The sequence below is a fragment of the Megascapheus bottae genome, chromosome X (assembly GCF_031878675.1).
Source record: "Megascapheus bottae isolate mThoBot1 chromosome X, mThoBot2.hap1, whole genome shotgun sequence".
NCBI classification, from domain to species: domain Eukaryota; kingdom Metazoa; phylum Chordata; class Mammalia; order Rodentia; family Geomyidae; genus Megascapheus; species Megascapheus bottae.
This window is the reverse complement of record NC_143547.1, coordinates 67558414-67702592: the sequence shown is the minus strand read 5'-3', so window position 1 is coordinate 67702592 and position 144179 is coordinate 67558414. Positions and strand designations below refer to the sequence as shown.

General features: G+C 38.1%; 3 protein-coding genes and 1 pseudogene across 7 annotated transcripts; 2 read left to right on the top strand and 2 right to left on the bottom strand.

Annotated features, from left to right (window-relative positions):
* Positions 1-1106: 1106 nt before the first annotated feature.
* On the top strand, positions 1107-2945 carry Tceal6 (transcription elongation factor A like 6). 4 transcript variants are annotated; one of them, XM_090325598.1, is made up of 3 exons: positions 1107-1168; positions 1730-1801; positions 2123-2945. In XM_090325598.1, the coding sequence occupies exon 3, from the start codon at positions 2150-2152 to the stop codon at positions 2723-2725; it is 576 nt and encodes a 191-aa protein (XP_090181724.1). In that variant the 5' UTR covers positions 1107-1168; positions 1730-1801; positions 2123-2149; the 3' UTR covers positions 2726-2945. The 4 variants fall into 4 exon arrangements, with proteins under 4 accessions (XP_090181724.1, XP_090181725.1, XP_090181726.1 ...); XM_090325599.1 differs by lacking the exon at positions 1107-1168 and adding an exon at positions 1220-1274; XM_090325600.1 differs by lacking the exon at positions 1107-1168 and adding an exon at positions 1533-1552.
* Positions 2946-10894: 7949 nt separating this feature from the next.
* Positions 10895-12956, bottom strand: Tceal2 (transcription elongation factor A like 2). The gene is made up of 3 exons (XM_090326004.1): positions 12844-12956; positions 12194-12265; positions 10895-11820 (listed from the first exon to the last, which is right to left on the bottom strand). The coding sequence occupies exon 3, from the start codon at positions 11804-11806 to the stop codon at positions 11072-11074; it is 735 nt and encodes a 244-aa protein (XP_090182130.1). The 5' UTR covers positions 11807-11820; positions 12194-12265; positions 12844-12956; the 3' UTR covers positions 10895-11071.
* Positions 12957-32628: 19672 nt separating this feature from the next.
* On the bottom strand, positions 32629-32989 carry LOC150041236 (large ribosomal subunit protein eL31 pseudogene; annotated as a pseudogene).
* Positions 32990-54410: 21421 nt separating this feature from the next.
* Zmat1 (zinc finger matrin-type 1) lies at positions 54411-102665 on the top strand. Of its 2 annotated transcripts, none has more exons than XM_090327200.1 (7): positions 54411-54494; positions 70468-70574; positions 72872-72973; positions 73054-73228; positions 83156-83224; positions 92423-92519; positions 100248-102665. In XM_090327200.1, the coding sequence occupies exons 1-7, from the start codon at positions 54431-54433 to the stop codon at positions 101542-101544; spliced, it is 1911 nt and encodes a 636-aa protein (XP_090183326.1). In that variant the 5' UTR covers positions 54411-54430; the 3' UTR covers positions 101545-102665. The 2 variants fall into 2 exon arrangements, with proteins under 2 accessions (XP_090183326.1, XP_090183325.1); XM_090327199.1 differs by having other exon boundaries at positions 92420-92519.
* Positions 102666-144179: the final 41514 nt, after the last annotated feature.

Here is a 144179-nt window from a genome sequence, read left to right as displayed (position 1 = left end):
ATTGGTGAAAAATAATCAAATTACAAATTTATGTATCCAAGAAATTCACTTGACTCCAAACAGATTTTTTTAAGGAAAAAATACAAAATCATTGTTATCAAAAACAAAGGTAGATGAAGAGTTAATATTACATTGTAATGACTACAGTAGAGGAGATTTTCTTTGAGTTGGGTGATGTTTTCACAAATGAAAAAGAAAAGACAGAAGAAGGAAACAGAGGCAAAGGAAAGAACTAAGTAAGAGTCACCATCCGTCAGTTGTGGACTAAGGGTTCTGGTGAGGCTACCACTTGAGATACCATTTTCTATGTTAACTATCCGGCATTTTTCCTTAAGGAAAAGCAGGTCAAATACTGGAGGGTATGTTGCAGGTTCCAAGAGATGCCAAAAGAGATGGCAAGAAGAAAATCAGTGAAACCAGATAGGCTTACATAGACTTTGAGGTCCTAAAGGGTCACTCAGACAGTGATATCCAAAAGGCCTTGGTAAGTGAGGCATCAGATTGGAGAAGGGATAATGTGGCCATGCAGACAGGGGAGTCATGGATGTTTAGAAGGAAATGAAATAATATGAATAAGAGATCTTATTTACCACCCAGAGAAAGAGAGGGAGCAAGTATGAACTGAGGAGGAAGCTAAGGGCAGAACCCTGGGTCCTAGGCCACTCAATCGCCATAGCTCGTCATCATAGACAGGTTGTTTAGACACAGTTGATCTTGAAAACGATTGTGTAACTTAGCAGCCAAGGGAAGTCCTAATAAAGATGGCTACTTTTCTCATTGGCTGTCACACGCCAGGTGAGCATTGAGCATCTAGAGGGAGTCTCTAAGAAGATGCTGTAAGATGCGTCAGGTAATGCCGGGGGTAGGAAGATTTCCCCTCCTCTTCACAGTGCAACCATTATTTTGCTTCAATCCCCTCCATAGTTCCCAGCTTTCCATCTCCTTCCAGTGGGAATGTGGGGACTGAGGTGGGGAGGGAGGGGGAGGAGAGGATATTGAGCTCCAGTGACGTGATGCTCACGTGACTGGCTTGACGCCTACGCAGACACCCCCAGCTCTATGGTCCTGCCCAGGACCCCGAAACCCGCTTAGATACGCACCCGGCTGCCCGAGCTGCTCAGGCCAATTCCAGCCCGAGGAGGCGCAGGCCTGTCCTGGGTCCCCTCAGGTTAGTGGGGAAGCGGCCGCTGCCAGCCGACCCAGATCAGGGGTGGAGATGGATGGCAGCTGCATCCAGGAGCAGAAGCAGGGTGGGGAAGGAATCAGCCAGACTGGTGAGGAGAGGGCACTGAGCAGAAGGGGCGGGGAAACAGGACGGGGAAGGAGAACCCCGCTGAGGCTCCGCTGCCTTGTCCACCCCCATCCCTCCATCCATTTTCCAGTAGGCAAGGGGGGGTGCGCCCCGCAGTGCGACGGTGACAACGTCGACGCGTTCGGGAGCAGCCCTCTCCCCGCACACTCCGCGCCGCCCGCGGTGACAAATCGATCAGAACCGAAGGCGGCGGGGGCGGGGCGAGGCGCCTCTGGGGAGGGAGGGGGACGCACACCAGAGGTAGTCTGCAAAGCATCCTGCTTTGGTGCCCGGGCCTGAGGAGAAATGGCGGCTGGGGTGCGCGGGTGGGGGCCGGCGGTGGATGGGGGGGGGGAGCAGAAAAAAAGAGGGCCGAGAGGAGTCGGCGTGCAGGCGAGGGACCGGGTCCAAGTGTCCTGTCTGTCTGTCTGTCCGCAGGTCTGCGTGTCTGCTGTTCCCAGCGCTGGGCCAGGCCTGAAAAGGAGGCGCAACCTGTCCTGATCTCCGCAGGTCAGTGGAAGGTGGCAGCCTGCACAGGGAGTCTGGAGGGCTGAGAGCCGAGGGCCTGGCCAGCGCAGGAGGTGGGGGCCTCTGCGCGTCCCCACCCCAGCTGTGATGCCCTCACCTGCCTCTCCTGAGGGACCAAGGCGACAGCAGCAGGGCGAGGCAGCCTGGGAAAGGTGGGCTCGCGGGGGGGAAATGTGGGTACGCGTCAGGCAGAAGGGCACTTGGGGACCCCCACCAGGGCGAGATACACAGGCCAGGTGAACCCCCGTCCACGCTGGGGGAGCCTCACTCTTCCTGCCTCCTCTTCCTCTCCCTACCCTCCAGGGCAGCAAAGGGACGGGACATCGCGACATGGAGAAACTCTCCAGCGACCACGAGGGAAAGCTGGACCAGGAGGGAAAGTCGGAAGATGGACTAGAACCTGAAGCTGAAGGGAAGGCGGCGGAGGAAGAGAACCCCAAAGTGGAGGGAAAGGCGGCGCGCGAGGGCCAGCAGGAGGGTGGGGGAGAGCCAGAGGAGGAGGGCCACCCCCGGGATGAGGACAAGTCAGGAAAGCAGGGCAAGTCGTCGGAAGAGGAGCCCCAGGCCACCACAGCCAGCGAGTCGCGCGCCGCCGAAAAGCGTCCGGCCGAAGACTATGTGCCCCGGAAAGCCAAAAGAAAAACCGACCGCGGCACGGACGACTCCCCCAAAGACTCTCGGGGGGACTTACAGGACAGGCATCTGAGCAGTGAGGAGATGATGAGAGAGTGTGCAGATATGTCCAGGGCTCAGGAAGAGCTAAGGAAAAAACAGAAAATGGGAGGATGTCACTGGATGCAAAGAGATGCACAGGATGCATTCGCCCCCAGGGGCCAGCGGGGGGTGCGGGGAATGAGGGGTGGAGGAAGGGGCCACAGAGGTTTACACAATGTCCACTATCTTTAAAGCCCTTTTCCTTAGAGTCTGACTTCCCTCATGAGAACTCTGCACACCCTGCTTTTCCTGGTGGATAAGTGCCAGGCCCTGTGCTTTTACCTTAAGCTTTGCATTAGTTGTCACTGTCCTGACCAGCAGGCTTTTCATTCAAGTACAGTGCTCTCTGCTTTAGTACAGGATTTGTATCCCTGCCCATGGAAAATATGTTCATAGTACATAATAAAGTAACAATAAACAAAACAATTTGCATAATCGCAGATTTTGTATCAGTCCACTTTTTTAAACATATAAAGATATTTGCACAAGGCATTTATGCAGAAAGGAAATTGCAAAAATGTGTTCAGTAAAAAGAAGTTAATGGGGAAAAAAGAACTTAATGGGAGGCTGGGAGTTTAGCCTAGTGGAAGATTGCTTGCCTAGCACACACGAAAACCCAGGTTTGATTCCTAGGTACCACATACATAGAAAAAAGCTGGAAGTGATGCTGAAGCTCGAGTGGTAGAGATGTAGCCTTGGGAAAGTCCAAGGACAGTGCTCAAGCCCAGGACTGAAAGAGGTTTCATATAGATTTAAAAGTGAGCCTGAACATTAATGGTGGCATGCTTTGATGCCATTCTTCTGTCGTATGCCCACTCAGATGTTCCCTAGGAATAGATAGAGAAGTGGGCATTGAGGCTCTTTCATTTGAGTTTTCTACCAGTCAATGCCTCTCCTATGTGTGATTCTTTATTGTTTTCTCTATTTTTTTGGCTCACTCATTCCCACTTTTTTTCTAAATGATATTGGTATATTTGCCATAGTATTTTCAAAAATAATAGTATTTTCAGAAAACAATACATGATAAGTAGTTGTTCTGTTAAGTGAGAAATGGGGACAATGAACATTCTTAAAATTCCCATTGTCAAAACGTAAGTAAAATTATGGGAAGCAAAAATGGGTAAAAATGGGTAGAGAAATTTACATAGGACCCATATACCTAAGAATGCATTCATACATGTATAGGTCAGCCTTAAAATGGAAATAATAGTTGCCTCTCAGTACTGGCCAGTAAAACAGATGACATGCTAAGAGGTGATTGTTTTGTCATAACCTAGCCACCAACAGACATTCAGGTAAGGAAAGGCTGCTGCACCATTTCTAGGCACTAGAAGGAATGGAGATGAAATCAGCCACTAAGAGGAAGGCTGAGGGAAGCCTCCCCTGTGTTCTGGAACACGTAGGCAGCTTAGCGATACATGCCGGTCTCTTCAGGGTATTTTAATTAATGTCTGCTGGATATTGTGCCCTTCTTCCTAAGTATTTTACTGATACAACCACAACAGGGGCAATTTTTCTACAGACTAGTGATATTGGGAAGTGGTATACCTTAAGAAGTGAAATCAAGAGTGATGTATGCAGGTCATTATGCCTTGAAGAGGATAATCGGAAACCAGCCCCTCCTCCCACATACTCCCATCATGAGGTACAATGTTTCCATAGGCCCAAAGCAATGGGGCTAACTATGAACTGAAACCTCTTAAACTGTCAGCTAATACATGCCTTCTTCTTTATAAACTGATTTATCTCAGAAAATTGCTACAGTTATGGAAAGCTAATATTCTCTCTATATTATATATAATACATAATACTTATATATGTGTATGTATGTATATATATATAAATATATACATATAATTTGGCCTTGTGAGAAATTTCTTATCCTCACAAGCAGTGTTTTTTTCCCAGTCCTGGGACTTGTACTCAGGGACTTGGCATTGTCTTTGGGCTTTCTCAAGGCTAGTGCTCTCTACCTCTTGAGCCTCAGCACCACTTCCAGTTTTTGCTGTGTATGTGGTACCAAGGAATCAAACCCAGGGTTTCATGCATGCTAGGCAAGCACTCTACCACTACGCCATGGCCCCAGCCCTCACAAGTAGTTTTTAAGAGGGATAAAAATAATGGTCCAATTTATGGATGTACCTGTTGGTATATTGATAGTAAATACAAATGATGAATGCTTCACTATAGCTTCAGAGATAATCCAAGAAACAAAAGCCCCAGCAATAATTCAGAGAAACAATGGAAATCAGACATGCTACCACTTGGTAGGAATTTCTATGGTTTCAATGAGTGACCATTTTGTGTAAACTTTATGGCTGGAGGTGTAAATCTCTGCTTCATAAGCAATTCTAAGTGATGGCAACTCAAAGTTAGAGGAAAAAACAAGTGGAACCTTACTGATGAAAAGATTTGGGGAATAAATTTGTAGATCAATAATTCATGAAGAATATATATATATAGTAAAGATATTTGTGTTTCATGATAGAATGATTTACTATTGCATAATAAATAACTTACCCCTTAACAAATGCCTATTCATTATCTTATGAGCATGCAGGTCAGAAGTTTGACATGACATAATTTCATTCTCTGCTCAAAGTATCATCAGATTCAAGATGTCAAGCAGATTGTGTTGTCATCTGGAGGCTCCAGGAGTATACCTACTTTCAAGATCATTCATGTTATTTTCACAAGTCAGTTTCCTGAAGTTAGAGGACTTGATATACATTATTTTGCTAGTTTTGGAAACTAGAGGCTATTAGCATTCCTTATTATGTAGCTATTTTTAAATATTCACTGTATAAGGACACACTGACTCTCATGATTATAATCTCTCTCTCTCTCTCTCTCTCTCTTTCTTTCTTTGATACTATTTTGTGGTCTGGTTTATTCACAAAATGTTCTTATTAAGATCAAGATAATTTAAGACCTTAATCTTAGCTATATCTGAGAAGTCTCTTTATAGCAACATATAGAATATTTGTTTAGTTAGTAGAAGTTAAGTATATACAATGGGCCAGTAATTAGGGGGAAAGCCATCTTAGGAATCTGTCACAGTCTCACTTCTTGTCTCAAAAAATTCATGTCATTCACAAAACATCTTTAACTTTTCCCACAACTCCCAATAGTTTCACCCATTAACAACATCATCTGAAAACCTAAAGTATCATCATCTAAATGATCTAAGCCTAATGTGTGTAAGACTCGTATGCATAATCCATTAAGCAATGCTCCTGAAAACAGCATTCCTGTAAAAATTATTCCTGCAAAACCCCCAATGTGTGATGATTACACAGACATAAGGCAACAGTTATAGACAAATGGGTAAAATAGTAGAAAAAGGGGATAACTGGCTCAAATTGTGCACTTGGTGGGTTTAAAGACCTAGCAGTAACCCTCTGTGGCTCATAGCTTCTCCATTTGTTTTGCCTCTGTCCTCTGGAGTCTCAGCTTTGAACTCTCAGTTCTTCATTATTCCTCGGACTATCCTTTCCACTAAAAGGAGTATGTGTTCCCATTTGAACATTTTTTAGGTTGTTTTCCACCAGGAAAATTTGAGTCTGATGTTTTCCTTTTGTTTTATGCTCATATCGCTTTCATTCCAAGCTGGCAGCGTTTCTATAGATACAATTTTAAGAATGTTGTAAATATTATTTAAGTTGCCCTGGATTTTACTCCACTGGAGAAAATCTACTCTCACAAATATTTTTGAGGTCATTTTTATTTTTGGTTCTTGCTGAGGTATCTGAGTGTGGCTGCTCCCACACTCAAGGCTGTGCATATTCCTTGCTCTATGGTATACTGCATCTGAAAGCCAAGAGTGACACATTATATGTTTGTGCTTTGGCTCTCTGGTTTCTCTGTCACCTACTACTACATTACATAAACCAATCGAGTGTGGTGGCCCACGTCTGCAATTCCAGCACCCAGGAAGCTGAGGAAGGAAAACTGAGAGTTCAAGGCTGGCTAGGCCTACATAGAAAGACCTTGCCTCCAACAAAAAAACATATATACATGCAAAATCCCCAAATGAATTCTGTCCACCAGGTAAGAGGTCCATTCACATATTCACATATTTCTCTAGACTTCTTTGACATCAAATTCCAAGTTTGTTATTTGTGTGTGTGTGTGCGCGTGCGTGCGTGCATGTGTGTGTGTGTGTGTGTGTGTGTGTGTTTATTGGTCCTTGAACTCAGAGCTTGAGCACTAGGTAGTGCTCTACCTCTTAACTCACAGCTCCACTTTCACCTTTTTGGTACTCAACTGGAGACAGTGTTTTATGGACTTTTCTTGCCCAGGCTGGCTTTGAACCATGATCCCCAGATCTCAACCTCCCAAGTAAATAGGGTTATAGGCATGGACACAGTTGCCTGGCTCGTTTGTTATTTCTAAATCTTATAAAATCCAGATAACCAAATCGCAACTGTTTTTATATAATGCTGTATTATTCTTTGCATTCTAAGCAAACAAGATACATCATCTAAATTTCTGCTGATTGAAAAGATTTCCCTTTGTCATTGATTCAGGCTTACCACCTTGGTGAAGTTGTAGTACAGTAGGCTCCCTCTTCCTCTTATAGGAGATTCAGCATGCCACACACACCTACTTATAAACCGAATCCACATTTTTCCTTCTGGAGTCACAGGAATGTCTCATTAGGCTACAAATGTGGGTTGGTAGAGAGATGGCTAAAGAGTAGGAGATGGTTCCTTTAGAAACTGAACACCCAGCTGTGATATTTTCTGTGCCTTGTAGTCATGCGTACATTCACCCAGCTATTCATAATTCTCATCTTTAAATAGAATGCTGCTGTGTACATCTAATCTTATAATTTTATGGATCAGTTAAGAAATAAGCAGCTCAGGTTGCATAGTTTCTTGGAATTCTGTAATCAGCTCTTTGTTCTTGCCTATTACCCAGCAGTTACTTTTCCAATAGAGAGCAATCGTATTCTCTCATTTCCATGAGCCCCTGAATCTGTTGATTATGATATACTTTTGTGTGTTCAGAGATTAGCATCTGACAGGCTGCCTAACTATTTAGCAAATAGCTTTATGAGATTTAATTCAAATTCTGTCCAATTGATTTATTTTTTTGCCAGTCCTTGGACACTTTTTGCTCAAGGCTAGCATTCTGCCACTTGAGCCACAGCACCACTTCTGACTTTTTGTGTATGTGGTTCCAGGGAATGGAACCCAGGGCTTCATGAATGCTAGGCAAGCACTCTACCACTCCCAGCCCTTGAATTTATCTTTGAATTTCACATGAACCTCCTTGCTTGCTGCTAACGGTGTTTGAATAACTGCAAGCCTTCTTGCCTTCCCCACTCTCCTGATCTCAATTGTAAGATTACTATTTTCCTCCTCAAATAAATAAGCAACACATCTGCTGAGGTGCTATGGTTTGGATGCTGTGAATTTGTCCCCTATAGCACCATATGTTGAAGGTTCCTAAGGTGGGAATGTGGGAGAGTATGGGTCTTTAAGAAAAGGGGCCAAATAGGAAGTCCTTAGGTTATGGAAGTACTTTAGAATGGAATAAGGTAGTTCATGTGGAAAGAATTCCCTGCTAATGTTGAAGAGTGTTGTCATAAAAGTCTGAGCCTGCCTGTCAAGCTCTTTTGGGCATCCTGTTCAAGATATGATCTATTGCCCCTGCACATAGTCCTGCTATTACATTCAATGCTACTTGATGCAGCAGAAACCATGCCAGAACTAAGGAAAAACAGGCACCATGCTCTTTAACTTTCTAAGTTACACTATGTCAAGTATTTCTTTATAGTGACAATCTTTAGTCAGTATTTCAAGCAACTTGTGCTATCTACTAGGGTTTCTGATACACTGGAAACTGTGGAAAAGGTTTTTCTTAAAGAACAGTATATATTAATCATAAAAAGTATTCAGCTGGACTCTAATGTCTCACACCTGTAATCCTAGCTACTCTGGATACTGAGATCTGGAGGATTCGAATTCAAGGTCATCCTAGGCAGAAAAGTTCATTAATCTCAATCTCCAAAATAACAAGGGCTGGAAGGATGAATTAAATAACAGAGTGACAGCCTAGCAAATGTGAGGCCCTAAATTCAAACAGCACTGGCATAACAAGAAAAGGAACAAAAGAAGGAAGAAAGGAAGGAAAGGAGGGTGGGAGGGAGGAAGGGATAAGCTTATATTTGTGGCACAAACTCCATCTCAAAGTGTTCCTTTAGGAAATGCAAGTAAACACTGCAAATGTAGTAGAGTACACAATTATTTATGTAGATAGGGAATGAGTTAGGACAAGAAGTCTTAACTAAGGCACTATTATTTACAATTTTTGGTAAACCTATTACTGTTAGGCACTGTCCTAGTGAGTCTTGTAATTTGAGAAGAAAATATTTTCCAATTTTTTTTAAACTACAGCCCATGCTCAGAAATGCATTGTTTACCATAGGTCAGGAGTACGTAGGAACAGACATACATTAACTAAAACAGAAATTACATAATATAACACTTTCTCTGTCTACCTGAAATACACTCTGATATTTATTACATAGCTTTGACTGATGTCATTAAAATTCTTAAAATACTCCCATGTCAATAAAAATACTTCAGGTCAGCTGAGTGCTTAGGGGTCATACCTATAATCCTACCTACTCAGGAGGCTGAGATCTGAGGTTTGCTGTTTGAAGCTAGCCTCTGTAGTAAAGTCCCCTGGGCAGAAAAGTCCATAGATTCTTACCTCCAATTAACCAGCAAAAAGCCAGAAGTATAAGTATGGCTCAAGTGGTAGAGCACCAGCCTTGAGGGAAAAAGCCAAGTGAGAGCGCAAGGCCCTGAGTTCAAGCCCCAGTACTGGCACCAAAAGCTAAAAAGTAAATGAATAATTAAATAAGTAAATAAATATACTTCAAGTCATGACCCACTGAATTTAAGCCATATTGATGTAGGGAAGTGAAGCTGTAGTTTGACAAATGGAAGTCTATTTAATAATGTGTGATGCCTATATTATTTAATGTATATATTTATACTCCTGGGAACATATTCCATGAAGTTGAGGTGATCAGGCTAGGGAGTTTCTTTATATATCAGTGATTCTCAAACTTTAACATACACAGGATCACCTGAAAATCTTGCTTAAAATATTTTTGATTTAGTAGGTTTGGGGAAGGGATCTCTGATTTTGTATTTTCAGTCTCTCTGATAATGCCAATTTAACTGATCCACAGGCTACTTTTGAATGAAGATACACTAAAATTACAAAGGTGTTAAACTGGTAATGTAGGTACTGACAAATTTTCTAAGACAGAATTTTCTCTAAAAATGAGGAATAAAGTAGGCAAGGCACTGACAGATGAGATGAGCATTTGTGTGCTCATCTCCAATTTTACCGAGGTCTCACATTATCTGATTCTAAGGGAGAGATGGCTATATGAAAAAAAAAAGCAAAACGTTTTCAAACAGACTGCAGTGTTTTGTTTAAAAATCTGACTTTGACCTGGAATCAGAGATATCACTGACATATTACTCAATAGGGTTAGTTAATTCTACAGTGGGGAGAAGAACCATGTTAATTGCACTTCTAGGGGTGTCACAGAGTGTGGTGGAGGGAGCTTAGCTCACTGTGGATTCCAGGGAAATCAATTATGCTTTGTCACCTTCAAGGCTCTAGCACAATTATAGCAGTGGGAGTCTTGGGGCGGGGAGAGGGCGGGAAGCAGAATTTATGAGAAGGGTCACAGTGCCCAATAGATATGACATTGCCTAGGGGATGATAGCACTCACCTTTTGGATTACTTATTCTTGGGTACAGGTGAGATGTACCCCAGGCCTCCTCCAAGTGTCTGATGGAGTCTTGGTTCTGCTAGTGCAGGGGAGAAGGTAGAAATCAGCACAACAAACCAAATGAATGCTGCACCTCATCTAATCACTCAGTAATTTGTAGAGGAAATATTATCTCCACTTGAGAGGTGAGGAGACTGTCCCCTCAGAGTAATGCATCTGTATAAACACAGGATGATTTCTGACAAATGAGAGTCCCAGAAGTAGTATCAGCCTTATCTATCATTTGAAGTTCTGACAACATTCAAAATGTTCTCACTGCTTTCATAAACTCATCAAACTATTCTTTCCATGGCTATCAATGAATCTCATTGATTTTTGTAATAGTTTATGGATTTGTGAGAAAAGTAATATGTTTTCTTTAGGAAAAAGTAAACAAGTATATTGAAAGAAATAAAATTGCCCACAATATAATAACTCAGAAAACCACTGTTAAGATTTTAGTTATCAAAGCTTTCAACTTTCCCTATGCATAGATGTATTATCTATATTAATTTTACAAAATAGTCTGATTCTATGGATGATATTGTAAGCTGTTTTATTTTTTTTTACAAGACTCATAACATCTATGCACTTTACATAGGGGGAAATTCCCTAATGAAAGAATGAGAACTGTGTTCAGGTAAAATATCTACTGATTATAGAAAGGATTACTAAAACAAATTATTAGAATAAGGTGAAAGCACAGGGCCTCGACAAATGCAATCTTGGGGCACTACACATAAGGAATGTCTTCAATGTCGTTTCTGGATGCCCTGCAGCCCCCCCTGAATTCCCTTGGGCCCCTTGGGAAGAAGGGGTCCTGTAGATTTCTTTGCATCCAAAACAAGCCCCCTAATTTCTGTTTGATTTTCATCCTGTCGTCCTTTACCTTTGCCATATTGTCAAATTCTCTTATCATATCCTCATTGCTGAGATTCATATCGTGTATGGCCTCTTTATAGTCCTTCAGACACTGAACCAGCCCCTTGTTGGTTTTCCTTTTGGCTTTCCTGGGTATGCCATCCTCAGCTGGGCGCTTTCCTGCAGCCCTAGTTTCACTCTCTGACTTTCCCTTCTCCTTTGACCCTGCCTTCCTCTCTGGCTTTCCTGAACGGTCTGGCTTGGCCCCCCTCTCTGGCTTTCTCTGTTTTGGATCTTTCTGACGCTCTGGCTTTTCTTTCTCTTTTGATTTTCCTTTCATCGCTAGACTTCTCTCCCTTTCTAGTTTTCCTTCTTTCAGATCTCCCTCACTGTTTGGCTTTTCTTTCTTTTTTCCTTTTCCTTCAATCTCTGGCTTCTCCTCAGCCTTCAGTATTTCCTTATCTTCTACCTTTCTCTTATTTTCTAACATTTCCTTGTCTTTTAGATTGCATGCTACTTGTGCTTTTCCCCCACCCTGTGGCTGTTCATTTTTCATCTTTTCTTGGTTGGAAGGTATTCCTTCATTTTTGCTGTAGAGGTTTTCCATGTCGTGTCCTTTTCCTGTCAAGGGAGGGGAGGGGGAAGGAAGAGGAGACAAAAAAAGAGACAGGAAAGATTGAGGTTGCAAAATTGAAAGTGGGTTCCTTTAGTTTCTTTGCATCTCGCCCTTGTGGGGGTCCCCTAAACGGATCTGACTTTCCAAGTGCCCTTCTGCCTGACGCATACCCACATTCCCGCCCCCCCCCCTACCCCGGCGAGGCCACCTTTCCCAGGCTGCCTCGCCCTGCTGCTGTCGCCTCGGTCCCTCAGGAGAGGCAGGTGAGGGCATCGCAGCTGGGGTGGGGACGCGCAGAGGCCCCCACCTCCGGCGCTGGCCAGGCCCTCGGCTCTCAGCCCTCCAGATTCCCTGTGCAGGCTGCCACCTTCCACTGACCTGCGGAGATCAGGACAGGTTGCGCCTCCTTTTCAGGCCTGGCCCAGCGCTGGGAACAGCAGACACGCAAACCTGCGGACAGACAGACAGACAGGACACTTGGACCCGGTCCCTCGCCTGCACGCCGACTCCCCTCGCCCCTCTTTTTTTCTGCTCCCCCCCCCATCCACCGCCGGCCCCCACCCGCGCACCCCAGCCGCCATTTCTCCTCAGGCCCGGGCACCAAAGCAGGATGCTTTGCAGACTACCTCTGGTGTGCGTCCCCCTCCCTCCCCAGAGGCGCCTCGCCCCGCCCCCGCCGCCTTCGGTTCTGATCGATTTGTCACCGCGGGCGGCGCGGAGTGTGCGGGGAGGGGGCTGCTTCCGAACGCGTCGACGTTGTCACCGTCGCACTGCGGGGCGCACCCCCCCTTGCCTACTGGAAAATGGATGGAGGGATGGGGGTGGACAAGGCAGCGGAGCCTCAGCGGGTCCTCCCCCCCCCCCCCGTCACCTCCTCCCTGGCCGCCCTGCCCGCTCGGAGCCCCTCTCCTCACCAGTCTGGCTGATTCCTTCCCCACCCAGCTGCAGAGCTGCTGCTCCTGGATGCAGCTGCCATCCACCTCCACCCCTGACCTGGGTCGGCTGGCAGCGGCCGCCTCCACACTAACCTGACGGGACCCAGGACAGGCCTGCGCCTCCTCGGGCTCGCAGAAGCCCGCTCGCCGCTCGCTTTTTGCTGGCTGCCTAGGCTGCTCTGGAAGCTGATTTTATTGGGCAGAGGGATTCCGCTGTAGGGTTGGCAAGCAGGCAGGCGCAAAGGCTGATGCCCAGGTTGGCTCTCAGTGGATCACGTGAGCATCACGTCACTGGAGCTCGCCCCTCCCCCTCGCCCGCGTACCTCAAGCCCCTCATCCTTGAGCTACCCAGTAGCTATAGGGAACATCCCCAAGAAAGGAGGAGGAGGCTGACTGCCCCGACGTGCTCTACCTGACCCATTTCCCAGACTCCGTTGTCATCAATTGTATGGCGACCGTTCACAGCGGATAACCTATTTTGCCAGAGTCCCTCGGCTCCTAAATCCCACAATCACTTTCAAAGTCTACTCTGCTGACTGAACTACCTGGCCATAGTGCCCGACAGGAAGCTAAACAGCCAAGGAATCCAAGATTTTATCCTCAGTCTCACATTTCCTCAGTTCACATATTCATTTGTTTGTGTGCCTGTACTGGGGTTTGAACTCAGGCCTGAAGCTCTTCGTCAAGTTTATCTGCTCACGGGTGGTGCCCTGCCACTTGAGACACAGCTCACTTTCCGCCTTTTGGTGATTAATTAGAGCTATGACTCAGATTCTTCTGCCCCTCCTGGCTCAGAAACTATCCTCAACTCTCAGCATCCTGAGAAGCAAGGATAACCATAAGCCACTAACACTTGGCAATCCACATAATTTGATCTCAGCAACTTCTTTATTGCAATTTACACTCTAACATTTGACCTCCTTCCGTTAAGGGAGAATGTCAGATAGTTCACATAGAAGCCAGTAAAACAGTCTAGAATGTTCACCTCAGATGCAGCTTCTTCATTATCTTTGGGTCACAACATTCTGCTATTGTCCTTGGCTTGTCATTTTTTTTACTGCTTCTCCTTTCATCTCTTATCTCTTTTTTTCTCTTTCTCACATTTAAAGCAATTGCTCAAACCAAAATATAAAAGTGAAAATCCCTACACAACTGTGGAGAAAATATAGTATAAATGGGAATACTGGATAGTCACATACCAAAAAAAGAGGAAACACACATAAAAACCTGATATTTTCCCTAAGAATAACTCAAAACAGATTATAGGCAAAACTGTAAAATAAAACTAATAATATGTTTGAGAGGACAAAATATAGATCATGTTGATTTCGGTGCTGGCTTTTAAATACCATTCCAAAAGCATTGACATCAAAGTGTGTTTCTTTGACTGTGAGCGATTTCTTGCTAAACAATTTGCCTGAATTCTTCATTTCACATCCCAGTTTGATGAACTCACAATGACAAATCTTACCCCGTTATTATTTTAGAAGCTCTAAAAGCAGAATAAATTGTGTGACAATTAATATGTTCCTACAGGAAAAATTCAAGTAAATAATAAATTGGCAAATTGAATATCTTTTTTATACTGATGTGACCCCCCACTTACAGTGCTTATCAGAGAATGAAAAATTACCAACATGAAAGATCACACATCATTTCAGCACCATGGCTAGTGCATGCATCATATTGCTGGAAACACTCGACACCAAATGCAGATTTACAAAGAGAAGATGTCATTGTACTTGAGAGCAATGGTGGGTGTCATATTGTATGACCATTGCCTGTGGTAGGGAACATTTATAAAACGTTCAATATTGATATGAAAGGTGGATCTCTTGTTTGGAAGTCCAACTTCCAAATAACATAGAAGCTCTTCTAAAATGTTCTCATTTGAGTGATGAGACCACTTCCAATCAAATTAAATCCTGGCTGCAATAAAAGCTCTGCAGTAAGAACTGCTACAGATGGAAGACAGTTTTAAGGTTCTGCCATAACTGAAGATGTACTTTATTAGTGACTGCAATTGCTATCTTCTTTATTTTTGCTTTGCTTCATTCCCCCATTCCTATTCCCACTTTAAAAATCATGTTCTTATTCTTTGTTGTTGTTGTTGTTGTTGTTTGGTTTGTCTGTCAGTCGTGGAGCTTGAACTCAGGGTGTGGCAGCTGTCTCTGAGTTTTTGCTCTCAAAGCTAGCACACTACCATTTTTTAAAATTTTAGTTGTTTTCATTGTCTGGATAATGCATAGAGGGGTTACAGTTACATTCAACAGGTAGTAGATGCATTATTTCTCAAACATTGATACCTGTTCTCATGTTTTTGTCTCCATTTCCCTTCCCCCACTCCTCCCAATCATCTTGTTTTTCCCCTTCCCTTTCCAATTTCAAATAAACAAATGTATATACAATATACCAGGTAACAAAATCAGATACAGTAGCAACATGAGATTAACCATAAGGGCAAAAAAGAGAAGAGAAATAACATACTACATTAAGAACAATCACAAAATAAAGCTCATGTCCGTATCCTAGAGATCCTTTCATTTAGCCTCATCCTATATGACCTTATGTACCTAGGTTTTGAGCTATTGTAATCCTCTGCTAGGAGAGTCCTAGATGCGTACTGATTATGACAAATGAGGGAAACCATTGAGCCTATGTTCCTTAGGGTCTGGCTTACTTCACTTAATATAATTTTTTCCAAGTCTTTCCATTTCCTTACAGGTGGGGTGAGGTCATTCTTTCTGATGGCAGCATAGAATTCCATTGTAACACTCTACCACTTTGCGCCACAGTGCTATTTCAATTTTCCTAATGACTGGTGATGCTGAGCATTACTTCATATTCGTGTTAGCCATTTGTATATCTTCTTTCTAGAGATATACAATTAAATGTTTTTCTATTTTGAATTTGATTTGGGGACTTTGTAGGTAGGGTTTTTGAGATCTTTATATATTCTGGATTTTGAATAGTTTGGAAATGCTTTCTCCCATTCTGTAAGTTGCCTCACACTGTCAATTCTTTTGTTTCACAGAATTTTCTTTTCTGTAATATAATCTATTTGTCTACTTCATTTGTATTGTCTGGGCTGTGGAAGTTTTATACTAAAACATCATTGACTTTATTTTTTGCCATTCCTGGGGCTTCAACTCAGGGCCTAGGAACAGTCCCTGAGACTCTCTGTGCTCAAAGCTAGTGATCTACCACTTGAGCTACAGTACCACGCCTGCCTTTTTCTGAGTAGGTTTTTTTTTTAGGTAAAAGTGTCATGGACCTTCTTGCCCAGACTGGGCTTTGAACCATGATTCTCATATCTCAGCCTCCTGAGTAGCTACTATTACACATGTGAGACACTGGTATCTGGCTATGATCTATCTATCTATCTATCTATCTATCTATCTATCTATCTATCTATCTATGTATCTATCTATCTATCTATTGGAAGGATTGAATTTACATGCTAGTCAAGTACCCTACCACGGAACTGCATCCTGATTTCTTACACTATGGATTTTAAGTGAAATAAATTAGTTACTAGCTTAAGAGAACTGACAATCATATATTTAAGAAATGCTAGCAGTCTGTAGAAAGAGCAGATAGCCAAATAATGTGACACGACTCAACCTCATGAATTGAAGACCTTACACTTGTGTCTGGTGGAGAAGTGCGATTTTTCTCTAAATATATTAAGAAGTACAGACACAGCTTTCAAAATTTAATGTGGAAACAAATAAATTACAAATAGAACTGACTTTGTGTGTCAGGAATTATCTTGTTTTTCTGTCTCCTGAAGAACTTTCTGACCTCCTCACACTCAAAATACGTGTTTATCTTTAAACTGCAGTAGATTTCGAATGTCATATTTACATCTAATTAAAGTTATAGACACGGAGGAATTGCTCACGGAAAATGAATGTTTCCAAACATTTTACCTGATACTATTAAGCCAGCTCATGTCCTACCTCTCTATCCTGAGTCCCTTGCTGACTCTCAAAGCCGCTATCATGGATCTAGACACGAGGTGGCACCACTCCTATTGCTTTTCTTAATTACAAGGACTATATTTTCTTTTTTTAAATTTTTTTCATATATTTTTATTGTAATTAATAGAAGGGTTACATGATATTTTCCAGATAGATGGTGCATTAATTCCCATACATTGATACCCTTTCACATGTCTTGGTCCCCATTTCCCTCCCCCCCACCCCCACCCCTCATCTTGTTTTCCCCCATTCCCTATCCAATTTCAAATAACCAAATACAAATATATCCGATATATCAGGTAACAAAGTGAGATACTGTAACAATATGAGATAACCAAGGGACAGCAAAAGAGATGAGAGATAACATAGTACCTTAAGAACAACAATCATTCATTATATGGCTTATGTTTCCATATCCTAGAGATCCTTTCATTTAGCCTCCTACCATATGGCCTTTTGTATCAAGGTTTTGCTCTGTTGCAAATCTCTGCTAGGAGAGCCCAAGGTTAGACTTCCTAGCCAGTGCAATAAGGCAAGAAGCAAGCATAAAGGGGATCCAAATAGGGAAAGAGGAAGTAAAACTTTCACTCTTTGCAGATGGCATGATCCTGTATTTAAAGAATCCTATAGACTCCACTCCCAAGCTCCTTGAGCTGATTCAGAACTTTGGAAGGGTAGCAGGGTATAAAATTAACCCTCAAAAATCAACTGCCTTCCTCTACACCAACAGCGAGAGGAATGAGGCAACAATCAGGAAAGCAACTCTTTTTGCAATAGCCTCAAAAAAAATAAAGTACCTAGGAATTACCTTAACTAAGAATGTAAAGGACCTTTTTGATGAAAACTTTAAAACCCTGAAAAAGGAAATTAAAGCAGAACTGAGGAAATGGAAAAAACCTCCCATGCTTCTGGATTGGAAGAATCAATATTGTGAAAATGACAATCTTGCCAAGGGCTATCTACAAATTCAACGCAATACCCATCAATATCCCAATGTCATTCTTTAAAGAAATAGAAGAGGCAATCCAAATTTCATATGGAATAATAAAAGACCCCGTATAGCAAAAACACTTCTTAGCAGAAAGAACAGCGCAGGAGGAATTTCAATACCAAACTTTAGACTCTATTACAGAGCTATAATTCTCAAAACAGCTTGGAACTGGCACAAGAACAGGCCTGAAGACCAATGGAATAGAACTGAAGAACCAGATATTAAACCACAGACCTATGGCCACATAATCCTTGACAAGGGAGCCAAAAAGATAGAATGGAAGAAAGGACTATATTTTCCACAGCACCGATGTCATGAAACAACTACACTTGAGAATCCACAGTTCCATTTGCTGTTTACCTTAATTGTACCTGACACTGATTTATGTCTTTCCATCCTCAATGTAGATTAAGGTTGCACACTATAGAGAGATCTCTCCAAATGGGCAAAACAAAATTCACTTTCCATCATTTCACCCTGTACAGGTTTCTTCAAACTTTCCCCACTTCCTTTATTCCTTCACCCTATCGTACAGCTTCCCAGACACCCTGGTCAATCACCCCGTATAGCCCTTCTCTTTCTTGTGCTTGTGATTTACTACCAAGAGTGCACTATAGCAACTCAGTTTTGGGGCTGTCTCTGTGTATATGTTTTTTTTTTCAGACAAGGGGCTAAAACTTAGGGCCTTGAAGTCTCTAAGCCTCTTTGTGCTCCAGGCTAGTGCTCTACTACTTGAACCACAGCACCACTAGCTTTCTTCTGAGTGATAAGATTTTCTGAGTGATGGACATCCTTTCTCAGGCTAGCTTTGAACTGTGGTCCTCAGATTTCAGTCTCTTGATGTGAATGTGATTTTATAATATTATTTTACTAGTCTTTTTGGTAGAAATAAATCAATCTGTACACAAGTTTAAAAGTTGGGTCTTAAGATGGTATGGTAACCTTCTTTATCCTTAGGAGATATGTTTCAAGAATCCTAGACACAGCTTGAAATAGTGGCTAGTACCAAATTGTGTATGTGTGTATTTTATTTCTATACACATATGGTAAAGTTTATAAAGTAGACATAGTAAGAAATTAATAAAATTTAATAATAAATTAGAAATTATAATACATTTTAATAAAAGATATGAATGTTGTGTCACAAAATATATTAATTATTCACTGCACTATGCCCATATTTCCAATCAATAACTGAAAACTCTGACAGGAAAATATGGATAAATCCTCCAGATTTTTAGACTCCTGAGTAGCTAGGATTGCAGGCAAAAAGCCACAACACCAGTCTCAAACAGTAGTATATCTGATATATGCAATATATATATAGTATGATATATGCAATATGTATGTTTGTATGTATGTATACCGATATCTTTGTAGTTACTGTAAATTTCTGAAACTGTTCTGCCAAATTTATACACCATGTAATATATTGACCTTTATATTATATTTATATTTCTAACAAGTCAGTGTGAAGGCACCTCTTTTTTCACACATTAGAGATAATAGGAATGGTGGGCTGCTATTGTGATAGACAATAAATCATCTCATCATTGGTTACATTATAACTCACTATTGGTGCTTATCTAGATATGACTATGTTAGCTTTTCCTTGCTTTGACAAATAATGTGAAAGAACAATTTAAAGGATTTCTATCCATATCTTTTCAACTTCAAAGGGAGTTTTTCTGAATTGGGCCTTCAAAGAGCCATGGTAAACCACCTTTATAATGGTGGAGCAAAATCTCACCGCCAAGCCCTTTATACTATAATATATAATCAGTGAGATTTCTACTTTCTGGACATTTTCATTGTATTTTTGAGAGCCACTTCTTTTTTTGCCAGTCCTGGGGCTTGAACTCAGGGCCTGGGCACTGTCCTTGGGCTTTCTCAAGCCTAGTGCTCTACCAGTTGAGCCACAGCACCACTTCTGGCATTTTCTATGTATGTGGTACCAAGGAATTGAACCCAGGTCTTCATGCATGCTAGGCAAGCACTCTTACCACTAGGCCAAACTCGCAGCATCAGAGAGAGTCACTTCTTAAATGGGAATCAGCACAGAGACAGGCCCCCAAATGGAAGATTAGGTTGCATTTGGACTCCTTCAATAACCTGATCCTGAATTTTCAGGACAGTTCTTAAAAGATGTTGCCATTTGATTTGAGACCACAGAACACTCAGTACTATGGGGCAGTGACATTGAGACAATCCATCTTTGAGCCCTATGTCCGGGGATGTGAGTGCTCAAGGAGAAACTGTGCCTAGTAATTACCTTAATTCATTCATAGCCACACAGGGAGAGGCTAGCAGGTACCAGGCAGGGTCTATGCAGGGAAATAATGCTGGCAATGGTCCAAAGCTCAACCAGGCTTTACCACTGTGTCCCAACATTGAAAGGGCTATTGTTGTGCATGGCATAGAATCCAGATAGGTTTTCTCAGCTATTTATTTGGACAGCTCTGTAAGGAATGTACTTAAACAGATGACCAAGTTCAAGCTCACAGAACCTAAATTGGGTTTAAAGGAGGTTTCATTCCTTGCCCTCCCTAGAGGACAGAAAGCAGCCTTTCATTTTGAATGAGCTTCCAGAGCCTGGACACAGTTACATTAGACTCCTCTGTCATGATCCCATAGATCTTCATCAATCCCTGTGAATAGTGAACATAATAGAAAGAAAAAATCCAACTCTTTGTGCCAGACTACCTCAGTGTAAGACCACATGTGGTGATTGATCCTTGATGTGGGTATGAGTAAGGTCAGAAAGAATTTCAGATCTTGCCCTTGAGGGAGGTAAGCAAGAAGAGATAGATGTCAAATGAAACCGTGTGCATGTGCATGCACATGCGTGTGTGTGTGCGCACGCACGTGCGTGTGTGTGCGCGCACACGTGCACATATTCTTGGGACTTAAACTCATGCCTAATTACTGTCCTTGAGCTTTTCTGCTCAAGTCTAGCACTCTACCATTTGAGCCATATTCCACTTCTGAGTTTTTGGTGGTTAACTGAGGATGAGAGTCTCATAGACTTTCCTGCCCAGGCTAGCTTTGAACCATGATCTTCTGACCTTAGCTTTCTAAGAAGCTAGGAATATGAGTGTGAGCCACCAGTACCTGGCTTAGTGTATTAAAATATTTTATGCATAATTATTCAAATGAGGATGCAAACTTTAGAAGCGAGTACATGAAAATCCAAAAAACAACTTTGTTATCTCCTAACTAAAAGCTAACTCTAGAATTACTGTAAAGCTTTTCGAATTGTTTTTATTCTGCCTGGGTTCTGAATAGTCTCTCTAGAGGCTGATAGTAGAAGTTCTCTGAGTGCTGATAATCAGCCATCTAAAATTATGATCTGCATAGTTTTTATGTCACAGTGTTTTGGGTAGTTACAAACACTTTCTTTGTTGGGTAATGTTGGCTCATGCCTGTAATCTTAGCTATTTAGGAGGCTGAGATATAAGGATTGTGGTTCAAAACCAGCCTGGACAGGAAAGTCTATGAAACTCATCTCCAATTACTTACCAAAAAAAGCCAGAAGTAGAGGTGTGGCTCAAGTGGTAGAGTGCTAGCCTTGAACAAAAAAAGCTGAGGGGCAGCCCTCAGGCCCTGAGTTCAATCCCCAGGACCGGCAAAAAAAGAAAAGAAAAACATAACACTCAAACAGAATGGAAACACATAGTTGTGTGGAAACATTTGCAAACTCATTCTTGGATTTGTATTCATGATTTATGAAACACACAAATGGTGAGAAAGTCATCTCAGGAAGGGATTCAAATAAAATATACACAAACAATAAACACTTTAAAGTATGCATCAAACACAAGAGGAAGAATATCTAAGATTATTAAATGGAATAGAATAGTTACAATAGAAGATGGCTAAGGTGATTCTGCTTTTGAAAAAGTATGAGGATTGCATATATATGTTCACACCTGATCCACAGTTTCACATCTCTCTATTGGAAATAGATGTTTTTGATTAAGGGGACAGGGCTGGTGAAAGATATGGGTTAATTTCAATTACAATATATTTCTGTATATTTGACTTTTATGAAGAATAAAATATTTTTTTCAAAAATCTTGACCAAGGAAAATACTTGTGAACAGGCTAAAAAATTAATTTTCATATCACTACTTACTTTGAAAAATATTTCACTGCTTTGTAATCTAATTTTATAGGGAAACAAAGTAGAATGAAAACAATTGCTTTGATAGTATTTGTGTGTCCCTTTGTTTCTTTTAGCTGTGTTGCTCCATATTACACACTCACACGTGCAGCTTTAACTTCATTTCATGCAGGGCCAACACTTCCATTTTTAGACTGGATATCCCAGCAAAAGAATGACGCAGAACAGGAGGCCTACACGCCGCTGCTGGTGCTGTCACAACGTCTCTAAGGATTCCTGAGAAGTTTCAACACATTTTGTGAGTTCTCAACACCAACATCGATGGGCGGCAGAAAGTAACCTTTGCCATCACTGCCATTAAGGGTGTGAGATGAAGATACGCTCATGTAGTGTTTAGGAAAGCAGACATCGAGCTCACCAAGAGGGCTGGAGAACTCACGGTGCAGGAGGTGGGACGTGTGATCACCACTATGCAGAATGCACGTCAGTACAACATTCCAGACTGATTCTTAAACAGACAGGAAGATGCAAAGGATGGAAAATACAGTCAGGTTCTGGCCAACCGTCTGGATGATAAGCTTTGTGAAGACCTGGAACAACTGAAGAAGACCCGAGCCCATAGAGGGCTGCACCACTTCTGGGACCTACAAATCATTGGCTAGCCCACATTGGCCGTGGTTGCACTGTGGGTGTGTGCAAAAAGAAACGCGTCTCTCAGCCTTTTCTGTTAATAGTTTATATACTGAAAAAAAAAGAATGTCACAGAGTTACTACTGGCAATCGGTGAAAAAGTCGATAAAATTCTGGTTTAACACCATTAATTCAAGCTCTCAGTAACTCAACTCTACTGTCCGACTCAGAGGTGCAATCCTGGTTCTGGCCACTAGGTGTCATCGCTATGTTTCCCATTTATTTATTTATTTATTGCCAGTCATGGGGCCTGAACTCAGGGCCTGAGCACTGTCCTTGGGTTTTCTTAAAGCTAGGGATCTACCACTTGAGCCACAACACCACTTCTGGCTTTTTCTATGTATGTGGTAAAGAGGAATCAAACCCAGGTCTTCGTGAATGTTAGGCAAGCACTCTACCACTAGACCAAACTCCTGACCCCAACATTTTCCTTTTTTTTTTTTTTGCTCCATTTAAAAATGGGATGGTTTGTTTTTTATGGCAATTGTTTTGACAAATTCATATTCATGTGTATATCAAAACAGTTATGTTTGATGCTGACCCTAAATCTACACGGAGTTTACTGATTTGTCTCTTTCCTCCTCAGAGTAGATTGAATGTCTATAGTTACAGAAGGAGCCCTTCCTGAGATTGGATATTCACCCTATATTCCCCATCCCTGAACAGCCTTCTCAGTCCTCCCCACCTGCTCTTAGTCACCTCCTCTCCAGGACACTCTGACGTTTCACAGACCCTGAACCAACACCCCCGTCTTCTCACCTCCTTCCTGCCCTGCCTGATGATAACTATCACAGAACAGTAGACTCACTTGACAGTTTCACCATATGATACCTTAGATCATGCATTTAGTCTTTGATACAGTTTGGTTCTTAAATGTTCTCCCAAACACCCAAGGAGTAAATGTCTGACCCCGAGGGAGATATTGCTGGAAGGTGATGGAACCTTTGACAGCTGGGGCATTGTGCTAGGCCCTGTTGAATTATGTCTCCTCTATTTTTGTGATACAACCCCTAGCCATGAGTTAAGTGGGATTAATCTAGCATGTACTTCCACCAAGATAGACTGTCTTGTCTTATGCCCAAAGAAATAGAGTCAAACTGGGAAATTGCAAGTCAAAATAAACATTTTCTCTCTATAAGTGAATTATTTTAGGAATTGGTTGCAGTAATAGGAAGTTGACTGTACAGTCTTCTTTTGCATGCATTAATTTATTCAGAAGAATCAGATTCTGTATATAGGTTCATAAGGTGGATTTTAAGGGAGGTATCATATTTTCTATTTTTCTACTACCAGGACTTGAACCGAGTGCCTTGCACAAGCTGGACAAGTATCTATCACTGACATTCATCCATATCCCCACTCTGTTTAATTTTCTCCTTGTACATATATAGCTTGAAAATAGTGATACTTATGTGCTACGTTGTTTTACAACACTGACCTTCAGCTTGAACACCATCAGCAGAAGTAGGGGAGGGAGAGGCTATAGAGTAAACCCTTTTCGCAAAAGTTTTAGAAGTCTGCATGGGAAAGGAGACATTCTCAGGCTACAAGATCATTGATAATCTCCAGGCACAAAATGCTATCATTTCTTACATTGAAGAGAAAACTCTATGAGCTGAGAGAAATAAAGGTTTTTACTTGTTCTTTTTAAAATTCTGACATTTCTGGATAGAGACCAATATAAAAAACTGGTTTTATGTCATTTCTGACCTTCATAGTCTATGTTCACTTAGAGCATATGGCTATGAGATTTTCTATCATTAGATTTCTATAACTACATTTCTATGTAAATTCATTTACATGTCATCTTACATGTTTACGACAAAATTTCAGTTTTTGGAAACATACTATTTTGTGATAGGGATACCTACAAATTTATTTCACTGATGAGAATCTAATACTTTCACTGTACTTCTTACTATCAACACTGCTATATCTAATAAGCATTCCTATATAATAGAAGTATTCATTGAACATCATAAAAGGCAATAAAGGCAAAAATTTTAAAACATGTATTTTATATTATATCTTTATATAAACACTATTAATAACATTCCTAACCATAGTGTGGTAAAATTGCTTAGTTTTCTTTTTGTTTTTTGCCAGTCCTGTGGCTTGAATTCAGGGCCTGGGCACTGTTCTTGGACACTTTTTGCTCAAGGCTAGCACTCTGCCACTTGAGCCACAGTTCCATTTCTGGCTTTTTCTGTGTATGTGGTTCTGGGGAATCAAACTTAGGGCTTCGTGTATGCTAGGTGAACACGCTACCACTAGGCTACACTTCCGGCCCTAAAACTGCCTACTTTTCTACACATTGGAGATTGTACTAATCATTGCTAAGCTCACAGTGACAAATCACCTCCAATTGTTTCTGTTAAATTCATTTTTAACACATGCCTAGAATTCTGCCTTCTGATTGTGATAATAAGGTTATACACTGTTACTTAGAATTGTCTGATGTCCCATATCATCTGCACCATGTGGCTGATATCTTTTCTAAGTTGATACACTCCAGAGCTTAATGCAGCATTCACGTGGTTATTGGCACTGGGGAACTGGAAACTATGATTCTGCTTTTTTGAGTCCAACTTCTTTTTACTCCATATCTAAATGCAAGTGTTTGTATTTTGTTTTGTTTTGTTTTGCTTACTATTATTTACTTCATTTTTTTCTTTCAAATATATTTATGGTAGGTGTGATGTATAAAAGCATTAGAGCTACATTCATCAGGTAGTAAGCAAATTACTTCTTGAACATTGATACTCCTTCCCATGATTTCCTCCCACTTTCTCTCTCCCTACGTCCTCCCAATCATCTTGTTTTCCCTTTCCATACTCTATTTGAAATTAACAAATGAACATATATACAATATAACAGAGGGCAAGTCAGGATACAGTAACAAGAGATAAAACATAAATAGAGGATAAAAAAGGAGAGAGAGAGAGAGAGAGAGAGAGAGAGAGAGAGAGAGAGAGAGAGAGAGAGAGAGAGAGAGCGCATAACTTCACACAGTAGGTTAAGAACAACAAACACAGAAATCAAACTATTGTTTCCATATCCTGGAGTTCGTTTTAATTAGCCTCATCCTACATGGCCATATGAGATATCTATTGAGCTATTGTAATCCTCTGCTACGAGAGTCCTAGATGTGTACTAATTATTACAAATGAGGGAAACCATGGAGCCTAAGTTCCTTTGGTTCTGGTTTATTTCACTTAATATGATTTTATCCAAATCTTTCTATTTCCTTAAAAATGGGGAGATGTCATTCTTTCTGATGGCAGCATAGAATTCCATGTGTATAAGTTCCTCATATTCTTGATTCATTCATCTATTGAGAGGCATCTGGGTTGGTTCCATATCTTAGCTATGGTAAATAGCGCTGCAATGAACATCGTTGTGCTAGTGGATTTAGTATGCCCTTGTTTCTGGACGTTAGTTTAAATGCCAAGGAGTGGGATTCCTGGGTCTTAGGGGAGCTCTGTGATTAGTCTTTTGAGGAATCACCATATTGCTTTCCAGAGTGTTTGGACGACTTTGCACTCCCACCAACAGTGTAGTAGCATATTTTCTTCAGATATATATCCAAGAGTAGAATTGTTAGATCATATAGTGGCTCTATTTTATCATGTGTAAGAATTTCTATAGTGTTTATCATAATGGCTACATTAATTTGTGTTCACACCAATTAAATATGTTTTCCTTTTCTTCAATATCCTTGCCAACATGTCATTTTAGCATTTTTATAATAACTATTATAAAAGGTATGAGGTTAAATCTTAGTATGGTTTTAATTTCGCTACCTGATAGCTAACAATCTTTTCAGGAACCTATTGGCCATTTCCATTTCTTTCTTTGGTAAAGTTTATATTGACATCTTTTTTTTCCTTAAAAATTCATTATTCTTTTCCTCTTCTTTTTCTATTAAGTTGTGTGAGTTCATTACTTATATTCAATATAAATCCCATGCTTCTGTCCCAGAGAAGTTAAGAGTTCTAGGACCTTGACCCCCGGTGTGGCAGAGGTGGTAGAATCTTGAAGGATGAAATGTTTTCTCCTGTTCTCTGGATTATATTTTCATTTGTTTATCCCTTCATCTGATCCTACAAATGAAGTCTGGGTTCTGAGACCCTCCCATTTGTTTTTTTTTAGACAATGCCCTTAAATGTTCCAATTTTATGTACCTTCCAATCTCTGAGCAGAAACTGCTGTTTGAGACGTTTACATTCACTGTCCACAAAGGGGAGACTTGCAGAGGAAGAGTACTAAGTAGCATGTGTTTGGAATGTTTGTGGTCCAGCTGGAGGATGACTTTGCAAGTGAAGCCTCTTAAAGAGCACAGAAGTGATCTTTATGATGGACTCTGTAGACTAGTAGGTGGTCCCATTCTCCATTTTCCCTGCCCCCAGACCTTTCCACCAACTCACTGTGGTGGCTTCAGTGTTTTAGTTGGAGTGAGAAAAACTTGGCCCTCTCACTCATTATGTTCTCACTTTGCCTTGTAGGGGAAGTAATTTCTTTTTGGTGATTTAGTTCCAGTGAATTGCCTAACAAACCGAAAAACTAATTAGGTGTTACACAGGATGCTTGGCATTTCTATTATGTATACTCATAGCATGACAATTTTGTAAGCATGTGCTTACTCTGTGATGAACCAGGTTTAATTTCTATTATGTCTGTCTGCTCAGAACTTACTGAGATTCACTTTGTATTTGCTCAGGGGCTGGAATTAAAAATGTATTGTTCTCCAAGCTTCACTTCACCAGCTTCTGAAGGAGCAGTGCCTGTGTAATTGAAGCATTCTATAATATGATCTGGGATCATTTCACAGTCTGATATTGAGAATAGTCCAGGGCACAGTGTCTCAGCCTGCTATATTTTCTGCTTAAGTAACACAGAGTAGATAGGAAGAACATTTTATTTTCTGCAATTCTGAAAGCTGGGAAGTCTTAAGATCAAGACACTGGCCAATAGTGACTGGTAAGATCTTTCTTTCTACATCCTCAGAAGTTAGAAGAATGGAATGCAAAAATGAAGGGCCATTTCAGTACTTTTATAAGAAATAATCTCATATATCATGGCTGAATCTTCATGGTAAGATCTTAATCACCTTCCTGTTATTGCACTGTAGATCATGTGTCAATACATGTTCAAGCATCAGTACTTACAGAAATAAAAAAATGAAGAATTAAAGCGAAAGAAGGAAGAAAAATTAACTGCTATTAATATATTTCAAAATATCAGACATATCTCAAAAGCATTATTCTGAGCAAGTGTAGCCAAACATCCTCACAAAAATGCTTCCTGATTTAAAATGAACTTTTGATGATAAGAATGACATTTGTGTTTTCCTCTGGGGCTACAGTGGCAGGACTGCAAAAAAGTACTAAAGAAGTCTTTCTTGATGGTGGCAGTGTTTTCTAGCTTGGTGAGAGTATAGGTCACAGGAGTGCATGCCCTTGCCCAAACTTGACTGTGGCATGTTTTAAGATTTCAGCAGTTTATTTTATGTAAGAAATAAAATGATATTAATGAACTTAACTTACTTATATACATAGAGATCATATGCAATATCCATAAATAATTATATTTAGATATTTATATAATTAGGAGACATATCTCTAAAAATAAGCACCTGTGTTGCAAATTCTCTTTTATTCCCATGTGTCTTCAGTCCTAAATTTTGTTTCTTACCATTTTGAAAAACAGCTGCATTGTGTATCTATCCATAATAACACATTATTTCATTTTACTGGTTTTGAACTTGATAAAAATTATGTAGTCTTCTGTAACTTGCTTCTTTCACTCAGTATTATATTTGTTGCTTTAACATCTATTCACGTTATTTTGGGTAGCTAATAATATGAATAAATGTGTATGAATAAGCCACAATTTATTTTCCATCCTCCTGGAAAGGGTTGCCATGGAGATATATACATATATATAATATACATATATATTTATGGCATATGTCAGAGTGCCAAAAATTGAACTTATGTTGGAGTTTACTCCAGCCTAAAGGAAGACTCAGAGGCTAAATTGAGTGAAGTGTCTTCTGAGAGGCTAAATTGTTCCCCATGGTATTTGACAGCCTATGGAGGAAATAGCACAGAATATCTAGAGATTTTGATGATCCATGTCGGTCAGGTGCTTGTAAGAGTGGGCCTGGTCTTTCCAAGTTTTACTGTTTTTTTATTAAAGAATTTATTAACGTTGATTTTTACATCATATTTCAAATGACATGTTTAATGAACAAGTATTCAAGAAGGGAATCTCTCTATACAATCACTGGCACTTAGATTTTAGAACATAATTAAAAGTAGACTGAGGGTTTATATATCATAGATACGTATTAATCTATGTAATAAAACATTATGTCTATGGAGTCATACATTTTTATGTCTATGTAGATATTGTGGATGCACCCTCAAGTGAAGGATGTATCCGAGATCTATCCACCCTCTTCTAGACCTTGATGGCCAACCCATTGAGGTCTTATTCCTATTTCTTTTTTTTTGTAGTTCTAGTTTTTTTATTGTAATTAGTAAAAGGGCTACATGATATTTGCCAGATAGAAGGTGCATTAATTCACATACATTGATACCCTTTCACATGTCTTGGTACCCGTTTCCCTCCCCCCCCACACCCGCCACCCGTCTTGGTTTTCCCCCCTTCCCTATCAAATTTCAAATATCCAAATACAAATAAATTCAATATATCAGATAACAAAGTGAGATACTGTAACAATATGAGATAACCACGGGACAGCAAAGGAGATGAGAGACAACATAGTACATTAAGGACAACAATCATTCATTATATGGCTTTTGTTTCACTTGAGAGAATAACTTATGGAGTCTATAGCATGGTGGTAGATAGAGGGAAGAAAATAAGGAGGACTCTTGAAGCTTTCCACATACTTAGTCCCTTCTCAGACACGTAGACTCTTCACAGAGGTCATTGGAGTCATGCTGGTCATGTCTCTGGGCTAGGTACTATTATTCTGAACAGGGTCACTCAAGTAGTCATGGCCTTGAATAAAAACTTGAAGTTGTCACTTCAGTCAAGAGACAAGACGAGGTAGGTGCAATGTGCAGCATTACCAGGAAGGAGAGAGGCTCTATGTATATCTTGCTTATAGCAGACTTGAGTTTATTATCTATTCAATTGCCACCAAATATTCAGATTTTATTATATAAATAATTTCAGATTTAAGTTGAGAATACAGAAAGGAACCTTGGCATCATAGTATGTGTCTATGGTCCAAGCACTGAGGAGACAGAGGCAGAACATTCAAGAATTTAGGGTTAGCCTGGATTATATAACTAACAAGAGCCTATCAAAAGAAATTTGGGAAAGAAAGGAGAAAGCAACAAAGAAACAGAAAGAAAACAAAGTGGTGTTTCTAAAGGTAAAAGAACAAGATTAAAACTGGGAGAAACAATCTCAGCATTGTGCATTGACCTCAGAATTTTTGCCCCAAGAGGAGTTACAGCAAAGAGGGAGAGGAGGCAAAGACAGAGAAAGAGGGGGATGGGGAGGGAGGAGGAGGTGGGGGAGAGATATGAGGGGATTAAAGAGCTACTACGGACCAATCAAAATTGGTATTTGAGATAATACCCATTTTCATTTCTTCAAGTTTGGATATCCACAGAATCAGAAGGAGAGAACATAAAGCAGGGAGAGGAAGGTCATCTTATTCAGAACTCCTCCTCTATGTCCTTCATTCTGAAGACCCTTACTATCCAGCTTTTGTGGGGATATTAAATAAAAGCTCTAGGACTCAGTTTTAATATTCCTACTTGCTTATGCATAGCATATTTGACAAATGTGGGGCTTTATTACAATGACCAGTCAGATTTTTTATTTTAATATATAGAGGGGTTACAGTTATATTCACCAGATAGAAGGTGCATTATTTCTCACACATTGATACCCCTTCTCATGTTTTTTGTCCCCATTTCCTTCCCCAGATTTTTAAAAATACGGATAAATGAAAAAAAATTATATCCCTGAATCACTTGCATTTAGTGATAAAGACTAGTATCATTATCATCCAGGATGTCAAATAATAATAGTCAAATAATAGTCAAATTGCCTCTTCCAATTTTTTAAATAAAAATGTAATGACTATAGTATATCTCCTTGATTCAAATGGGTTACAAATAATGTGACAAATCATAAATCTGTATATTTATTGAAATCTACATCATTCTAACTTGAAACATTGAATTTCAAAAAAGTTACAATAGAGTAATTATTGCATATATAAAGTATATTAATATTTTTGCCAGTCCTGGTGCTTGAACTCAGGGCCTGGGCACTGTCTTTGGACACATTTTGCTCAAGGCTAATGCTCTGCCACTTGAGCTACAGCACTACTTCTGGTTTTCTTTGTATGTGGTATTGGAAAAATTCAACCTAGGGCTTTGTGCATGCTAGGCGAGCACTTTACCACTAGACGCACTCCTGGCCATAAAGTATATTATTGATTGAAGAATACATAAAATAGCATATTTTAACAAATTTGAAACCATGATATAATCTATATTTATGATCATGGTGTATTGATAGCATTTATTACACCTTTTTCTTTTTTTTGTCAGTCCTGGTGCTTGAACTCAGGGCATGAGCACTGTCCTTGGGTTTTCCTCAAGGCTAGAGTTCTACCACTTGAGCCACAGAACCACTTCCAACTTTTGCTATGTATGTGTTACCGAAGAATTGAACCTGGGTTTTCATGCATGCTAGGCAAGCATCTAACACTAGGTCAAACTCCTGGCCCTCATTTTTTGTTTCTTAAAAGCAAATAAAAACGTTACATTAACAATTAATGTCATATAGCATACATCATAATAAACATTATATATATGTATATATATATATAGTACTTGACATATTTTTAAATAGTCCTCTGAAACAATTCTGAAAATTGTTAGGGTGATTTTTAAAAACATCTTTTTGGAATGCTTCTTTCTTGAATATTTTAACAATCAGCCTTTTTCATTTTTAGAAAAGTAGTAAAGTGATTAGTCTAAATAAAAGAGTGGCTTATAGGTTTGTCTATTGCCATTTTTATACAGAGAGATTAAAGCTCAAAGAGGTTGCTCCAAATTCCACATCTACTAGTCTCATGTCATTCTCTTCTACATTTTCCAAGTGATAGTATATTCACATTTTGATTGTCAATTTTCTCAACTTTTGATAAATTTCTTAAAAATCTAAAAATAGGGATTAGGGGTTTAGCTAAGTTAAAGAACACTTTCCTGTCAGTGCAAGGCTTTGAATTTGGTTCTCAGCTCTGCAATAATAACAATTACAACAATAATATATGAATAGAGAATTCTCATATGTATTTCTCTTACATTTTCCAAATACTACTATCTTCCATAACCATTATCTGACTCAAATTTAACCCTGATTTGAATCACTTTAGGGGCCCCTAGGATTTACAATTAGGTTGAATAATGTGATTTTTAAGAGTACAAGTGTTTGATTTCTTGCCTTCCTTTGCATTTATTAAGCCTAAATCTTCTCATATGATATAATTAGACAGTTAAATCTAAGTTACTAGTTCTCAAGTTGAAGTTTAGATATAGCATGGGTTAGAATTCTGTGCAAGAAAATGCTCCTCAGAAAGTTGTTCCTATATTAGACATGATATTTTTGTTATTTCTCATTTGAGTTTGTTTACCCTGCTATTTCTCTTTTAATTACTTAAATATCAGCAATTACTAAGTGTATAATTAAAACCTAAAAGGTCATGAGTGAGACAGCTCTTTATCAGAAATCTGTTTAAGCTTAGCCAAAATAATTGATTGGATGATTCAAGTTACTAATAAAATTATTCAAATGGAATTAACCATGAAAACTATGCAACATATTACTGCTTCTGTTTTGGGAGGTGAAGAATCATTGGCAACTCAGTGTCTCTGAAACTCAAGAATCTAAAGAAACTTTACCTATTTTTTGAGTTAATATACAGCAAAAGAGAAGAGTATATATCTTTGTTTCTCAGACAAAGAGGCTCTTTGATATAAGCTACATAAAATGTTTCTTCTTTTAAACAATTTTATAGTTTTATTTGACATTCACTGGTTAGCTCTCACCCATACTGTCTGTAGATTCTTGAAGGTGGTAACAAGGACGTAGAGTATAGAGCTTGTTTGGCAGGTCTTCATCCACATTGCGCTTTCTGGATAACCGCACATGGATCTGATAGGGGACATTCCTTCTTCCTTTGGCCCAGACAGCTTTGTTGAGCCTGGTATCCATTTGCACAAGGGGAGTCCCCATCTCCTTCATGGCTAACTTCCGGATTTCTTTGAGTGTACGAGGAGCACGCTTCTTAAAGCCCACTCCATGGATGCCCTTGTGAATGTTGATGGTGTATTCTCCGGTCACCACCTCGTTGATGGCACCCTTCCCACCACCCTTCTTTACGGGAACCATCCTGCCGGGCCCAAGTTGGAAAGGAAGAGCGCTACCGACTGTGGGAGGGCAAAATGTTTCTTAATCTACAAATTACAACCATTCAGGCATTAGTTTTGGAATTGCCTTCTTTAAAAATTGTTATTCACTTCCATAGCTCAAAGACAAATTCAGGCAAAATCCTTATTTAAGCGCTTGGCATTTACCCAAATCATACATACAGACCAAAAAATTCTTATTTGAAGACAATGAGATTGGAGACAAGTAATCCTAAATAGGAGTTATATATGAAAACCTGATTTGGATAACAGAAGCTATAAGTGGATCGTTACGACATCAGGCCCAAATTCCAGGCCCAGCCACTTGCCCTTATACACCAAATTAAAGAGACACAATGAAGAGCAGGGAAAGGATGTCTATTACACAATACAGGCAGTTGTGGGAAGAGAAAGATGCCATGCTCTCCTGCAGTCACTTTATAACTTTTACCTCGGGATCTAGTAAGAACAGGATTACCCATAAAAGGCAAACTACCCCCTCAGACAGACAATCCCATCTTGAAGAGAACACCTGCCAGGCATCTGGAGTCAAAAGACTGAGCTAATGACCAATTAGAACATACCTGTGACTTGTGACTTGAGACAGTTTTAACTAGGCATAACTTTCTCACTCTCAGTTCTCCATGTTTAACTTGAGCCCAATGTCTGTAATAATGAAGACAGGTCAAAATGTACTAAAATGCTGTCTTCTCAAGGCAGCCATATAACAAGTCTTCCTCTGATCTTCAACATGACTTTATTTGGCATATGTGGTAAGTGGTGAGACCTAACATTAGGCTTCTGGACTTTGAGTCTGGGTCTAAAAATCCAGTTTCAAGTCGAGAGAACCCACCATCTATCATGAGGTGACAGAGATTGGTGAGTTTGGGTCAGGAGTGGAGTCATAAAGTATAGAAAGCATTTGATTTAGAAATTTTTCTCTCTCTAAATATATCTTGAAAGAATTGGTGGGATTTTATAACCTTTTCTTGCTTCATAGCCTGCCCTGTCTCCTCAACCAGACGGGATATCTTAGCAAGAAAGACAGCGATAGTTATGGAAAAAGAAAAAAGGGGGAAGAAACAGAAATCCACTTACAGCTATTCCATGGCACTAGTCAGTTTTCTTAGTCTACTGACTAGCTCAGATATGGCACCCTAGACTAAAAATATAAAATCAATCTTTTCTTATTTTTATTTTTGCCAGTTGTGGGGCATGAACTCAGGGCTTGAGCACTGTCCTTGGGCTTTGCTCAAGATGAGCACTCTACCACTGGAGCCACAGCAGTACTTCCAGCTTTATCTGTGTATGTGGTACTGAGGAATCGAACCAGGGGTCTTTGTGCATGCTAGGCAAGCACTCTACCACTAGGCCAAACTCTCAGCCCATAAAATCAATTTTGACTTCAAATTTTAAGTGGTCGGTAATTGAAGCTTTTTAACTCTCCTTAATAACAATTGTCCCCCTTTTAAATTTTGCTTTGCTGTTTCTACCTGCTGCAAATACTATAGGGAAGGACCAGATAGAATCTGGGTTTGCAGCATACCCACTAATGGCTTCTATAAACACAGCAGCTGGAATCAGCCTATTCTCAAAGTCGAGGCATTATGCTTCAGGGGTGATGGACCTGTAGTCACTTGAGTCTCAATGGCCAGCTGGATGCCTGAGTAGAGGTCTACGCATGTGCCAATGTACTGCAGACTCTAGAAAGGAATGGTAAATTCTCCTGGCCAAAATTTTCTCTATTTCCTAAAATTTCCCTATGTATTTAAAATTGGGATCTTGGTATTTTGTACTATTGCATTAGCTAACAGGCAGACATGAAGCAGCCTCCCTCATTAATGCTATGTTTTTAATAGGACATTTGAGGTATTGTGATTATGCAATGTCCCTTTCCATGCTTGACATTCAGATTCTCATTTCAGAAATAAGGTTCCTCAAAGCAATTACTAAAAAGCTCATTTGTGGTTATATAATGGGTGGACTCATTTATTCTTTAGCCTTTTCAAAAAGAACATATGGAATGTCTTCTCTGTACTCCAAACATGGATTCCTAAATCAATTTTAAATATTTAGCTAATGAGTAAAAGTTGTTGTCATCCAAGGTAAACTATTGCTAGAAAGTATTCTGAAAACTTAAGTATGAGAAGTTCCAGGAGGAAATGCAAGTTAAAAGTAGACCCCAGTATGCTCCAAAGGAACCCCAGAGAATTAGGGTTCAAAGAAGACAACTAAAGGTTGGAATTATAAGAAGAGATTAAGGTATAAAATGTATGAGGTGACCTGGCTTTCAAATGTACCTACATTAGGTATTGCAAGACAGTAATTACCAACTTGGTATCTGCGCCATTTTTTTCAGTTTGACAGGCAAAAATGGATTCTCTTTGAATAACTAACAGGCAAGGAATGTGTGTTACTAAAATTTAAGTTTAAGGAAATCTGTTGTGACATATAAAATTAATATGGTTCTGGGCCTATACCTTAGCAGAATTCTTACTCAGAAATAAACCTCAAAGATTTACACATAAGAATATAATTGGTTTTATGTCATTCTATTTTTGTATCTATTACTTTCAGTTTCTAATTGTGTAATGAAGGTTAAAATTCTGACAACTATTGTAGTAGCCTTGATAGATATTTATTTTTGCTTCAGCAGCCATGACAAGCCTCTAACAAAGTGAGTACTAAAACAACTTTGGGCAAAACTTAATTTGCACCTGGAATTCCACATAATTTTATGCATGCTTAAATTGACCTTTACTTTCTAGGAAGGCCTACTTAAAAATCTTCTTTGTGTATAGCTGTGTGAGTATCTTTAGTATGGTTCTTAAACTGCTGTTATAATGCTAATTAACCAAAAAGCAGATATTCAAGAGGTAACTTTCAAATACTTAGGACTAAAGTGAAAAGACTTGTTATATGTGGACAGATGATCTTAATCTGTTTCATTCTCTCATAATTTGTATTTACCTCCCTTAATTTTTTGTAAATTTTTATGATATAAGAAAGTAATGGGGCCGGGAGTTTGGCCAAGTGGTTAAAGTGCTTGCCTAGCATGCATGAAGACCCGGGTTCGATTCCTTGGTACCACATACATAGAAAAAAGCCGGAAGTGGTGCTGAGACTCAAGTGGTAGAGCTCTAGCCTTGAGAAAGTCCAAGGACAGTGCTCAGGCCCTGAGCTCAAGCCCAGGACTGGCAAAAAAAAAAAAAAAGAAAAAAAAAAGAAAGTAATTTAGGGGCTGGGAGCATCACCTAGTGGTAGTGTGCCTGCCTAGCATACACGAAGCCCTGGATTCAATTCCTCAGTACCACATACACACAAAAAGCTGACAGTGGCACTGTGGCTCAACTAGTAGAGCACTAGCCTTGAAAAAGCCCAAGGATAGTGCCCAGGCCCTGAGTTCAAGATCCAGGACTGGCAAAAAAGGAAAGGAACGTAAAGCACTTTTCTCCTAGGTGTTTACTAATAAAATTTTACTGGGAAAAGAGAGAAATGGGAAATAACAGAATGGAAGCAGCAGGTAGGAAATGTAAAATAAGTTAATTTTTGCTTTTGGATATGAAAATTAAAGACAAATGTTCTTGGATAAGAAAAATATAAATATGTGTAATTGAACTAGTTATTTAAGAATTTTCTGAGGCTAAATTTAATGCTTTGAAGTAAAATTAAGACCTATTTCTACATTTTAAAATGTTCTATTCATCAATATTTACAAGAAATTTATTTAAACAAAAGATTTTACTTTATCAAAATAAAAACATTTTAACTAATTCTATTGGGCCTTTACTTAGTAAACTGATTCCTAATTAAATCAGAATTTATTTAAGCATATGTTTATATTAAGTGATTTTAGTACATTTGGCACCCCATTAGAATATGTGGACTGTACATCTGAACTTTATGTAAATGTTATACAGAAGGTAGCAGCATAAGGATATAGTTAATATATACAAAGTGCCCACTGAGTGCTCTGTCTTATATAAGATGCATTGTACTTAGGAGATACCTTTTAGGATCATTAAAATTGTCCCCCTAAACTTATGAAAATATTAAATATCTATTTTTCTTAGTGCTCTCCATCTATTATCTCATTAACCAAAGATTTAAAATTTGGATTCACAGGTAAAAGGTAAATAACTGTATATAAAAATGTGTAGCTGGGCTAGGAATATGGCTTAGTGGTAGAGTGTTTGTCTACCATTCATGAAGCCCCGGGTTTGATTCCTTAGTACCACATAAACCGAAAAAGCTGGAAATGGTGCTGTGGCTCAAGTAGTAGGTAGAGTGCTAGCCTTGGGCAAAAGAAACTCAAGGACAAGGGCCGGGAGTTTGGCCTATTGGTCGAGTGCTTGCCTAGCATGCACGAAGACTGGGATTCGATTCCTCGGTACCACATACATAGAAAAAAGCCGAAAGTGGTGCTGTGGCTCAAGTGGTAGAACTCTAGCCTTGAGAAAAGTCCAAGGACAGTGCTCAGGCCCTGAGCTCAAGCCTAGGACTGGCAAAAAAAAAAAAACAACCAAGAAACTCAAGGACAGTGCCTTGTCACTGAGTTCAAGCTCCAGGACTAGCAAAAAAAATCTGTACTTATGATGCTACTTGTTGCTAGTTTCTTTAAATTCTAAATGTATTTATATTCTTCAAGTACCTGTTCTTCACAATACAACAACTGGGACACTTAGTTGGAAAGGTTGGAAATATTTGAAAACTGCAACATCTGGCTTAGGTCCTTCATGTCTATGGTCTTGAAGACTGAGTCCACAGAGACACAGAGAGAAATAAGACAACAAAAGTTTACTGAAGAGAAAGCAAAACAAAGTTCCTGCAGGACAGGAGGGGTCCCAAGGGACATACTTCTAGAATGCATTGTGCAAGGGTTAATAAATTATCTGCCGCAGCGTTATGTTGATCTCAAGATAGCTGGAAGCCATAACAGTCCTCAGGCCCAATCAGAGGCTCCATGTAGCCTGCATAAACTGTTCATGCATTGTTTAGCCCCTCTGACTGGATGCCTATTCTAGGTTCCAATTAATCTGCTGCTCACATGCAAGTCTTTCAGGGACAATGGGCCACGACATAATGCTCAGAGAACAGCATAGTGATATGATGGTCTAGGGGCCTACCTACTGAGCAGTTCAAATCTGTGGTAAGAGATACAGAATCTCTTTGAGAAAGGGCCTTTTCCCTGATGGCTTAGCTGGCTTCTTTTGCTGCTCCCTTGTGCACATTGCTCCTTATTTAACATTCAGTAATTTTAAAGGAATACTGAAGTGAACTTTGACTTATATACAAATATATTCACACAATTTATTATTAACTAAACAAGAATTTCAGTATATACTTCAAAGATAGTAAATGATAGTACTTATTAATGTTGTCAATTGTAATTACCCTCAAATGCTGTATTCAATGAAATTATTAAACTGCATTTAAAATTGTAATGATTGAGGTGTTTTGGGCATCTGCAGTTTGAGAAACTTCTACTAATAGTGACTTGAATAACATTCTTCTTTTTTTTTTGCCAGTCCTGGGCTTGAGCTCAGGACCTGAGCACTGTCCTTGGACTCTCTCAAGGCTAGAGCTCTACCACTTGAGCCTCAGCACCACTTCCGGCTTTTTTCTATGTATGTGGTACCATGGAATCGAACCTGGGTCTTCGTGCATGCTAGGCAAGCACTTTAACCACTAGGCCAAACTCCAGGCCCTTGAATAACATTCTTTAAGGTATTACAAAATTATTTACATAGTGGATAGAATTAAACTTAAAACGGATCCAAGGTAAGCTCATCTTAAAATTGGGTAAAAGGGTTTTTATTGGTCTGACACTTCTCTCTGAATGTAGAATCTTATTGGGGCACGTCATTCCAGCAAAAAGGGACAATTAAAAGCCAAATCTCACCATGGCTGGAAAATGATGTCTTTGGAGAAAACTATTCAGAGATGAGAATAAAAGGTTGTTAGAAAAAGTTGGAGTCACACAAGGCTTGGTGGCACATGCTTGTAATTCTAGTTGTTGAGGAGCCTGAACCAGGAGGATCATAAGTTTGAGGCCAGGCTGAGCTAGCTACACTGTAAGGTGAAGGGCAGCCTGTGCAAACCAGAGGCTGGTGGCTCGTGACTATAAGCCTAGCGAAACAGGAGACTGAGACTTGTGTAGGGCTTGTTAGAAGGCAACAACAGCCAGCCTGTTGTTAATCAATCTTTCTAGTCCTTCAGTCCTTTCAAAAGTAACTGAATAGACCTAAATGTAGCAGAATACTAATATATTTTACTAATGCTCCTAAAAATGTAAGACAACCTTCATGAGTCTTAAGCATCTGGGTAAGTTTCCTGTTATGTATTAGGTAGCTCTCATAACTACTTGGAGAGTTCAAAGCCCTATTTCTATTTAAAATAATGGTTGTGTCTCTAGGAAGTACAAATAGACCACTTCCCTCGCTATTCTGAGAGCTTTTCTATATGAAACCTAATTACCCCAAAGCCCTTTCTGGAACATTTGGGAATGTAAATAACTCTTCCTCAGGGTCTGGACTTCATCTTTTTGAAATATAAACACCTAGAAGAGTCTTCTTGGTACACTGGGAGCTTAACCCAGGTATAGGCACAGACTGTAACCATTTACTTAAAGAAGAGATAAGAAAGATTCTGTTAGCCTAGATGCCCTACAATGGAAGAATGAGTCACAAATATCTTATGCTACATACACATACATATAAGTTTACATTTACACACATACATACAAAATGGAATTTTATGTAGCTAACAGGAAGAATTAACTTATGACATTTACAGGGAAATGGACATGGAAAATATCATACTGGAAAATGTAAGTCATGTCCAGAAAGTCAAAGAGAGCCTCTTGTCTCTTAGCTTGGACCTAAAATACAACCTCCCATGTAAACACACACAGGGACACATGCATATATACATGATCAAACTGACTAAAGTATAGTAACAAAAGTACAGTACATTCAGTAGTGAAACTCCATGGAGTAAACTTTTTGAACTATTAACCGAATGAAACAAAATGAATATCAGGAAGCCAAAATAAGTTTGAATGGTAGGGAGAGAGATTGTGGGGGTGGTGATGAATCAAAAAGAGAACAGGGGAACAACTACAGTCAGAATACTCAATGTATGCATGTGAGAAAAGAAATGGGAGAAGAGAATAGATGGAACGGGAAGAACGATGGAAGAGATGACTCATCAGGCAACACTGGACTCTTACATGGACATGTTCAATTGTATACTTCTTGTATGTCCATTTGAAGTTTAGAAAATAGAAAATTCTGGTTTTTCCACCAGGTGCAGACTCATGTCTTTACTTCTAGCTACTCAGAAAACTGAGTTCTGAATTGAAAGCAAGCCCAAGCAGGAAAGTCCATGATACTCTTATCTCTAATTAACCACCACGAAGCCTGAAGTGGAGGGATGCTTCATGTTGTAGAATGCCAGCCTTGAGTGAAGAAGCCAAGTGAGACTACAAGACCCTGCGTTCAGGCCCCAGCACTGACACATACAACCACATACCCCACTCTACCCCACAAACAGAGTTATTACTTTATAGCAACACAATTGCTAAAAATAAATGTACCATCTTGCAAATGAGTTTAGGATGAACTATAATGAAAGTATTGTATGTAAATTGTGTTAAGTTCTCTTATAGGAGAAACAATAATGGATTAAACCCTGCAGGACAAAGGCCATGTTTAAGGTATAAATTGTCTATATTAATAATGTGTGTGAAAATACCTTACTGTGTAATATTAAATAAAATTATATGAGACTCTTATTTGGATTTTAAGCTGTTGGATTAGTCTCCGACTCACTAGAGTAAAAACTCAGAAGAATTACTCATTTTGCTACTTGAACTTCTGGACATAACACTTGACTCTGGGTCCAACACACCACCACATTAAGAGAAAAACTACACACATCACACACACACACACACACACACACACACACACACAATTTATTTACAATTTCGGACAACACCAGAGAAATTCCTGATCTGTTCCCTCCTTGCCAAAAATTATTACAATTTATATATGCTCATAATGTAACAAACTGTAGAAAGATGAAATGAAAGTCAGGAAATATGCATATGTAGATTTAACTGTGTGTCCCAATTACTATAATTGGAATTTAGTCTTTTTCCTTATAAATGAGACTTTTTCCTGGTGCCAGGGCTCTTGTGATGCACCATTTCCTGCAGGGTATTTCCTGACTCATGTCCAAATTTAAGAGCTCCATGTATCAGGTCTGGCCACACACCTTTTCATGTCAAATCAAGAGATAAGTAATGATGAAGGGCAGAGAAAGAGGCCTGCTATAGTGAGAAACACAGTAAACAGTTCTTGCCCTTCTGGGTACTGACATGAGCTTTTGGTTTAAATGCATTAAAAATTGAGGCTAAGAGCAGACAGATACGCGTAATTACTAAATACTCCAAGTCACAGTGGAGTTTGGGTGGGTCATTATTTCAGTCTAGATTCTGAAAGGTGGTCTAGAGAAGTTGTTACCCTATCCTCATTTGGAGGAAACAGTCTGGTCAGGATAAGCAATCATTGTCGACTGGTAGATCCTGAGAAGGCACTGCAGCTTTCTCCATCCCTTCTTGTAAACATGTTATTAATCAGTCCTGTTCTTCTTGGAGTCCATGTTGGCTGCAAAGTGAATGGCTTACAACAAAGACAGATCGAAAAATGAAGACAGATATGCCAAGTTTTCCTACTGCTTTTAGTTAATTCATGTGCCTGAAAGTCAATAGTTGTCAGCAAAAGAAATTTAAGTAATTAAATTGGTAATTGCTGGGGTCCCATTATGATAGTAAAGTTTTATTTGATCTTTCAGAAATTAGGAGATAATAGCCAAATTTCTTTGCCCTATCAATTTTATTCACCATGATAATGCTTTTAATCCTTACTGAAAAAAAATAGAATGAAAGTTGGGGCAGGAGTTGACCCTAGTGGTAGAGTGCTTGCCTAGCATTCATGGAACCCTGGGTTCAATTCCTCAGTACAATATACACAGAAAACGTTGGGGGTGGTTTTGTGGTTCAAGTTGTAAAGCACTTGCCTTAAAAAAACTAGCACAGTGCCGTGCCCAGGCCCTGAGTTCAAGCCCCAGGACTGGCAAAAAAATGTTAACTATCTTAAAAAAAGTAACCTGATGTAAGCTGATTTTGTCCAATCCATTATTTTTCTGTTGTTCTATTTTTATTCAAAGTAATTTTCAAAGGAACTTTGAAACAACAGTCCATTATTTAATCTTTGTTTCTGCTTTCTTCTGTGTTTCCTTATCTATAAATATTCTGCTCTTTCTTATGATGTGAAATACTTCCTGATTCTAGAATTACAGATAAAGTTACTTAAGAGCTTTTAATTTGTCAGTGTTTTGGCCTTTTTTGTGCCAGTCTTGGGGCTTGAACTCAGGACCTGACCATTGTCCTTGGGCTTTCTTAAAGCTAGGGCTCTACCACTTGAGTCATAGCACCATTTCTGGCTTTTTCTTTTTTTTACTGTAGGGACAATGTATAGAAGCGTTTCAGTTACATTTGTCAGGGAGTAGGTGCATTATTTCTCAAACACTGATACAATTTTTCATGTTTTTGTCCCCATTTCCCTCATCTCACCCTCTCCCAATCATCTTGTTTTCCCCCTTCACTTCCCTTTTTCAGATAAACAAATAAACGTATATACAATATACCAGGTAACATAGTCAGATACAGTAACAACAAGAGATTAACCATAAGGCTAAAAAAAAAGAAGAGAGAGATAACAGTACATTAAGAACAACAATCACACAAGATGAACCTCTTATTTCCATATCCTAGAGTTCATTTCATTTAGTCTCATCCTATATGACCTTATGTACATCGGTTCTAATCCACTGATAGGAGAATCCTAGATGTGTACTAATTATTACAAACGAGGGAAACCATCGGGCCTCTGTTCCTTTTTTTGAGCATCATGGGGATTAAACTAGGCCTGGGCACTGTCCTTGAGTTGTTCAGTTCAAGGCGACCGCTCTATCCCTGTGCCTAGGCACTGTCCTTGAGCACTTCGGCTCTAGGCTACTGCCTTTCCCTTGAGCCAAGCCCCACTTCCCAATTTTGGGAGGTTAATTGGAAATAAAAGTCTCAGGTCCTTTTGTGTCAGGGCTGGCATTGAACCTTGATCCTCAGATCTCAGCCTCCCGAGTAGCTAGGATTACAGGTGTGAGCTACTGCACCTGGCTTGGGCCTATGTTCCTTTGGGTCTGGATTACTTCATTTAATATGATTTTTTTCCAAGTCTTTCCATTTCCTTACAAATGGGGCCATGTAATTCTTTCTGACAGCAGCATAGAATTCCATTGCGTATAAATACCACATCTTGTTGATCCGTGTATAAGTACCACATCTTCTTGATCCATTCACCTACTGAGGGGCATCTGGGTTGGTTCCCTATCTTTGCTATGGTAAATAATTCCTCAATGAACATCGTTGTGCTAGTGGCTTTAGTATGTCTTTGTTTCTGGACGAGTGGGTAAATGCCAAGTAGTGGAATTGCTGGGTCATAGGGGAGCTCTATGTTTAGGCTTTTGAGGAATCTCCATACTGCTTTCCATAGTGGTTGAACGAGTTTGCACTCCCACCAGCAGTGTAGTAGTGATCCCTCCTGGCCACATCCCCACCAGCATCTTTTGTTGTTAGATTTCTTGATCATGGCCGTTCTAACTGAAGTGAGGTAGAATCTCTAAATTGTTTTGATTTTCATTTCTTTTATGGCCAGAGACGTTGAGCATTTCTTCATGTGTCTATAGGCTATTCTTATTTCTTCTTCACAGGAGCCTCTCTTTAAGTCTTTAGCTCACACTATTTTATTTTTTAATATTCCTTTTTATGTAATTAATAGAAGGGTTACATAATATTCACCAGATAGAAGGTGCATTACTTCATAAACATTGATACATACCCCTTCTCATGTTTTTCTGCCCATTTCCCTCCCCCAACTCCTCCCCTCATTTTGTTTTCCCCCTACCCTATCCTATTTCAAATAAACAAATAAACATAGATACAATATACCAGATAACAAGACAAGATACTGTAACAATATGAGATAATCAAGGGATTACAAAAGAGATGAGAAATAACATAGTACATTAAGAACAACAATCACACATTATATGGTTCTTGTTTCCATATCATGGTGGTCCTTTCACTTAGCCTCATCCTATATGGCCTGATGTATCTAGGTTTTGCCCTATTGTAAACCTCTGCTAGGAGAGTCCAAGGTTTATACTAATTAGGACAAATGAGGGAAATCATTGAGTCTATGTTCTTCTGGGTCTGGCTTATTTCACTTAATATCATTTTTTCCAAGACTTTCCATTTCCTTACAAATGTAGTTCTTTCTGATGGCAGCATAAAATTCCATTGTGTATAAATACCACAACTTGTTGATCCAATTATCAACTGAGGAAGCCTACCTTGTAATGGGATGGTTGTTTATTTGAGGATTTTTTTGAGAGATTCAATTTTTTTGAGCTGTAGATATATTTTAGAAATGAGGCGTTTGTCTTTGGTATGGTTAGTGAAGATCTTCTCCCACGCTGTAAGATTTCTGTTTAACTTGCTAGCTATGTCCTTTGCCATTCAGAAGCTTTGCAGTTTAATACAGACCTATTTGTCCAAACTTTCTTTAATTTGTTGTGTTTCTCGGTCTTTACTTAGAAAGTTTCGACCTGTTCCAAGGAGACCTAGTGTATCTCCTATTCCTTCATGTAAAGTTTTCAGGGTATCTGCTTTTACCTCAAGGTCTTTGATCCATTTGGAATTAATTCTGGTGCAGGGTGACATAGAAGGATCCAATTTTAGTTTTCTGCAGGTGCTTAACCAATTCTGCCAGCACCATTTGTTGAAGAGGCTGTCTCTCTTCCATCCTATTTTTTGGCTCCCTTATCAAAGATTAGGTGGTTATAGGTCTGAGGGTCGATTTCTAGGTCTTCAGTTCTACTCCATTGGTCCTCAGTACCAAGCTGTTTTTGTTACTATAGTTCTCTAAAAGAGTCTATAGTTTAGTATTGATATTCCTCCAGTTCTGTTCAATCTGCTAAGGATTGATTTGCTATATGGGGTCTTTTAGTATTCCACACTTCTGGCTTTTTCTGTGTATGTGGTACCAAGGAACTGAATCCAGGTCTTCATGCATGCTAGGCAAGCACTCTACCAATTGACCCAACTCCCAGCCCAGAGTTTTGTCTTTGAACAGCAGTCTTAATTAGATTGCCTGTGTATGCATAACTTGGATATGTTTATTTGACAATGAAGTTTCAATGCTTTGTGGTGAGTGTTCTGTGTTTGGTGTCAATGGAGAAAAGGTGGAGGAGGATCTGAGGGTAAGATTCTTAACTTGTGGCCTTATGCCTCTTCCGGAATGATAGATCTTTGTGTCATGCACAACATTTGAAACGATACATAAAAGTAGGAAGGGACAAAGATTTCCATTTCCTTACAAATGTAGTTCTTTCTAATGGCAGGGAAAACAAAAGGTGACAGATGAAGAAAATACACACCAGGAAATCGTTCCTTGGATCTTTTTATACTAACTAAAATGGGATGAGGAATTTAACTTTAATTGTCTCCCAGGTAAGTGGGTTCTTTATATTTAAAACCAAGTTCTATTCATTTTTGCTGTTCCATGGTTTTGCATGACCATTTTAGCTCAGAGTTATTAAATCTATTCAATTTACTTAATGTAGATATTCGTGATGCAGATGCAAGTTTTCCTTTAACTTCCCTTTAGACAAAGGATGGTTTTGTCAGGTCCTCCTTTTAGGCCAGGTGTCCTTTATGCTAATTTTTTTCTTTGTAAATACTTCTATGATCACTGTGACCAAAGGAGTCATTTTTTACCAAATGTTTCATGCAGGATGTGTCTCTTGGAAGAAATTCTTGCCCAGTTCCCAGAGTGTGCTAATCAGTTTGGATAGTGGGAAAGGTCAAAGGAAGGGAGGTGCTTTTTTTTTCTTTTTTACTTTATGTTGCAGCTTAGTGCGGGAATGTGAAGGTTAAAGCAAACAAAGTTAGGCTTGTGTGCTTTTAATCAGCTCTTCACTAAGACAAGATTTAGCTCTGAATTCCTGGCCCCTGTTTCCCATGCCTCTTTTCCCATTATCTAGCTTGTCTAATTGGTGGGACTTTATTTCTTGAATACTATAGATAGCTACGGATTTGAAGCTGGGTAAGCAATAGCTAGAAGTTGTGAGTCCAGGCAAGAGAATGACAAGTGATGTAGACTGAACTGCTAGAAATTTTGTCCAAATTACACACAGAAACAGTATCTAGAGTGGAAGACATGATTTCAAGACCTATGCAATAGAGCAACCCTGGGAGCAAGCCCAGAGAGTCTTGATGAAATTTTTAAAGAAATTTAAAAATGACCATTTTAAAGATGAGGAAAGACTAGACCGAAGTCCTAGGCTAGTCAAGAGTTTAGCTGCCATGTTAGTGAAATTTTATGTGGTAAATTATCCTGGCCAGAGAATTCATATACTTTCTGCAAGATAAATGTCATTTGCAGTGTTGACTTACAGAAGCTAGAAGAATGAAGGAAGATGTCTTGCTAGGATAATGAAGAAAGATTCTGATTTCTATATATAACATAAGAATATTTTTGTCAGTCATGGGGCTTGAACTCTGGGCCTAGGCACTGTCTCTGAGCTCCCTTGAGCTACAATGCCACTTCTGGTTTTTCTAGTGGTTAATTGGAGATAAGAGTCTCACGGACTTCCATGCCTTGGCTGGTTTTGAACTGTGATCCTCAGATTTCAGCCTCCTGAGTAGACAGGATTACAGGCATGAGCTACTGGCTCCTGGCAACATAAGAATATTTCTATTCTAATGGAACATTAGTTCTAATCTTCTGTTACTTGGTAGTTAGGAAATAATGGTTTCAATACACAAATGTGGAGCAAATCTGAAAAGCAAATCTGTGAGTCTAAATTTTTTGAACATAAACAGAAAGAACTAATAAAATTGAGTTTGCTAAGTTCATACAATGAAAACAAATACGGACTCAAAAATAAAAGGATCATGTAAATCACTTTGTTGACACAGTAAAATATCTACTACTGTGTCTAATTTTGAAAATTCAACTGCATACCCATTTGTGATCTGGATATCGTACTAATTGCTTCCTTTTGGTTTTGTACCAGTTGAAATATTTTAAATATTGCTTTTTTCTATATGTTCCTAAGGAACAATGTAGGACAAGGAGATATTCAGAAGGACGACTCCTCAGCTTGGCATGCAGTGTTTTTGATGATATCTCAGAGAAGAAATAGGTATAGTTACATCTAAAGAGGGTTTATGTTGGAAAACTTGGATGGGAAGGAGGGTGTGTTCATTTGCCTACTTTTTAGTAGATTTGGTAATTCATCATAGATGATAGCAACTAGCAGTATCTTCACATGATAGAAGAACAATAGGGGAAAACAAGCACCCTCAGGCCTCATTCAAAAGGGCACCAATCTTAGATTTTACTTCTTAATACCAATACATTGGCCATTCAATTTCAGCCTGCTACTTTTGAAGGAACATGGACATTTAACAAGTGTCATATCATCTATGGACATGATTTAAAATTATCATACTTCCTTTATACCTTAATCTCATCCTTTTATCCTAGAAACTTCTTATAAGAAATACCAACAAGTAATATTATTTTAAACTTGTTGTTGGTATCATCATTAAATAAGCTCTCATTGGCCATGACCAAGAAATCTAATAACAACAGATGCTGGTGGGTATGTAGAGAGATGGGATCACTACTACGCTGTTGGTGGGAGTGCAAACTCACTCAACCACTATGGAATGCAGTATGGCAATTCTTCAAAAGATGAAAAATAGAGCTCCCCTATGACCCAGCAATTCCACTACTTGGCATTTACCCAATCGTCCAGAAGCAAGGATATACTAAATCCACTAGCACAACGATGTTCATTGCAGCATTATTTACCATAGAAAAGGTATGGAACCAACCTAGATGTCCCTCAGAAAGAATGACATCTCTCCATTTTTAGGGAAATGGAAAGATGTGGAAAAAAATCATATTAAGTGATGTAAGCCAGACCCAAAGGAACATAGGCACAATGGTTTCTCTCATTTGTAATAATTAGTACACATCTAGGACTCTCTTCGCAGAGGATTACAATAGCTCAAAACCTAGATACATAGGGCCATATAGAATGAGGCTAAATGAAAGGACCTCCAGGATATGGAAAGGAGAGCTTTATCTTGAGTGATTCTTGTTCTTAAGGTACTAAATTATTTCTCCTCTCTTTGTTGCCCTTTGGTTAATCTCATATTGTTACTGTATCTGACTTTGTTACCTGATATATTGTATATACTTCTATTTGTTTGTTTGAAATAGGGAAAGGAATAGGGGGGAACAAGAGGATTGGGAGGGGGAAGGGAGAGAGAAATGGGGACAAAAACATGAGAAGAGGTATCAATGTGTGAGAAGTAATGCATCTTCTATCTGGCGAATAAAACTATAACCCTCTATACATTACAATAAAAAATAATTAAATAAGCTCTCATTGGTGTCTGCAAGGACTGAAGCAATTGTACTTGGTCCTTGTACTCTGGGGCCTCAGTGCCTGGTTCGTTACAGTGTGTCAGACACTGTGCTTACTCCTTGATAAAACAAAAAACAAAAAACAAAAAACAAAAAACAAACTACTCTATTCAGTACATGTTACCTTGGATGACAGAATCATTATATGGAAATATTTATATTGTAGCCCATGTCCTCATGATAGAACTTGAAGTAAAAATATTGGAATTGATCCTATAAGTCATCTATAATGTATACTTGAATAATATGGAGATATATTAGTAAAGATCTTTGGAGGGATTTTGTAAAGGTCATATGGTTTCTCGAAATGGAAAGCATGGTTTAATTTTTGTCTTAGCAAGACATTTTGAAAAATGAGTTTATCGGGCCGGGAGTTTGGCCTTGTGGTTAAAGTGCTTGCCTAGCATGCACAAAGACCCGAGTTTGATTCCTTGGTACCACATATAGCCGGAAGTGGTGCTGAGGCTCAAGTGGTAGAGCTCTAGCCTTGAGAAAGTCCAAAGACAGCACTCGGGCCCTGAGCTCAAGCCCAGGACTGGCAAAAAAAATGAGTTTATCATATGAGCTCTTGTGATTTTTGTGGTATTGTGAAAGTCACACTTTGGGTATCCTGTGATCAATGTGTTCATGAGTGAAAAGTTTATTGCCCAGGTGTATGGTCACATGGGGTTGAATGTAGAAGAGCAAACTTGTCTTATGCTTTAAATTATAATCTTGATAAGGAAGAACAAAATTAACTCTGCACTTCATTGCTATTTGAGTGTAGAAAAGAGAGCCTCTAGTTGTGAAAAGAAAGATGTCATCACTATAATCTATGAAAGGAATTAGCATCCATAAGCAATAGATACATATTGGTTTCATAGGGACATAGATGAGCTCTCACTAAATAGTTGTTAAACTGGACTCCATTTTGTAATGTAATGATAACTAATAATTAATAGATTAATGAAATCTAAGATGTAGGATTGTTTCATTCAGTACACCCACACCCATACACATGTGCACACACATATGCACATGCACACACACATACTGCAGAACTAAGTAACTATATATTCCTTGTAACCTCAATAACATATCACATTCAGATAATGTATTCTATTCCTGCTTAAAGTTAACGCTACACTCTTATGCCCTATACCCATATCTGGTAAATATATTTAGTGAAGTGACTTGTATTTTGTGCTTCTTTTCTCAAGAGCCTTAACTGTTTTATTTTTGACTCCTCATGATCCAGCCTCGTAGCATTCTAAGACAGATTTCAAAAAAGCAGTGGACTCATAACCCTGGGCACATACAAACTTAGCCCTCATCCACAGATTTTTCTGTTTTATTTTTTTATTCCTTATGAGCACTTAAAATAGATATTTCATGCAATCAACGGTCTAATGAAAATAGTCAAAGATTTGGCAGTAGTGTCTTTGCATTCCTAACTAGCAACAGTTGGTTGATTCTGAATAACAAGTTAATAAGGTTGGCGTTCTGAGCTTATCAGAAATTATATTCTTTTTTGTTGCTATATAATTTACCCAAGGTTATCCAAGTCAGTGGGTGGTTTCTGTACACATTATCATGTCCTTCTTTTAGTGTAACTTTTACTCATCAAAGAAATTACTGAAAATTATAAGAAGTGTCCTGCCAAAGTAGCCAAAAGAGTACAAGGTAAATACACAAACAGGGTGTGATTGTATTTCTATTTTTTCCACTATGAGTAGAAAAATCCTTAAAAAGTGTTTTCTCAAAATATGATTTACTTTTCCCTTGTGTATGAGATATAGAACAGGTGCATCTAGGAATGTCATTTAACATTAAATGTGGTAATCAGGCAATTTTTTAAGTTGTGGAAAAATTCTTCCTCTTTAGACTCCATGGAAAATTCTATGTCTACTGTTCAATACAATAACAAAGAGAGAAGCTGATGGGTAGGATACAGTAGTTAATTCTCTAACTCCATTTGGTGATGTGCCACTAGGTTGGCACTTCTATGGACAATCACCTAAGCTTGTGGGAGGAAAACTTTGGCCCTTTAAATAACTACAAACTTCACAATAAAACTGTTTAGTTTCAGAGAAGACCTACCGGAGAAACTTGCTAGGTGAAATACAAATGATTTGTGAGCCAGTGACATTTGGAATTTATCTTGCTCCACAATAATTTAAGGTGAGTCACCTTAAGGTAACCTAGAAGTCATCTTTTATCATAATATTGTAACCAGCCAACTGGAAGCTTATGCTGGATAGAAATCAAGTATGGACTATGTCTGTGGAAAAAGTAAAAAAAAAAGTTGATTACAGAGAAGCTACTACTTAGAATGTTTTACTGTGGTAATGAAGTGACAGTTATCAGACAGGGACCTTTGTTTTGTGTGCAATCTAACTAATAGAAAATCCAGGGCCCCTTTAAAGTAGAACGAGGGCAAAAAGGATTTAAAATATCATTCTTAACACCTGAGGGCCCTGGTAGTTCACACCTTAGATCAGGACAAGAGTACGCTTTGTAGATTTGTCCCTGCTGCTGGGAGGAATAAGGAGGCCCCTTTTAGGGGCAGGGACCTCATTTTGCCTTCTAACACCTAGTCCTTGTTTCAAATGAAAGGAAGAATTCAAGGACAGGCAGAAAGGAGGGTTACAGAAGTTTATTAGCATGTATAGTACAATACACCATCAAGATGTTGAGTATGGAAAGTTTTTACAGTACTGAAGTCTGAGCTCAGGACTTGGCACTTGCTCAGCAGATGTTCTAACACTTGAGCTATTCCCTTTATACTTGGGCTCATCTGGATTGCAATCCTCCTATTGCACACACAACTGTGCCAAGCTTTAATTGGTTTTATTATTTTCCTGGCCTGATCTTGAATCACAGTCCTCTCTAACTCAGACTTCCTTGTGGCTAAAATTGCAGGTGTGAGACACTGCCTCCAGAGAGAAGAGAGACAAGGATTTTTTTGTGTGTGTTTAGCAGAGAATATATACCTTTTGGGAGGAATTTATCCTCTAATTTATCTATTGTCATAGCATCTAATCTCAAAGGTTTATCATTATGTTTTGTGACTTTAGAGAATAAGAGAGCCTAGTGCTTTAATTATGTATTTGAAATATAGCAATGGAAATGAGACTAGAAAGGAGAGCTTCCAGGAGAGAAACTTTTGAATAAATGTTATCAGGAAGTGTTCCCATTAGCAAAACACAGATGTGACATGGTACATTTACAATGAATAACTACTGGTACAAGCTGCAAGGTGATATGTCTTAAAAGCAGAACATTGAATGAACTAAGTCCTAGAATAGAAAAAAAAAACCTTTACCATTTTTTGTAGGTATGAAATCTCTCAAAACAGTTTGTATACATATATATATGCAGTGTGTATGCATATATATGCAGTAAATATGTTAAAAGAGCAAGAATATAAATACCAATCGGGATATTTTTTTAATTTAATTTTTATTTTAAAGATGATGTACAAAGGGGATGCAGTTACGTAAGTCAGGTGATGAGTACATCTCTTTTTGAGCAGTGTCAGCCCTTCTCCTTGTTTTCTCCCAGTTCTTCCCCTTCTTCACCCAACTCCCCCACAAATTAGGTTTTGCCTTTCCAACATAGTATCTAGTATGACTGCTGAATTAGTCCACCTGTTTCTGTGCTTCGCCTTTCCCTCCCCAAATGAGATAAACTTACATATAAACAAAAAGTGTAGAAATAACAAACAGAGACAAAGTGGGAAAAACAGAAAAAAACAACAAAAACAAAATAACACAAACAGTAAATTAATCAACCTCTTGTTCGTTTTAGGGGAAGAAAGGTTGAAGGAAAAGATGGTGAGAATGAAATTTCTGTGAGAATTCTGCTCTTCCAGTGGGACATTGACACATGTTTACTGGAATTTACATGGATAGCTGCTGCAGAGAAGAGATTTTTTTCTAAGAGCAATGAAGGCAATGTGCAGTGAACAAAGATTACAGTTATTTCTGTTCTCTGTCGTGAGGTAGATGAGATAAGAGAAGATTCTTTTTAAAGTTATTCGGGAGGAGAGAATCAGTAGATTTCCAGCTGGCTCTCCACCCCCTCCCCCATCCTGGGGCTTGAACTCAGGGAGGCTAGCACCCTACTTCTTGGTCTACACCTCCAATTCTGTCTTTTTTTGTGGTTAATTTGATGCAAGAGTCTCACCAATTTTCCTGCTCAATGTTGGCTGCACCCTTCTTGGATCTCAGCTTCTGAGTAGGTGGGATCATAGGGCAAGAGTCACTGACACACAGAGGTTTAATTTTTATTTTTATCTTGATATTTTTGGTGGGTCATGGGGCTTTTAACTCAGCCTGGGCATTGTCCCTGAGCTCTTCAGCTCAAGGCTACTGCCTTACCCTTGAGCCAAGCCCCACTTCCCGTGTTCTAGGGGTTAATTGGAGATAAGATTTCCAAGTCCTTTTGTGCCCGGACTGGCTTTGAACCTTGAAGCTCAGATCTCAGCCTCCTGAGTAGCTAGGATTACAGGCCTGAGCCACCACGACCGGCTTGATTTTTATTTTATTTTATTTATTTTAATGATGATTCTGGAGCTTGAACTCGGTGTAGGAATATTCCTTGAGCATTTTTTGTTCAAGGGTAATGCTCTACTGCCCTTTCTGGGTTTTTGCTGGCTTTTTGGTGGTTAACAGGAGTTGAGAATCTTAGAGATTTTCCTGCCCAGGCTGGCTTCAAATCGGGATCATCAGATCTCAGCCTCCTGAGTAGGTTGAGTGAGCCACCAGATGCCTGGCTTATAGTTTTTTGTTTGTTATGCTTTTGCCAGTTTTGGGGCTTGAACTCAGGATTTGAGTGCCGTTCCTAAGCTTTTTTGTTGTTGTTGTTCTAGGGCTCTATGAGTTGAGCCAAAGCTCTTTGAACCTTTTGGTAGTTAATTGGAGATAAGAGTCTCAACGACTTTGTTGATGGAGATGGCCTCCAACTGTCATCCTTATATTTTAACCCTTCTTATGACATGAGTCACCACCACCAGGTGCTGGGATTTCTTCCATTCTTAAAATGTTTATTACATTATTTTATTTATTTTAGGGGCTTGAATTCTTGGCTTTGGTGGTGTTCCTGAGCTATCATGCTCAAAACTAAGGCGCTACCAATTGAGCCACAGCACTTCTGCATTTTTTGCTTGTTAAGTGGATTTAAGAGTCTCGTGAACTTTGCTGGCTGGGTTGACTTTCTACCTGGATCCTTTGCTCTCAGGTTCCTCAATAGCTAGGATTATAAGCGTGAGATACTGGGCATCTGGCTTCCAACATTTTTTAAGTGGTTTTATATTAGCTCCTGCAAGGGAAGAGTCCTTGTGGCATGAATGCTTTCCCATCCCGCACTTTTTGCCCTTTGCTCTTGACCATCCTCACTTCCCCTTCAAAGGGAGTTGGTGATCCTAGCAAGGGAGGGAAGGGGGAGGCGTCCTGTGGGTGCACTATGTCCCTATTGGTGGGTAGAGGATCTAGATCGAGGCTCCAGCTGAAGTGAGGAAAAGAGGGGCGAGAGGGTGGAGCTAAGAGGGAGGAGGGCCTAAAGAAACCTAACGGGATCTAGATGCAAAGTGCACTTGTGGGCGCTTAGCTGCAACGGCGCTGGTGCCCATCGGTGTCACCCCGCTGGCCTTGGCGTCTTCCCTTTAGGAAGCCACTTTACCTGCTGCCACCTCCTCGTCTTACATCGCCTGCGCCTGCGGCAGTAGCCTTGATTCTGTCAGCCTCCTCTGCCACCACCACCCCCGCCTGCTCGCTTGCTGGTGGTTGTGGCTACGGCGTTTTGGCGGCTCCACTATGGCGGCGGCGGGGAGGGGGGACTATAGTTTTAAAGTAGACACCCGCCCTTGGCTCAGAGAAGGTGAGTTCCCATCCCGGGCGCGGTTGCGGCTCCATCTCCTTTGCTACTTCTCTCCAACCTCTCCAAGATCGAGCTGGGCGCGGTTCGCCACTGCCCCACCCCCCACCTGCTGTGGCGCAGTAAAGGCCAAGGTCTGTCCGCTCTGCCCCGCTGCTGTCAGCTCCTGGGGTGCCAGGTGGACGCAGGCAGAGAGACGCCTCCTGGCCTCCCGATCTGCCAAGAAATGGTTGGTACCCAGAGGCAGGAGTTGGAAGGGAAGGAAAACCCCACCTTGTTTCTCTCAGCCTAGACGCTTTAGTGTGGTGCTGATCGCTGGGGCGCGAGTTGGGGAGAAGAGGAGGCAAAAGTCCAAGTACTGTGGACCTAGAGGGTCAGGCATAGGAATGGGAGATCAGAGAGGAAAGGTCAGAGATATAAGAGGGAGAAACACCTCCCCCTTTTGGTGAAATTCAAAGTCCTGCAGAGTAGATATTTACAATGGGTTATTTACAGAGAGCAAGAGTTAGGGATTTGGGTAGTTTAGCATGTAGACTTGAGCTTCCAAGTGGAATCTGTTGCCTTTAAGGATGATAAGGTCTGGATGGCGGGGGGCGATGAACTACAAGAAGCAGAGTGGTTGGAAGAAGCACAGATTTTACAGATTTTAGAAATCACTTAGTAGAGTTCTTTCCTTTGCATTTTGCAGATTGTTTGCTGAAGAAAGCAAAGTATACGGGCCCATCTTCAAATTTCTTTGGGTTAAAAAGAAATGCTGTTGTTCCTCTCTGCACAACTCAGTATGAGTGCTCTTCAGCTTACCCAAAATACTAAATAATTGCAGACAGTCTCCTAAGACACTGTAGGACTGCTCATTGAAATGTGTTTTAAGTCAGCTTTAGAAACGTTCTTAAATTGTGAAAACAGATTGCACTGTAGAAGACCTCACGAGAGAATTTTGCTATCACAAACTTCATAATTTCAAATATTTGTTGTGCTTATTCATCTTGCTAGTTTACTTCCCAAATGAAGGATTGTAACTACTAAAACAGAAAAAAAGGTGTTTTTTTTGTTCAATAATGACATTACATTCAATTTATTCCATAAGTGTAAGTTTCTCTTTAAATCCATAACTGATATTTCCCTTTATGCTGTTATATAATCTTTCGCACCACTCCTTTGATGGAACGGCAAAACAGTAAAAACAAACTCAATGTGTGTAGCAGGCACATTATACATATGGCACTTACTAAATATGGAAGTTAGAAATGCACTGTAAAATGAAAATGTTTATCAATTCTTACTAATATTTACTATGTTCAGTTAGCTATGATCAAAACTATTGTTCCATGTAAAAATACTGTTCTCTGTTTAAAATACATTCATACCAAATTTTCTCTGGAACAGCAAGTAAGTGAGAACAGTTTAATAGGGAGCATGGGCACCACTCAATTTCACATGAGATTTCGTGGGGAAAAGTATGACACTTTTTGTGGCCTATCTCTGTAACCGATATAAGTTGCAGTCTCTTTGAATAAATGTGAATATTAAAAACGTTAAGATCTCAGCTACATGCTGGTGGCTCACATCTACCTGTAGTCCAAGCTACTTAGGAGGCTGAGATATGAAGATCACGGTTCAAAACCAGCCTGGACATAAAAGTCCATAAGATTTATCTCCAAATAACCATCAGAAAACTGGAAGTTGCACTGTTGCTCAAAGTGGTGAAGCCACTTTAGCCATGAGCTAAAGAGCTCAGGGACAGCGCCCAGGCCCAGAGTTCAAGTCCCATGACAGACAAAAAAAAAAACCTCTCTAAGATCTCTCTTTCTCTTTCTTTTTCTTTCTCTCTTTCCCTCCCTCCCTCCCTCCCCCCTCTCAAGTTCTGGGGCTTGAACTCAGGGCCTGGACTTTGTTCCTGAGCCTCATTCTGCTCAAGGATAGTGCTCTACAACTTGAGCTACAGCATCAATTCTGGCTTTTTCAGACTAGTTTATTGGAAATGACTCTCATGAACTTTCCTGCCTGGGCTGGCTTCCATAGATCTTAGCCTTGCTACAAGCTAGGATTATAGGTGTGAGCCACCAGTGCCAGGCAAGAGCTATGTATTAAAGATCCTAAACTACCAGTTATGTCTTATCGATAATATTGGTCATTGGTAAAATGAAGAGGACCCTAGTTTAAAAGTCTGCTGCAGTGAACAGAGCTTGCTCATTAACCCACTAAATATTGTGACCTAGAATATGTCCCAAGCTTCCTGAATTTATGCTTTGGCATTTGTGAAATAATTTAGTTACTCGAACTCTGAGATAAATTTCTGATCTGAAAGGATGTGCCATGATTTTTCAGTTCTGGACTGATAACACATTAGCTGGAATTTCCATTACTGTGTACTTTGTCGTTATTCTTAAGCTATCAGAAACCTTAGCCAGTAGTTATCCCTTGTTACTCACTGAGTAGTGGAATCTGTGTTGAATTGTTTTGAGACAATTTATGAGTATATGAAAAACTGTTAACTAGAATTATTTCATTTTAGAGGAACATTAACTGTTCACCCTAAACTAAACTCTTTTCACTTAAGAATAGTTGATAAATATTTGGTAAATATTTGATATATTGTATTGTTTAGAACACTAGTAGGCCTCAGTGTTTTTGTTTATACATATATTGAAACTAAAAGTTGTTTCTAGTTATCCTGGATAAAGGACAAGGGGAAAATATTGCTCGATTATATGCTAATATCTTTTTATTCCATTTGTGCTTTCTAAATCCTAGTTATGATATGTCACTAAAAGATGTCAAAGAAACTGTCAGCATTTCAATTATTACAAGTCTGCCCTTTATTCTGCCAGTCCTGGGTCTTGATCTCAGGGCCTGGGCACTGTCCATGGGCTTTCTCAAGGTTAGTGCTCTACCACAAGCCACAGCACCATTTCTGACTTTTTCTGTGTATGTAGCACCAATGAATTGAACCCAGGGCATGCTAGTCAAGCACTCTTACCACTGGGCCACTCTACAAGCCCCAGAAGCCCACCCTTGATAAGATCACTGCAAGTGGCTTGAAAAAGCATTTGTTGATCCATGTTCAACTGTAGGATTTTCAACATAAGGATTTTGTCTGTCTTGGAGTTGATAATTAGCAAGTATCACTGGAAGTTAGAAATTGTAAAATAGGGAATATTAGAAATCTTCAAAATTACTAATGAGATACTGAACAGTAAACAAAGAGGAGGCAAATCAAAGAAATTCCAAGTAAGCACATGTACAAAAGTATATATATATATATATATATATATATATATATATGTATGTATCTATACACACTCAGAATTGAAGTTTTGTAGGGCACTTATTATTACATTAAGTGAAATTCTCAAAAAATGTATAATGGCCTCCAAATGAATTTTACCCTTAATAATGTTACTATGTACTCACAGCCAAAACAAAAGTAAAATCCTTACTACTTATGGTACTTCTTCCTTTTTTTTGCCAGTACTAGGGACTGAACTCAGGGCCTGAACACTGCCTTTGGGATTTCTTCCAGGGGACTGAACTCAGGTCCTGAGCACTGTCCTTGGGCTTTCTTCAAGGCTACTGCTCTACCACTTGAGCCACAGCATAATTTCCAGCTTTTCTGTGTATATGGTATTGAAGAATTGAACCCAGGTCTTCATCCATGGTAGGCCAGCACTCTACCACTAGGCCAAACTCCCGGCCCAACTTCTTCCAGTTTTGAGATGAGAACAGTGCTGGGGTTTGATCTCAGGGGATCACACTTGCTCGGCTGGTGCTTTACCATTTGAGCAATGCATCTAGTACTATTTTTTTCTAGTTATTTTGTAGATAGAGCCTAGTGCACTTTTCTGCCAGCCTAGATCCTCTAGACCTCAATCTTCTGAGTAGCTAGGGGTTTGCAAAGTAAGTCAGTGTTGCCAGGGTACTTCTTCCTTTTTAGAAAAGGAAATTATGAAATAGAATTTATTTAAATTGGAATATACTATTGCAATTTCATTATTAACCATTTGCATAATTACCTTATAAGATTTCTTTTGTATCTGTATTTCAATTTTCATGTCATCTGTCAGTTAAGTCCACCACAAGAAACTTATTTATTGATCTTACCTTCACACAGTAATCACTTATTGAATACCTGTATATGTGTGTGCTAGGCACTAAGTTTTGTATTGAGACCCACATAAAATTTAGATACAGTTATATAAAAGCATTCTGTAATAGTGCTTGATAGTAAAATTATAAAATAAATACATACCTGGGCATTAGTTGTTCATTCTTGTAATCCTACCTGCTCAGGAACCTGAAATCCAGATGATCACAGTTCAAAGCCAGCTTGGATAGAAGAATCCAAGAAACACTATTGCCAAAATAGCCAGCAAAACGCTTGTATGTAGGTATGGCTCAGAAGTAGCTGAGGAAGAAAGCTGAGCTAAAACTCTTTACTGGCAAAATATAAAAAGTAAAAAATTAAAAGTGAGGAGGATGTAGGGATTGTGTTGGGGGGAGGGGTAGGAATGCTATGGCTTGAACTCAGGGCCTCTCACTCTTACTTGGATTTTTTGATCAAAGCTAATGCACTACCTCTTGGACCACAGTTCCCCTTCCAGCTTTTTGGAGATAAGAATTTCAAAGACATGCCAGGTGTGGTGACTCTCACCTGTAATCCAAGCTACTCAGGAGGCTAAGATCTGAGAATAGGGGTTCCAAGCCAGCCCAGGGAACTAAAGAACATGTGACTCTTATCTCCAATTAATCACTAGAAAATGGGAAGTGGGGCTGTGGCTAAAGGGGTAGGGTGGTAGCCTTGAGCTGAATAGCTCAAAGACAACACCCAGGCACAGAATTCAAGTCCCATGACCCACCCCCCACACACACCAAAAAAAAGAATTTCAGAGACTTTCCTGCTGAGGCTGACTTGGAACTGTGACCCTCAGATCTCAGCCTCCTGATTAGCTAGGATTACAGGTGAATGTGACTGGCACCCAGCTGGAAATGTAGTTTTAGATAAAACTGGTCAGACGCAAAACTGTACTAAAGTTTGTTATAAATATTCATTCTGATTGTGGTGTCTTACCTACTGTAGATATTATGAAGCACACTGTATAACAAATTTAATGTTGATATCTGTGCAGAATATTTGAATAATAAAATAAACTGTTAAGATTAAACCTCCATTTCTAGTAGTTGATGTTTTGTGATCTTTTTCTATATGTTAGACCATTTGTTAATTTCTAGCTCTTTGTATTAAGGACAGAATTGTATGTGAAAATAGTTACTAAGCTTGTTACAGAGACTAATTTTAAGTAAACTTCTTACTTCATTTATTTATTAGGATAGAACTTTGATTTTCTTCTGTCTGAAATAGTTCTACATATCTATTTATATTTATGAATATGCAGGAATGAACAATGTATAGTTAATGGCTTTGTGATATAATGGATTTGTCACTGGATCAAATAAATCGGTGCATGACATAGTATATCACTCCCCCAGTAACATAGTTTGAACTCAGGGCCTTGGACTCATTTGGCTTACTTGCTCCAGATCTCAACCTCCTGAGATGCCATTTGGAGTTTATTACAAAGCTACTCTTTCATTTCAAGTAATTCTCATAAATATTATTCAAAAGAGGATCACTTACATCACTGTAGCACACAGAAGCTTACCACTTACTTTGGCAGTTTCTTCTGAGCAATAGTTTGATCATACAGCCAGTGACATTGATTCCAGATGGAGATGCTTTCAACTTATTTTAAAATTTTTGTATTGTGATAAAATATACATATGATAAAAATCTCCCTTTTTGTTGCGTGCCATTGACTCATACTTGTAATACTAGCTATTTGGTAGGTTAAGATCTGGAGGATCATAGAACTGAGCCAGATTAGGCAGGAAATTAGTCAGCAAAAAGCCAGAGTGGAAGATGGTCAAGTACTAGAGCTCTAGCTGAATGAGCCCAGTGAATGAGAAGCCCCAAATTTACAACCTGGTACCAGCAAAAAGTGGTTTTTAATGATTTAAAATATGCAATCCTGTGGTATTAAGAACATTCACATTTTGTGCAGTTATTTTCCACTATGCATCCTTGGAACTTTTTCATTGTCCCAATCTAAAACTATACTTGCAGTGATAATACTGTCATGTGTGTACAATAAACCCCCCATTGTGAAAAAACGTTCTGATCCATCTAACTTCTGGAAAAAACATATATTTAAAATGTATGCTTAATTTGTTAACAGTAGACAGTGGAAGGAAATTTAATGACAGTCATGAAGCACAAGACAGAGTACTTTGTCTTAACCCTGTATATAAATGGGACCATCAATTAAGCGTTGGTTTTATCTTTTACATATCAAATAATTTTAAGCCCTCAATTCAGTATCAGATTTAGTTTTAGTTTCCTTCTCCATTTTGAACATAGTCTTTTCTTTTTTTACCAGTCCTGGCCTTGAGGTCAAGGCCTGAGCACTGCCCTTGGACTTTCTCAAGGCTAGAGCTCTACCACTTGGGCCTCAGCAAAACTTCCAGCTTTATTCTATGTATGTGGTACCGAGGAATAGAACCCAGGTCTTCGTGCCTGCTAGGCAACCACTCTACCACTAGGCCAAACTCTCGGCCCCTTGAACTTAGTCTTTAACAGTACTTCCTTTTTTTGTGACTCATGGGGCTTGAACTCGGCCTGGGCATTGTCTCTGAGCTCTTCAGCTCAAGGCTACCACCCTACCCTTGAGCTAAGCCCCACTTTCAGTTTCTAGAGTTTAATTGGAGATAAGACTCTCAGGTCCTTTTGTGGTCAGGCTGGCTTTGAACCTTGATCCTCAGATATCAGCCTCCTGAGCAGCTAGGATTACAGGCATGAACCACCTCACTTGGCTCTTTAACAGTACTTTTTTATTCACCGTTACATTATTGGTTTTTATTTTTTTTGCCAGAAATGGGATTTTAACTTAAGGATTTGAGTTTGCATATCTGGCAACTCAACTTGGGCCACACCCTCAAGTCAGTGTGTGTGTGTGTGTGTGTGTGTGTGTGTGTGTGTGTGTGCATTATTCTTTCCGATGGAAACCTAGAACTCCATTGTGTATATATACCATATCTTCTTGATCTTGTCATCTACTGAGAGGCATCTAGGTTGGTAAATAATTCTGAAATGAACATGATTATGCTGGTGGCTTTACTGTGGCCTTATTTGTGGTCATTTAAGTAAATGTCCAGCAGTGGGATTGGTGGATCATAGGAAAACTGAGAAACCTGCATACTGCTTTCCATGGTAGTTGGATAAGCTTGTACTTCCACCAACAGTGTAGTAGCAATTCCCATTGGCCACATACCTGCCAATATCTTTAATTAGCTTCCTTAATAATGGACATTCTAATTGGTGTAAGGTGAAATCCCAATATTATTTTGATTTGCATTTCCTTTATGGCCAGAGATGTTGAACATTTCTTCATGTATCTCTTGGCCATTCAGATTTCTCTTTAGAGAAGTGTCTGCTTAAGACTTAAGCCCACTTGTTAATAGGGTGGTTGCTTTTTTGGGGGGGTTGTTTGGAGAGAATTTATTTTTTTGAGCTGTAGGTGTATTTTAGATATGAGGCCCGTGTCTGTTTTATAGGTAATGAATAACATCTCCAAGTCTGTGGGCTTTCTATTTATCTTTCTAGCTATGTCCTTTGCCATGCAGAAACTGTCACATCTCTTTTCTAATTTTATAAAAGTATAAAAATCCAAAATACCAAGGATGAATAATAGTTCAGATATGCTATTCTAGAAATATTTCAAATTACCTACAATTAACCTTCCCATATTATACACATTTATCTGTGGCAGATGAAAGTCCACTTTGCAACATTCAGAATGGTATCATTAGATATTTTAATGTATAATCTATATTTTTCATCCTAGCTCTTTTGACCTTTTACTGAATACCATTGAAAGATAGATTACCACCTGCTTTACTGTCAGAGAAAGAAAACTAAGTTAATTATGCCTAAATATAAAATGGATGGATTTGGAAAAAAATATGTTAAGTGAGGTAAGTCAGGCCTAGAGACAAAACATGCATGCTTAGATCTAATTTATAAATATAAGTGTATCCATCATATGCATATCTACAAAAATGTATCCATTCAAGTATAGTATACTCAAAGGAGGATTCTAATAATGTAACTCCTTTCAACAACTAAGTTACAGTCGAACAAAATAATTAGCAGAAAGCTGGGCCTTCAGATATCTGTGGGGTGTGGTCAATGGGAGGCCCTCGAGTACATGAATAAAGAGAGGAAGACTAAGAAAATGCAGTCGTAGTATTCACTGTGGACATGTGATATAAAATTAGGAAAACTGAGGGTGGGACCAGGAATTGTAGTGATGTAGGAGAGTGATGAAAAGGGGGACATTGATTCAGAGACATTGTACTTGTAAACTGACAAGTGGAATTGAAACCCCTTTGTCCATTACCTAAAGATAATAAATAAAGTGCTAAAGCATACCAGTTTGGTTAAAGCTGTGTGGCAATAGATGAAATGACTAAGCACTATCCTTGGGAGTAGAAATGCTAAGTGTGTTTTACAAAAAATATTTTGGAGAAGTACATATACCATGTACATATGAAAATTGCTTAATGAAATCTACCAAACACTTAAAAAGGAAAGGAAAGGAATGGGTAAAGAAAAAAGTAATATAGACAGGATGAATTTGATGATTGTACATTATATGCTTGTAAATATTATAAATTCCCTTTGTAAACTTCGTGTTAAACAAATTTTAAATGTAACTCATGGTTTTAATAAGAATATAAATAATCCTATAACTCTTTGTCTCTAGTAATTAAAAATATCAAATGTTCTTAATAGTTCTTTCTCTACTATTCCATAAATTTCACACTCTTGTATATGCTCTTTCCACAAAACGGGTTCTCTCCAAAATATTTTTTTTGGTCATATTGAGTTTGAACTTTCTCAGCTTGCTTGCCAGACTACTGCTCTCCCATTTGAGCCATGCCTCTAGTCTCACATTTTGCTGGTTATTATTGAAGAGAGCGTTTAGTGAGATTTTCTTTCTGGGCTGCCTGCAAATTTCAGTCCTCTGGCTCTCAGCCTTTTGAGTACTTAAGATTACAGCAGTGTCTGGGAAAATTTTCTTCTTGAGCTTGGCTTATCTCACTTCAAGTGATGATATCCAGGAGGAACATATTTTTTAGGCCCTTAAGGTATTTTTTAACTGTATAGGTCCTAAAATTTTTAAATCCTCTTTTGGGTTTGCTTATTACATTATTTGGAATGAACTAAGATATTCAGGTCCTTTGGAAAAGTGCTGTCATAATTCTGATTCTGTATATATTCCTATTTGAAATACAACCTTCTCCTACTAATAGCCATAAAAATTATAAAATCAAATACAAAAGAAGCTTCAGAAATAAGACACCTGAAAGATTCTTTCTGATGTTGTTGGTGGTGGTCATGGGGTTTGAACTCAGGCCCTGAGCTTTTTCAGGGAAGGCTAGCTAGCACTTTACCACTTTGAACCACAGTGCCATTTCCAGCTTTCTGGTGGTTAATTGGAGATAAGAGTTGCATGGGCTTTCCTGCCTGAGCTGACTTTGAACCACTGTCTTCAGATCTTAGCCTCTGAATAGCTGGGATTACAGTTGTGAGTCACCAGTGCTCAGCTTAAAGTATTTCTTTTGCTGCTGTTTGTTGGTCTTGTTTGGGTGGCTTTTTTGGTCAGTTTGGGGGCTTAAACTCAGGGCCTGGGCACTTTCCTTGATCTCTTTATGCTCAAGTTTAGCACATTACCACTTTGAGCCCCAGAGACACTTCTGAAAGATATTCTTGATCATATAACTAGTTAACATCAAGGTGAAGACAATAATGTTTATTCTGGTATTTTTATAATACTGTTTTGGAAATTAAGATTTGATATAAAAATATATTTACCCACTAATCAATAATATGCATTTGTTTTCTACGATAATAAGTTAAAGCAAATGTAACATATGGAAAAGGCTAAAGAAGCAAGTAGAGGAAGTAAGATACAAATCCCCCAGGTTTGTTCACTACGCTTCAGTGCCTAAGTCCCTATTCTTTGCCAGAACAGGTTATTTTCATGTACATGTTATGTTATATTGACTATATTGTGAAAATTAGGAAGGCAGAATTAAGTGTGCAATATAGTGAGTTCCCAGAAAACTAGGTTCTGTGCTTTGTCACAGACAACAGTATCTGTTCATTGACCTCTAATTTAAAATCCATTTTCTTTCTTTTTTAAAAAAATATTGTCAGAGTACTGTATAGAGGGATTACAGTTACATTCATCAGGTAGTGAGTGCATTACTTCTTGCACATTGATACCCTTCTCATGTTTTGTCCCCATTTCCCATCATCTTGTTCTCCCCCTTCCCTTTTCTACTAACATTCATTTTCTGAAGTTGGTTTTCTTCTAGGTCTTCATCCTGAGATAGCTTGCAAAAATATTATTATCCATTTCCTCTCCCACTTTCAGAATTGGCCATACATTATTCATTTCTAGGAGTTCAAAAGTCATGTTTCAAATAGTAAGAGTAGAAAGGAAAAGAAGCCTTTATTTAGCATCTCTTGTGAATCAGATGTATTTCAATTTGAATGCCAAAATAGGATTTCTATCATTCAAGACTTGAATTTTTGTGTGTGGTGGTTTTGGAGCTTGAACTCAGACTCTAGACCCTGTCTCTGAACCTTTTTGTGTTCAAGGCTAATGCTCTACCACTTGAGATACAGTTCCACTTCCGGCTTTTTGATGGTTACTTGGAGATAAGGGTCTCCAAGACTTTGTTGTCCAGGTTGGCTTTGAACTGTGATGATCAGATCTTACAGACATGAACCACCATCACCAAGCTCATCTTTGGTCTTTTTAGGAGTTAGCAATCAGTGAACACTTGGACAGACTTGTCTGTACTACCTAGGAAAAGTACTATCTCCCAGCTTCAGAGTTCACTATTGGAAAGCAGAGATCATCACATCCATATCAAATTTATGGGAAACGAAGCTTTGTCTATACATGAGACTACAGCCACATACATACGCCTCAGTTACCTGTTTAAAAACACATATTCTTGGATACTGTACTCTTTTTCTTCTGTTAAATGTACAGTTAAATGCAAGGGCTCTCTGTTATGATTTGGCTCTATTCAAAGCTTTTCATTATTATTTGTAGTATTTTCCCCTCTCAATACATTTAGTTTACTCTTTAACTTAAAATTGCCACATCTTTTAATCCCTAGATCAAGAGCTATTCTTTACAAAGTTTCCCTAAATTTTGTAGCAGGAGTATCCAATACCTTCTTCTGTCTTATAGTATATAAAATATTTAGATCTTTTGCTCAAGGCTAGAACTTTTACCACTTTGAGCCCCAGCTCCACTTCTGGTTTTCTGATGGTTAATTGGTGATAAGAGTCTTATGGACTTTCCTGCCTGGGCTGGCTTTGAAAAATGTGATCCTCAGATCTCAGCTTCCCGAGTAGCTAGGCATACAGGCATGATCCACCAGTGCCTGGTTTATAGGGTTTTTTTCTACACATTTTATCTTTGTTAATTAATTGTATACTCCCTGAAATTAGGAGTTATTCAGTTGATCATTTCATACATGTGAAACAGTTTTTCATCTGTAATGGAGTCAAAATTAGACAAAATTTATGCCCCAGCTCCATTGAATAACACATGTCACAGGTTATTTTCATTTCACTTAATTCTAATTTCCTAATTTTCACAATATAGACAATATAACATAACATGTACATTTGCCTTAACATCTAAAGGAATTAACTGATATCTGGTTTTACACATAGAAGACCTTCAATTAATGTTCATTCTTTTCCTATTTCTTTTTTAAATTTGATTTTATTGTCAAGGTGATGTACAGAGAGGTTACAGTTATATACTTAAGATAATGACTACATTTTTTGTTGAACCTTATTGTTCTCCTATTTTCCCTCTCCCAGACTCTCCCCTCCCTAATTAGTAAAGTTCAATTCCAACATAATATCTTGTGAGGATAGTATTGCATTGGGTCATTCTTTGCCCCTTGTCTCACTTTTTTTTGTAGTCCCCCTTCCCTTCCCCAAATCAGATAAACATATGTACATGACACGGATACCAAAATCAAAGACAGTGACTACAGGGGATAAAGCAGAAGGGAAACAAGAAAGATCTTCATCCGGTACATTAAAATAAAAAACCTCTTATTTGTAGATCTTGGAGTTCAATTATCATTTTATTTGGTCATATATACATAGCTATTGAGCTATTTGATCCTCTGCTATGACTATCCTAGACATATGCTAATTATTACAAATGAAGGAAACCATGTAGAATTTGCATCTGGCTTACTTCAATTAACATGATTTTTTTCCCCAAGTCTTTCCATTTCCTTACAAATGGGACGATGTCCTTCTTTCTGATGGTAGCACAGAATTCCATTGTGTATTAGTACTAAATCTTCTTGATCCATTCATCTACTGAGGGGCATCTGGGTTGGCTCTATATCTTAGCTATGGTAAACAATACTGGAGTGACCCTAGCTGTGCAGTTAGCATTAGTGTGGCCTTGTTTGTGGTCATTTGATTAAATGTCAAGGAGTGGAATTGTTGGTTCATAGGGGAGCTCTATGTTTAGTCTTTTGAGGAATCACCATACTCCTTTCCAGAGTGGTTGAACCACCTTTACACTCATCAATATTGTAGTAGAGTTCCCTTTCGGCCCCGCCAGCATCTGTTGTTATTAGATTTCTTGATAATGTTCACATTGAGGGCGCAAACTAAACAGTATTATGTAGCATTAAAGAGAAGAAGTAGATAAGAATGTTATGTTACAATTGATATGAGTCAGTAATTTTCTGAGAATTGTTCAGATTTTGAGCTAGAGATAATGATGCCATTTGACTAAAAAATAAGAACAAAAGAAGCAATATGGGGAGGGTGAGTTTGATCAAAGCACATTGTGTACATCTCCTAAATATCACAAGACTCATTTTTATTTTTTAAAAATGTTTTTCATATATTTATTATTGTAATTAATAGAAGGGTTACATGATATTTGCCAGATAGATGGTGCATTAATTCCCATACAATGATACCCTTTCACATGTCTTGGTCCCCATTTCCCTCCCCCCCCACACCCCCCACCCTTCTTGGTTTTCCCCCCTTCCCTATCCAATTTCAAATAACCAAATACAAATAAATCCAATATATCAGGTAACAAAGTGAGATACTGTAACAATATGAGATAACCAAGGGACAGCAAAAGAGATGAGAGATAACACAGTACCTTAAGAACGACAATCATTCATTATATGGCTATGTTTCTATATCCTAGAGATCCTTTCATTTAGTGTCATACTATATGGCCTTTTTTTATTGTAATTAGTAAAAGGGTTACATGATATTTGCCAGATAGAAGGTGCATTAATTCACATACATTGATACCCTTTCACATGTCTTGGTACCCGTTTCCCTCCCCCCACTATATGGCCTTTTGTATCTAGGTTTTGCTCTATTGCAAATCTCTGCTAGGAGAGCCCAAGGTTTCTACTGATTATGACAAATGAGGGAAACCATTGAGCCTAAGTTCCTTTGAGTCTGGCTTACTTCACTTAATATGATCTTTTCTAAGTCTTTACATTTCCTAACAAATGCTGACAGCAGCATAGAATTCCATTGTGTACAAATACCACATCTTGTTGATCCACTCATCAACTGAGGAACATCTAGGTTGGTTCCATATCTTTACTATGGTAAATAGTGCTGCAATGAACATTGTTGTGCTGGTGGATTTAGTACATCCTTGTTTCTAGATGATTGGGTAAATTCCAAGTAGTGGAATTGCTGGGTCATAGGGGACCTCTATGTGTAGTCTTTTGAGGAACTGCCATACTGCTTTCCATAGTGGTTGACCGAATTTGCACTCCCACCAACAGTGTAGTAGTGATCCCTCCTGGCCACATCCCCTCCAGAATCTGTTGTTATTAATTTACTTGATCCTGGCCATTCTAACTGGAGTGAGGTGGAATCTTAGAGTTGTTTTGATTTGCATTTCTTTTATAACCAGAGATGTTGAGCATTTCTTCATGTGTCTACAGGCCATTTTTGTTTCTTCTTCACGAGACTCTTTTGTGCAATTAATTTATGCTCATGAAATTGTTTTTAAAATGTTTAAAAAGAATTCGTATCTACTAGACCCATTTAGCACGTCAAAACCTCCAGTGTTAAGAAAGTATGAATCTGTTGTTTTGAGCCAAAAAAGAATGAGGGGGAGGGGAAAGTTAAGGAAGAAGAAGAAAGGACAGAAGAAAAATTAAAGCAAACGAAACTTTCTGAAAAACTGAGTTAAAGATGGTAACTTTTGCTCTCTCTGTGTGTGTGTGTGTGTGTGTGTGTGTGTGTGTGTGTGTATGTGTGTGTGTGTGGAACTGAGGCTTGAACTCAGGGCCTCCTGCTCTTGCTTATGTTTTTCTCTCAAGGTTGGCTCTCTGTCACTTGCTCCATACCTCCATTTCTTTCTTTTTACTGGTTAATTGTAGATAGGCATCTCACAGACTTTTGCTGGAGTTGGCGTCCCACTTCAATCCTCATATCTCACACTCCTGAGTAGCTGGGACTATCGGCATGAGACATCAGTGCTTGTTTAGTCAATACTACTCTAAAGGAAAAATAAGAAGGGAATCAATCATTTCATGGATTTCATGGAACCCTAGGAATGAAAGACTGGATTAAATGCTTTGGCCTGATATTCACCAACTTGTCAGTATCAAAACTCTCTAATAGTGGATAAACCTGTAATTGTAAGTTGATATTGGAAATCAGTATAATATTTAGGAATTCTTGAACATCTAAATTAGTGGTTCCTTATTCCTCAGCATATTATTTATGTTATATGGTGTATTGTGTCCAAAGGATTTGTCCAGAGATTTGGGGCAGGTCTCTGACGTGATTCTAAGGAGAGCTTGCTACTGGACTCCATCAGTAGTCTGGTTCCTTGGTCAGCAGCAGGCAGGTCCTTAGGATTTAACGTAAAACTAGAATACAGTGTGATAGATACATTGTTCATGACTTTGAGGATAGACCTAGAGCCATGATGCACAAGGGCATGCCTACTACTTCTTGCACAGGCTAGCCTAAAGCTAGGAAATGACTGGTACTGGAATGAGCTTTATGTCTGAATCTGCAAGTGCTAGGTCCGTGGTTGTTTGGGAACCTGGAACCACTATTACAGGCTTCGTGCCTAAGAGCACAAGAGTGGTCTTGGAGCTTCAGTCCAAGGAGCACAGCCTCTTACTAGGATTTAATGGAGTGGTCTGTGGCCTGGATTTTGTGAAAAAAAGCGTTGAACTCTTGAGTTGTTTGAAGCAAATGGCCTGTGGATATGGGTCTGGATCCTGGTGGTGGGACCAATCTGGGGTCTGAACCTGAAAAAAAAATCTCATCTGCAGCCAAAGATTATGGTTAAATAAACCTAACATCGCTTAAATTTAATTTTAATCCTTCTATATTTTCCTATGCATATGTATCACATTTACTATGCCTTCGCGAAAGTATGCATAGTACCAATGTAATCACCTAAATAGCTAAATAAAAAGTAAAATTTTCATGTTTGGTGGTTTATACATTGTAAAGTAACAGTCTTGGTCAGAACACATGGAAGCTGTTAGGAAATTTATATGTTAAGTATGTAAATACAAAAGAATGTTTGATGTGTTATTATAATGAAAAACATTACAGCATCGATTTTTAGATGTCAGTACATGATCGTTACTTGATATTTTGGGGGTGGTGTTATGTGAGATTTGTTTGGCCTAATGAGTATGCTAGTGTTTGCACAATCAATAGTCTTTAAACAGTGAATTTCTGAGTACTACCTGCTATAAAACACAAAATACTCGCGCTCCCTAACCCCACGCCCCCGCAAAAAAGATTAGTTAACGTGATAGATTGTTTTTTTTCTGTTCATAGATATCACTTGGGATGACCAGAGAAAGGCTGGACATTTTACAAATGACTTTTGTCATATTTGTGGAGTGGTGCTACAGTTCGAATCTCAAAGGATTTCCCATTATAAGGTTGGTTAAATACAGTAGGAATAGAGTGTAAAGCAAGATTTAATGTGGTACATAACTGTATAAAATGTCTTTATCATTATTATTATCATAAGAAAATGCCTCATGATATTTCCATTCATGTTTGGAAATATTTCCTCAGGGAAGGACAGCAACATATGACGTTGAATTTGGGGGAAACCCAGATTAAAGTAAATTGTATTGAACCCAATGATCATTTTCTCTTCTGCATCTTATTCTGTGTCCCTTTATATTCATTGTTCTCATAGTAAATATAAAAGAGGCATTATGAAACTGAAATAGGAAATTATTACTATGAATCAAGGGATGTTATAGAACATGCATAATCTTTTACAACAAATGAAAACTAAAGAAACAACATTAACCAGTCTTATACTTTGACTTGGATACATCCTTTTAGACAGTGAACCATAGGATTTTAGAGCCAGAAGAGAAAATCTTCAGTGTTCTTACTCTTAGTTTATGAATTAGAAAGCTGAGACTCAAGTGATTTTTCATAGTTATTCACTGGCATGACTAAGCTTAAAAATGAAATCTTCTGATTTCATATTCAGTGCTCTTTCATTTGGCACTGCTTCACATTTTGTATCATCAAATAAACTATTAGGTTTCTCTCCTATCTATTACTTAGTTTACTGTGATTACTAAATACATTTATTTCAAACAAATGTAATTCCAGTTCTATTTTTAAAATTGTTTTTTTAAATTTTATTGTTTTATTAAGGTGAAGTATAGAGGGGCTACTGTTTCATAAGTCAAGTAATGAGTACATTTCTTTCTGGGCAATGTCACCCCCAATTCTATTTATTTAAGTACTTTATCTCATTTTACTTATTGCCCATCTTATTGGCAACTGTATTTTGTTTCAGATGCTCATTAGGATTGAATTACTGAGGGAAATTGTGTTGTATGTGGATTGAGATAAAGTAGGTTTAAATCTTAACTCCACAATTGACTACTTATGTAACCCAGGGCAAATGGCTTTATTTCTCTGATCACATTTCTTGAACCTAAAAAAAAGGGAATAGTGAAAATTTCCCTCATCATACTTGTGAGAGGTAAGTAAAATATGTGCTTAGCACATTCTCAGGTAATATAACTCAAAGAGAATTGGTAGTGAGACAGATATGATATTGAGCTATCAAAAGAAAATTGAGAAAAGATGCAGCAAATTTCTAAAATATGAATTTTACTTTCTATTAATACAGTAGTATATAAACTGCGTAGCTGCAGGCAAGCGTTATAAAAGAATAGAAGCATGAAAGGAAATACTATACTTTAACTTTCAGTTAGTAGTTACCTGTAAGGAGAACGAGGAAAAGATTATGGGCATGAGGGTATGGGACTGTATCTGAAATTTTTCAACACTGTAAAAAAGTTGATGTGAAAAAAATAAACCAAAATGTTCTTGAAGCTAGATTGTACAATATGTATAGGCTTCAGCTGTATTCTTTCCTTTCTGCCACATCATGATGGTTATATTTCACAATTTAAAATTCTATAGAGAATAATGGCTTCAAATAATGTTTTCAGGAAGTGCTAGTTTTCTTTCCTCTTATGTCAACAACTTATTTATTCTTATGTATTTGACTACACATTTTTCAGTGATTATTTCCAATGTGGCTTGAATGAATCATATTTTATTTCCTCACATAAAAGAATTTTAGAGATAAGACAATGAAGGATTTATTTGAAAACTCCATGACACAATGAGGTAGCTTGGCATTTTCTGTCTGATGAATAAGCTTTTGTTTTCAAGGTCACACATGGTCCAAGGTGACTATTGGAATTCTATCCTTTGCATCTTAAATCTAGAAGCAAGAAGGAAGAAGAATAGAAAAAAAATTATCTCCTTGAAAGTTCCACACAACACTTGGGATTATATAGGAATTAGTGTTTATTAATTGTACTGTATAAAGGACTGTCATATATCTTTTGGGCCATAGTTTTGATGTAAGTCTATAGTTTGCTGAAAGGGAGGCTGGAAAATATACTGTTCTAGCTGGGAACCATGTACAAGAGTGTAAAGTAAACATTTGATACCAAGTCATAACCAGGAGCCTCTGACAAAAGGAAGAATATAAAATTTATTATCGTATGCATGGTAGAATTGTTTTTACTTTAACATAGATTTAGGAATATAAGAGTATATGGAACTCTTCCATAAAACGAATGCAGATGAAATATATTAAAACTTACATGCTGTCCTGAAATTCAGAAAGTTACACATTCAACTAAGGAATAAACACACTTCTATTAACATGTTTCTTTTCTTCCAGAGTGAAAAACATGCTCAAAATGCTAGATTTTATTTTCAAATGTGTTGGGAACAAAAGGAAGTACCTGGTAAGAAAAGCAAGATGTATGTTGAGAGTTTCCAGGTGAGTTTTCTATATTGACTGTTGTAATTCTAAACCTTGAGGTTGTGTTACTCTTTTCAACAAGACTGTGATTATTTCAGATGCATGAGAATGAAGTAGTGGACAGAAGCAAATTTTGTGATCCCTGCAACATGATATTTAGCTCCTCAGTTGTTGCTCACTCTCAGTGTGAGGGGAAAATACATGAGAAAACACAGAGGCAATTAATGGAAGAACGCAATCAAATATCTTCATCAGGATTTCAACCAATGATGAGTAAGGTTCTATTTCCTATTTATCTTCTGTACAGAATCTTCTCAACCTGCATCCCACCCCACCCCACCAGCTCTATCATCTATGTTTTATTGGGAAAACTTTTGTTATTGTTTTTTACTTTTTAAAAATAAGTATTAGTACAAAGGAGTTTCAAGTCAACTTATCAGTACATGTTGATTAATATTCTACTTAGTCACTTCTCATGTACTTCCTATGTAGCTTTTTCATTATTAAAGATTTTATTAACATTGATTTTTATATTATATTACAAATGACATATTTAACAAACAAGTATTCAAGAAGGGAATCTATATATATACAGTCACTGGCACTTAGATTTTATTCTTTTTTTTTTTTGCCAGTCCTGGGCTTGAGCTCAGGGCCTGAGCCCTGTCCTTGGATTTTCTCAAGGCTAGAGCTCTACCACTTGAGCCTCAGCACTACTTCCGGCTTTTTTCTATGTATGTGGTACCAAGGAATCGAACCCGGGTCTTCATGCATGCTAGGCAAGCACTTTAACCACTAGGCCAAACTCCTAGCCCGATTTTATTCTTTTATATATATTTTTATTGTAATTAATAGAAGGATTACATGATATTTGCCAGAGAGATGGTGCATTAATTCACATACATTGATATCCTTTCACATGTCTAGGTCCCCATTTCCCTCCCCCCACCCCCAACCCTCATCTTGTCCCCCCTTCCCTATCCAATTTCAAATAACCAAATACAAATAAATCCAATATATCAGATAACAAAGTGAAATACTGTAACAATATGAGATAACCAAGGGACAGCAAAAGAGATGAGAGATAAAATAGTACCTTAAGAACAACAATCATTCATTATATGGCTTATGTTTCTATATCCTAGAGATCCTTTCATTTAGTGTCCAACTATATGACCTTTTATATATATATTTTTATTGTAATATATAAAAGGGTTACATGATATTTGCCAGATAGAAGGTGCATTAATTCACATACATTGATACCCTTTCACATGTCTTGGTACCCGTATCCCTCCCCCCCACACCCCCCACCCGTCTTGGTTTTCCCCCCTTCCCTATCAAATTTCAAATATCCAAATACAAATAAATTCAATAAATCAGATAACAAAGTGAGATACTATACCAATATGAGATAACCAAGGGGCAGCAAAGGAGATGAGAGACAACATAGTACATTAAGGACAACAATCATTCATTATATGGCTTTTGTTTCACTATCCTGGAGGTCCTTTCAATTAGCTTCACATTATATGACCTTATGTATCAAGATTTTGCTCTATTACAAATCTCTGCTAGTAGAGCCCAAGGTTTCTACTGATTATGACGAATGAGGGAAACCATTGAGCCTAAGTTCCTTTGAGTCTGGCTTACTTCACTTAATATGATTTTTTCTAAGTCTTTCCATTTCCTAACAAATGGGGCGATGTCATTCTTTCTGACAGCAGCATAGAATTCCATTGTGTACAAATACCACAACTTGTTGATCCACTCATCAACTGAGGGACATCTAGGTTGGTTCCATATCTTTGCTATGGTGAATAGTGCTGCAAGCTGGATCCTTCTTTGTCACCTTGCACGAGAATTAACTCTAAATGGATCAAAGACCTGGAGGTAAAAGCTGACACACTGAAAACTCTACAGGAAGGAATAGGAGATACACTAGGCCTCCTTGGCACAGGTCGAAACTTTCTTAATAAGGACCAAGAATCACAACAAATCAGAGAAAGGCTGGATAAGTGGGACTGCATTAAACTGCAGAGCTTTTGTATGGCAAAGGACATAGCTAGTAAACTAATCAGGAAGCCTACAGAGTGGGAGAAGATCTTCATCAACCAAACAACGGACAAAGGCCTCATATCTAAAATAGATCAACAACTCAAAAAATTGAATCACTCCAAAACTAACCTCCAAAGTAACAACCATCCCATTAAAAAATGGGCCAAAGACTTAAAGAGAGTCTTCTCTGAAGAAGAAACAAAAATGGCCTATAGACACATGAAGAAATGCTCAACATCTCTGGTTATAAAAGAAATGCAAATCAAAACAACTCTAAGATTCCACCTCACTCCAGCTAGAATGGCCAGGATCAGGAAAACGAATGACAACAGATGCTGGAGGGGATGTTCCAGGAGGGATCACTACTACACTGTTGGTGGGAGTGCAAACTCGTTCAACCACTATGGAAAGCAGTGTGGCAGTGCCTCAAAAGGCTAAACATAGAACTCCCCTATGACCCAGCAATTCCACTACTTGGCATTTACCCAACCACCCAGAAACAAGGACATACTAAACCCTCTATAGGCCATTTTTATTTCTTCTTCAGAGAAGACTCTCTTTAAGTCTTTGGCCCATTTTTTAATGGGATGGTTGCTACTTTGGAGATTAGTTTTGGAGTGATTCAATTTTTTGAGCTGTTGATATATTTATTTTATTTTTTTGCTTCTTTATTTCTTTATTTATTTTTTATTGTAATTAGTAAAAGAGGTACATGATATTTGCCAGATAGAAGGTGCATTAATTCACGTACATTGATACCCTTTCACATGTCTTGGTACCCATTTCCCCCCCACACCCCCCCCACCTGTCTTGGTTTTCCCTCCTTCCCTATCAAATTTCAAATATCCAAATACAAATAAATTCAATATATCAGATAACAAAGTGAGATACTATAACAATATGAGGTAACCAAGGGACAGCAAAGGAGATGAGAGACAACATAGTACATTAAGGACAACAATCATTCATTATATGGCTTTTGTTTCAATATCCTGGAGGTCCTTTCAATTAGCTTCATACTATATGGCCTTATGTATCAAGATTTTGCTCTATTGCAGATCTCTGCTAGTAGAGCCCAAGGTTTCTACTGATTATGACGAATGAGGGAAATCATTGAGCCTAAGTTCCCGTGAGTCTGGAATCTTAGAGTTGTTTTGATTTGCATTTCTTTTTTTTTGATGTTTAATTAGTTTATTAGGAAGAATAAAACAAAAAAATGTTAGAATTTCTTTCTGTAAATCTCATCTAAAATCAGGATCCGTTCAGCATCAGGAAGCAAATTCTACAGCCCAGCTTGTTCTCAAAAATCTGAGTTGAAACTCTAAGATTCCACCTCACTCCCGTTAGAATGGCCAGGATCAAGAAAACTAATAACAACAGATGCTGGAGGGGATGTGGCCAGGAGGGATCACTACTACACTGTTGGTGGGAGTACAAACTCGTTCAACCACTATGGAAAGCAGTATGGCAGTTCCTCAAAAGACTAAACATAGAGCTCCCCTATGACCCAGCAATTCCATTTACCCCATCATCCAGAAACAAGGACATACTAAATCACTAGCACAATGATGTTCATTGCAGCACTGTTTACCATAGCAAAGATGGAACCAACCCAGATGCTCCTCAGTTGATGAGTGGATCAACAAGATGTGGTATTTATATACAATGGAATTCTATGCTGCTGTCAGAAAGAACAACATCGCCCCATTTGTAAGGAAATGGAAAGGCTTAGAAAAAAATCACATTAAGTGAAGTAAGCCAGATTCAAAGGAACATAGGCTCAATGGTTGATTTGCATTTCTTTTATGACCAGAGATGTTGAGCATTTCTTCATGTGTCTGTAGGCCATTTTTGTTTCTTCTTCAGAGAGGACTCTCTTTAAGTCTTTGGCCCATTTTTAATGGGATGGTCGTTACTTTGGAGGTTAGTTTTGGAGTGATTCAATTTTTTGAGTTGTTGATATATTTTAGATATGAGGCCTTTGTCCGTTGTTTGATTGGTGAAGATTTTCTCCCACTCTGTAGGCTTCCTAATTAATTTACTAGCTATGTCCTTTGCCATACAAAAGCTCTGCAGTTTAATGCAGTCCCACTTATCCAGCCTTTCTCTGATTTGTTGTGATCCTTGGTCCTTTTTAAGAAAGTTTCGACCTGTGCCAAGGAGGCCTAGTGTATCTCCTATTCCTTCCTGTAAAGTTTTCAGTGTGTCAGCTTTTACCTCCAGGTCTTTGATCCATTTGGAGTTAATTCTAGTGCAAGGTGACAAAGAAGGATATCCAACTTTAGTTTTCTGCAGGTGCTTAACCAGTTCTGCCAGCACAACTTGTTGAAGAGGCTGTCTTTCTTCCATTCTATTTTTTTGGCTCCCTTGTCAAAGATTAGGTGGCCATAGATCTGTGGTTTAATATCTGGGTCCTCAGTTCTATTCCATTGGTCTTCAGGCCTGTTCCTGTGCCAGTACCAAGCTGTTTTGATAATTATAGCTCTGTAATAGAGTCTAAAGTTTGGAATTGAAATTCCTCCAGCGCTGTTCTTTCTGCTAAGTGTTTTTGCTATACAGGGTCTTTTATTATTCCATATGAAATTTTGGATTGCCTGTTCTATTTCTTTAAAGAATGCCATTTGGATATTGATGGGTATTGCGTTGAATTTGTAGATAGCCCTTGGCAAGATTTTCATTTTCACAATATTGATTCTTCCATTCCATTTCCTTAGTTCTGCTTTAATTTCCTTTTTTAGGGTTTTAAAATTTTCATCAAAAAGATCCTTTACATTCTTAGTTAAACTAATTCCTGGGTACTTTATTTTCTTTGAGGCTATTGCGAAAGGAGTTGCTTTCCTGATTATTGCCTCATTCCTCTCACTGTTGGCGTAAAGGAAGGCAGTTGATTTTTGAGGGTTAATTTTATAGCCTGCTACCCTTCCAAAGTTTGAATCAGCTCAAGGAGCTTGGGAGTAGAGTCCATAGGATTCTTTAAATACAGAATCATGTCATCTGCAAAGAGGGATACTTTTACTTCCTCTTTCCCTATTTGGGTCCCCTTTATGCTTGCTTCTTGTCTTATTGCCCTGGCTAGGATTTCTAATACTATGTTAAAGAGGAGTGGAGAGAGTGGGCATCCTTGTCTCATTCCTGATTTTAGAGGGAATGGCTTTAGATTTTCACCATTAGGTATAATACTAGCTGTGGGTTTGTCATACAAAGCCTTTGTTATATTGAGGAATGTTCCATGGATTCCTAGTTTCTCCAGAGCTTTTAACATAAAGGGGTGTTGGATCTTGTCAAATACCTTTTCTGCATCTATTGAGACAATCATGTGATTTTTGTCCTTGCTCCTGTTGATGTGTTGAATTATGTTAATTGATTTGCATATGTTGAACCAGCTTTGCCTCCCTGTGATGAATCCAGTTTGATCATAGTGTATAATTTTTTTAATGAGTTGTTGTAGATGGTTGGCCAGTATTTTGTTGAGAAGTTTTTTTTTTTTTTGCCAGTCCTGGGCTTGAGCTCAGGGCCTGAGCACTGTCCTTGGACTTTCTCAAGGTTAGAGCTCTACCACTTGAGCCTTAGCACCACTTCCAGCTTTTTTCTATGTATGTGGTACCAAGGAATCGAACCCGGGCCTTCATGCATGCCAGGCAAGCACTTTAACCACTAGGCCAAACTCCCGGCCCTTGTTGAGAACTTTTGCATCGATATTTATCAAAGAAATAGGTCTATAGTTCTCTTTCTTTGATGAATCTCTGTCTTGTTTGGGGATGAATGTTATACTGGCTTCATAGAATGAGTTTGGTAAAGAACCTTCATTTACACTTTCGTTGAAGAGCTTGAGGAGTATTGGTGTGAGCTCTGCTTTGAAGACCTTATAGAATTCAGCTGTGAATCCATCTGGCCCTGGGCTTTTCTTAGGTGGAAGTTCTCTTATTGCCATTTCTACTTCAGAGCTTGAAATAGGCCTGTTGAGTTGGATTAGTTATTCTTGGTTCAGTGTGGGTATGTTAATATTGGCTAGGAATTCATCCATTTCTTCTAGATTCTCAAATTTTTTGGCGTAAAGTTTTGAGAAGTATTCCCTCATGATATTCTGGATCTTGGTAATTTCTTTCGTGATTTTACCATTTTTGTCTGCGATTTTGTTTATTTCAGTATGCTCTCTTCTTTTTTTGGTAAGATTTGCTAAGGGTTTGTTAATTTTGTTAATTCTTTCAAAGAACCAACTCCTTGTTTTGTTGATTCTTTCTATAGTTTTTTTTGGATTCCAAATCATTTAATTCTGCTTTGATTTTAATAATTTGCTTCCTTCTACTGGGATTAGGGTTGGTTTGTTGCTCTTTTTTCCAGGAGCTTAAGGTGACATATTAAATTGTTGGTTTGCGATTTTTCCAAGTTGTTGTTGTAGGCCCTCAGCACTATAAATTTTCATCTGAGTACTGCCTTTGCCGTGTCTCAAAGGAGTTGGTATTTTTTTGTGCTGCTTGTTGTTAAATTTCATAAACTGTTGGATTTCTGTTCTGATCTCTTCGATGACCCATTGGTGATTCAAACATGTGTTGTTCAGTCTCCATGAGTTACAGGGTTTTCATAGGTGGAGATATGTGTTCAATTCCAATTTGATGCCTTTGTGGTCTGAGAGCGTGCAGGGAATAATTTCAGTGTTTCTGAATCTGTCCAGGTTTGTTTTATGGCCTAAGATGTGGTGTATTTTGGAAAATATTCCATGTGCTGCTGAGAAAAACGTATATTGTGTTGTTGCTGGGTGGAATATTCTGCAGATGTCTGTTAGATCTACTTGGTCTATATAGTTGTTCAATTCTAAGATTTCTCTGTTGAGTTTTTGCCTTGTTGATCTGTCCATAGGTGAGAGTGGTGTGTTAAAGTCACCGACAATCACTTTGTTTCGATCTATTTATGGTTTCAGTGAAAGTAAAGTTTGCTTGATGAAGTTCAGAGCTCCGGGATTGGGTGTGTAGATATTTAGGATCGTTATATCTTCCTGGAGGAAAGATCCCTTTAGTAATATGTGGTAACCTTCTTTGTCTTTTCTTACTAATTTTGGTTTGAAGTCTATTTTATCTGATATGAGGATGGCAACTCCAGCCTGTTTATGGGGGCTGTTGGCTTGATAGAGTTTATTCCAACCTCTCACTTTCAAAAGATGTTTGGTTTTTTTGGGGGGGTAAGATGTGTCTCCTGAAGACAGCAGAACGGTGGCTCTTGCGTTTTGATCCAACTAGACAGCCTATGCCGTTTAATTGGAGAGTTAAGTTCATTGATATTGAGAGTTAGGATTAAGAGATATTTATTAGTTCCTGCCATTTTTACGAGCTTTCATTAGGGCCTGTGTCTTAACTGTTCTTGTGTTCCTTAGATGGTATGATGTTTAGGTGCCATTTCTTTCCCTATATTGGCACTTAGATTTTAGAACATAATTAAAATTAGACTGAGGGTTTATATGTCATAGATACATATTAATCTATGTAATGAAACATTATGTCTATAGAGTCATAATTTTTACTATATATCTCTATACTATGTCTGTACCTTTTTTACTTTTAAAATTATTATCTTTAAGTAATTGTACAAAGCCCTTTATGAATACAATATATTGTGATCAATATCACCCCTTTCAACATTCTCACCCATCCCTCCCCTACCCACCCCTTTTCTTAATTTTATAGTTACTGAATTCTTGTCAGCATTTCTTCCTCTTTGTCTACCCTTTTCCTCTTGTCTCCACCCCACCCCCTTTCAATACTGACCTTCCTGGTGGTTTATTTTTGCTGAATATAGATTTTGCCTTTTGGAAGAACTTACACTATTTGATGTCTCTTTTGAATCTATCACATTTCAGTTAATATATTTGTATACATTTGCATACCACCCAATTTATTATGAATTTGTAAGCTAAATCTAACTTGCACATATAAGGGAAAACACAGAACCTTTGTCTATTTTGACCTAACATTTTTTTCCAAGTTTTCTCATTTCTTTAAAAATAGTACAATATCATTTTTTCTAATGTACAAGTAAAACTCCATTGTGATTATATACCACATTTTTTTTATCTATTTGTCCATTGAGGGGCATCAGGGTTGATTCTACACATTAGCTATAATGAATAGTGCTACAATAAATATCGTGGTGCTGGTGGCTTTCCTGTATCTTTGTTCCCCATGCATAACTTTTTGTTCTCTTTTTTCTTTGAAGACTATAAACACTAGTTGACTTTTTAAAAATTCTATATCCCTATCTCTCAGTTTTCTAAATCAAAATAAAAGCAAATTATTTTCCATACTGCTATATACAATAGCCAGAAGATAGAGCACTTTTCAGTTTCTAAGGAAACCATAAAATCTGAGCCGGGAGTTTGGCCTCTTGGTAAAGTGCTTGCCTTCGATGCACAAAGACCTAAGTTCGATTCGAAGTGGTGCTGTTGCTCAAGTGGCACACCACTAGCCTTGAGAAAAAAAAAGCACAAGGACAGTGCTCAGACCATGAGTTCAAGCCCCAGGACTGGAAAAAAAAATCTTAGCCAATGGCCGTTGCATATTGCTGCACTATTTTCCACAATATTTTCTCACATGTGTGTCCAGACTAATGGCTTTACCATAAAAACATGCTATTTCCTAACTATAATAATAGGTTTAAAAAAGTCATTGAATCTTCTATCCTGGTAGCCGATCCCTTTCTTTTCATGAAAATTAAAAACTACCACTGGCACAATTACAGTATACCAAATCCCACAGATACAGAGAAATAGAAAGCATTTCCTTTTTCATCCTTCTAGAGAGGTTGGGATTCCAGCACATATGAGAAATTTGACCAAAGTGCCCTGAAATGGCAAAGTATATTCTGGAAAACCCAACTCATATTTCAGTAACTTTGTATGCTACATCAAAGTAATGATCATTAATGTTCAACAATAAAGTCACTGGGGTGATGGGTGGAGGGAAAGGGGGACAAAAACATGAGAAGTGGTATCAATGTTCAAGAAGTAATGTATCCATTACCTGATAAATGTAACTATAACCCCTCTACACATTACCCCGACAATAAAATACAATTTAAAAAGTCACTGCCATTGGAAACATTATAAAAATTCATTGTTGTGGGAGAACTCTAGCCTTGAGAAAGTCCAAACACACTGCTCAGGCCCTGAGCTCAATCCCAGAACTGGGAAAAAAAAAACAAACAAACAGGGCCGGGAGTTTGGCCTAGTGCTTGCCTAGCATGCATGAAGACCTGGGTTCGATTCCTCGGTACCACATACATAGAAAAAAGCTGGAAGTGATGCTGAGGCTCAAGTGGTAGAGTTCTAGCCTTGAGAAAGTCCAAGGACAGTGCTCAGGACCTGAGCTCAAGCCCAGGACTTGCAAAAATGCAAAAAACAAAACAAAGCAAAGCAAAAAAAACAACAGAAGGGCACTACGTTACAGATCAAGTGACCCCTTAAAAAAAACCTTAATGAGTGAAGCCAGCATTAGAGGTAGATTTAGTCTAATCTCTCTAATTGTTTTACATTTGTTTATTCTGTCTGACCATCTAGTGCACAAGATAAGAGAGAACCTTTTGAACATTTTGTCTTTATCTCCAGTTCCCCAAATCCATTGATTTGGTCTCAAGAGGATTAGAATAAATGAAAGAGCTAGGAAAAACTGTAGTTCTTCAGATTATCTATCTATCTGTCTGTCTATCATCTATCTATCTATCTATCTATCTATCTATCTATCTATCTATCTATCATCTATCTATCTGATTACTTAGAGGTTTGTTGCAATGCAGATATGACAAATACAATTAGAATAGATGATTTTTATGTTATTTACCTTCACTACTTTTAATCCTAGGATTGGTCCCATTACTGTCACTGGTTCTTCAAATAAACACATGTAGGCAATTTCTTATGCAGAGCATTCATTTCCTTTCATGTTGTTATTGGACAAATTTGGTGACAGATTAGCCAATTTGCATTGTCACAGAAGAATTTTTTTGTTATTGAGTATGTTTGTCCAGTAGTGCTGCACTGACCAAATCCATAGATGGAGTGTGTTTGGATAATTCAAAGATTCTATAATACTTTGTCATGACTATAGCTCTAATATCTGAACCCATATTGATCATTTGTCATTACAACTATTTCAGCAGGTACACGAATTCCCTTCGCTACAGCATCAGCCTTTCTGAAGCCCTTTGCTGTCAAACCTCCTCCAGGTAAGATTAAAGTCAAGATTATGCTGTCTTCCTCCAGGAGTGCTTTGAAATTGAATCATCCAAACAAATACTGTGAATTCTGTCCTGCTTCCTAAAGGAAGTCCAATGATGGCACAACATTATGTGGGAGAAAGAAATCACAAAAGATAAGAGTCTAGGAAGTCATTTGTAGGCAAGATAAGAAAAAGAGCTTTTCCAGAAAAATTAAACTCGAGTGTTAAACAGGAAAATTATTGTGAACTCTGTCACAGCAAGTTTGCATTTTATAAAACATATTACTTTACTTAATACTGTATTGCTTCTGCTGATTAAGAAGCTGATAGTACTCATGGAATTGTAGAATTTTAGAAAAGACTTTCAAGTGCATGTAGTTTGAATTGTTTTCTAGAAATTATGCCTAGAAATTTTTTATGCCAATCCTGGGGCTTGAACTCAGCGCCTGGGCATTGTTCTTGGGATTTCTCAAGGCTAGGGCCCTACCCCTTGAGCCACAGAACAACTTAACGCTTTTTCTGGTATGTGGTATGGAGGAATCAAACCTAGAGCTTTGTGGATGCTAGGGCAAGCACTCTACTACTAGACCAAGGTTCCGGCCCCCTGCCTAGAAATTTTGGGATGACAGCTATTAATCAAATCAAACTTAAGTATTCACACGAGTCCATATTGTCTTGCAAACGTAAGAAAGTATTTGAAATTCATATTTGGGCACTATCATTCATTCATTAAATATGGTGAAAGTGTCTCTTGGTTGCTGGACCACTTTTCCTAAAGGAAACTAGCTGAGTTCAAAACACTCAGTTGCAAGAGGCAGTAGTCATTTTGAAGCTTGGTAGAAAAAAAATCTTAAGTCCCAGTACATAGGTACTGGGCCAGAATTTTCATTTTTAACATGACCCCTCCTAGATGATTTATGCTCATTGAGTTTTGAGAAACGTTACCCTATAATACTGTCAAAACTACCAGCTGTTGCTATCCTAATTTTGTTATCCCAATCCACTCATGTTTCCATATTATTTTTCTTCTTAAATGTCTATAATTGTTTTTTTTGTTTTGTTTTAACATGAGGCTTGAACTCAGGGCCTGGCTGAGCTTTTTTGCTCAAGGTGCTTTATTACTTTGAGCCACAGCACCACTTCCGTTTTTCTGGTGGTTAATTGGAGATAAGAATTTCATGGAATTTCCTGCCTTGCTGGCTTTGTACCACGGTCCTTAGATCTCCTGAGGTCCTCCTGAGTCACTGGGATTACAGGAGTGAGTCATTAGCTCCAAGCTTTGTTTTTTGGCAGCACTGGGGATTGAATTCAGGACCTTGTGCTTGTTAGGAAAGCATTCTGAACCACAAGACTGCCCTTTTTTGTGCATGTTATTTTTGAGACAGGATCTCTCAGCATTTATTATTCCCAACACTGGATCTTTGTGGATATCTCTGACTACTTAATTCCCTATATGCTTTCCATCAGCAAGAATTATCAAGTCTTCTTAGAACCATTTCCGTAATTTTTCACTGCATTTCCACGGCTATTACCTCACCCATTAATGTTGTAAAAACCTTCTAGAGAGTGTTACATGCATTTCAATGTTATTCTCTCACTCTCTAGTAGCAATATATCAACCCTGGACTAACTCTACCCTCCATTTTGTTCTACTTAAGGTCCTGGGCTATTCTATAGCAAACTATGTACATTTAGAAAATGGGTACCCATGCAGTCTTGGTACTCAACCTCTTTGAGTCTTTAGTCTTATTTAATTTTTAATTACTTTCTTTATTTCTTTATATAACCATTAGCAATAATTTTAAGCAACATTAATCTTCAATGATAATCTTTTATTGGTCTATACTTAACTCTTTACTCTTAGACAAATTTCCTTATTCACCAAGAAAGAATTGGCCATCAGACAGAAGAAGAAATTGTTTTATGCTGATTCTGGGGCTTGAACAGAGGGCCTGAGCACAGTCCCTGAGCTATTTTGAACAATACTGGTACTGTACCACCTGAACCACAGTTATACTTGTGGCTTTTTTGTGATTAATTGGAGATAATATTATGACAGATTTTCCTGCCTGGGCTGGTTTTGAACTATGATCCTCAGATCTCAGCTTCTTGAGTAGCTAATGTTACAGCCATGAACCACTGGCACTAGGCTTAGAAGTAATTCTTTTTAAACAATTTTTTACTGTAATGTACAGAGGGGTTACAGTTACATTCGCCAGATAGTAGGTGCATTACTTCTCACATATTGATACATCTTCTCATGTTTTTGTCCCCATTTCTATCCCCCTCCCAATCATCTTGGTTTTCCCCCTTCCCTTTCCTATTTGAAATAATCAAATAAACTTATATACAATATACCAGGTAACAAAGTCAGATAAAGTTAACAATATGAGATTAAGCAAAGGGTAACAAAAGAGAAGAGAAATAGCATAGTATATTAAGAACAACAATCACACACTATAAACCTCTTGTTTCCATATCCTGGAGATCCTTTCATTTAGCCTCATCCTATATGACTTTATGTATCTTGATTTTGCACTATTGTTATCCTAAGTTTAGAAGTAATTCTTACCTCTTAAGTTCTTTAAGTACTACATTCATTTTAGCCAAGACTGAGTGTGAGCTTCTCTGTGTGTGTGTGTGTGTGTGTGTGTGTGCACGCATGCCCTGCAAACTTGCAAGTACATGAATGTTCTTACTGTCTTTACTTATATTCACCCATTCCTCAACTCACTTCTTTGTTGGCACACATTCCCCTAGCCTTCATGTGACTACCTTTGCACTTGACTGAAAATATTCCTTATAGTGCCCGTTGGGAAAATGGAGAACAGAAAAGAAATAGGCTGGACTCAATCATCAGCAAGTGAGGACTGTTTATTGAGGATCATCTAGGGGCACAGACCTTCCCTTGGGATTGGAGGTTGTGGGAGGGGCTGGATTTCGGTGTAGGTTTATATAGAGCTTAACAAGGAAGCAGGAAAAAATGGGACCAAGGGTGGTGTTGGCTCAGATTGGAATAACCTGCCTGCAGACAGGTATGTGGTCAAGCTTGTTCATCTATGCCTAGTGTCTTACTTGATCTTCACTGGCCATCATATTTCTAAATCAAATGTATTTTTGCCAGTCCTAGGCTTGAACTCAGGGCCTGAGCACTGTCCTTGGACTTTCTCAAGGCTAGAGCTCTACCACTTGAGCCTCAGCACCAATTCCGGCTTTTTTTTCTATGTATGTGGTACCGAGGAATCCAACCTGGGCCTTCATACATGTTGGCAAGCACTCTCCCACTAGGCCAAACTCCTGGCACTTGTTCACTTTCTGAACTTTTTATAGACTCCTTTTTCTCTACCCTGTCAGTGTAAAGAGTAACCATTTTCAGGATTTTATGATCACATTGTTATATCTGTGTCCATTATTCATTATCCTCAGGATATTTCATCCATTCTGATCATTTTAAGTACTCCCATGTTCTGACCGCCAACATTTCTCTGGACTGTTTTTTACATTTTAGTCTCCCATGACACCTTTAAATAGATGCCTCAGATATTTTAGTTTCAATTTGATCATAATTTTACTTGTATACCTCTAAGTATAACTGTTATGTTTATGCCACAGACCAGCAAATCAAGCTGTCTCTGGGGGAAAGAAGGTGGTACGAGACTGGGGAAAAGACATACACACACACACACACACACACACACACACACACACACACACACACAATTGTGCATTCATGATGCTCATAAAAGAGAAAACTGGGAACAGGTGGGCTGTCAGCATCCAACGGTCTTGGAAGGAGACCAAAGCAGTACAAATCATAGTTCAGAGTGCTTTTACTTTATACAGGCACTTGCACTAAATAAAGGCAAGTGGAGAGCATGAGCTAGTAATACCTTGTCCCCAGCTCAGTAATTCACTGAAAGGTGTAATGGCTTGCAAATGAAATTTTTGTTCTAGCTTCACAGGCTAAGAGAACTAACTTTGCCTTCAGACCAAATGACGGTAGCCACCTCAGTTCTTCAGGCACAGGGATAAGCTTACAACTGTTGTTAGGGAACTGTTGCTCATGTCTCTGGTTCCCAACACTTTCACCCTATGAAACTGAAATTTTTGTTTATATATTTTTCCTTACAATAGAATTTAAGTAACTTAACTGTTTAATTTATATTGTATTTCTTTCATCTAGGCTAACACTTGGTACCATACATGTCACAGTCTTTGTGAAACAGATTGAATTCATGATCATTTCTATCCCTGCTATTCCTGTCCTACAACTTCCCTCACTACTTTAGTTCTTGGCATTTTTCCATTTCTCTTTTGTCAGATAGGTTTTACACTAAATTGATAATTACAGCAATTACAGCTAACTGAATTATTCTTTTTTATCTTTTATTTTATTTTGCATTTTTTATTGTAATTAGTAAAAGGGTTACATGATATTTGCCAGATAGAAGGTGCATTAATTCACATACATTGATACCCTTTCACATGTCTTGGTACCCATTTCCCTCCCCCCCTACACCCCCCACCCATCTTGGTTTTCCCTCCTTCCCTATCAAATTTCAAATAACCAAATACAAATAAATTCAATATATCAGATAACAAAGTGAGATACTATAACAATATGAGATAACCAAGGGACAGCAAAGGAGATGAGAGACAACATAGTACATTAAGGACAAAAATCATTCGTTATATGGCTTTTGTTTCAATATCCTGGAGGTCCTTTCAATTACCTTCATACTATATGGCCTTATGTATCAAGATTTTGCTCTATTGCAGATCTCTGCTAGTATAGCCCAAGGTTTCTACTGATTATGACGAATGAGGGAAACCATTGAGCCTAAGTTCCTTTGAGTCTGGCTTACTTCACTTAATATGATTTTTTCTAAGTCTTTCCATTTCCTAACAAATGGGGCGATGTCATTCTTTCTGACAGCAGCCTAGAATTCCATTGTGTACAAATACCACAACTTGTTGATACACTCATCAACTGAGGGACATCTAGGTTGGTTGCATATCTTTGCTATGGTGAATAGTGCTGCAATGAACATGATTGTGCTAGTGGATTTAGTATGCCCTTGTTTCTGGATGGTTGGGTAAATGCCAAGTAGTGGAATTGCTGGGTCATAGGGGAGTTCTATGTTTAGCCTTTTGAGGCACTGCCACACTGCTTTCCATAGTGGTTGAATTGAGACAATGGGATACATTTTATTCTGCAGTATTCTTCCCAATGTTTTTAAAGAAATGATATAACTATTGAGAGAAAGTATTGTGTGGAGGAATAAACATAGATGAAGAAATATGTTTAAAGTCACCCAGTTGCACAGCAGATACATTGGACATTAAATTATATATAGAGATAGATATCATATATATATGTATCACATGCATTACAAGATAGATTCTCAAAATTTTAGAGTTTTCTTTCAAATATTTTATCCTGTCATGACTTGTCAACAGATAATCTGGATATTTTCTATTTTTCCCTAAGTCCTAATTAAGGTGCTTTTCAAATTTTACATAGCTCTCCATTCATTTTTTCTAGATTTAAGATAATAGACCACCACATCAGTGTTTCATTTTCTCTCTTTTTGTTTTGTTGTTAACATGGAATTGTGAAAGAGGTCTGTGATTAGGAGAAGGGCAAGCCCTGAAATTGTTCGGTTCTAGAAGATTCTGAAAGGTGCAAGATGTAAATAAAGATAGCTGAATTTCTGTTTGAACTCAGAAGCAAAGAATCTTAGCAGTGCAATTGCAAAACTGACCAGGGCCTAGGAACAGTCTCTGAGATAGAGGAATGAAGAGAAACAGTGGAGGCAAGTTACAGCATTATACTTGAAATTCTGACCTTGTTGCTAATTAATAGGCTTCCTCTCTTCACAGAAAGTGTTTATACAGTTTTAGCATATTTCTGAAACATCCATACTTTGGAGAAAGGTAAAGAACATCAGTGTTTGGAAAACCAAGAGCTAAGGTATTAGAAAACACACCATAGTTCTAGGACTGCTTCTGCACCTTTCATATGTGACAAGCAGTTCGTCTAATCCAATCTGTTATCTAAGACTCTTCTACCTGAATTAATTTGTGGAGAATTCAAGAAGGAACTCAGCAGAAAAATATATAGTAGGGCAGAGAAATTGGCCTAGTGGTAGAGTGCTTGCCTAGCATGCACGAAGACCTGGGTTCGATTCCTAGGTACCACATACATTAAAAAAGCCAGAAGTGGTGCTGTGGTTCAAGTGGCAGAGCTCTAGCCTTGAGAAAACCCAAGGACAGTGCTCAGGCCCTGAGTTCAAGCCCCAGAACTGGCTACAAAATACATATTATATACTTTATAAGTACTAAAAATACAGACACTCAAATTTAATCAGAATTTATCATTGCAATCAATTTTGTTGGCTGAATAATCTTAAGCAAGTGTTCAATAATAGTTGCTTAGTAAAGTTGTCTCAAAAGCTTTCAAAAAGTCTAAAATGTGGGACACTGGTGGCTCACACATATAAGCCTAGCTACTCAGGGGGCTGAGATCCGAGGACCTTGGTTCAAAGCAAGCCTGGAGCAGACAAATCTCAAAGTTTCTTATTGCCAGTTAATTATCAAAAAGCTGAAAGTGGAGCTGTGGCTCAAGTGGTAAAGTGACAGCCTTGAGCAAAAACAGTAAGCAAAATCATGAGGTCCAGCTGGACCACTGGCACAGAAAAATTAGGAAAATCCTACTCTACCACTAGAAATTCTGATATTTAGTTGGTCTGATATGGCACTGTAACATGGATATTCAAAGCTTTCAAAAATGCTAATCTGAAGGAAATCTGGGCTCCTAATTATCTTGTATAACTCAAATGCCCTCAAAATATGTGGTTTGGACCAAGTTCACATAAACTTTAATTTCCATACCTGTAAAGATAGTAATTTCCTGAGAATTGTTGAAAAGACGTATAAAATTGGTTTTACTGCATATTTTTGTAGGAAGTCCAGAATCTCCTCCTAAAATCTCAGGGTCTCACTAACCACAAATTTTTAAAGAGGCTAATAAATGCTTAAGGAACTGACAACATATTTTTTTTTTGGTTGTGCACCTTGAACTCTGGGCCTGGGTGCTGTCCGTGAGCTTCAGCTCAAGGCTACCACTGTACCACCCCTTGAGCCTCAGCCCCACTTCCGGTTTTCTAGTGATTAATTGAAGATAAATGTCTTATGGACTTTAGTGCCCTGGCTGGCTTTGAACCATGATCCTCAGATCTCAGCTTCCTGGCTAGCTAGGATTATGAAGTGAGCCACTGTTCCCGGCCTGAGAAAATATTTCTATGGTTTATTTCCCACAATGTCTCTAATAATCACTTTAAGTATTTTTTTTTAAATTAACTCCATCTTCCATACCAAAAATAGGTTTTAGAGTCTGTATTTTTATCAGGTGGTTCTTATTAAATAAATTCAGTAAAATCAATAGTTTTTGTTAATGTTGTCCCAGTCTAGTATTGATTTATAGTAGGAAATATATCTTTCCAGTTCCAGGTTTCTTTATGGGTAGAGTCACAGTATATTTTTCCTGACATCGAAGAATATGGGAACCAAATTCTGAATCAGAAAGTGATTTAATCACCATGGAATAAGAGCAGAAGGGGTGAGGATAGCTTTATAGTATCTCAATTTTTAAAAATGTTACTTTTCACTGATATCAAAACATAAAACATACTGCTATTAATGGGAGTATCAGATAATAATATATGTATATATTATGTAATGAACCAAGTAGGAAATGTGCATTTATATATTCAGGCATTTATCATTTCTTTGTGGTGAAAAAAATTAAATCCTTCCTTCTAGCTTTTTGAAAGGCATAGTATATCATTATTATCTGTAGTCACCATATTGTGTGATAGAAAACTGCTTTTTCTTGTGTTTATGTACCATAACTTGGTACTCAATCACCAGCCTTTCTCATCCTTGCCTACTCCCTACTCTCCCTAGTTTTTCCTTGCAACTTCTATAACATCAAATCTCAATGTGTTTGAGCACTAGCTTTGAGCAAAAGAGCTTGGGACAGTGCCCAGGCCCCTGAGTTCAAGCCCCAAGCCCCACCACTGACCATATATACATAAACACACACACACACACACACACACACACACACACACATATATATATAATATTGTTTGTTTTTAATCTTTTGGAATATTTCAGGGTTTTGTTTGCTAGAAAAAGAATTAGTGCCTACCAAGTATAGTGACACATGTCTGTGATCCCTAGTAACTCACAAGACAGTGATAAGAGGATCACAGTTCAAGTGCAGGCCAAGCCAAAATAATAGTAACATCAATAACAATAAAAACAACGAAAGTTAGCAAGATTTTATCACAAAGGAAGAAAAACTGAAAGAAATAGAAAGAGAAGAAATAAAGAAAGAAAGAAAGAAAGAAAGAAAGAAAGAAAGAAAGAAAGAAAACCAAGCTTCATGACATACGTCTGTAATCCTAGATACTTGGGAAGCAGTTGTAGGGGTATCATTTTGTGGGACCAGTCTGTGCAAAACAGGAGGCCTTATCTGAAAAATAAAACTAAAAGTAAAGGAACTAGAGTCATGACTCCAAGTGGTAGAGTGTTGTTTAGCAAGCCAAGAGTTCAGTCTCTAATACTGCACTTCCTCCCCCCAACAAAATAAAAAGGAAAGAAAAGAGGGTAAAGAGAGATAGAGAAGGAAAGAGAATCAGGGACAAACAAAAGGAGGTTGGCTAAGACTTATGAATAAAGATTAATTAGCTATACTGAATTTGAGGTACCTTCTATACTCCCCTATAACAACAATAAGCAAGCAGATTATGAATTCTTAGAAAGTAAGTCAAGGTTATAGACACAGTGTAGTACAGACTTCTGGGGCTGGGAGTGTGGCCTAGTGGTAGAATGCCCATCTAGCATGCAGGAAGCCGAGTTCGATTCCTTGGTACCAGATACACAACAAAAGCAACAGAGCACTATCCTTGAGCACACAAACTGTCCAAGGACAATGCCCAGGCTCTGAGTTCAAGCCCCAGGACTGGCAAAAAAAGAATTCTGGGTCTTAATACATGCATTGGTCCTGAGGTGCCAACAAAGTGGGCCCAATCTTGGAAAAATTCAAGTAGCTGATTTCTAATATATTTTTAGCCAGATCTAACAATATGTGATTATAATTGAATCCACTCTAACCTGAAATCTGTTTTTTCAGCAGTTCATATGCGTACTTACGTATGTCGTATTTGCCGTATCATCTTTACGTCTCTGAGTATGTTCCGATCTCATATGCAAGGAAGTGAGCATCAAATCAAGTAAGTGGTTTTTGCCAAAATATTCCTATGATAACAAAGAGCACGGCTTTATCTTCATTTTTATTCCAGGCCTGAAAATTTTATTAGCATATATTGATTGCACAAAATAATTGGTTTCCTTGTGACATTCTTGTATGTGCATATGAAATACTTGAATCCTATTTAACCCCATTAACTTCTCTTCTGTTCCATCTCTTTTCCTTAGTCCATTTCTTTCCTAGTATCTACTCTTTTACTTTGATGCAGTCTATTTTTTTTGTCAGTTCTGGGTCTCGAAGTTAGGGCCTAGGCACTGTCCTTGAGCTTTCTCAAGGCTAGTGCTCTACCTCTTGAACCACAACATCTCTTTTGGCTTTTTCTGTGTATGTGGTACCGAGGAATAGAACCCATAGCTTCATGCATCCTAGGTAAGCACTCTACCAACTAGGCCATTCTCCCGGCTCCAACTTTGATGCCTTCTTAATTTAGATCACACATATAAAAGAGCCCATGCACACTTCTGAATGTAACCAGTTCCATTCACTATTCTGAAAATTTATTTGTTCTTCTTTAGGCTATATAATACACACACACACACACACACACACATCACATCACATCACATTTTTGTTTTTTCACTCATCTATCTATGGGCAATGAGTCAGGTTGTTTCCATAACTTACCTATTGGCAATAGTGCTACAGGGAAGTTCATGTAACTTTGGTTCCTTCAGTGACGTATCCAGTAGATGTATAGTTGGACCGTATTATATTTCTGTTTTTAGTTTTTTTTGAAGACTCTCCATACTTATTACCATAATGAATTGACTAATTTCTATTCCCAGCAACAATGTATTAGAGTTTTTTTTCCTCCTACCTCCACCAGCATCCTCACCAACATTTGTTGTTGTTTCTTTGATGGCTGCCATTCTGACTGGGATGAGGTGGAATATCAATGTAATTTTGATTGACATTTACCTGATGGCTGAAGATGTTGGACTTTTTTTTCATGTATGTATTGGCCATTTGTATTTCTTCTTTAGAAAATTGTTTGCATTATTTGCCCAGACTTTTTGTCCTTTACTGCTTAATTTTTACAATTCTGTATATACTCTGACTACTAATTTCATTATAATAGCTGTCAAAGGTGTTTTTCAATTCTACAGATTGTTTATTCATTCTGGTAATTGTTTCTCAGTATAGATGCTTTATAATTTTATATAATATCATTTGTCAATTCTTGGGATACATTCTTGAACTTTCTATCCAGAAAATCATTGCCTATGCCTACATTTGAAGTGTTTTCTCCTAGTAGAATCAAAGTTTCCAATCTCGTCCGTTTTGAGTTGATTGTGGCACAAGTTGAGAGACAGATCTAGTTTCAGTCGTGTATGTGCAAATAACCAATTTTGATAATATCTTTTATTAAAGAGGATATCTTTTCTCATGTATAAGCCTTTATGCCTTTGTCAAAGATCAGATGCCTGCAATTGTGTGACTTTCTTTCTAGCTCTTCTCCATTGGTCTTCATGCTTGTTTTAGTGCCAGTACCATGTTGTTTTCATTCCTATGATTCCATAGTGTAGTTTCAAGTCAGGTATTGTGATAGCCCCAGTGTTGCCTTTTTCCCCCTCAGGATTGCTTTGGTTATTTCTCAAAGAATAGCATGATTCAAGGAATTCAAGATATTCTGTGCTCCAATATGCAGTTTAGGCTTGATTTTTCTATTTCTTTGATGAAAGGTATTGGAATTTTGATGGAGATTGGACTGACTTCATGTATTGCTGTGGTTAACATGGCCATTTTAAGAATATTCGTTTTTGAGGACAGGCTTGTTATTCAGCTTTTCTGGCAGTGTGTGTGTGTGTGTGTGTGTGTGTGTGTGTGTGTGTGTGTGTGTGTGTACATACATATGTTATGTGTGTTTATCCATTTCTACATTCTATAATTTATTGAACTGTAAGTTTTCAAAGTTTTTCCTAGTAACTCTGGATTGTAATGTATCTGTTGTAGTATTTCTTTATTCCTTTTCATTTTCTTTAACTCTTTAACTTCTTTTGGAAATTTTTGGGGTTCGTCCATACTGTTTCAAAGATCTATCTCTTTGTTTCAATGATTCTTTCTGTTGTTATTTTTTGTGTGTGGGGGGGTCATGGGGCTTGAACTGGGCCTGGGCACTGTCCCTGAGTTCTTCAGCACAAGGCTACCATTCTACCCTTGAGCCAAGCTCCACTAACTGTTTTCTAGAGTTTAATTGGAGATAAGAGTCTCAGATCCTTTTGTGCCCAGGCTGGCTTTGAACCTTGATCCTCACATCTCAGACTCCTGAGTAGCTAGGATTATAGGCGGCTTCTGTTGTCCTTTTAGTGTCCATTTCATCTCTCTTATGTATTTCCTTCTATTAATATTGTGCCTAATTTAATCTTGTTTTTCTAAGTTTTTGAGTTGTATCATTATGCTACTTGTTTGTGATCTCTGTGATTTTTAATGTAGGCACTGATGACTATAAACTTTCCTCTCAAGACTGCTTTTGCTATCTCCTAAACTTTCTGATAAGTTGTATTTTAATTTTCATTACAGATAATTCTAGAATTTTTTTATTTCCTTCATGTTTTCAATTATACACTGCTCATTCAAAATGCAGATTTTCATTCTGCATTCATTTGTATATTTTCTGTAGGCTTGCTGTTTATTTCTAGTTTTATTCATTATGATATGATAAGTTACAAGATATTATTTCAGTATTTTTTTACTTGTTAACACTTCCATTACAGTTTACAAAGTGATCTATCTTGGTAAACAAGATCCATGACCTGTTAAAAAATATGTACTACTTTGCTAATTAAAGAAATACTTTGTACATTTCTGTTTAGCCATTTTAATTTATGATATAGTTGAACTCTGAAGTTTCTGGTGTATTTTTTGTCTAAGTGATCTATGGGTTGATTGTCCATTATTATTATATCTAGACTTCTCTGTCCTTTTTGCTCAATAATGTGTTTTATATACCAGTATTCTCTACACACACACACCTACATATTTATTTATAATTGCTATATATTTTAATTAAATCAGTCCTTTATTAGTATGCAAGAATCTTCCTTCTTGCTTCTGACTACTTTGTGTTTGAAGTCTTCTTTGTCAGATAAGGGTATTGTTACTTAAGCTTGCTTTTGGATTTTGTTTTCTTGGAAGTTTTATTCTGCATGTATCTTTGCTAATGAGGTAGGATGCATCACACAGCAAAAAGTTGAGTTTTTTTTAAAACTCCAATCAGTTATTCTTGAACTTTAATTGGAGACTTGGAACCATTTATATTTAGGGGTATTAATGAAAAGCTTGTACTAATTTTTATTATTATTGTGTGTGTGTGTGTGTGTGTGTGTGTGTGTGTGTGTGTGTTAAACCAGGGCCTTGAACATGTTAGCAAGCCTCTTAGTACTAAGCTACTCTCTAGGACTTGGGTTTGTTTTCTGCAGTATCCCCCTCAAATACTGTGTATTCTTTTTTTTTCACTTATTCATCTCAGTGGCTTGCTGTTTTGCTAAGTTAATGATATTTGATGCTTGCTTAATTCTTTTTTATTTAACCATTCTTTCACCATGATTTTTTTGTGTTTGCCAAGTCTTCATGATTGTATATGTCATCTCTTTGTACACAGGATCATCCTAGGTACCTTCTAAAATGTTGGCATCTGTTCATGAATTAGTTTATGATTTTCAGGGAAGGTCTTTATTTCTTCTTAAATGTTAAAGAATGATATTGCTGTATATAGTAATCTTGATTGGCAGTAATTTCTTTCAGGGTTTGAAGAGTGTCATTCTATGCTTGCTTTGCCTTTACTGAGTCAGCTTTTGTTCTGATAGGTTTGCCTGGTAAGTGATTGGTACTTTTCTCTTATAGCGTTTGGTATTCTTTATTTATACATTTGGCAGTTTAACGATGATGTTTATTTTGGATCATGTCTAATTGAGGTACTAAAAGCCCCCTGTGTCTGAATATCCATATATTTTCCTTTATTTTGGAGACTTTTTTTGCTATTAAATTATTAAATAGGGTTTTTGTGCTTATTTTATTGATACCAGGGTTTGAACTCAGAGCTTCATACTTACTAGGCTTGTTTGCTAAACGACCCGAGCCATGCTTTTATTCCACCTCAGTTTTTTTGTTGGCTGTTTTGGAGTTGGAGTATGATGAACTTTCATGCTTTGAAAGTTGATCCTTCAAATAACAGCCACCTAAACTGTTGGACTACAGGTATAAGCTACTAGGCTCCAAAAATTGTCAAGTTTTGTGTCTGGCATAAATTGGTGCACTAGATATCTTTAATGCTGTGGCCAATGCCTTACATTTTTTTTCTTTTTTACTATCTGAAAGTACTAATTTATCAATATTGTCTTCAAACCCTGCCATTCTTTCTTCTGCTTAAAATAGCTTATTGGTCATGCTTGCTGCTTTTCTTTATATTTATTGTTTCCATTTACAATATGTCGTGTGTGTGTGTGTGTGTGTGTGTGTGTGTGTGTGTGTATGACTTTATGTGTGTTTGTACTGTCTCAAATTCGGGGTCTTATATCTTTCTCAGCTTTTTGGCCCTTGACTGCAATTTTCTATATTTCTATATGATTTTTTTCAAATATCTCTTTGCTGAATTTCTCATCTACAACCTCTACTTCCATACTTAATTCAGCTGTTTATTTCTATCCTCTTTTGAAGGCATTGTTCATTTTTGGAAAATAGTCTTTTGATGTAGGATGAATAACAACAAATAGAATTTCATTTCACGTATATATGAAAACTCGTTGAAACAGTGATGCGGGTAGGACGTGAAAGAGGGAGAGCAAAAGATGAAACAGATATGATTAAATTATAATGTATGCTATGTGAATTTCCATAGTGAAACCTCTTTATATAATTAGTAGACACTTAAAATAGACAGGAAGGCAAATCAGGTTTTTAATTTTTAAAAATTTTCTTGTCAGGGTGATGTATAGAGGGGCTGCAGTCACATTCATAAGGTAGTGTGTACATTACTTCTGGAACATTGTTACCCCTTCCCATGTTTTCCTCCCACTTTCGCTTCCCCCTTCCCAAATTGTAAAGTTCATTTCCAACATATTGTCTTTAAATATCACTGTTACATTTGGTTCACCCTTTGTCCTTTGTCTCATCATTCTGTTTTTCCCCTTCCCTTCCCTAATTGGAATAAACTAATAAATGATACAATACACTAAGTACCAAAGTCAGATATAGTAACAACAGGGGATAATCCATAAGGGAGAAAAAAAAAACCAACTTCACATAGTTCACTAAAAACAACCACCACAAAGTTAAACCTCTTGTTTCCACATCTTTGAGTTCATTTCATTTAGTATCATCTTACATGGCCATATGCACATAGCTTTTGAGCTATTGTGATCCTATGCTAGGGTAATCCCAGATGCATGCTACTTATTACAAATCAGGGAAATCATGGAACCTATATTTCTTTGGGTCTGGCTTACTTTATTTAATTTTATTTTTTCCAAGTCTTTCCATTTCCTTACAAATGCTATAATTTCATTCTTTCTGATGGAAGCATAGAACTCCATTGTGTGTATATACCACATCTTCTTGATCCTTTCATCTACTGAGGGGTATCTAAGTTGGTTCCATATCTTAGCTATGGTAAATAATGCTTCAATGAACATGAGGCTGGTAGCTTTAGTAAGGGCTTGTTTGTGGACATTGTTTGGATAAATTCCTAGGTGTGGGATAGCTGGGTCATAGGGGAGCACTATGTTTAGTATTTTGAGGAATTGCCATACTGCTTTCCAGAAGGGTTGAATTTACACTCCCACCAAGAGTATAGCAAAAAAGATTTTTATGGGGGGTGAGTACATTGGAGTCATGAGGGCCAAGGAAGAGGGCAAATGAGAGTGGCTGTGATTGAAGTAGTATATTTACATGTACAAAATTATAATAATGCAATTTGCTGAAATTGTTTTAAGAAGGTGGGAAGAGGGATGAGGGAGAATGAAGAACTGGGTAAGTTTGATGAGAGTATATTTTGTGCAAGTGAATGGAAATGTCGCAGTGAAACACCCTTGTACAACTAGTATATGCTATAAACAAGCTTTTAAAAAGAGTCTTCTTAATTCTTTACAAAGCATTTTATCTTATTCAGTATCTTTGAATAGTTATTAAAGAGTTAGGAATTTCTAGAGGAGTCGTGTTGCCTTTGTTTTTCTTCATTTTTATTTTAGTTTTGTTGTCAGGGTGATGTATAGAAGGGTTGCAGTTACATATGTAAAGTAGTGAGTATATTTCTTCTTGAACATTGTTACCCCCTTCCATATTTTTCTCCCACTTTCCATCCACCTACCCTTCTTCCTTGGTTTCTCTTAGTCCTAGTGTTTCTATGTTGTGATTTTTGCATAGTTCTTCCAGTAAGGGTCTTTTTAATGATCAGCCCTTTGCTTGAGAGCTGAATCCCCAATATCTCAGGAAACAGAAAATATGCTGCAATAGCAACAATACAGAAATCAAACCAGATATATAAATATAAAGGCAGAAACACTACAATTCCATCAGTAATATAAATGAAATTGTTACAGTGGCTCACACCTGTAATCCTAACTACTCAGGAGGCTGAGATCTGAGGATCACGGTTCAAAGCCAACCCGGGCACTGAAGTCCGTAAGACTCTTATCTCCAATTAACCACTACAAACCCAGAAGTTACATTCGCCAGATAGTAGGTGAATTTCTTCTCACACACATGTTTTTGTTCCCATTTCCCTCCCCTTACTCCCTCCCAATCGTCTTGTTTTCCCCTTTCCTATTTCAAATAAACAAAGAAACATATATAATATACCAGGTAACAAAGTCAGATGCAGTAACAATATGAGATTAACAAAAGGGGGGGAAAGAAGAATAGAAATAACATTAAGAATGTATCCTAAGCTTGATTTTTTTTGCCAGTCCTGGGGCTTAGACTCAGGGCCTTACTACTGTTTTAGGGCATTTTCAAGGCTAGCACTCTACAACTGGAGCAGCAGCAGCATTTTCAGTTTTTTCTATGTATGTGACACCAAGGAATCTAACCCTGGTCTTCATGCTTGCTAAGCAAATACTTTAACTCTAGGCCAAACTCTGGGCTAGTATTCTTCTTAAGATGCTTCTTTTTGTAGCACTTATGACTAAGCTGGGAAACATAGCACTGGCTTGCTAATACAAATCATAGATCTTCTGTCTTAAATTGTGCTGAATTCTTCACACAAAACAGTTACCCAAGAGTTTCATTCTCTATTTTGCTTGTAGCTATTTTTCTCATTCCCTGGTTGTACACTGGATGGATGCTAGAAGTCTCTGTCTTACAGTTCTACAGTCCATTATATCTGAGTTTTACCAGGTTGTTGACTATTTCATTCTACTATCCCTCCATAACACCCACTTGTCCTGGCAGCCCACAACTGTTCGGTTTCAACCTTATAAAGGCACATTAAAGTATTGTGTATCTTCAGCTTTTTCATCTTCAGGTTCTGAGAAACCTATTTTTCACAAAAAATGTGAGGTGTCTGAAAAATATCTGGCTAAAGCTGAATATCCTTACTCTATCATCTTAGCACATACCTTCTTTATAGCTCTTGTAAAGAAGTAATTTTTATAATTTGCTTGGAATTTTGTTGATTTTACTAATATTTGGAGAAAAGAAAATATTTGGGATGAAACATTCTAGTTACAAGAACTTTCTGTTATTATCCTTGCAGAGAATCCTTTGTAATAAACCTAGTGAAGAATTCAAAGAAGACACAAAACGATTACCCAGGTGAATGTGCAGATTTCATCCAAGTGCAGAAATCCAGAGAACTAGACTCCACCACTTGTTTTAGAAAGATGGAAGACAATTCTTTGGAAACGCATGGATATAGAGAAGTTGATTCCAGACTCAGATATAAAACATTTGAACGAAAAATTCCATTTGAGCCTTTCCAGACATACTCAGGACCATACAATAATCCACAAGCAGTAGAAAACCAGTTACCTCATCACTTACCAGCTCATTCAAAGACACATGACTCTTTCCAAGATGAACTTGAAGATTATATCAAGGTTCAGAAAGCCAGAGGCCTAGAGCCCAAAACTTGTTTTAGAAATATGAGAGAAAACTTTATGAACTATGAGTACAGAGAAATAGTAGATTCTGGACCCAAACAGAGAATGGGTCAGCAACAGTTTTCATTTGACACTTCCCACACCTACCAACAACAATACAATACTCTACCAGCAGAAGGTCAGTTACCTCATTGGTTAACATCTCATTCAAATAAGACAAATGACTCTTTCCAAAATGAACTTGAAGTGAAGAAAGGCAGAAGAATAGAGCCAAAGACTTGTCTTAAAAAAATAGTCAGTATTTCTATGGAAACTCACAAGTATGGAGAAATGGTTGATAACAGACCGAGACAAAGAATGTCAGAACAAAGACATCCATTTGAGACTTTCCAACCCTACATGGGACCATATAATAGTTCGCAAGCTGTGAAAAACCAGTTACCTCATTCATTACCCGCTCGTGACAGCAAATGGAGACAAGAATCTGTGAATCACCATCACCACATTAGAGAATACTCAGAAAAACCTGTACCCCTCAGCCTTAGTCAGCATGAAAATAACTCTGGCCCACACAATGTAGAATGTGAAGTTTACAAGCACCTCTCAGAGACCGATACCCGTGATCATCAAGCAAGTCATAAACACAGACATCAGAAGAGAAAACGACACCCAGGGGAAAGCAAAGGAAGGCCAGAGAAGGAACAATCCAAACATAGAAGGAAAAAGAGCTATAAGGATGTGGATTTAGACAAAGACAAGAGCATCAAACAAAATAAAAAAGGGAAAGATAAAGTCAAGATCAGTTCAGGAAAGCTTAAGCATCGAAAAAAGAAAAGAAGCCGTGACCCATCCTCTGAGAAAGAACGGAAGCACAAGAAAGAGAAAAAGAAATATGTTGAAGAAAGAACAGAAGAAGAAATACTTTGGGATGAGTCAATTCTTGGATTTTGAAGAGTAAGTTTACCACAGATGTTTTAAGGAAAATAATACTGATTTGGATAAAGACAGAAACGTCCATCTATGGAAGAGATACATAGAAATGTCAGTTCAGCAAACTTAGTATTTGTGTTCACACAGAAGTTGAAATTGAATTAGAAGAAATAAACATATAAGAAAGCTTAAATCTAGCTTTTGAGGATATAAGATTAGACAAAAAGAAATTAATTGAAAAGGGAAGTGTCAATATTTTGGGGTGAGTCTACTCTTGGATTTTAAACTTTATTTACCTAAGAGACCAGTTGAGAAAGTGAAGTTATATAAAAACAAAAGTATCAGATGGGAAACAAAAAAGGTAGATGCAGTCAGTGTCAGTTCAGGAATGCTGCATTCCTCCCTTCCTCCCTCCTTTTCCTCCTTCCCTCATTTTTTCAAATTCTCTGGAAACCTAATTGAAAGAAGAAACACATAAGCCTGAACCTAGTGACTGAGAAAAAGAGAACAGAAGAACAGAAGAACAAAGAGAGAAAGAAAGCTATTGAAAAAATAAGACTCAATATTTTGGGATGAGTCTGCTCTTGGATTTTTAAACTGTCCAGCTTTGTTTTCTTAAGGTTTAAAAGTGTAGACAGAAAAGTTTAGTTTCAAGAAACTTGTGTTACTTGAATTTTTCTATGTGGAAACAATTTAATCTTTAACAAAAGCCAAGTGAAGTGAAAGTATTCAATGTGTTTTCATCAAATTGTTTTCATTCATTTTGTAAGAAGATAAAAAAAGAGTAATTATTATATGATTCTTACATATTATGTAATTTTCCAAAATTATGTTGTCTCTACTGTGTTCATAGAATTGCAGTATAGTGAAATTTTTACCCATGAGAGATTTATTTTAAATGAGAGAATTACCAAACATTGCTGTTTATAGCCAAACAATCCTGAATTCGCCTGATCTTGTTTTAATCTTGAAAACATGGTGGAGCTGTCAGAGACCAAACCTTGCAGAATCCATTCCTTTTTGGATTTGCATTAGAGTTGATGATATTTTATTACTGTTGTGGTTTGCTCGTGTTTCTCAGTATCCTCCAAGGAAATGTATGAAAGAGTTTAGACTGGTTTTTTTTCTTTGTTAAATCTAATTTGCAGTGTATTTTTGTATTTTCTAGTTTTGGAAGTGGAAAATAAAATAGTCTATAATAAACTTAAATGATATATACTTTTTAAAAGTTCTCAAAAAGTACAGATTAAAAAGAGTCTATATTCTGGAAATGTTTATATTAAAGTGTTCTAATTTCTACATATTGCTTAATGTATATGATCATTTTCTTTGTAAAACTGATTGTTCTAGGGTGAGAGTGGCAATAACTAAACAGTTTTTACTTTATCCTCAGGGGAGAGCATGGTTCAAAGACATAATTATTTCCATTTCTTCTGCATCTTGACTAGTACAAGTTAGTATTCAAGGTCAGTTTAAGCTTAGTAAGATGCCATCAACTAATTACTTGAACTGAAGAAGGAAAATTTTAAAGGCGTAGAGGGCCATGAGAGTTTATTACCTTTCAGTTATTTGATTTTGAATTTTTGTACTCTATTTCTCCCTTTTCATGATCATTTCTTCCTGTGGGCATTTGAGAATCACTACTGTGTCATGTCATCCAAATCTAGGATTCTAGTCTTAGTTGTACAATTAAGTTATCATGTGAACTAAGCATATATATATGTATATATATAATAGAGTTATTTCTCCTCTAATATGTTCAATTACAATCAAATATAGAGTCACTAGGAATAGGAATAATAAGGGTAACATCGTTTTCCAATCCTATTAAAAAGTAAGTAAACTTTGCCATTTTGCCCTTTGAGATCTGCATACATATGTGCTAACGTATTGTATTATTTGTTGGCTTTATTTATAGTTGAATGAATAATATAAAACAACTTAGATGATAATAAAATCAACTTTACTTCCATTAGACATTTGATGTACTTGTATAAGGAGGGGGAGGGAAGCCCATGGTAGAGCAAATAAGCTGGATTTTTCAGCTACAACATAGGCACACACAAAAATGTATTTCTTCACATAAAATATAAAATAGTACAATGAAATTATTAGAATTTTAAAGTTTATATTCTTATGTAAGTCCATTTTTGGTCATATCTGATAGAGGTTTCATATATATACATATATATTCACTAAGATAGTAAAAGAATATGACTATTTCAAAATATATAAAAAGTGTTTAATGAAAAATAGCCACACATGGTTTTAAGCTTTGGTGGATAAGCCATATAAATTAGATGATATAGGAAGTGGACTTCCTATGGATCTAGTGTACCATACTTGAGTAAAAAGCCAAATCAAAGTAACAGGCCCTGGTCCAGCAGTGTGGCCTAAGTCAAAACCAGTATTGGTACATAAGAAAGTAAATAAATGATAAACAATAAATACAATGGAATAAAGAGTAGAGGGAAAGAAGATGGTATGGTATTGATTACAGAGTTAGCTAGAAAAACGACTTTCACAGATTTTTAAGACAGAAACATTTTTGCCAAAGCTAAATATCATGTAATTAGAAAACTTATTAAACTTTCTGGTTGTAGCTGGTGACAAGGACCTGGAGCTCATCTTTGATATTTCTTCTTCTCCCATTCTCTGGCTCTGAGTGCTTGGAGGTAAGAGTATGTTTAAACAAAGGTATTTAAATACATGTGCAGAATCCAAAATGATCTCCTTCTGGTGATGAGTGCTGCATCTACTAAGATAAAATTTAATAGTACTAATAACAAATCCCATCTTTGTGAATGAAAGCCAATATAAAATATTTGAGAAGACTTAAAGATATCACAAGTAAAAGCAATTTGGAGAAATGTATTACATTTGGTCTGAAAGAATAATATTAACATATAAATTCACATATGACCAGAGACAAATACAAATATATCGAAAACCCTATTCAGAACAAGTAAGTCAATAGTGCCTAACTTCAGATATATATATATATATGTAGATATGTATGTATGTATGTATGTAGATATGTAGATGTCTTGAATGGGACTAAAGGGACAGGAAGGAAACAGATGGAATTTGGAAAAAATAATGTTCAACTTACTCAAATTATAAATTTTATTTATTTATTTTTGTCATTCCTAGGGCTTGTACTCAGTGCCTGGCTGTGTCCTTGAGCCTCTCTGTGTATAACGTTAGTACTCTACCACTTGAGCCACAGCACCACTTCCAGCTTTTTCTGTTTATGTGATACTGAGGAGTTAAACCAGGGCTTCATGCATGCTAGGCAAGCACTCTACCACTAACCCCCATTCCTAGACCTCAAATTACAAATTCGAAAAATTAGAAGTTTAGAAAAATGTGACTGTCTTTGGAAAGAAAATCGGTATTCTGTCATGTGCATGGATTAAGCAAATAATAATAACAATCAGTACATTATAGGAAGGAATGTTAGGAAGGAAACAGAATACATGTTCTGTTCTCAGAAAAAGTCACTATCCAATAGAAGAGACAGACCAATCACAACACGAATGTGATAGAAATGATGAAAGCTGTTGTAAATAGCAAGAGCAATAAGCTTAATGGGATGGGGAGAGGCATCCAAAAATAACTTCTCTCTGTTCAAGGATGCATTTCTTCAATACTGGAAGCATGGCCCAAGTGGTAAAGTAAAAAAGCAGAGCATGAGATCCCAGGACTGGATTAAGAAAACAAGAAAAGGATTTATTCATTTGACATATCCACATACCTAATAGATACTGAAAACTTAAAATAGTCGAAGCAGAATGCAACTTCTGCCATTACTAATCATTTGCCTTATAGTTCCTCATATCTATCAAACACCTATGCAGTTGTTCAAGCTAGAAATAAGTTTGAACTTTTCTTCCCTGCATTAGATCATAAAAAATTCCTTATGATCATATCTCTAACATGTCTACTTTAATGTTCAATTTCCTCCTCATTCAGTCATTATTCTCATCAGAGCCATCAATATTTCTTGATCAAACTAGGAAAACAGGTTTGAGAACAATTGAATCATTAGAAATCATTACAGGTAAGTGAAGAAAACTAAATTGAATCATTGAGATAAAAAGCTGCAGTGAGGGGCTGAGAGTTTGTCCTAGTGGTAGAGTGCTTGCCTAATATGTACAAAGACCCTGGTTAGATTCCTCAACACCACATACATAGAAAAACCAGAAGTGATGCTGTGGCTCAAGTGGCAGAGTGCTAGCCTTGAGGAAAAAGCCCAAAGATAGTGCTCAGGCCCTGAGTTCAAGCCCTAGGACTGGCAAAAAGAAAAGGCTGTAGTGAACTGTCTTTGAGGATTTGGGAACTATCCAGCAAATAATTTCCTTCAGAAAAACAACTCTACATAGAAAAAGAAAATCAACTGCTGTGCAGTAATTCAGTCAGTCAGAAAGAAACAGAGAAGCCACATTTGAAGAGGTTGAATTGGGAGTCTTTGTTGGAGAGCTGGCAACTACAGGTGGACTCGTGTTAAAGACCTGCAGCCTAGCACAGAGCTTGCACAAAGTTTTAAAGAAAAAAAAAACACATGTTGAGGTGGAGACCTAATTCCAAAAGAGACAGACCTTTTAGGGAAATACTCGTGTATTTCCAGGTACTCAGGTATCACTGAAACTTTTCTTTTTTTTGCATTTTTTTTATTGTAATTAGTAAAAGGGTTACATGATTTTTGCCAGATAGAAGGTGCATTAATTCACATACATTGATACCCTTTCACATGTCTTGGTACCCGTTTCCCTCCCCTCCACACCCCCCACCCGTCTTGGTTTTCCCCCCTTCCCTATCAAATTTCAAATATCCAAATACAAATAAATTCAATATATCAGATAACAAAGTGAGATACTATAACAATATGAGATAACCAAGGGACAGCAAAGGAGATGAGAGACAACATAGAAACTTTTCATCTACAGAAGTAGCTCGGAGTGGGGGAGGCACCTAAACTTTCCATATAGGGGGATACACTTCAAATTTTCCGTATAGGGTCATACATAAAGGCTAGCAAATCAAACCATTTAAAGAAGATAATAGCAAAATTCTCCTGGGGATAAATAACATTATGGCTGTAGTTCTCTGAAACAGAACTGTCCTAGCTTTCCTGGAGCTAAGCACCTGTAATTCTGAGAAAGTCATGTCTTACCACTATGCTTTTGAAGCTGGATGAAGAATCCCCATCACCCAGCTAGGCATCAGGATGTTTGTAAGGGCAAGGAGACTTAGACCCAGTCTCCTTATTTCACAATCATTTCAGAAACTGAATTGAACAGAGAAAACATTGTTAAGTGAAAAGGGGAAATCCAAGTAGTGGGGGAGGGTGAGAATAAAGGAATGCATATGTCATGTCAGAAAGTATTTAGCAATATAAACTTACCAAAATGAGTGATTGCTTAGTAGTCAAGATGTGAAATGTAAACACATCAAAAAATGCAGACACAATGTAGTTGGAAATGTTAAACTAGTTTGGTTTTTTTTTTTTAGGTCTGGTGGTAGGAAGGAGCAGAGTCTTATATCACACAGGCTGGTCTTGTACCTTCAGATTCCAAATGCTAAGATAATAGGCATGTTTGACTACAGCCTGCTCCAGACTTGGTATTACTAAATGGAATGAAAGGAGGAAAACATTTAAAAATTTGAAATAGAACTACTCAGAAAAAGAACTCAGAAATAAACAATAAGAGGTTGTCAAACGGGGCCGGGAGTTTGGCCTACTGGTTAAAGTGCTTGCCTATCATGCATGAAGACCCGGGTTAGATTCCTCGGTACCACATATATAGAAAAAAGCCGGAAGTGGTGCTGAGCAGCTCAAGTGGTAGAGCTCTAGCCTTGAGGAAAGTCCAAGGACAGTGCTCAGGCCCTGAGCTCAAGCCCAGGACTGGCAAAAAAAAAAAGAGGTTGTCAAACAAAATGTTATAAAACTAAGAAAATGAATATAAAAGTTTATAAAGGGAAAATAATCTGATAGGAATATAGCACAGGAGAAAGAGTATGGCATAGTAAAGAAAACAGAAGGGAAGAAAGAGCACAAGAACAAAATCTTCATTGTGTAAATTTCTGCTAAAAATCAGATAAAAGACAGTCTATTGAAATACATTGAAAAATAACAGATAAAACATAGCCAATCAAGGTACACTGAATTTGCAACAGATTCTGTTTTGTGCTACCCAACTTCCAGAGAATAGTCCTTATTTAAAGAGAACTGTGTCCCCTAAGGCCAGTCTTCCTGCTTTAATTTGGAGCATATCTTACACGACATCCTAGTTCCTGAGTTTAGAATGAGATCAGCCAAAACCTTTGTTGTGACTGTATCACAGTTTGATTTCTTGTTTTGCTACTTCTTCCCTCATAACCTCCCAAATGTTTTCCTCTGAGCATACCTGAATTGCCAACATCAAATTTCCACCTCAGTCATTTCCTAATAGGACCACTCCTACTGGGAAACATACAGCAAAACTTGGATTCGGAGCAGGTAGAGGATCATAACACTGGCAATAGGTAAAATGCTGATGGTAGGTTCACCTGTGACACTAGGAGGAATCTATTCACACAAGCGTAGTGCCTCCTGTAGTTGAAAGAATGAGGAGAAATAGAAATGAGCTTTGTGTATCACACTGGTATATTTGAGAAAAATTAAGAGCCTAAGAGAGTCACCAATTTAAGGCAAATACAAAGCTATCCTTGAATACCTTCATTTCTTCGTCTTCATTCCACCTCTTCTGAACTGTTTGAGCTCTAGGGTTAATAGATAAATTACAGAATGTCCAGTGACATTTGAATTTCATACAAACAGCTAATTTTACCATAAAGATTTCAATGCAATATTTGCAACAAGCTTACAGTGAAAGGTACTTATTCTTTATCAGAAGTCCAAATGTAATTGGATATCATTTTATTCATTCATACATTCGCTTCCCTCCATGTGACTTACTGGTATTAGACTTTTTGTCACTGTACACAAATATCTCCAGAAACAACATAAGGGAGAAAAACTATTTTAATTCATGGTTCCAGGGACTTCACATTATCTGGCTCTGTTTATTCTGGGCTCATAGTGAGGCAGAACATTTCAGTAGCAGAAGTTAGGTGGAGAAGACTGTTTACCTGGTGCTGGAGAAAACGGACAGAAAGGGGTCAGTACAGGGTACCTTGAAGAGCTGATAACAATAAATCTTCACATCCTCAAATATTCAGTGTTAGGAAGTTGAGTTATGAGGGTAGTAAAGAAAGAGCAGAAAGCCAAGTCAATAGACCACAATAATTTGAATGGAAAGTTGAAGAGAAACGCTGGTGACCTCAGAAAACCTGGAGATGATAGGTTTGCTGGAGAGTAGGGTCACAGGTAGCTGGAAGGTCCAAAGCTTTGAGAATTTAAGGTACTGATCTGGCTCAAAGAACCTCTTGTTTGAGCAACTCCTGCTGCTTGAAGAAACCCAGGCACCTATCAATTGAATGAAAGGCTTTTGTATTTGGATTAAGATTCTGGGTTAGAGAATCGGCTGGAGAATTTCTGGGAGGTCCCCCAGGGGGACAGAGGGAAGGATGGTCTGTGGGCCATGCCTTGGGAACAACATTGAGTTGTGAGAACAGCAGATACCTATAACCAAGAGCCCCCCTTCACTAGCCTGTGAGGGACATTTCATTATCAATGCATAACTCGTTTTGTGGAATGAATGACTATATCCTGCTCTTGCATGAGATGATATTTTGTCCTCTGCCCTGCAGGAGAGCAAGCTTGTGATTTCATCTACCATTTGTTGCTGTCAGACATGCTGACCACCAGTTTGACACCTATGATCAAATTGCAACTTAACCTGATGTGAGTACTGTTTTGATAAGATTAAAACAGGAAGAGGTTTGGTGGGACTGGGCACGAAGATCAAATAATCAGTGCCCCGATGGCAAGAGGTCTAAAGGATTCCAGGACAGGTTCCACTGGGAAAGGAGAATCATGAACCAAGAAAGAATAGGCTTTCCAAGGAGGGAGCTGCCTGCCTGAGAAAGTACAGTAGAGGATATGCAAACTGAGAGCAAAATCAAACCCAGAGCATTTTTTACAAACAGGGAACAGTAGCCTTGGTCTGTTAGGAAACAAGCCTTTTTCCCTCCAACATTTATTTTCTAGAGACTTAATCTCAATGCGGCAATATTTGGAGATGAGGCCTAATGGGATGTGGTTAGTTCTGCAAATGATCCACTGAAAAACAGGCTTGTGGAAGTGCTTTTACTCTGTTCAATATTTTTTTGTCATTTAAGTGACAGTGTTCATTCCTTTAGAATAAACAATATTCAAGGCCCCAGCTAAGAAAGGGAGAACATTACTGATTAGAAGCAAATAGCAAAAAAGGGAAAGTGAGTATCCATTACCCAAGATCTTAGAGATAGAGTAGGGGAAGAGCTGAGAGTGCAGTCTCTACTTTTCTGTCTACTGAAGCTGGACTAGCTGGACTTTACACACTAAGTATACTGGGCACAATGCCCAGGCCTCTAGATACTTTTAGGGGTACACAATAATGGTATAATTTAAGGAACTGGTTCCATTCAAAATGTCTGCATCATGAACTCCATGGGCCAGTTAAAATCTTACAATTAGAGGAAAGTTCAATGAGGAAAAGCTGTAACATTGCAGTAAGAGAGTGCTGTGGCATTTAAATAGCTTTCTTACTATCCTCATTCCCTAGGTCAATAGCAACCATGAGGATTCCTAACTCAGGTTGCTAAGAGCCAAAGGAATAATACAGACCTTATTCTCAAATACTTGAGCTCCCTGAAGGTCTGTTTCTGGAATTCCCTTTGATTCTCTTGACTTGGAGAATTCTTCTAGCTAAGGCAATTTCCCAGGCAGTATTTGTTGAAAGTATTTCTGATAGTTAATTTTATGTGTTAATTTAGCTGAGCAAAAGTACCCAGATAGTTGGTCAGACATTACTCTCCATGTTTCTATGAAGGATTTTTAAAATGAAATTAACAATTAAATTGGTGGACTTTGAGTAAAGCAGCTCACCCTGAATAATATGAGTGTGTTTAATACAATCAGTTGAAGGCTTTATTTAAACAAAGACTGACCTTGCAGAACAAGAAGGAAGACAGCCAACATATTTCCCTTTCACTTGAACTGTAGTCTCTTAGACCAAGGTGATTGAATAGGTCCAGCTTGTAGGTTAACCCCGAAGATTGTTGACTAAGAAATCTTGTGGTTTTGCCTCCACAATCTTGTGTTAATTCCTTAAAGCTGTCTGTCTCTCCCTCTCTCTCCCTCTCTCTCTCCGTAATGTTAGTTCTGTTTCTCTGAAAAATTTAAAATAGTACTAGATTTTAGTATCCATAAGTGTCATACTGCTATACTAAATGTTTAAAAATGTGAAAGTGACTTTAGAGAAAGTAATGCACAAAAACTGGAAGGGCTTAGAAGCACAATACAGAAAAAGTATAGATTGTGTTAAATAAAGAGGTTATTGAACCAGGAAGGCACTGGTGGCTTAAACTTATAACCTTAGCTACTAAGGAGGCTGAGATCTGAGGAACATAGTTCAAAGCCAGCCCTGGCAGGAAAGTCTGTGAGTCTCTTATCTCCCCATCTAACCACCAGAAAACTGGAAGTGGACATAGAAATGTAGTGGAAGTAGAGTGTTAGTTTTGAGTAAAAAGAGCTCATAGGCAGCACGCAGGCCTGAATTCAAGCCCCATAATCAATCAAAAAGGAAAAAAAGAAGCTATTGGGTAGAAATATAAATATTAACATTAAATCTTATGAGAGCTTATAAAAAGAAGTATATTATAGAAACTGGAGGAAAGACAATATTTTGTCTTCATCAAATTGAGCCTTAGTGTTTGTGAAAATTAGATAATGAAGAATTGGGATATTTAGCAGAAGATATGTCTAGGTAAAATACTGCAGGTTTACATGACCTCTTTGTTGCATTATAGTAAAATGCAAAAGGAGATAAACTTGAGAAGAAATTGTTGAGTAAAATGTCACTGAACTTGAAGATTGGACAAATCTTTGGTATATCTCTATTACTAAAATGGGAGAAAGCATACTATAGAGAAAAACATCAAGGGAGTGGCCAGACAATTACACAATAGATTACATTTATGATCAATGGATCTAATCCAGGAATACAGATGAAGTTATATCTGCAGCAACACTGCCAGCTTCTATTGAAGAGGACAGACATGGGTAAGACAATGGAAGGTTATAAGTCCTCTGTGTGAGACTTGAGACTGTAGATGCTGAGCCATGAGAACTGAAAAGGGATAAGGAGAACTGGAATGGCAGTCACCCTAGAAAGACTGATCGCTCCTGGCATTACAGAGACCCAGGATTCTATGGTAAGTGTTAGTAAATCTAGCCCCAAACTTTTCAGGGCATTGGGGATAGCCAATGGCCTATGCAAATTGTAGGTTATTTACTGCTTATCTCTACTTCCTAAGATAAGGAAGTCACTTATCACTTATTTATAAGATTATATCACATGTTGGTGCCTGTGACTTCAAGGATATTGATAGTATACTTTCTGCATGTACTCTCCTATGCCAAATTCAATAATTACCATATTAAAGGGACTCCTGGCACCTGAAGATGGTGGAAGCCTTCTTCCTGGCACCCCAAATCTCAATTCCACAGTCTAGTCTTGGTTAATGCCTTGGCCCCAGTCACAGCAGGTTGTGATATCTGGTGCTCAATGTGGAACAAGAGAGAAGAATTAGGAAAAAGTCAACCATGGACCGCTGAGCAGCTCATGATCCAGAAATAGACACAAGGATCACACTTCAGGACTACAAGGGTAACAAATGGGTCTAACTAAAACTACAAGAGCCAGGTATCTTGAGCCAATGAGCTCATTGCTAATGGCATCGGGAACAAAAATAAAGAGGAATGATTTTGAGAACTTAGTCTGGTATTTAGAAAAGTATGGCCAACGACTGCCTCTGCAGAAAATACTGCAGGAGAATATGATGGAGGGAGATTGTACGATCATTTAATGTAGCCCAGACTCAGTGAGAGATGATTCCATTACGTTAGAGCTCATTGAGAGTAAACCACCATGGAGTCCAGGCAGAAAACAGTTTATTAGAGAGCAAACTGCCAGTCCACAGTGAAGGTTCAAGAAGAAGGGCAGACCCCTGGCAGGGTCCAAGTTTAAGTAGGTGGGGGCAGGAACGTGACTAGGCTAGACCAAGATGTGACCTCAAAAAAAGGAACATATCTGCCTCTACATGTGCCAGTTACCTAGGTAACAAACAGAGTACTTGGTGGAGGCTTAATCAGTAAGGAGAAGTGTCTGTACCAGTGGCTGGAGGAGGTGGTGGCCTTCCTGGGTGGAACTTACACAGTAAAAGTTTAGTCTTTATACAATTTAATCATAATGATGTTGCAGCCTCTCCAAGCCCCTCAGCCACCAGAGTATGATCTGTGTGAGAAGCTCATGTGCTTCTCACACAGAAAATGTTTGAAAAATGTAGCTGAAAACTTTGGGCCTTGGGATAAAGAGCATAAAAGTGATGCTGCTTTAGATCTATCAACAGGAGCATGAGAAGTATGAAGCCTGGGAGAGTGATGAGAAGGACTCTTCCTCCAGCTTCCCCAGGAAAGAGGAATTTAACCATTCTCAGACCCTCAGTGCTCTCCTGCTCAGCCATCTGCCCTGCCTGTAACTAGTTAAATTAGTTCCCTTGTTTCTTAAGAGATTTCGTGGGCTCAACAACAAAGGGAATAAGCAGCTTACATTGATGTGCCTTTGGTGGTGCCCATTAGATTACAACCAATTAACCCAGGGGAGGGTGGCAATGCCCAAGAAGGTGTTTTCTATGCTGAGTATACAGCACTGCCTTATAAGACTCCTCTGTACTGTAAACAGGTCATAACCACCTATGGGGGGACCACTTCCCCTTATGTTATGGGCATTCTCACAGGACTGGCAGAGTCTAAGCATCTAATTCCCCATGACCGGGAAATTTTGGCCAAAACCTGCCTAGAGTGGATTCACAATTTGCAATTCAAAGCCTGTGGTCAAGCCTTAATGGAGCAGGGAGCTTGTCTGGGAGTGGTTCCAGGTACTGTACAAATACCAAGTGATTAATCAGATACACAGAGCAGAGACAGGGGTAACACAGCCAGGATAAACAGCTATCTCTTCTGTCAAAACCAGGCAGGGAGGCCTGAAACCTTATGTTCTCTTACCCTCATTAAAAGACAATCTTTGTTAGGAAAATGGAGGAGACTGGAAAAGGAATAGACAAGACTTGATGCTCAACAGAATAAGATTATTTATTACCAGTGAGGGGTACAGACCTTTCCTTGGTTATAGAGGTTGTGGGAGGGACTGGATTTGGGGCCAGGTTTATATGGGTCTTAACAAAGAAGCAGAAAATAAAAGACATTATTACAAGCTTAAATATAATTTGTAAGATTGCCATTTCTGTACTTGATGGAGTATACAGCCTTTTGATACTGAATTAGTGTTAATAAATGGTGAGCATTTGGAGAACTGGGTCTCTTGACACAGTTTGTAGTACAGTTTTTTGAAGATTGAAGAATTGACTTCTGCCTTATTCCCTCAGGTCAAGCAAGACACCAAGTGCATGCTCAGTGCTTGTCTGCAGGCAGGTCATGCTGAACTTGGCTTAGATGAAATCTCCGTCACCCCAGGCAGAGCATTGACTCTGGGTCTGGCCAAGGACATTACCCTTGGCTCCCAAGAGGCTGAGAACTGAGGATTGAAGTTCAAAGCCAACCCGGGCATGGGCGTCCATGAGAACCTTATCTCCAGTTAAATACCAGAAAACTGGAAGTGGTGCTGTGGTTCAAAGTGGCAGAGAGCGAGCTTTGAGCTGAAGAGCTTAGGGATGATGCCCAGGCTCAGAGTTGAAGCCCCACGACTGACAGAAAAAAAAACCTATTTGTAAAGGTAATAAAGTTGGTATGTAACTAAATCAGCTAAATAAGGTTAGGATTTAAATAAGGTTAAGACTGATACACTGTAAAATCAACATTTCCTTCTTCATGTCTACAAACGTAATTGTGAACTATTAGATTTGTCAAGTTGCTAATAACATTAAACTAAGTAGCAACTAAAACAAAGTTCAGTTAAATGTTTTAATTGAAATAGTAACTTTTTACTAGTATGAGACTAATTTGATCAGTCCTTTACTAAGCAGCTCCTGAATGGCTGCCCCAGCCAGGGATCCATAAATCCTCAGCCTTTCAAAAACAGCAGTAAGGGTTTAATATGTGCTTAGTATGTCTTCAATATGTTTAATATATAGTTAATATGCATGTTTTCCAAGTATGTAAGTTACCTTAAATACAGAAGTTTTGTAACAGGCTCAAGAGGAGCTTCAACTGCTACAACAACATATTCAAAATATCCAAAACATCCAGTATCAAAAAGATAAGGACTTCATTTCTAAAATATACCCTATGCATTTTGCCCAAAATATTAAACACTATCCTATTTCTTTTTTTCATATATTTTATTGTAATTAATAGAAGGGTTACATGATATTTGCCAGATACATGGTGCATTAATTCACATACATTGATACCCTTTCACATGTCTTGGTCCCCATTTCCCTCCCCCAAACCCCCACCCATCATCTTGTTTTCCCCCCTTCCCTATCCAATTTCAAATAACCAAATACAAATATATGCGATATATCAGGTAACAAAGTGAGATACTGTAACAATATGAGATACCCAAGGGACAGCAAAAGAGATGAGAGATAACATAGTACATTAAGGACAACAATCACTCATTACATGGCTTTTGTTTCTATATTCTAAAGGTCCTTTCATTTAGCGTCATACTATATGGCCTTATGTATCAAGGTTTGGCTCTATTGCAAATCTCTGCTAGGAGAGCCCAAGGTTTCTACTGATTATGACAAATGAGGGAAACCATTGAGCCTATGTTCCTTTCAGTCTGGCTTACTTCACTTAATATGATTTTTTCTAAGTCTTTCCATTTCCTAACAAATGGGGCGATGTCATTCTTTCTGACAGCAGCATAGAATTCCATTGTGTACAAATACCACAACTTGTTGATCCACTCATCAACTGAGGGACATCTAGGTTGGTTCCATATCTTTGCTATGGTAAATAGTGCTCAATGAACATTGTTGTGCTGGTGGATTTAGTATGTCCTTGTTTCTGGATGATTGGGTAAATGCCAAGTAGTGGAATTGCTGGGTCATAGGGGAGGTCTATGTTTAGGCTTTTGAGGCACTGCCATACTGCTTTCCATAGTGGTTGAATGAGTTTGCACTCCCACCAACAGTGTAGTAGTGATCCCTCCTGGCCACATTCCCTCCAGCATTCTTGATCCTGGCCATTCTAACTGGAGTGAGGTGGAATCTTAGAGTTGTTTTGATTTGCATTTCTTTTATGACCAGAGATGTTGAGCATTTCTTCATGTGTCTATAGGCCATTTTTGTTTCTTCTTCAGAGAAGACTCTCTTTAAGTCTTTGGCCCACCTTTTAATTGGATGTTTGTTACTTTGGAGATTAGTTTTGGAGTGATTCAATTTTTTGAGCTGTTGATATATTTTAGATATGAGGCCTTTGTCCATTGTTTGGTTGGTGAAGATCTTCTCCCACTCTGTAGGCTTCCTAATTAGTTTACTAGCTATGTCTTTTGCCATACAAAAGCTCTGCATTTTAATGCAGTCCCACTTATCCAGCCTTTCTCTGATTTGTTGTGATTCTTGGTCCTTATTAAGAAAGTTTCGACCTGTGTCAAGGAGGCCTAGTGTATCTCCTATTCCTTCTTGTAAAGTTTTCAGTGTGTTGGCTTTTACCTCCAAGTCTTTGATCCATTTGGAGTTAATTCTAACACTAGCCTATTTCAAAAGCACCTCCTAATTTTACTGACAGAATCAAAAAGGGGAAGGCATATTGTTTCAGTAATAATTGACTCTCCTTAACAGTCTGTACAGCAGAATAAACCTACTTCTTTTAATCTCATTAGAACTCATTCCAAATTGTGAATCCTTTGTTCCAGGGCAGGAAGTTTATTGATTGTAAGTGTTCCCTCTACTATTAAATGGGACAATGCTCCTTCTTGCAAACTAAATTGAAAGCTTTCCTAAATAAAATATAGTACAGGAATCCCTTATAATCAACAAGGTCAGCCACTGCGAAATGCAGTAATTTTACATTCAAGTTTCAATTAAATAAGAAGTGGGTTGGGCTGGGAGTTTGGTCAACTGGTAGAGTGCTTGCTTAGCATGCACGATGACCAGAGTTTGATTCCTTGATACCACATCCATAGAATAAGTCAGAAGTAGTGCAGTGGCTCAAGTGGCAGAGCTCTAGCCTTGAGAAAGCCCAAAGACAGTGCTCAGGCTCCGAATTCAAGCCCCAGGACTGGCAAAAAGTTTTAATATTTTGGAAAGATGACACTGATAATAACTGGAAACCAGAAACTGTGAAAATTTGGGGCTGGATTTACTCACAAATAGGATATTATCTTGGGTCCCTGTGATGCCAGGAGCAATTGCTCTTTCTAATGACCCTCAGCAAACTGTGATTCAGCAAATGTCATTGCAATTCTCGTCATACATTTTTAGACCTCATGGCTCTCACACTGCAGGATGTGATTAGAAGAGCTCCCCGGCCAAAATATATTTTTAAAGGGTAAGAATGAGCCTCAGAATAGGAATGTCTCCTTCTTGTTTCCAGAACTAGAAGTGGTTCTGTAGCGCAGTGGTAGAGTGCTAGCCTTGAGCTGAAGAGTTCAGAGACAGCACCCAGGCTCAGAGTTCAAGCCCCATAAAATGTTTACTTTTGGAAGTGGCACTGTGGCTCAAGTGGTAGAATGATAGCTTTGAGCTCTTCAACTCAAGCACAGTGCCCAGTCCCAAAAGTTCAAGCCCCACGACCAACAAAACCAAAACAAAACAGACAACAACAACAACAACAAAAAACCCAGAACTACCTGAAATTCAGTAGTTCAGGATGTCATGTCTAAGGTCTTGGATGCCAGGATTCTACCCTAGTTTGACCTGAAGTTAGAGCAGCCACTATGTTGGTTTTTGCAAAATGATTATGTGGCCAGAGGATTAGTTTCAAACTTTATAAGTTGTAGACTTCTTTGAGAACCATGACCACTTTCTTATTGCCATTTTTTTCTTTTGTGACCACTTTCCTATTGCCATTTTTTTCTTTTGGAATGACCTTATGTTTGTTCCAATGTTATAGACAAAGGCAATTTATCTGGTTGGATTTGGTCACATTTGGAGATGGATTTTGCTTCAGGATAAATCATACTTAAAATCTAAATCATACTTCATTTAGACATTTGGATTTTGGAGGGATAAAGAGTTAAGTATTAGTTGTTGAATTGTATCCCTTCAAACTTCATATGTTGAATCCTAACCCCAGGACTTAGAATGGGATTGTACTTGGAAATAAGGTCTTTATGTAGTTTGTTAAATTAAATCAAACCCATTAAGATAGTTCCTAAATCACCCTAACTGTTGTCATTCTAAAAATAAATACAGACACACAAAGAGGCATCAAGGATTTGTACACAGAGGTAAGATCATGTGAATATACATAAAATGTGCTTTTTAAGGGTCAGGAAGAAAGGTAGCTTATTGACATTTTGAATTATAGTTTCAAGGACTATAAGAAGTCAATGCTAGTGGCTCATCCCTATAGTCCTAGCTTCATGGGAGGTGATAATGGAAGACCACCTGGGCAGACAAGTCCATGATATTCTGTCTCCATAGAAGAAGCTGAGCATCGGGACATGTGCCTGCTATCCCAGATGCAACAGACAGCCTATACGTAGATTTGATAGGTCACTAACAGTAAAAAAAAAATCAGTGCTTGGGCACTGTCCTTGGGCTTTCCTCAAGGCTAGAGCTCTACCACTTGAGCCACAGCACCACTTTCAGCTTTTCTATGTATGTGGTACAGAGGAATGGAACCCGGGTCTTCATGCATGCTAGGCAAGATCTCTACTACTAGGCCAAACTCCTGGCCTGACAAAGTTATATTTTAAGCTACATAGACTATAACATTTTTTAGGATAGCCCTGGCAAATTCATACAGCACTTGAAAGTAAAGAAATTAACTACATGAGCCTAGAACACAGGACAATAGTCAAGACAATAAAATAAAAGCACTTTAAATACACGTAAAGAAAATATAAGGGAATTGTTATATGTTAAGAACAGTGATGCTGCTTTTTTTGCCAGTTCCAGGCTTGAGCTCAAGGCCTGAGCACTGCCCTTGGACTTGCTGAAGGATCTACCACTTGAGCCACAGAACAGCTTCTGGCTTTTTCTATGTATGTGGTACGAGGAATAGAACCCGGGTTTTCATGCATGCTAGGCAAGCACTCTACCACTAGGCCAAACTCCAGGCCCAGAAGCTACGTTTTGAGAGGTAGAATCTGGAGCCTTTATTAAAAGGTGGGTGACTGCAGGTGCACTCCTGTCACAAAGACCAGCAGCCCTTTGAATGCAGTTAACACTGTCAAAAAAACTGAGCCATGAGAGCTGGGAAGGAAAGACAAAGCAGGAAAATAATACCAACAAGTCAGATCAACTCCAGTGGAGAGCTGAAGTGGGATGCTATGGTGACAGGAGAAGAGCCAGGATCCAGGAGCCAGGATGGGAATGCAGAGATATGTGGCATGGCTTAATGGCACCTGAGCTGCTTCTGGCCTAAATATGGTCAGGTCAGTGGGACAGAGTCACAGGGAGCTTGAAGAGTTCATGACCAAAGACTGGCAGGTCCAGTAACCTATTTATCACGTTCCTGCCCCTGCCTCTAGGAATTCAGGCTTACCTATCACCTGGGAGGTGGGTCTTCCCTGCTCCACACGATGAAGACAAGGCCAGTTAAAACCAATACCCTATTATCCACCATGTGGCCAAGATGATACTGTTTCTGTGAAGCAGGAAGAAAGAAAATAAATAAGTACGTTACCTAATAAAACACAGTATGATAAATGCTAAGAAAAAAAATAAGGACACAGTGTAGGTCATGTTCAATTATAAGTAGGGAAGTTAGGAAACTCCTCAATAAGATAACACTTAAGTCAAAATCTGCATGGTAGAAGATTGGCAAAAGATTTCACAAGAAATAATACATCAAGAAGAGATAATGGCAATTGCTAACTAAGGCCCAGGGACCACAGATTCATTGATAACAGGAATAGCCAAGGAGCTACAAAAAGTCTAGCTTGACTAGAACAGGGAAGGACAGGAAGGACAGTGTGAATAGAAGAAGGAAGAAAATCAAGGGTTAGGGTAATATTGAACAGAGCTCTTCAAATGTGCTAGTCTGAATTCACCACCAAATATTTCAACTTTTCCTGTCAGTATCTTCAAAACTCTCACATCATTCTCTGTCCCAAGCAATGTTCAGAAAATCTCACACAACTGTATATATTTTTGTAAGACAAAAAACTAGAATCAGGATCCAGTGGATTATGCCTGTAATCCTAGTTTCTCAGGAGACTGAGATCTGAGGATTGCAGTTTGAAGCCAGCTGGGTAAGGAAAGTCTCTGAGACTCTTTTTTTATTGTAATGTATAGAGGGGTTACAGTTCACCAGATAGTCTCACACATTGATACCCCTTCTCATGTTTTTGTCCCCATTTCCCTCCCCCCCACTCTCTCCTCTGAGACTCTTAACCCCCAGAGAACTGGAAGTGAAGTTGTGGCTCAGGGAAAGTTCCCAGGCCCTGAGTACGAGCCATACTGACCAAAGACAAGACAAAGCAAAACAAAACAAAACTAGAAATAGGATTTGTGTCAGGTAATTTCATGAAATAGTATGGTTCAGAATGTGCACATTTAAAATGGTTAAACAGAAGAATATTCATTATATTTTATGGTGGGAATTTTTGTTTCTCAGTGGGGGAAAAATACTAATTTTGCAAGCACATGGCTTAGTGCAGAGAACCTTGGCCCTCTCCTGGGAGTTGCTAGAAATGTAGGCTTCCTCCGGAGGCAAACCTTGATTAGTACTGGATGTTCACAGGAATAGAATGAGCCTAGAATTGTGACAATAACAATGGGAATTAAAGCTGGATGCCAGTGACGCATGACTATAATTATATCTACTCAGGAAGCTGAGATCTGGGGCTTGAGATTCCAAACCAGACCATGCAGATAAATCTGAGAGGCTCTTATCTCCAATTAACCAGCAAAAGATGAACTCCACATTCAAGTTGTAGAGAGCCATCTTTGAGCAAAAAAGCCAAGATAGAGCTTGAGGTCCTGAGTCTAATTCCCAGTACCAGCACATGCACATACGCGCACAGACACAGACACAGACACAGACACACACACACACACACATGCATGAATGAAATTATATTGTTTTCAGGAAAGTGTGTGAAATGAAGTACAAAGAGTTAATGAAAATAGGTCAGATGTGTAAAGGCAAACACTGTATTTTATTTCTTAAATATTTTCCTTAGATTTTCGCCATTAAGTATAATGCTAGCTGCAGGTTTGTCATACACAGCCTTTATTATACTGAGGAATGTTCCATGGATTCCTAGTTTCTCCAGAGCTTTTGGCATAAAGGGATGTTGGATCTTGTCAAATGCCTTTTTTGCATCTATTGGGACAATCATGTGATTTTTGCCCTTGCTCCTGTTGATGTGTTGAATTATATTAATTGATTTGCGTATGTTGAACCAGCTTTGCATCCTTGATGAATCCTGTTTGATTATAGTGTATAAGTTTTTGATGAGTTGCTGAAGACAGTTGGCCAGCATTTTGTTGAGAACTTTTGCATCGATGTTCATCAAAGAAATGGGTCTATAGTTCTCTTTCTTTGATGAATCTCTGTCTGGTTTTGGGATAAGGGTTATGGTGGCTTCATAGAATAACTTTGGCAGAGAGCCTTTGCTTTCAATTTCATTGAAGAGCTTGAGGAGTATTGGTGTGAGCTCTGCTTTGAAAGCCTTATAGAATTCAGCTGTGAATCCATCAGGTCCTGGGCTTTTCTTGGATGGGAGGTCTCTTATTGCCATTTCTATTTCAGTACTTGAAATAAGTCTGTTTAGTTGGATTAGGTCTTTCTGGTTCAGTGTGGGTATGTTAAGATTGGCTAGAAATTCATCCATCAGTCCAATTTTAGTGATGTTAGGAATGTCTACTAGATCAAACATTCTGGAAAGTAGTATGGAGTTTCCTTAAAAACTGAACATAGAAATGCCTTGGGGCTGGGAGTTTGGCCTAGTGGTAGAGTGCTTGCTTAGCATGCACGAAGGCCCATGTTCCATTCTTCGGTAACCACCATACATAGAAAAAAAAGCTGGAAGTGTTATTGAGGCTCAAGTGGTAGAGCGCTAGCCTTGAGAAACTCCAAGGACAGTGCCCAGGCCCTGAGCTCAAGCCCAGGCCTGGCAAAAAGAAAAGAAAAGAAAAGAAAAGAAATACATTGTTATCCAGCAATTCCACTCTTGGGTATTTATCCAAAAGATACAAACTAGGATACAATAAGGCTACCTTACTCCACTGCAACACTATTAATTATAGCCCAAGTATGAAATTAGCCCAAATGCCCTTCAATTGTTGAATGCATCAAAAATGTGGAATACATGTACAATGGATACTGCATTGTTTAAAAAGAAATGGAAGGGCCCTGAAATAATTATGCTAAGTGAAATCAGTCAACCACAGAGAGACAAAGAATGTATATTTTTTCCCACATGTGGAACTTAGAATGAATCAATAGATCCATAAACATATATTTTGGATGGTATTCAAGTGTACACAGTGTTTGAAGCAAAATATGGTAGACTAAGTGAAAAGGTCAAACAATGTAATGTCTTAGAAAAGCTAGCTCACAATTCAACAAATTAGATACAGGGACTGGATCCTCAAAAGGGAACATGGGATCCAGGAGAAGGGGTGTGGAGGAAGGAAGAGTAGAAAGGGGGAATGTGATCATGTAATTAAATGCATATGTTGAAAAATTAAGAAAATTGGAACAGGTTGAAAGGGCTGAGGGAGTATAATGAAAAGGATGACATTGATCAAGTTTCATTGTATTCATATATTGCTTGGTGGAATGGGAACTCCTTTTTACAACTTCTTACAGAGAAAAATAAAATGTTTAAAAGTGAATTTTATTGCACTGAGGTATTTATGTTTTATTTATGTTAAATAATATGAGTTACATATTTTTGTCTTTTTATAAATCTAAATATGCTGGACATCAAATACTAATGGGATTTAGATAATGTAGAGATGGGGGAAAAGTGTGAAAAATAAAGGAAGACATTCTTCCTGAATAAAATGGCAAACATCAGATGAGATGGTTCTTCTCAAAGCTGAGTGCGTTCAACTAGGCTGGAGCATAAGATGTAAAAGCATAATGGATCACTGAAACCCAGCCTTGTGGCCTACCCAGACCTAGGGCCCTATAGTTAGAGTCACTGAGTTCCCATTCCTTTATAGAAATTTTTTCTCAGCAAGAGGCAGCTAGTTTTTTTGGGCACAGCAAGCAAGACTCAGCATGTGAAGCTTTGAACAATCCTGCACTGCAGGGAATGTTCTGCAGAAACAAGATTGCCAAGAGGATTACCTTTGATTTCTTTTGTCCTTGGGTTTATTTCATCCAATAATGGGGCAAAGACTATGCTTTGCACAGTAAAGAGAGAATTTATTCATAAGTCATATGCTGTAAAACTGTTTTACAATCCTGGTTGCACATAATTTCCTAAGAAAGCAATACAGGACATTGAATGTAAGATGTATGTTGCATTCTTTTTAAAGATGTTTATCATTATATAATCAATAGTGATCATAGAATATATGTTCTTGCAATAGCTTAAAGTCAGAATCTTAAAAAGGTGTACTTCCTTTGCTTTAACAAAAGATGTGAACCACAAAAATGAAGATGTTGCAAGGCCAACTGGAATACTATTAAAGACTGTTAAATACTATTACATACTGTTAAGTACTATAAATTCTAAGACATTCTTATTTTATATACTAAATTGAGATTATTATAAATTGTCATATATTCATATACATATATATCTGTATATATAGATATCTGCTCTTACATATAAATATGATAATTTCCCTGGCCTAAGAGATGTCTTATGGTTAAAAGGTTAGACTACTTGCTTCCGAGTAGCATACCAGTCACGTAACCTTTGGCTATCGAAATCTGTTTGAAAATCAAACTCCCTTAAAAATATTAAAAATATATTCAGAAAATGTTTAAATATTTGTATAAAAATGTAAGGATATGGAGCAGAAAAAAAGTGTTAGAAACTAGTGCACTGAAAAATAACATCGTAAGCTCTTAGTTTCCATGTACACTAATCATTCTGATTCATCCAAATATTTATAAAACGGTATATGTAAGATGATGAAAGGGTACATTTTATATAGATGGATATAGGAAGGGGAAAATAGATAAGAAACTGATGTGTCTCAATTCTGGACAAGTATGAAGGTTTCAAGATCTGTGTTTAACAGGATAACTTTAATTAAGTATAGGCAGCAGTGACATACCTAAATATCATTAAAAGATTATTCTAGTATCCATGTGGAGAATAGGTTGGAGGAAAATAGTGATATGTTAGAAGTACAGCAGTTTTACTTCAGAATTCCAGATAAAAAATATTTATAGGATAAGCAGGCATGGCAACAACACAATGGAAATCAAAGACTTTGAAACAGAGTAGTAATACAATGGCCAAAAAAATTGAAAACACTAAGAAAATAGAAGAATCAATAACAATATCTCATTGCTGCAGTGCTGTGTGTCCAATGGCATAGTTACCATAGCAGGGAATTCTGGGGGAAATTTCTTACGTAAGACTTTCAGACAATTAGTAGATACAAAATTAAACAGAGACATCTAACTGAACTCCCATTTAAGTTTTAAAATTCAGAGGAGAGAGCTGACATAACTTCCTACACATACCCATCAGAAACATCTTGTTTAATAAATGTCGTATCAAAATGCTGTGATCATAGTCTCCTTCTCTTTGAGAAATCAAGCACTGCCCTAAAAATCTCCCTCTGAAACCTGTTTTTCTTATACATTCCTAAAATATGAAATTAGATAAGTTTGCAACTTGTCAAGAATGCAAGATAAGTTGCAGCTGCTTTGCATCAGAGAGCAAATGAAGACCAATTTCAACAGGAGTTGAAAAGAATTTGCTATGCATGTTCCATAAGTAGAGAGGGCAAAGAATACACTTTTGAAAGTGCTAACCATATTTGATCAATTCTGAATTCAGTAAGTTAGATTCATGCTGCCAATCATAATGGTTGTAAGAACTGGGAGACTGAACTGAAATTGGTAATTTGTGCTTAGTGATACTATGGAGACTTATTGTGCATGGTCCTAGCCAATTATATTTTAATATATATATATATACTTATCAATCAATGTACATAAAGTAGGAAACTAATAATTGCCAACCAAGCTATATCTATAGCCACTAAGGATCATTACATATGTATCTGTCAAAAGTCACGCTTTATTATTCTTTTCCTAAAGTGAATTTCTGAGAATATTGAACCATATACATATATATTTATGTATATATAAGTATATATAATACAATGTATAATGTATTATGCATATATTATTTAATAATATATAGTATATATTAAAGGCATTTTCTGAATTACATTTGGCTGGAAAAAATTCATTTGGAGAAAGCAATACAATAAAAAATATAAACTAACAATCTGATTTGTACTTTGAAGAGATTCATAATTTTCAGTTACATTGTATTGTACTTATAAATAATCTGTATAAAATTGGTCCTCTGTCTAATATGTAAAAGAAAAAATATGCAAAGCATACTTAATGAACCTCTGATTAATTCAGCATTTACCATACTTAGTTTCTCATTTTAAAAGTACACAATAATTTGATTCTAATGTGCTTTTTTAATAATGTTACAGGGACCAGGAGTTTGACCTAGTGGTAGAGTGCTTGCCTAGCATGCACAAAGACTGGGTTCAACTCCTTGGTACCACATAAATAGAAAAATTCTGGAGGTGATGCTGTGCGGCTCAAATGGTAGAGCTCTAGCCTTGAGAATGCCCAATGTTCTTAGGCCCTGAGTTCAGTCACCAGGACTGGCAAAAAAAAGGTTTTTTAAATTAAAATAATGTTACATACTCATTTACTTTTTTTTTTGCCAGTCCTGGGCTTGAGCTCGGGCCTGAGCAATGTCCTTGGGTTTTCTCAAGGCTAGAGCTGTACCACTTGAGCCTCAGCACCACTCCCAGCATTTTTTCTATGTATGTAGTACTGAGGAATTGAACCCAGGTCTTCATGCATGCTAGGCAAGCACTTTAACCACTAGGCCAAACTCCCATCCATACTCATTTACTTTTATATTTAATAACAGAACCTTATTTTACATCCTTTTAGAGCAGATGTATGAATTAAATGATATTAATATCACTTACTATAGATAACATGGTCAGTCAATCCTCAATATTTTGTGAACTATTTCAAATGAACTGCATAAAAATGACTTGAATGATAGCACAGAAGGAGCATAAATATGTGTGAAAATGGTCTTCTTTGGTAAAATTCCTGATTTGGAAACTATTATGAGAAATCCTTTAAAAACAAATTAATTGGAATGGCTGTTGAGATTCTTAACTGGAACTAATTAACTATCAAATGTATTTTGAGATGATTTTCCAGATCTTTGGCAGAAATTCTACGAAGTATGGTGCTCTGCATCTTTATGAACTTGAAATAATATGGTGGGTACTTTTGTTTTATTTTTCTGGAAACTAATGATGCATCTTAGAATGTCATTACTCAGCATTTCAGAAGTAATATTCCACATGCCAATCAAACTCTTAATTCTTGTTATTACTGAGATACTTTAATAATAGCATGGAAATCTAACAAAACCTATGAGGAAAAGATTACACAAAAAAATAGCCTGTTATATAATTTGAATTAAAGTATACATGATGTTCTTTTTGTAATGTTCATAGTATCTGAAGAAAAATATATCAGCTACCTTCTCCTATTTGGAAAAAATGCTATTGTTAAATAAGCTATATTAAATTTAACTTTGTACTTTCAGAATTTTATAGTTTTATCACTAATACCAGTGGGATTATACAAATAAACACAAGTAAAAGAAAACTATGTTTCACCTAATTTCTAAAGATTTAGATAAACACCTAAAATTTTCAATTCCAGTATGATGGTCATACGTTAAAGACTAAAGTCTGAGACTAAAAGTTATAATTTATTCTTATAGGTTGGAATATTATGACCCACATCCTGGCTTTCGATTCATAATTATAAAGCTGAATGGATAGCTGGATTTCAGAGTAACATTTATTTTCTAAGTTTGTTTTGCTACATTAAACATTGTGGCAGATATTCTCTGAGATGTAATGATTGCATTCTATTAGTTCACACTATTACAAGATACTGTAAACTGATTTTTTGACTTGTTCACCCAATGCAAAACTATAAAATTAAAATTTCAGTATGTATTTTCATATCCAGCACTAACATGTACTGACATTTCCTTTATACCTTTTCTATGTGCAGTATTGCCTAATCTTTGCATTATATGTCATTCTTTCCTTGATGTCTCCCCCGTTAGTGAAAAATGAACTTTAAACCCCGTCATGTGGTCATCAATATTAGTCTTCATGGAATAGCTGACTGAAATAAAACTTCACAAATTCTTAATATGAGACACTGTTCATCAACCATTTTAATACACATTCTGTCAAAAATGTAATGATATGATTGAGTGCAAAGTATTTCAAGTATAACATTTCCAGTGTCACAGTAAATAATCTTCTAAGACAGTTTTCTCATACGAAGTGTAATTAATATTTAAAATGATAATAAATAACATGAGAACATCTAATGCATATGATACAAATAAAAATAGCTGACCATAGTAATATTAACTTATAAACTCTTAAATATATAATGCAACAACACTAAGAAAATAATTTTATTTTTGTGGGTCATGGAGCTTGAACTCAGCCTGAGCGCTGTCCCTGAGCTCTTCAGCTCAAGGCTACTGCTCTACCCCTGGGCCTGGGCGCTGTTTCTGACCTCTTCAGCTCAAGGCTGCTGACCTACCCTTGAGCCAAGCCCCACTTCTCTGCCTCCTTAGTAGCTAGGATTTCAGGGAGAATAATTTTTAACCAAATTAAATTATGTCCCTATTCAATATAAGAGGATAATTATTTTAATATAATCTAGTAGCATGGGACTGTTTTTTTTCCTATTTTACACCTGTTATGGCTAGGAACATATTAATTACATTAAAGACAAAACTTTGATTCTGTTTAGGTCTTGTAACTTAGCCAAGACCATTATTAATATTTTTAATTGAAAAAGTCACTGAGATCTGAGGATCAAGATTCAAAGCCAGCTTGGCAGGAAAAAGGACTTGAGACTCTTATCTTCAATTAACCTCTAGAAAACAGGAAATGGGCCTTGGCTCAAGAGTAGGGTGGTAGCCTTGAGTGCCCAGACCAAGTTTAAGCCTATGACACCCCCACACACAAAAGTCACTGTGCTCTCAAAATATTTATACCCCGTTATTAAGTATTAATGTTTGATAATTGATTAGGTTAAAATGCAAATGTGAATATGTTGCATTTGGCCTAGCAACATTGGATCTTTCAATAATAAATATTCACAAGCCCTATTAATACCACATCATTAGTACTTAAATTTTAACCTGCTAGGTTAAAGTTGTCATTATTTTCACAACAATGGAAATTAATGCTAGCTGAAAGTGTGGGGCCTGACAACAGACAGTTTCTTAGGAAAAACTAAAGTAAAATCCAGTAATCACAAAAAGTAGGAAGATACGGGCAAACAATTCCAGATTATGAAAACAAATATCCAGTAAGATGATTGAAAAACAGAAAAAGGGAGGAAATTAAGTGTCCTAATCTCTCCACTATCTTGCTAAAAAAAATCTTACGTTATCTTTCATTTTGAGAGCTATCTTCATAAACACAAAAACAATTGCTGTCAACTGAAAAGCATAGTGAGATATTAGACAGTGGCAGAAAATAATTCTGTGGAATATGTTATCATCTTAGATTTTGAGAGCTACAAAGTAATATCTCATTTCACAAAGGCTAAACTGTTCTTGAAGAGCCAAAGTTAAGCTCTGGAAATTTATCTCAGTCTTGTGTCATGCAGCAAAACAAACTGGACCAATGAGGCTCATCTTGGATTTCATGAATTTAGATATTCCATTGTTGCAGAAGATCCCATATAATATGATTTTAATTTTTTTTGTTCCTGGTTGTTGGGCTTGAACATGAAGTCCGGGCATTATCACTGAGCTCTTTATTTGTTCAAGGCTAGAGCTCCATCACTTTGACGTACAGCATCACTTCTGGTTTTCTGGTGGTCAATTGGAGAGATTCTTATGGATTTTCAGCCAGGAGCTGGTGGTCCATGCCTGTAATCCTAGCTACTCAGGAAGCTGAGATCTGAGGATCATGGTTCAAAGCCAGCCACGAGACTCTTATCTCCATGGACTTTCTTACTCATGCTGTCAGGCTGGCTTCCAACCAAGATGCTCAGATCTCAGCCTCCTGAGTATCTAGGATTACCAACTGAGCCACCAATGCCTGGCTATGTATGTGTTTTCTGTTTTTGTTTGTTTTTAAGTTGGTTTGAACAAATTTTTTATTAAAAAATTTATTAGCATTGATTTTTACATCATATATCAAATGGCATATTAAACAAGTATTCAAGAGGGGATCTCTATATACAGTCACTAGCACTTAGATTTTAGAATATAATTGAAATTAGGCTGAGGTTTTGTATGTCATAGATACATATTAATTTATGGGTTTATACCAATTTTTAAGGAGAAAAGATAATAAAACCATAACTGACCATGAGAGTTGTTAACTATGGTAAAAGAGCTAGACTGATTTATGAAATTGGTTCACATTACAAAGTATTCAAGACACTTTCAAAGATCCAAAGATAAAACAGTTCCAAGTTTATTTTGGTGTGTCTGAAAATGACAGTCTAGGTCTAGGTATTGATCTGGTAGCAAGACCTTAACTGAAAAATAAGCTAAAACAAACAGGGATGTGAGTGTGGCTCAAGTGACATGGCGGTGACGAACATTGGATTGTACTGTGGATTTTAAAAAGCTTATCGTGAGGGCCAGGAGTTTGGTCTAGTGGAAGAGTGCTTTGCCTAGCATGCATGAGGACCCGGGTTCAATTCCTCGGTACCACATACATAGAAAAAAGCCAGAAGTGGTGCTGAGGCTCAAGTGGTAGAGCTCTAGCCTTGAGAAAGTCCAAGGACAGTGCTCAGGCGCTGAGCCCAAGCCCAGGACTGGCAAAAAATGCTTATTGTGAGAAGTATAGGGGAAGACATATTTATTGAAGATTTGGGGATGTATTAGTTTCAAACAATCCCTGATATTCAGGAGATGGAGATGAAGGAGCCTAAATATTTGGGGGTTCTTGTATCAGAAGCATTCATCTTTGTAGTAGTCTCTCAGTACTTGTTCACCCTTGCTAAAGGCTATCACTGCCCCCTCAGTGGCTTACTCCAGTCTACTCCTAGGAATCTGAGGTTTTACTTTCTGTCTTCTTTAAACATCTAATATTTCCTTACTCCCCTGAGAGCTTATGCTCTCAGCATCTTCCTTTACTACTCTAAAATGTGTGGCTGCAATGTAGGAAATATCAGCATGGTTCATTAAAGCCATTCTTATTAGCTTTACAGAGTCTCATGTGGCTTTTACTTTCTGAATCACTCCATCTCAGCACTGAGTAGGACTGTGCTCAACAAAGGGGTGTTAGTCGCTGAACAAACAAGAAGAGGTATTATTTAATAAACAGTATGAAACATGCAGTTAGAGGTTATTGGGATTTAATAGAATTTTAATACGTTGTAATGATTATGGAAACTAGGAAGCAGAAAATGAACAGTGTATTATTATACTTAAGTAGTTGTAAAAGGAGTTGCCATTTAACAAAGTGCTTTTATTATCCTTTTGTTAAACACTAGTTTCTCAATACTGATTTAAACACTTTACCCATATGTGCCATCTGCCTCAGTGGGATCAGAAGATGCATGTAGAGAGTACAACAACATGTACACATATGAGCATGCACCTGATATGAGTTTTTCCACAATAATATGTAAAAACAGATCAAACTGGATCAAACATTTAGACTGGATCAAACCAGTTTAGATGGATTCAAAAGGCTTAGACCAGTTCAAAAGGTTAAGACCAGTTCAAACTGGTACAATCCAGTTTAAATCGGATCAGACTGGATCGAACTGGTTCAAGCTGGACCAAACTGGTTCAAACCAGTTCAAGCTGGATCAATCTGGTTTAGACCGGATCAAACTGGTTTAGACCAGATCAAACCCGTTCAAAGTGGACAAAAAGTTCAAACCTGATCAAAATGGTTCAAACCACTTCAAGCCAGAACAAACGGGTTTAGATCGGATCAAAGCTGTTTACACCAAATAAAACTGGTTCAAACAGGATCAAACCGGTTTAGACCGGTTCAAATTGGATCAGAACAGTTCAGACCGGTTCAAACCAGATCAAACCGGTTCAAACCTGATCAATCAGTTTAGACTGGATCAAACGGATCCAAAACAGATTAAACCGGTTGAGACTGATTTAAAGATTTAAGTAGGATTGAAACGGCTCAAAACAGATCAAATTGGTTCTAACTGGTTCTACCTGGATCAAGCCAGTTCAGACCTATTCAAACTGGATCAAATCCGTTTAAACTGGTTCAAATGGACTAAAACTGGCTCAGACCGGGTCAAACCAGATCAAACCAGCTTAGAATGTATCAAACAAGGACATACTAAAGCCACTAGCACAATGATGTTCATTACAGCACTATTTACCATAGCAAAGGTATGAAACCAACCCTGATGCCCCTCAGTAGATGATTGGATCAAGAAGATCTGGTACTTATACACAATGGGATTCCATGCTGTCATCTAAAAGAATGACATCACCCCATTTGTAATGGAAAGACTTGGAAAATATCATATTAAGTGAAGTAAGCCAGACCCCAAAGAACATAGGCTCAATGGTTTCCCTCATATGTCATAATTAGAACACATCTAAGACTCTCCTAGCAGAGGATTACAATAGCTCAAAACCTAGGTCACAGAGGATGAGCCTAAATGAAAGGATATGTAGGATATAGAAACAAGATCTTTATCTTGTGTGATTGTTGTTCTTAGTGTACTAAGTTATTTCTCTTCTCTTCCTGCCCTTTGGTCAATTTCATATTGTTGCAGTATCTGACTTTGTTTCTTAATGTATTGTATATACGTTTATTTGTTTATTTGAAATAGGAAAGGGGAGGGGGAAAACAAGATGATTGGGAGGGTTGGGAAGAGGGAAATGGGGATAAAAACATGAGAAGGGGTACCATTGTGTGTAAAGGAATGCATCTATTATCTGGCGAATGTAACTGTTACCCCTCTATACATTACCCCAACAATGAAAAAAATAAAATAAAATAGAATATTTTTCTTAGAAAAGGGAACTGAGCACATAAGAAGAGTATTAGGGGACCAGTGAAAGATGGGAGTGGGAAAAGTGAAGGTTGGGGAGTGTATGATCAATCTGTATAAAAAACACACATTAAAAGACCATAATGAATTCTATAAAATTTGGAGTTATGGAGTTGAAGAAAAAGTAATAAATGGGGTAAATATAATGTGTTCTTTATATGTGTGTGTTGAAATATCCAAATGAAACCTCTAACTTTGTGAAGTCAATATACACTTAATGAAAATATTTTAAACTGATGATATATGAAAAAATATTCATTATCAGTCAACAGGAAATTGCCAGTCAAAATAATTATATACCATGTTGCTGCAATCAGGATCACAATTATTAAAAAATACAAATGATAGTGAAGAAATATAGCGTCACAGTCTGGGAATGTGGTAGAGTGCTCGCCTAGCAAGCATAAAGCCCTGGATTCCATTCCTCAGTACCACATAAAAAGGAGTGGCGCTGTGGCACTGTGACTCGGGTGGTAGAGAGCTAGCCTTGAGAGGCTCAGGGACAGAGCCCAGACTCTGAGTTCAAGCCATAGGGCCAGAAAAAAAAAGAGGAAAACATTGAAAAGGCATGATCCCCCTGTCCTGGAGAGAAAATTGAACTGAAACAACAGTAGCAACAACAACAATGAAATACAGGACCATTAGTAAGAATTTGTAAAAATATAAAAGTCTGGAGATACAGGTCAAGTGTTAGAATGCCAGCCCAGTGTAAGGACCTGAATTCAAACACCAGTACTGAAAAAAAGAAAGAAAGAAAAATATAAATGCTGGTGAAGAATTGCACAAAAAGGAACCTTATAGTTTAAGTATGGCAATTCCCACAAAAATAAAAATAAGACGCTATGAAGATATTATAAAATTATTATACCATACCTTATTATATAAATGAGGGACATGTATCTTAATTTCTCTAGATAGATATAGTTATGCTATGTAATGTCTTAAAACTAGCAAAATGTCAAGCTCATACTTCCAATCCCAGCTACTTAGGAGGCTGAGATCTGAGAATCATGGTTCAAATCCAGCCAATGAGAAAATGCAGGAGACTCTTAGCTCTATTAACCACCAGATGACCATAAGTGGTGTTGTGTATCAAAGTAGTAGAGCACTAGAGTTGAGCAAAATAATCTCAGGGATGGTGCCCAGACCCTGAGTTCAAGCCCCACAACCAACTTCAACACCACCACTACCAAAAAAATAAGAATAGGTCACAAACAAAAAATGTGGCGCCCCAAGCACAAGAAATCTACTGCACAGTGTAACTATAGTTACAGAATATTGCATTTTTGAAAAATACTTGAAGATTTTAATGTTCTCACCACAGAAATGACAGCTATGAAGAAATGCATATGTTAATTAGCTTGATATACCCATTCTACTGCCCGCATGCACGCACGCACACACACACACACACACACACACACACACATACACACACGTCACACTGCATATAACAAACATCTATATTTTGTCAGTTTAAAGAAAGAAGGGCAGCTTGAATAATTGCATGTGACCTTTCAAGGATTTCTTACTTCGAGGCCTACTGGGAATGAACGTCCACGGAGGCTGGAGCCCTTGAAAGGAGGCACAAAGCTAGGTGGCAGGCAACTATTCTTCCACGGCCTCACAGGGGAGGCAAAGGGAGCGCAGCACAAAGAGGGGCCGAGGCTAGCTGGTAGTCTCAGTGTCTCCAGAAGGATGGGCTAGTTCTTGAGCCAGAGTTCATCGTTCTCTGCGCACGCCTAGAGCAGTAAGTCCAAAAAGCAGCGAAGCGCAATCTGTCCTGGTCTCCAGAGTAGGACCTTGTGCAGTAGCAATTCAAGGCCAGACCAAGTAAAAGCGGTGGGAGCCATAGTGCTTGCGTCCCCTTCGCCCTCTAGCGGCTGCAATCCAGTCATACCTGAATGCCAGTGGCACTCTGAGAGCACACATTTGTTGGATCCTGTGCTGACTGCAGTCTAGGAGGCCTGCAAGATACCAGAGGAAAAAGCTGAGTTCCAGAAGCAGGAAGAAGGAAAAAGCTCAAAGATGGCCCTGGGCCCCCGAGTTCAAACCCCACGACTGGCAAATACCCACACACACCAAACAAACAAAAGTGAAAAGGGCTTGAAACTATAGATGCATATAAATGAACAATCGTAAAGAACAAGTATATCCAGGAAGTATTTAAGAATATTAAAAAATACTTTTTTCAGTCCTGGGGCTTCAACTCAGGACTTGGGCACTGTCCCTGTGCTTGTTTGTGCTCAAAGGTAGGCCACTTCTGGCCTTTACTGAGTAGTTTATTGAAGATAAAAGTCTCACAGACTTTTCTGCCTAGGCTTCAAATTGTGATCCTCAGATTTTTTTTTCTTCCTCTATTGAACTTCAAACCTAGGGACATTTGCTTGGTATACAGACAGGCACAGGCTCTCTATCACTGAGCACACATGCCGCCTTTTCCCAACTGATTATTTTAAGATAGGGGCTCACTCTTTGGGTGTATCTGTAGACCACAACCATCCTATTTTATACTTTCCACAGTACTTGGGATGATAGATGTATGTCACCACATGTAGCTTCTTTCATTGTGATGGCCTCTCATGAATTTTTCAAAGGCCCAAGATGTCCTGTAACTACAATCCTCCCAAACTCAACCTCCCATATATGTGAGATGAGAGACACACAGCACTGTGTCTATCTATTGACTGAGAACTTGAAAACGTTTGCCTAGACTGGCCTTAAACTGCAATCTTCTGATATATGCCTCCTGAGTAAGTGTGAATCATCAGTGTCTGGCTTTAAATTTCTCTTCGAAGAAGCAAAAATGGAAACAGAACATTGCAAACACGATGTGATATGACAAAACTATTAAGAAGAGGGAAGTTTATAACGACCAGTGCTCCTATAATAAAAAGAGCTTTTAGACTGGAGGTATGGCTCTAATGGTAAAGCTACAGCCAGTAAGCACAAGGCCCTGAGTTCAAATACTAGTATCACTCCTCATAAAAAGAGCTTTTACAACGAACAGTTAACCCTATTACTACACAGTAAGGAATTAGGAAAACAAGAGCAAAACAAATGTAAAATTAGTAGATCCAAAGGGGGAAAAAAACGAAATAGAATAACACAATTAAAATAAAATGATAACAGAATAAGAAAAATGGCTAACAGGTAAATAGAAAAAACAGAGAAAAAATTTCCCAGGTATACATCAGGCAAGGGCTTAATAACCAGAACATAGTCAGAGTTCAAAAAATTAAGTCCTCAAAAATTAAACCCTAAAGCATACAGTGACTTAGAGATGTTTTAGAAGAAGTAAACCTGGCCGATATACAATGAAGAAATGGATGAAAACTCTGGATATAAAAGAAATGTAAACCAAAAATACACTGAGATTGCACATAACCCCAGTTAGAATAGCCACTATCAAAGAATGATATTGTATCAGTAATTTGGAACTAGAAAGACTGGAAAAATTTATAGTTAAGAAAAGTAAGCCAGACCCAGAGAAACAAAGGTAGCATGGTTTTCTTCATTTGTAGTAGATAGAATGTAACTATAAATTTGTAAGTAAACATGGTAGATGGTATGCAAGTGGTTACAAATGAATTAAAACAAAGTATAATAGACTCTAGGAAAGCTCAAGTAGTATAATCCTTTAGAAAGACTAGGTCAAGCCCCACAAAATAAACACCAAGAAATGGATCCATCCAAGAGGGGATGGGGCCAAGGGGAGGAGTAGGTGAATGAAAGGGTGAAGGGGGAGGAATGTAGTCAAGAATTCACTGAACATAACACAAAAGAAAAGGGAAGGAGTGGGTCAAAGGGCAGTGATGATTATTGAGAGGCATAGTATTCATAAACTGTTTTGTTATATGGCATCCTCTTTGTACAGCCACTTAAAGATAACAAAATTAAAAAAATTATTTTGGATTTATTTCTGAGTAAAATGAATGGGTTTATCCTTTAAATTTCTGATGAACACAATTCCAATTAGTATACTTTATAGAAACACAGTAAGTATAATAAATCTGTTCAATACACACACACACACACGCGCGCGCGCGCGGGCACACACCCACACAAACCTTTGGCTCATGAGTTCAGTTTTCATTCTCTCATGGGAAGAAGTTAATGGCAGAGCACAGCAGTTCTCATTATGGCAGGAAGTAGACAGAAAGAGAAAGAGTAACAGATTGTCTCATTTATGTCAAGGGTACAACTTATACATTGCTACCCACATTTTGAACAGTTACACTGTATATATGGGGAATCAGTATATGTATCAAAATATCACATGAATACATACAATTTTAATCATTCAAAATACTTTTAAAAGATCAAATGTCATAAATTGGATGTCTTATTGATAAAGGGAAAATGTTGATTAGATAACAGGTAATCATCTAATAATTACATTAGTGGTCTTTGGTCTTTCTGGGTTTAAAAAAAGTATGTAAAAGTGATTGTCACCAAGGCTGCCGTTGAAGTTTAAATCAGACGTTGGTTCAGTAACAATTTTTCCATCGACTCTAATAATCTGCCAGGAGTGGGCCGTTTTCTGATAGAAATTGCTGGTACCAAAAAATTTCCTCAGAGAATGAGGCTGACTTTAAGTAGTTGCCAAGCAACAGATGGTTGCGAGGGGGTGGGGATGGGAGTTGAGTGGAGAAATTTCTAAATGTGGCCAAACTTTTGTACGCCTGTCAAAGAAATCCTGTGTGCTTGTGTGTGTGTGTGTGTGTGTGTGTGTGTGTGTGTGTGTGTGTGTGCCCCCTAATCTGACTCTAGACCTGCTGGAAGGTAGGCAGGATGTGTGGGGGAAGAGGAGGCTGCATTGGGGAGCCTGGATGGGGCAGAAGGAGGCTGGGCTGAAAGGGGAGGGGTGTAGAGACGGGGTCAGGAGCTGGGCGGGAGTTCAAGGACCCAAAAGGACCTCAATTGCTTCTCCATGGCAAGGCTCTGGAACACAAACAGGAGCCATCTTTCTCTCCCCTAAACCTTCCGGTAAAACAAAGCATTTTCAGTTCAGCCTACTGCCAGATTCAGGCTACCCAGTGCAACACCTTTTTCTGGCCATTTTTTTTCTTTCAGTGTTGATGTTTGATAGTGACATCTTGGAGGGCTTGCTAGACGAGTATTCTGGCTCCCAAGACACATCTCCGGCGCTCTTTTGCTTCATTTTTACGTAAGGTCTTGCATTAAAAAAAAAACCAAAAAACAAGAAACAAAAAAAAACTAGATAGATCTAGAATAAGTCCCCACGTGGTACACTACCACGCCCAACTTTTATACCTAGGTGAGATGAAATGGAGGACTTTGCACGAACATTTGGCCCTGGGCTGGCCTCTAACAAGGACCACCCATTTCTGCCAGGTTACCCTCAGTAGCTGGGATTAGAGGTATGACCTACTATGCTTCGCTGAGGCTGTGGTGTAAGGTGTCTGTGTGTGTGTGTGTGTGTGTGTGTGTGTGTGTGTGTGTGTGTGTGTCCTGGTACTAGGCTTGAACTAAGGGACTCTCACTCTACGGACATTTTTGCTCATGCTTCATGTTCTATCACTTTGACGCTTCAATTCCAGAATTTTACTATTGCTAGTTTATTAGAAATAACTGTATGGGATGGTGTAAAACCTGGACTTGGCCTCCTGAGTACCTAGGATTACAGGCATGAGCCACTGGTACCCTGCTGTCTGTGCTGTTTTCACAAAACTCATGAAGACAGTACTAAATGAGTAAACTTGGGTAAGTAAGTGATTGTCCTATCATTTATGGAAGGTTTGAGGAATTTAAGTATTGTACAAAGAAAAGTTTAAAATATTATGGATTGGTTAGGCATGATGCCTTATATTATCAACTGCTTAGGAGACTGGAGTAGTATGCTCTACAAAATACTGCAACAACAAATATGTATTTGGAGAGTTTTAGGAGATACAGAGGTAAAAGTAAAAGAATTTCTATATTTTAGAAAGTATATTTTCTAATATAAAACATGAATTGAAAAAGGGTACTACTTTCTCCAATTTACATATGCACGGCACATGTTTCCACAGAGTAATTGACGTATTAACCTTCTTTAGAAAAAAATATGTTGGAGCCGAGAGTGGTGGCACATGTGTGCAATCCTAGCTACTCAGGAGGCTGAGATCTGAAGATCCTGGTTCAAAGCCAGCAAGGGCACTATAGCCTGTGAGACTCTTATCTCCAATTAACTACAAGAAAAGTGAAAAGTGGGATTGTGGCTCAAAATGTAGGGTTGTGGCCTTGAGCCAAAGAGCTCAGAAACAACACCCAGGCCCAGGTTTAGAGCAGTAGCCTTGAGCTGAAGAGCTCAGGGAGAGTGCCCAGGTCCAGAGTCCAAGCCCGACAACCACCAAACAAAGAAAAGAATGAATGAATGAAAGAAAAAAAATGCTGGAAAACTCTGCTAAAACTAAATATGCTCTACTATATTGATATCCTATTTATGATGAATATGTGTTCATTAAGCATTATAATCTAGTCTTCCTTTTTTTGTTGTTGTCCTGGGCTTGAGCTCAGGGCCTGAGCACTGTCCTTGGACTTTCTCAAGGCAAGGGCTCTACCACTTGAGCCTCAGCATCACTTCATGCTATTTTCCATGTATATGGTATTGAAGAATCAAACCGGGGTCTTCATGCATGCAAGGGAAGCACTCTACCACTAGACCAAACTCCTGGTCCCCATTATAATCCATTCTTATTAGGAAGTTAATAATCTAACTCATAATTATTTTTCTTATCATATCTTGCTTGAAACTTTCCTTTTCAGTCTTTATACTCTGAGTTTATAAACATGTGGTCCTAATATAAAAATGGAAAAAATAACAGCAGAAGTGCAGTTCATTGGAAGTGTTATATGTGGCAACAAAATGCTTCACTCTGGTAAGCAAGTTACAATTTACTTGTTAGCATGAAGGTATCTAATATTTCTCATTTTATACAAATCTTCCACAGTTTTTCAAAACTTTTGTTATTTAGTGATTATACCTGTCATAGTTTTGAGATCTTATATCTCAATCATCACTTACATCATTCCACCCTCAGAAAAAAAAACATGAATGTTATTTTTCTTTGAGATATATGTCATAATGGGCTAGAAAGTGCCATAATTACAGGCAACCATCAAGCTTCATTTTCCTCTTTGTCATTGCTAATGCACATCATTATCAGGTGCACATCTTACATTAATGTACAGCTTGAGTGATTCATAACAGAATGACTTAGAGAATCACACTGATGAAACAGAGGACAGTATAATCTTGAAGATAGATATGGGTGACTTGGTCTGGTTGTCAGCAATGGAAGAGGTGAGAAATATCTACTACTCTGGGGATATTATGAAACTGGAGCCAGTATGATGGAACAAGACCACTCACTGCCACATCCAAGTTTTTGAGGCTAAAGAAGTACTCAAATTTTCTATTTCCAGTGCTTCTTCCCCCCAGGAGAAAACCCCAAAAGAGAGCCAGTGGGGGGTGAGACATAAACAAACCACTTTATAAACATACTGAGGGTACATCATCCAATAAACTAGACATCAAAGCAAAGAAAATTAATAGAAGACTAAGAACATTATCACAAAATGATGAATGGATAAATCTACCAGAGAGTCACATGCGTATTAGGTGTTTATGTACTGAAGAATAGAGCCTCAAAGTTTATGGAGCAAACGCTGATGGAGCCAAAGGGAGAGAAAACAAGTTTGGTGGTTGGTGATGTGGCTCAGTGGTAGGGTGCTTATTTGTATATGCAGTCTTGTCTTTAATCCCCAACACACACACACACACACACACACACACACACACACACACACACACACACACACACAGATTTCACAATGAAGTCTTTAACACTCTGCTTTCTAGAATTACTGGAGAGAAAAATCAGCAGGAATAGAAAAGATCTGAGTGATATGGAATAAATAGATTACTATACCAAAGAACAGCAGAAAATCCATGTTTATTTTTAAATCCCTTGGAGTATTTGTAAAGTTTGAGTATCCTCTAGACTATCAGACAAGCCTTACCAAATTTAAAGAACTGAAATCATACGGAGTAGGTTATCTGACCATAACTGTTAACTGAAAGATAACAAGAAAATCTCTAAACACGTGGAAATGGGATATTATAATTATCATTCTAGTTAAATTTGGACCGTTGCTCACAGAGCTGAGTAATTTAGAAAGAGTTGTCACCTGGGCTGAATTTAACATTGCAGCTTAGTAAAGAGAAAATTTGATATAGACAGTTCAAGTTGAGAATTGTTGAGTACAAAGGCAGAAACAGGGACACAGTTTAGAGGATTAGTACATTATTCCCACCTTCCATTAAAGGTTGGACTATGTTGACTGCCTAAGGAGTTTGATGATCCATAGAATTAGTTCAGAACAGACTGGATTTGGGAGGTGTGAGAGAAGTGAAGTTGATTCCTAGTTACCAGTGTAGTCCACAGATTAGAAAAGGCCTAGGGAAGACCAGATTAGGACAGTTTCCTGGTATGCAGCTAGTGTGTAGTCTAGCACTCTACTATTGGCCAAAGTCCCCAACCCAGAGTTTGCTTTCTGAAGTTTGTGTAATTGATCTCTGGGGTCAGTTTGTCACTTTTGCTTGCCCTACCATAGTGCTAGTTTATGCTGTGTACATGGGAAGTGGAGCACAGATACATCTTTATACTGTATTGTTTCCAATTTCAGATTACACCAGTATTATTGGAGAAAGAAAGAGAACTGAAGGATTTTACTGGAGTGATTTTGGAAGAAGAGATGCTTGTCATGAGCATATCAGTTATATTCTTTCTAAATGGCAGAACATCAGCTGGGCACGGTAATCCTAGCTACTCAGGAGGCTGAGATCTGAGGATCAAGGTTCAAAACCAGCCCAGGTACAAAAAGACCTGAGATACTTATCTCCAATTAGCCTCTAGAAAATTGGAAGTAGGCTGGTAGCCTTGAGCTGAAGAGCTCAGGGACAATGCCCAGGCCCAGGGGTAGGGTGGTAGCCTTGAGCTGAAGAGCTCAGAGGCTGCATCCAGGCCAAGTTCAAGCCCCTTGACCCCAAAAAATAAATAAAAATAAATAAATAGAAGAATATCAGTTAAAGAAGCAAATCCAAGTGAGAATGAGGTTCAAACCTCAGTATCAGCAAAAATTGCTATAACAATTCACTTAGCTATTATGAAAGACTATAAGAGATGAAAAGAACTGTAAAAAACTGGAAAGCAAGATACATAATTGTTATAGTAATTTTATATGTCAGGTAATCAACATAAATGTAATGGATTTTTCCAATTAAAAGACATAACAATGATTGAATGGATTAAAGAAATAAAAGAGGCTCAGTGCTTCGGGTAGCTTTTGCCTGTAATCTTAGCTACTCAGGAGGTTGGGATTGCAGTTCAAAGACAGCCTGTTCAGGAAAGTCCATGAGACTATTAACTCCCAGTAACCACCAAAAGAATAAAAATAAATACTGCCAAAAGTGGAGCTGTGATTAAAGAGATATAATGCTAGCCTTGATCAATAAAGCTCAGAAAAAGCACTAAGATCAAGCCTCAGGACCAGCAAAAAAAAATGATATGTTACTTACAAGAAACTCACTTCACCTCTAAGTATACTCATCAGTTAAAAGTTGGTAAGTGAAATAAGATATTCTATGCATTTGGAAGCCAAAAGAAAGCAGGAGTAGCCATACTAATGTCAGATAAAATAGACTTTCAAAGGAAAAACTTCTTTTCCTTATTAAATAGATTTTAATAAGGAAATTTTTTGTATCATCAAGAATAAATAATTCTAAACACTTGCATATAGTATTGGAGATCTCATATACCTGTACACACATATATACATGCATGTGTATACATGTATAATGTGTGCTTATATGTGTGTATGTTTGTATGCATGTATGTATGTATGTATGCATCTATCTATCTATCTATCTATCTATCTATCTATCTATCTATCTATAAGAGATAAGGCTGACTGTTGGGAGCCAGAGTGGAATCAAACTGTACCTTGACTTGCATCAGACGATGGCTTTATTGTCTTATTGTTTTCTGGCCCTATTCTATGTAAATGACCTGAGATTTACCATATGAATGTAACACCTGGAGGTTCCCTGGGTCTGGAGGAGGGAAGAAGCGGGAGTGAAAAATAAACGCGGCAGTCTTTACCTGGACTGCGGACATCCTGGACCCGGTGTGTCTGTCTCTCTTCTATTTCTTCCTAGTCCTTGCCCCCTATTTCAGGAACCCCAATCTGCGAACCCTGGTTTGCTGCCGGTTACTCACACCTGTAATCCTAGCTACTCAGGATGCTGGGATTGCAATTTGAAGCCAGCCCAGGCAGAAAAGTCCCCTTGAGACTCTTATCTCCAATTAACCACTCAAAAACCAGAAGTAGCAGTGTGGCTCAAAGTGGTAGAATGCTCATCTTGAGCAAAAGAGCTCAGGGACAGTGCCCAGGCTCTGAGTTAAAGCCCCAAAACCAGCCAAAGAAAAAAAGCAACACATCAACAGGAGCAGGGACAAAAATCACATGATTGTCTCAATAGATGCAGAAAAGGCATTTGACAAGATCCAACATCCCTTTATGTTAAAAGCTCTGGAGAAACTAGGAATCCATGGAACATTCCTCAGTATAATAAAGGCTGTGTATGACAAACCCACAGCTAGTATTATATTTAACGGTGAAAAGCTAAAGCCATTCCCTCTAAAATCAGGAACGAGACAAGGATGCCCATTCTCTCCACTCCTCTTTAACATAGTTTTAGAATTCCTATCCAGTGCCATAAGGCAAGAAGCAAGCATAAAGGGGATCCAAATAGGAAAAGAGGAAGTAAAACTTTCCCTCCTTGCAGATGACATGATCCTGTATTTATTTATTTATTTTTAATGTTTGTTTATTCTTTTTTTCATATTTTTTATTGTAATTAATAGAAGGGTTACATGATATTTGCCAGATAGATGTTGCATTAATTCCCATACATTGATACCCTTTCACATGTCTTGGTCCCCATTTCCCTGCCTCCCACCCCCACCCCTCATCTTGTTTTCCCCCGTTCCCTATCCAATTTCAATTGTTCTTCTTAAGGTACTATGTTATCTCTCATCTCTTTTACTGTCCCTTGGTTATCTCATATTGTTACAGTATCTCACTTTGTTACCTGATATATCAGATATATTTGTATTTGGTTATTTGAAATGATCCTGTATTTAAAGAATCCTATAGACTCTACTTCCAAGCTCCTTGAGCTGATTCAAAACTTTGGAAGGGTAGCAGGGTATAAAATTAACCCTCAAAAATCAACTGCCTTCCTCTAAGCCAACAGTGAGAGGAATGAGGCAACAATCAGGAAAGCAACACCTTTTGCAATAGCCTCAAAGGAAATAAAGTACCTAGGAATTACCTTAACTAAGAATGTAAAGGACCTTTCTGATGAAAACTTTAAAATCCTGAAAAAGGAAATTAAAGCAGAACTGAGGAAATGGAAAAAACCTCCCATGCTCCTGGATTGGAAGAATCAATGTCATGAAAATGACAATCTTGCCAAGGGCTATCTACAAATTCAATGCAATACCCATCAATGTCCCAATGTCATTCTTTAAAGAAATAGAAGAGGCAATCCAAAATTTCATATGGAATAATAAAAGACCCCATATAGCAAAAGCACTTCTTAGCAGAAAGGACAGCTCTGGAGGAATTTCAATTCCAAACTTTAGACTCTATTACAGAACTATAATTATCAAAACAGCTTGGTACTGGCACAAGAACAGGCCTGAAGACCAATGGAATAGAACTGAGGACCCAGATATTAAACCACAGACCTATGGCCACCTAATCTTTGACAAGGGAGCCAAAAAAAAAATAGAATGGAAGAAAGACAGCCTCTTCAACAAGTGGTGCTGGCAGAACTGGTTAAGCACCTGCAGAAAACTAAAGTTGGAACCTTCTTTGTCACCCTGCACTAGAATTAACTCCAAATGGATCAAAGACCTGGAGGTAAAAGCCGACACTCTGAAAACTTTACAAGTAGGAATAGGAGATATACTAGACCTCCTTGGCACAG

What these genes read in the sequence shown, in the direction of transcription:
- Tceal6 (XM_090325598.1), top strand. Translation starts at nt 2,150, where the DNA reads ATGGAGAAACTCTCCAGCGACCACGAGGGAAAGCTGGACCAGGAGGGA.
- Tceal2 (XM_090326004.1), bottom strand. Translation starts at nt 11,806, where the DNA reads ATGGAAAACCTCTACAGCAAAAATGAAGGAATACCTTCCAACCAAGAA.
- Zmat1 (XM_090327199.1), top strand. Translation starts at nt 54,431, where the DNA reads ATGGCGGCGGCGGGGAGGGGGGACTATAGTTTTAAAGTAGACACCCGC. An exon ending in AAAGGATTTCCCATTATAAG is followed by an intron (nt 70,575 to 72,871) that starts GTTGGTTAAATA and finishes CTTTTCTTCCAG; the next exon opens with AGTGAAAAACATGCTCAAAA. An exon ending in TGTATGTTGAGAGTTTCCAG is followed by an intron (nt 72,974 to 73,053) that starts GTGAGTTTTCTA and finishes TGATTATTTCAG; the next exon opens with ATGCATGAGAATGAAGTAGT.